Source organism: Anarhichas minor, unplaced genomic scaffold (genome assembly GCF_050575085.1).
Source record: "Anarhichas minor isolate MPS153535 unplaced genomic scaffold, ASM5057508v1 ptg000027l, whole genome shotgun sequence".
Lineage (NCBI taxonomy): Eukaryota > Metazoa > Chordata > Actinopteri > Perciformes > Anarhichadidae > Anarhichas > Anarhichas minor.
The window spans coordinates 11,099,669-11,217,500 of NW_027466473.1; the positions used below are offsets into that span (position 1 = coordinate 11,099,669).

Sequence of the window (117,832 nt, forward strand, 5' to 3'; positions counted from 1 at the left end):
TTGTCACTCTCCATCCTTTGACTCTGTAAGTGTAGATTACACCATGTGGACAAAATGGGACAGACACATACTTTTGCGTGCTTTTTAAAAAAAATTCTGGGACTGCTTTTCATTTTTTTTTTTTCCTAATTTCCAGTTCAGCGAAATCTTAACATGACAATGCCCTTAAAGGGAAATCTACTCAGAAAAGTAACTCTGAGTTTGTTGAGGATCTTGGCTGGCCTGCACAGAGCCCTCAACCCCGGCCAACATATTTGAGATAAACTGTGAGGCCTTATCAGCCAATCACGAATGTCTAAAGCTCACTGTAGTGCTCATGGGAGCAAATCTCAGCAGCCAAGTTTCAAAGTGTGCAGGATGTTTTGGCAGCACATTAACACTCACAGTTTCAGAACACACGGACGAAACGTTTGCTCTGCACAGAGAAATCCCCACATAGATTGTACATTTTGACATTTTGAGGATGGCTGTGGTATTGCAGCTCTCATTTGAACGTGAATTGTTTCCAGGATTTTGTAAAAACACAGACGCATTCTTTCAGCCTGTGTGTGCAGTTAAATTGATTTCGTGGCTAAAATTCCTGCTCGGACACAACACTCTGCTTTGCATATTTTTGAACTTTGGTATTTCCTCATGACTGTTACCCCTGCAATCATTTACTTCTTTTTTGACACTTTCAAGTCCAATCCAATCCGACTCAGTGCTGCCCTCTACAGGACACCACCAGCAGCTTCAGCATAACGCACACACTTACTGTGGACATGCATGATGGAGCTCAAACACATTTAATTGGTTGGTTAGTTCCTTTTAATGAGCATTATTCTTCTTTGATGCCATTCATTTTAAATTCAGTTTATTGTCATTATACAGTACATAGTACAGCAGTGCCTCTTAGTGCAATTAAATGATTGTGCTTTGGCTACACACCACCTATTCAACTATGATACACACATACAAGTACAAATCCTTTACATTATCAGAGAAAACATTGCACCATACAAAGCATATTCAGTGTCCATGTATAAATATAACCATGTGGATCTGACTAAACGTATAGCGCTCAGAAACTCACTGTATATGTGTGACAACAAGCCTCGGCTGAACATGGATCATGTGTTTCAGGCACAAGTGAAAGGCAAAGTAAAAACTGAGTTTGTGTTTTTTTTTTTTTTCTTTGTCGCAATGATGGAGGGACTTTATACATCCTCTCCTCAGAATAGAATATAGACTTTAATGCTCATGCATTCATAAGTAGTGAAAAACAGTTTAAAAGTTTTTTGTTTCTCTGCTTGTCATGAGATCAAACCCTGCCAAGGCCATCTCTGTTGCCCTGCCCAGTTCTTATCGACTAGCACAAGGCAATCTTCCACTTGGGGGCCCGCGTGGCACAAGGTCGCCTCTGTCTGCCCTCCTCGTTTTGGCAGCCAAGAAGAAGACACAGGGGACAGATTTCAGTCAGGCCAAATAGATTGCTTACCTTAAAGAGTGACGATACTCAGCAATAACGTCACATGGCGGAGCGCAACATCGCATCACTTTTGAGCTGGGAAAATTGTAATTGCTCGGTGGTTAAGCAGCTCTCTTTAAAGTCTCTCTCATTATTTGCTGCAGCATAGATAGTTCCCCCCTTTCTTGTTATTACGACTGAATATCTTTCATTAGATTGAATAAAATCCCCAAAAATGACTGAATGTAAATATCAAATATTACAGAATATAGACTTTTAGCTGAAGACTAAGTCACATTCATGCTTTTTACTCATCGCCCTGTTAGAAATCCACAGGGATCCGACAGATTTCTAATGCATTTCAATAACTGTTTATATGCGGGAGTACTGTAGAGTATAAAGTGTATGCAGCAGTACGTGTGCTTAGTATTGAGTGCATGATGAAGAGTTAGCAGGCCTGTGACATACCAAATATATATCGTATTCATTTCAACTCATTGCACTTTGTGCTTACACACAACTTCCGGAGCGTGTGTGGTGCTCAGCGTTAACGTGTGCAGCAGTTTGGCGCCTCCGTTCACAGCCAGTGAAATTCCAGCAGCATGGGAAGTGTCATCAAGGTCAGCAGTGGGCCACTGCAGCTCTGTAATAGGACACTCCACCCTGAGCATGGGAGGAGGAGCTCTGCAATCAGAAAAACAATAATGCAGGTTCAGGAAGGAGGAAGTATTTTGTTTGGCAGTCACTCAAATGACTTCTTTTTGTGAAAAAACAACAACAAAAACCACAGGATGTGGACAGCTGTGGTAAACAATGACCATCGAGCACAAGCAGCTTACTTTTCTCAACCACTGAGGTTTTGGACGCCGTGGCTGAGTCGGCAAGTTTGATGTTGCAGGTGAAGTTGGACTTGCCTTTGGGCAAGTTTCTGAACAGCAGGCGACAGATGTTGCCGGGGAAGATGCGGACTCTGGCGCGCTTCTTGAAGGGGGCGTGCTGCTCCTCGTCCGGGTCGGTGGTGTCAAAGAGTCTCTCACCGTTTGTATACTTGCAAAACGGTTCTGGTGACTCAGCAGGTACCGCGTATTTGCAATCCATCCTGAGGAGGTGCTCATCTATTGAGCAGTAGTTCAACTGAATCACCTTCTGGGCTGACGCAAAGCCTATGAGTAGTATAACACAGAGAGAGGATCCGATATTCGATAAACCCACTAAAAAAAAAACGAACTCAGATGAGAATATCGTTCATAATGTAATAAGAAGAAACATAAATCAGGAAAAAAAAAGTCCTTTATTCACATTTTCTAAACCGTAAATGATCTTACCAAAAAGTAAAACTGTGGCAAGGAAGAACATTCTCCCAAGTTTCCTGCCAAAAAAAAAAGAGATATTGAATAAAACAGTCAGAGCAAACTAACATCAGATAATGAATATACATCAACACCAAACAGCTGGCCTGTTTATTTAGCTGTCATGTCTTTACATTATTAAGGTCCCCACTGTTTTCACGCTGCAAAGAGACGAACTGCAAACTTCACTGGTAAACTGCCAACAATGACACATTCCTGTGCACACCTTTTGTCGAGTGCATGCGCCGATTGTTTGCCTACTTGTGTTAAATATGTCAATAAAATACATAAAGCAGTTCAGCTCTGTGTTGTTTGCTCGATGCAAAGCTCCTCTCGCCTTCATTCAAATATTTGCTTTAGTGCTGACTCCGGTGTTAAACCTAATATTTCATCCAGACTAAAAGAAAAGCATTGTGCATGGCACAGTTCGATATTTTTTTGCCATAGCCTCATATACAGCGAATAATAGTGTGTGAATCATTCTCACCTTGTCTGATGCAGTTTGAGCTTTCCTCAGTGCTCTGCAGTGTGATGCCAGGGGTAGATACAGTAGAGGTCGGCTTATAGAAGAAACAGAAGAGAGAGGGAGGGGAGGGGGACAGAGAGAAAAGGGGAGTGGGGAGAGAGAAGGGGGGAGAAAATGCTGATCCAGTGGACTTTGGGGACATTTATCAGTATTGAATGAGAGTTTTATTGATTTTGATCCTCTGTTTTACCACAGGACAGAGGATCGCATGTCAGTACACAATACACCTCTGGCCTCATACTGAAAGATTGAATTCGGGCTGAATGAGAAAGAAAAAGGAAATGTTGTGATGAGGGTTTGATCAGCTGAGACACCTCAGCAGCTGTTCTACATTTCCTCCTCATTCAGTGTGCGAGTACAATACGTGGCAGCAGTATATATACATATTATACACAAATACGCAGATGATTAAATTGAACTAATATGAATTGTATACTACATAAAATAAAAAAACTGATAGCGTTGAAAACGCTGGGACAGCGTGTATGTGTATGTCTCACCCTGAGTTACCAGATGTTGGCTGTAAAGCACAGTGTTATTGTTTGTGACTGAAATAAGATGATGAAGAGATCTGAGGTGTTTCAGTGTTATTTTTATATCTCACAGTGGAATTAGCGTTTTCTAGTTGTATGGCTCCGCCAACCAGCCAAGTTGTAGTTTGCATCCATGTCTGTCCAAGATAAATGTCATCACTTTATCATTTTATCCTATCAGAAAAGAAAAAATGTCGTAATTTGCATAGAAATTCTTGTGTTGACCAAAAACGTGTTTTGTTAGATCGCAGTGACCGTTGTCCTTTGACAAATTGAAACAGTTCATCCTTCAGTCCAGGTCGAAATTTGTGCCAAATTTGGAAAAATGAATTCAAGGCATTCCCGAGATATTACGAGAATGGGACGGACTCAAAATCACACACCAGAGTCAACAGGATTCACCCTCTGGAGATCATTCTTCTCTAATGGTAATCCATCCATTAGCTGTTGAGATGTTTCAGTCTGGACCAAAGTGGCGGATCAACAGACTGACGGACCAATGATGCCGTCCCTACGTGGCAAAATGTTTCTCTATGTGTTAAAGAACATGGATAAAATGATGTAATATTGCTTAGTGTTGCCTAAAACAACAACCAGAAATTCGTCTTGTCAAATTCACTGAGCTAGGCCCCCTGGTTCCTCTGTGTCCTCTCCCTGTATCCTCTCTATCCACTGCAGCCTATATCCTCTTCGCACTGCTCATCCATTTTGTCAAGGTCCTTCTTGGACAGTTGCTGAACAACTGCCATACTGAAGCAGTCTCCCAGGACACTGACAGAAGTGTTGCAGAGGTCTCTGAAAGACACAGTCCACAGCAAACAATACAAGCAGAGGATATCTGTCCCTTTGCACTGTACTCTATTTCATATATAAACACTATATATATATATATATATATATGTATATATATATTTTACAATGTCGTCTCCTCCCTTTTCACTATCAAAAGCAGATAAAGCAGGTGTCGTGATCCCTGCCAAAAGTATTCATTAAAGATTCTGTAGCTGTGATCCCTGCTGCTCCTCTGCTGACGCTGCTGTTGATACACTGCAGATGAAACACAGAGCCTCGTGAAGGATGTACACTATACTATTAGTGCTATACGATCACGCTATGCTTCCATTATACTATCAAACTGCATTCAGTATTGATTTGTTTGGTTTAGTTGAAATTTCTACATTTTATAGGAAATGTATTTTCAACATTTCCAACATTTTCAAATGTATTTTCAACATATAAGGGTTGACCAACAAAAACATTGTAAGAATGCTCCATTTTCTGCATTATTGATTTCCCAATATAAAAAAAAAAAAGAATTATATTTTGAAGAGAATTATCTTAATTATGCTACAGGAGACTTTGCTTTCTGCCATGTTTGTAGAAAGTTTGACGGTCCGGAGCGCAGACTACATGGTGCAGAGAGGTGAGCAATAACAGCTGGGTCTTTGACATTCAGCTTCAATCTGCGTAGACTTCCCAAGCCCCCCCACACAGCAGCTGGGATGCTTATTTAAGGTCCATCAATAAATTACTGTTGAAATGAAATGTTACTGACCGTTTTTCCTGTTCCTCCCTGTTTGCTTAACTGATTAAAATGTAAAAAAATCTACTTAAGTTGTGATTATGAAGGTGTCTATTGTGTATCTTTTGGGGGGGGGGGGGGGGGGGGGGGCAATACACTGCAGGGATGACCCGTTTTTCAAAATATGCACTTTTGATTCATTTTCACTTTCAAGCGATAATAGCACTTTCTTCAATGGCAATACCATCCTATTCATTCATCTTCAAAAATGTATACTGGATATCCGTATCCATGCATATGCACAACTGTACAACAATTCCAGAAAATATGAGATATTAGTGATAAATGTAGCCTACATCATATGAATATTTGAATGTAAAATGTTGTTTTCTCTTCCAATAGCTTGTTCTATGTCCCACTGACCCAGCACACAGTGTAAAGACACAGCGTGGGTGCAGTCTCATCTGCAGCCCGCATTGGGCTGCAGGCAGAACAGCAGACCCACAGGCCTGCTATTATTGCACCAGTTGGATACAGTAGTATACTGTATGGTGTGGTTTGCATGTGGATTGAAAGCGTCCTGTGTTTTTTCCTGCTTTAATCATTGTATTCCAGGGCTGCATGTCCAACTTTCTCATGATGCCCCACGTTGCACACTGCAGATCATTGCAGGTCTATGAAATTCATTCACATTTGAAAAAAAAGAAAATCCCTCCTGCTGCTATACAGCAAATATTAAATAAACTGCAATGCATTTGTACATCACTGAACAGCAAAGAAAATGTGTGAGTGAGAACAGTTGCAAGTCACTGTTATTGCAGAGGAGAAACTATACTGCAGAGGTATACAGGTTAAAACTGTGTTAACCTTTAAAAAGCTAAAACTCTCAAAGCCTGCAGTGAATGAGTGGAATGAACAAATGTAGAATTAAGTTAACTTTCAAACTAGGAGGCTTTAATGTTCTCCACCCGATGACCATTTCTATAGCTAGATGTCACAAAAAAAAACAAAGAAATGTGTCGTTGACATATGCGCGGTGGTGTTCCAATTTTCGTCCTGCAGAGGGAACTCTTCTTCTGCATCAAGATACGACAGCTTCCCCAAAAACAACAATGTGTGTAGTGTTGGCAGCACTGTGGAATCTAAATTGATTGCCATTGTGTATAAAGTTTCAGTTCATCCACTTTTTAATGTAGACACTCCAAAGACTTCACCTCTTCGTCAGGCACGAGTCACACGTAACGAACTAATGAGCATCAAATGCTGGAACCTTGCTCCCCGATTAATGGAATTAATGTGTAATTCATTTCCCGCTCCTGTGCAATGAGGATGTAGTGTTTATTTTTAGGACGACAGCCGGTCTGTATGTGTGCATGTTTAAGTGACTGCGTGTACAGAGCAGTAACAGCATCCTCAGTCCAACTGAGCGCTGCGCTGCGCTGCGCTGCTGATGCTGATGCTGATGCTGATGCTGCTGCCCCGCATACATCGCCGCAGCTCCAATTCGGGACAAGGACCACATATCAGGTAAGACCGATTGTCTCATCAGCAGGAAGGAGAAATAATGTTTAGACATGTCAGTGTAGGAGAATTTAGCATTTTCTGATCGGTTTGCCGTGTATCATTGTCTGCATGGCTGTCCGGCTCTTAAGGACACACTATGCGCATACACAGCAAAGGGGAGATCGGCAGCTTGCTGCAAAGCGGAGACACATGGGCGTAGTCCTTTATCTGCATTTGGGCTGCGGACAGAACCCGCACATCCAGGCCCGCCATCACTGCGCTATAGAGGACACAGGGGGGCCTTTATGGTGCAATTGTAGGCTACTTAAAGGTTGCGTGCTTATACTTTGTGTCTCTAAAAGGGTTGTGCGGAGCAGCTTGTGGTTTTCCTGGGACTGCATGTGCAACTTTCTCATGTTGTCCCATGTTGAACTCTGCCAGGCCCCGAGGTTGGTGTGAAGGTTATTGATCAGATCGCCGGTCGCCATGGAGCTGCACCTGTTCGCCACGGCCTGTCTCCTCTTTGGCAGGATCATGATAACGCATCAAACTACTCACAGTATGTGTCCTTTTTGTTGTTATTGTATTTGTTTATTTTTCAGATGGCTAAATCTAGGCTGGGGGTCGTTGTAGCCAAAGTTAGTTTGACGTCGGGCACTCGTACATTTTAAGTAAAAGATGAATATAGTTGCAAGAGATAAATATAGTAGACTAACTGAAACGTAACAAAATGTCTGTTTTAAATATAGGACTAAGTCAATTTGAGATCAAGTCCAGATTGTCCATGACAGACAGACAGCAATTTAATAATATGCAGAAAAGGTGTCATTACAGAATTTCACCATATAGATCAGTAAGGTTTCATTAGGATGATTTGATCCTAATGCAGAAGTTTAAATAGACTGACTTTATTACAAAGACAAGTTACTTTAGGAGATGGGAGGGCATTCAAATGCAGCTAACTGTATGACAAAAAACCTCTGTATCACAGTGACATCATCCCCTTGGACTTCTCTTTTTTAAAGAAATAAACATCAGCATAGACTTGAATTAATAACATATACATGCAAAAGTACCACTAAGCCCCAAAGTGTTCAATATGGAATAAATACATAAAGAATAGGCTTCATGAATAATTAGTGTTCTTAATGAGTCAGCATCAATGGGACAGTATTAACAGCAGCAGCTATAATGTTGGCTGGTCACTTCTGCCACATTTTGAATTTTAAAGATGTTTCTTTGAGAAAGACACACAACTGAAAAGCAAAATGACAAGAGTGTCGTCATGTCACATTGGAATTCAAAAAGAGGACCACAATGCACAAAACCAGGCAGGTTGAATTTAACAAAATCCAAGCTTTGATAACAAAAAGCAGGTTCCAAAACAGAACTGAGGGACCAGGCAGAGGAAATACAAAGTACAGAGGAAACACAACAAACTGAGGACAAACCAATATGACACGAGGAACTTCACTAACAAATGCAGACGACCTGACAAGTGAAAGAGGGACAGCTACATACTCATAGCAGAGCAGAGTGATTAGACACAGGTGGAACCAATCAGGGCAGGGCAGACGATCACAAAGACAGGAAGTAAAGCAAGACAAGACCCGTGAGGAGAGAACTAAAAGCCAAGGACCATGACACTAACCACACATTAACATGATATAAAAATTAGCTGAGTTTTAATTATTGCCTTACTTAATCAAATAAATTATGCTTTACACATGTTATTCATATGTTTATTTATTTCATAATGGCATTTTTTATTTATCAATATTGAACACTTTTGGGCTCCATAAGTACCTTCTTAGAGAACAGCATTTTAACACAATTGATTATTTGTGATTGCAAATTGACAATTGTTGTCATTGCTGCCAGAGACGTCTTTACTAAACATTGACATATGTCATTGTGTAGCTTTGGCTTTATGTTTGGGATCATCATCGTGCTGCAGATTACAAATCCCATAGTACACTGCTCTCGCAGAATTGTCTCCAGGCTTCCTCTGTGTTTTCACATTGAAAAAGAGATCATTTGTGATTCACATCCCGTTTGCGTCTCTTTCAGTGAACTCAGTGTCGACGTTTCTGTTCGCTCCTCGCGGGCCCCAGATGTTTCCGTGTCTGACATACCTGGAGCGAAACGTCAGGGTGGACTGCGAGTTTCCACCTACCTACCAGGTCCCCGGTCCGTACTGTGAGTATCGGCAGGACAGCCGCCTGGTGGGCAGCACCTACCCCAACGCCGTCATCTATGTGTCCATAGACGACCGCCGGAGGAGCAACGTCAGCCTGGTCACTCCTAACCTGTGCCGCCTCACCTGGGCCCCGCTGGCTGATGAGAGGCCTTTCACCTACACCTGCAGGGTTTACCAGGGCAGCAGCTGGAAGGAGAACAGCATGGCAGTCCATCACAGTGAGTAGAGTTTGGATCTTTCGGGTTATGAGGGTCTTTGTTTTTCCCTCAAACATCAACCGAAACAAAATCTAAACTTGAATTCTGCTCTGTTACAGGGCTTCTTCCAATCTGCTCTGCAATCAGTGTGATGTTCCAATCAGCACCGTGGTTTTTGTCTCTGGTCATGTCACTTCCCATGGCTGTGGGTCTCCTGAGTCCGTGAACTCTCACTTTCACACGGTATCGACTCAATGGACCTTTCTTACATGATTTGTGACTCACTGTGGTTCGACGGTTGGTGGTTGACTGTGTGGGATGATTTTTATTTTCTATCATTTTATTTCTTTAGGCAGAGTGCAGAAGCCTTGAAACCCCCTCTAAATAAATCAGACTGGATGAAATCAACCTTCCATTGAGCATTGGGCTATTCTTTAAAAACATACCTTTTGTGGTGTGAAAGATTTTATACAACAGACCTCGTTTTCACCACTGTACCTTGAACACCATTCTCTCACAATGCTATCAAAAGGGGAAAGAAATCATGACAATATAAATTGAAAGACGTTGCAAACAAAACAGTGATCAGTGTTCACTTTCTATTAAAATGGCACCTTTTTAATCTGTTGCGTTGATCAGGTCTCCCTTGTAAATAAGATGAACTGGGACTTATTCATTTAAACAATCATGTCGTTAATGGCCGAATAAATATACATTTTGTCTTTTATTTTATTTTTTAAGAGAAACAGATGCTTCCTATAGATTTATATTGCATCTTATATTAATGCTCTGAACACAAATGGGTTTGATTATGTACATTGGCATTAAAAGTGGAGCCCTTCCCTCAAACACGAAAGGAACAGAGAGCATTTTGATTGGATTTATTAAGACACCGACTCATTAAAGAGTGTCTGTCAGTTCACCCACTCATTTTAACTTGGTTTATATTAAAGTCTCACCAGTTTGCTCAACTATAGATATATAGTATGTAACCTAGACAAGTATTACGGTGGCTGGCGTGGCTATTGAGTAAAAGTAATGGATAACTGCTCAAACACTGCCTTTCCTGCTAGCAATGCTAATCTCTGATACCTTCAGTACCTTTAAGTAGAATTAAGACATCTTTATACTGGACCCCGATGTGAGGTTTACCGCATTACAGTCTCTTTTCTACTCCCCTTGGACAGCAATAAGACAAATACTTGATTGGGATGATCTTCGGGAAAAAGACTCTAATGTCAGTTCACCATGTTTCACTCAGTGCTTTGATGCTAATCTGCCATACAGCCTAAAAAGATGTTTAACAGTTTAAAATGCGAGTTTCCCAAGTCTGTTTAATCATGTGGACGATGCGGAGGTTTATACTTCAGCTGAATGACAAAGTCGTTTCTTATGCAGCTCAAGTAATAACTGGTTGACAGACATCGCCAGGATGGTGTGTGGTGAAAACAAGCGGGATGTTTTGCACAGTGAATATTAATTGTTTAAATTAGACATCGCTCTCCTACTGTATAAGTACGCATGTTTTAATGTACACAGAATATGTGTAGTATGAAACAATATTGTAGCTTTACATCTTTTTTTCAAAGCTGCTTCCATTTCTTTTTATATTTTATGTTTACAGGGCACACGCCTTCCACGCACACATTTATGCTGCCAATTTAATTTAAATGCTATTTTATTTTTTACTTTGATGTCACATTTTCAACAACAATTGTTGCCTTTCTGTTTTATGTTGCCATTTTTTGTGTTATTTGCCAAATAGTACTTGCCATACAGATGTCTTTATATATTTTTAAATAGATAAGTCAGCTTGTTTTCTTTATTTTCTTCTACCACCCAAGGTGTGCTAAACGCTACAGCAACACTAGAGTAACTAATAAAGGTTATGCACAATAAGAGCTTCCTGTGTTCTCTCTGCACAAGTTTCGATATAGAATACATTCTTACTGATAATACAATTATTTATTATTGCTCAAGATGATCAAACATATATTTCCTCCAAGACCCTAAAAATAATCGCCTAATCAGCATAAGAAATGGACTGAATTCAAAGGTCTGACGCTCTGACTGTGCATCAAGCATACCTCACTTCCCTCTTACACTAGATGTCCTCAAAGCATTTAGTTGCTGTTTTATTATTTGACAGTGTTGCTTGAACCTTTGGCCTGCAGGGGGAACCCTTCTATCGCACTAACATTTGACAGCCCCCTAAAAACACACAGTTCTTGGAATTGAAGTTATACAATTGAGCGCCTATATATATCAGGATCTACTCGTCTTTTTGAAAGAAATCGATAATAAATGTAATTTGTGTAATCAATAATGAAAATGGTGGAGTTCTATTCAGGCCCAGGGTGCTGGTAAGGTGTATGGTCCTTGTCATGATTTACTGGGACGTGATTACATGTTATGCTGACACACCTGCTACACATTTAAACCGACCTCTACCTTTCAGAGGAAAAAAGTGTACTTTTTACTTCACTATTTGGGAATACGTTGACTTAAAAACAATATGGTGGATTGTCATTTATCAATCTGCCAGCAGTATGTAGAGATGTTAAAATAGCTGAACACATTGTGGTATTGCTGCTTTTCATTGAAGTAAAAGATCTCAACACTTCTCCCACCAGTGCACAAAAGTCAAACAATCTACCGTGAAAAGCCCACTCCTGAAAACACTTTGATGATAAACAAGCGTGTCATGTTGAAACCTAAGCTGCTTGATATTTGCCAAAAGGACACAGTCTCGCTCTGTCTTTCAAGCATAGGTCTCTAGAGTATTCATGAGAAGAGGCAGGACTTCAGTCAGTTTCAAAAACTATAATAACTATAATATAATAATCACGGCGATCAAATCCCGGCAGTGGGTTTATAAACGTTTAACTTTTATGTGGGAGATGTTTCAATTGTTGAGGGACTCAGTGTGCATGGAAAGGCAAATTCTAGATGGACTGTGGAGTCACGTTCTAGTTATTTTCTAATCGCGATCGTTCACAGTAGAGTGCAGCTAATGAGTCCAAAAGGACAAGAGTTGAAGAAATGGTGCCCTTCAGTGAGAAGAGGTTTGCTTGAAGAAGCTGTCTCAAAACTGTGCTGCGAAAACAACAGCGTCACTAACGGTAACGAGATATAAAAGAATAACATAAAGCAGCTGCAGCTGATGTCACTTCCTGTGATAATAAGTATAGTGCAGATGAGAGAAACCAGTGGAAATGTTGCCTGCATGGAAATGACATGGGCTCTTAGTACAAAGGAACAAATAGAAATACTATGTTTGGCTTCCTGTCCTTATGAATAACCTTCAAATGTACTTCCCCACAGTTAGTACCTTCTTCTTCTTCTTCTTCTTTTAATTTATGGATCAACATATTAAGTGTGAATTTATAACACAGATTGCTTAGTTGTATGTGAACTTAGCTTTGTTGGAGTCAGGGATGCAGCAGGATGCAAAGGATATGCGTATAATTAACATCAGTAACAAAAAGTGACAAGATTATGACAGTTACAACCACTATGTTTTAGTTTGGGTTTATAACACAGTACTGCATTGATGCTGAATTGGGTCACTTTTAACCCAGTATTTTAGATCAGTGTCTTACTTTATAGAAGTGTTACGAAACGGCAGGAGTGTCCTTTCAACAGAAAAAATAACATTTACTTGTTATTGACATTGTATCATATTGTGCCTGGAAAATACACAGTAGCATGTTTATGTAGGTGAGTTGTTCGCCCTTATAGGACCAACCTGATTTCTTCTGTTTCCTGTTCAAGAATCGTGTGATGGGACTTGATCGGCTGCTGCCAGGTTAATGTCATCAGGCATTCATCTTCATCCCGGCCTCCCTCTGAGAGATACAGGGATGCATTGCAGGTCTGACGCCGGGTGTGCATGTGCATATTGTGTTTTACATTAGCAAAGCTCCAACGGCCCAGACAGCCTAATTTCCTGTCTTTGTGCCTGGGCCACACAGATAAATTAGCCCAGCCCCAGCTCGCTGTGCAGCCCCTCCGGGACAAACAAACACGGCAGGAATAATCTGCATCAGCTCTGAGCATTAAACAAGCATTCGTCTTCCACTGCGTATAGATGTTAATAGAGGCTCTGCTGCTTTTGTCTACAAGTCAATTAGGAGCATCAACCAGGAGTGGGAGCGCAGGAGGACACTTAAACCACATCTGTGTCATGGGGGAATGATTGTGTTGTATGTGTTGTGCTGCAGAATGAGCAGAGTCAAATGTTTGTCATTGTTAAATCAATCATTAGTGATACATTTCTGAAATATTACAGACACAAGTTACTCACAGGCCAACATAAAATGAGTGCAAGAGTACTAACTTTCAATTAAATAACACATTTTACAAACACACAGTTAATTTACACTACAGCGGATGTAAGGTTTTTATTAAACACTGATACATGTTATGTTATGAATAAGTTATGTTTACTACTACTGGCTGAATAAATACAATTCTTGAAGAAAATACTGAGAGAATGGAGGGCAGCGAAAACGTTGAAGTGAATATTCAGAAGGAAGATAAGATGAGAAGATTTACACCATTCTCACGTTACCACACTCATATGAAGCCTCGCACTGCCCAAAAGGAAAAATAAAAATCTGCCGACCAGCACCTCTAAAGCGCACTAATTAGCACCTTTTTTAATTTCATAAACAAACGGAAATGTAGAAATGAGAAGTTGGTATTAAGCACATTGGTTGACCTTAGCTGTTTCCCATTCCCCCCGCTTCCAGCCTTTATGCTAAGCTAAGCTAATCGTTGCCCGGCTCTAGATGGGCGAATTTGCATCTTTCCATCGACTTTGTTTATTAATGCTTCTTTGTTTTCTGTCTAAACACCCTCTCGGCAAAAAATAAAGAAAAAAAGATTATTTTCCAAAACATCAAACTTTTTCGGCAAGTCTTCCGTACCTGATCTCTATTGTCCCTTTAGAGGTGGGTCATACGTATGTTAGAGAGCATGTTTTGTAACCAATGAGGCTGACAAGACGTGCCCCAGTCAAACAAATACATGACAGCGGGTGTCCCTTTGACCCCACTCAGCCACCCACCTTGCTTCTACTAATAAACTTTATTGACCAGTCAGGCAGGAGAGGTGACCCGACGGCTTTGGAAACAACAACCACTTAAGGGGTATGGGCTTTGTGATCTGCCTCCCCGCCATTGAATGGCTCTCATTGGGTGATTAATTGTGTGTAAAGCAGGCTGTGTGTATGTTAATCCGACTACTAAAATGTTGGAGGAATAGAGTGATGAAAGAAGTGCCTTTTTAGATTACATAAAATTACATTAATGCACGTTTCCTTATGATAGCAAGGCCTTTGGAATGGGCTGCTGTGTGCATTAAAACTGATCTTTTTAACTGATTCTGCTGTTAAATTGATAAACAAAGTCGGAGACACTAAACAATGCCTCGTATTGTAGCTGCAATGTGGCCTCATTTCAAACAGGAAACCAACATGTTAACACTGACGTCAAGTTCCTCGCGTTTGACCGAAACCAAAGTGTGATTAGATGTTGTGACACTTTAATGACCTGCTCTCTGTCCTGTTCCATTTGTTTGATCAATATATGCTTCAATATTTCCCGTCCTTAATATTAATAAAAACCAGGCTTGAAAACCCCCCGAAAAGGCTTCGGGTGGCAACGGGAAACAGACCACATGGAAGATGACTAATTTACAATTTGTTTGCTTGTTTGCTACCATAAAAATCGGTTTCTTGGAAGCAATTCTGCTATTGTGGGTTGTCATGTGTTGCAGCCAGTTCATGTGAGAGCTCAACTTTTAGCCATCAGCTAAGTTTCACAACCCCCGGGATTTCAATCTGGAACTTAATAAGAATCCTATAAAACCTTGTGATAAAGAAGAGGTGGCAGATGCATCTGCTCATCTACTCCTGTTTTAAGATCATACCTCAAATGTCTCGTGGTTATTTTCTGTGCTTATGTCACTGTCAAAAGTGTACTTTCAGAAACTGATAATCCAACAATCACGACCACCTCATGACTTGATAAAGTATGCTGGATTTGAACTTTTTCTTTCTCCTACTTCAATCACTTTGTGATGTGCAACACCTGTGTGTCTGTGTGGGAGGACTGTACAAACGTGTCATCCATTGTCCCCAGTTGTATTCATTGCATCGAGACTACAAAGACACTTGATGTTTGAAGCATACCTACGCCGTAAGGGTAGCCCAATCTTTTCAAACTAATGGTTTCCGTTTCTGTTAAATGCTAAATGTTTATGCTGCCAGGAGCCTTCAGTTAAGCCCCTAACAGCAAGAACACAGGTTACAGCTCATTCAATGCCAGTCAAGACTCAGTGGAGACTGAGTAAGTCACAGTAGGAAGGATTGAAAATGTGCCCTGATAGTAATCAGACCTGGAAACTGCTGTAACATGCTGTTAGAGGTACAGCATGTTTTTGTTGCCCAATATAATTTGATTCAACAATAACTTGTTTCATTCATTTATTCCACTTCGGGTAAATGCCTAGATGTCCTTTAGGATAAGGAATGGCCTCATGACTGGTGTGCTTTCATTGCAGAAAGACTTGCACACACACACACACACACACACCCACACACCCACACACACACACACACACACGTTTATACAAGCAACGCAAGAAAATGATGCTTGCCAATTTAAGGAATCAAAACTAATCACATCACCTGCCGTAATGAGCTGGATGATACACTTATTGAAGCCTGCAGTGAGATGCCACATTTAAATTGGTGACTCATAACTGTCTCACACATTGTAGGAAACATTCTCATTTTCTAAAGGTTTTTAAGGACAGCTGAATAACCGTGGGACATATTCTAGATATATTTATTTTAAATTATTCATATTTGACGTGGCTGTCAAAAATCCCCGATGCAAGCGAGCTTTACTTGAAGAGCTTAGTGACCTGTGCGACCTGACATGACCTCCGACTATCTGGATAACAGCATGTGGGCTGCACGTGTGCTTAACGGTGTCCATCCTTCACGAGTCTCCCTCCTCACAGCCAGCTTCACTGTTTGAGATGCTCTGGAGTTGCACAATAACTTCAATTCACGCTAGGTCAAGGTGTCAAAGGTCTTGTCTTCCCTTAACCACTAAACAATGCAGTAAAGATCATCCAAAACACTCAGACTGAAGTAAGCGTTGATGTCTGTGGACAGCAACATAAATTAACTGATGTAGATGTGGTAGCACGGCTATTATGGGAAAGTGGAAACATTTCAGGTTACAACCGGTGGGGCTAAGTAAGCTCTGACCATAGGCCCAGTCAGAGCTGAGGAAAAAGGAAATTGCATCCTATGTTCCAGAAATCAGTAGGAACCCTACAAAAATGCTACACAGGGACCAAACTAATACGTATATATATAAATATCAGCAGACTAATTCAACTTAAAATGAATACAGAAAATGTATTAGATGCCGCTTGTGCTTATAACATTAGGTGTCATTATATTGCCTTAAAATGCTACGATGATGAAGACACACGGATAACATTTTGTTTTTCACATGGTGCACATGGTGATTTATGCACCGAATGGGTTACATAGATAACTGCATTATTTTAAAAATACCCAGATGTGGATATCCAAGATAAAATATGACTGCATTCCATTTTCACTTAAAACAATTTGTGCACACAAGTGAGTTTCATCATTTGTTTAATGTCCAAGATTACATATAAAAATGCAATATACTCTTTTTTAAATCATAAATCTCCATTTGTTCAAGGTAGCAATTATAAAAATGCTCCCATCACACATTTATTTCTGATAAGCTTTCACAATTACAGAAATAGTTGCATTATTCTAAGATATAATTTTGTTATGTTTACTGAATTCCTTTCCTTGAGTTTTAAACAGATGAATTCATGTTTTTAAAAACCTTTCAAAATGTGTAATTTCACGCAAATACATGTTTGATTTAAAATGACTTACAAAATATTTACCAGAAACTAATGGCTATAATCCCCCAACACATTAGAAATACAAAGGCAGATGGTGCATTACTCTGAACAGTATTAATCAAAGACATGAAAAGAAAACAAAAACTATTTACAAACAAATTGTCAAAAATGAAGACAAATTCAATACATTACTTACTGAGGAGAATGGCAGGAAAAATCCCTTCAACACTTCAGAGGTAACACATTTTGAGGTATTTATTGATATGGTTTGGACTCCGATATGTAAACAACCATTTCTAACACAATCATACATACAGTATAATACTTCAATATAATCCAAACAAGTCATTGGAACCCCTCATATACAAAAAATGTACTTCTAAGGAAAACAGTATGTACAGCATTATAAGTCTGAGACCGTGTAGGCACAGTGAGTTGGCGCACTTTCTTTGATGTGTGTGGTAGAGCTGAAACTCTTTGGTGCATAAAATCTGCAGCTGGTGGGAGGTAAACAGCACCAAATCATGTGCTGTGTCAGCTAAACTTTGAAGGTCATGATCCATTTACAGTCAGTTTAGGGATTCCGTCATCAGCCTATCCTATCTGCTGCTTCTCCCGCTCTATCATACATCTTAAGTCAGGTGAAAATCTCTAAATTCTACAAAATGTCCCTTTTTTAGAATGTGACAAAAAAACAACTGATTTCAACTTGATCGCCGTGCTTTTATCAGTTTTTCATAACTTCAAGCGTGGTAGAATGTCCTAATGTCAAAGACGTTAATGTGAGCCTAGACTATAGAGTTGGGAAGAGTTCCCCTGACAGCAACATTGAGTCCCAAAAGGCGAATTAAAATACTGAGGAGCATTATTCTTGATAGGTGTTCCCAAACAGCCACATTTTCTAAATTCTTAACTACTTGCATGTAAACACTATTAACGTAACAGGGAGCATTCACAGTGCACTTTAATACAAAAATTGAGATTGGTATGGACTTTCAGTTAACTGTTTTTAGAAGGTGACATCTCGAATGCATCTTTAATTGACTTCTTCAATGTTAGTTTTATGTAAAAAAAACACAAAATACAGCATATCATGTAACTCAAACACAGTATATACATTGTACACAGCATAGGCACACATTTTTGTACAAGTATAGAAAGTACAAAGCAAGAATCCAATTATAAGCTACAATTAAAACAAAAATATAAATAAATACCTTCATAAAGTATATGAAAGACAAATTCATTTCAGTCAGAGATGCAGTTTGTCTCTAATGAACTCTAATTGTGAGGAGATATGGCTGATGTTCCTTTTGAGTGCTGAATTTGATAGCACTGTACCAAGATTTAATCTGTGTACACACCAATCAAAATCTGTATTTATTGGTGTTTGTTTCATAATCTGCTATGTGATGTTGTCCAGAGGTCTATTCCTCGGATATTTTCTCTGGGTCATTTTAATTCACCATTGTAGCTAGAAAAGTGCACTCAGTAGAGTGCAGATCTCCTCCAGGTATGTAGACAAAAAAGAGTTGAATACGACTCAATTGTCCCTCACGGCTGCCTTAGAGTCAAGATGGCGGCGAAGATTAGAAAATCGGGGGTTTATTCATCTTGTATCGTGCCTGACTTTAGCGGATTATAACCTATCACGTTCAAAGTTAGATCATTTTCTGAGCCACGGCAAAGGGCAAAACGTGGCCTGCAACAGATAAGGTAAGGCTTGTTTTCATCCTAGCCAATTGCCGGAAAGGCTTTCTGCTACTGAAGCAGTTGTTGATCAATTGCGGCCCCTATCGACCAGCTAAGAGTGAGGGGTCAGCAGTCAATAAACTGTATAAAACAGTCAATAAATATATGTTTTTAAAAAAGTGTGAATCACCACAGCCCATGGGAGGTCCTTGAGCATACAGTCATAAATGAGCACCAAACATGTTAGACTGATGGGTCTAGTAGTATACCAGATTAGCCGTGGACAGACAGACACACGCACACACACAGGCTTACGCCTGGCGGAGATAATAAAGTTGATTGATATGTATCAATATGCAGATGATACACCGATTTATCTAATATTCAAGCCAAATGATCTCACTAGGTTAACACTCATTTGCCATGATGGGCTTTTCAATCAACCCTCAAAAACTAACTGATACAGAACATATTTAGCAGGATTTGCTCCATTAGCATGTAATATCAAGTTCTCCTTTAAAGATATGGATGCTATTTTAGACTTGATACTTGACATTTTAAGCATTGGAACAAAAAAAACACTGCTTAATGGTTTAACTCAATATATACTCTGTTGGTCCCAAATTACTCCAAATCTGGCTCATTTCACTGGATGGTAGCTAGTAAAGACCTGATTTTAAAGTTGTTACAGCACCTACAGAGCAGTGTGTGGTCACTCCCTAAATAACTATAACTGTGCTGTTGTGTCCCAACGGCAATTTCAAGTCCCACAAGTATGCTCAGCCGGGCCTATTGACTGCTGCAAAGTTCATTCTTAAATCAAAAGGTGATTGTGCAGCGTTGGTCTCATGTCGGACTGGCCACAAATCATACATTTTGAGAAATTAAGTTAGGCACTCTGATTATATGTTCTGTCCTATGTAATATGCTGTAATGTATATGCTTATATGAACACAAATCAGCCAAAATAAACAAATATGTTTCCAGTTTTGGACAGGTAATTGTAAACAAGGCTAGTTTGCAAATGCTGGCTTGTCTCTCATTCATTTTCTCTCTGCAGAGCTTATTTATGTTCAATGCAGTTATGAATCAAACAGTTTTGACTGTCGTGTCGTTCAGTATCTTGATCTAAATGGTGAACTTATTTAGTTTACTCTATTACATTTAAAGTAATAACATGCATTGGTATACATGGAGCTGCAACTCAAGACATGTACATTTTTTTGAAAATGAGTTTTTGCCGAATGCGCTGTGGCTGATTTACATTTTCCAGTCTTGAATGAAGGAGAGCAGTGGCGGGACGCTGAGAAAAACCTGTGAGGGAGAATAGAAAATGTTCAGGTATATGAAACATGGACAAGAAAACAGGACATTTCATTTGTTATAGTTTTAATACATGTACTTACTGACATACTACTTGTTAGTCTCACCTGTTGTGATCCACCATGCGTCCTAGCCTGACACCCAGCTATGTGTGGTGGTCTTCACCCTCTGGGGAAACCCATGAGGCCCAGCTGTGGGGTCAAAGTTAAAGTCCAGTGCCCCGCCATCCATGAGGGTGTCATGGAGGACAGTCTCCATGTCACATTCAAACCTCTCGATGGACACGTTGTCCAGGTCACTGGGCAGCCGCTCCTGGTGATGACCGTGTGGGTGAATCAAGTTGAGTTCCCTGTAGCCGTTGTTGCTGCCGTAGTTTGCCGAAACAGCATAATTGTGTGATGGGTGTCCACGGGGCAACTGCACGCATGTCCTCAGGCTGGTCATTCGAGGAGCGGCTCCTGAAAGACTAGTCAGGCTAGTCAGGGGGATCATGCTACAGCTATTCAAATCTTGTGAGGTTGAAGGACCCCGGCTATGTATATGGCTATGTATATCTTGTGGATTTACATGAGGAACTCGGTGACTTTGAGGAGGAGTCATCATTTTTACTCCATTATGAACCCCCATGTGGCTCTGGCGGCTGTAAGGGGGCATTAGACAACCTCCCCTCCCCACATGAGCATCCCTAATGGCCTCTGCATCTGAGGTCAGCAGCTCCTTGAGGAGGCCAGCAGGACAAATATACTGGTTCTCATAAGCCCTAAAGCCCGGCTTGGTCTCTGGAAACGTCTGCATGGGAGCAGGGGACAGGGAGTTCATCCTGACCTGGCTGTACATGCACTTACGGTAGTCCTTCTGGGGGTGCGGGGTCAAGCCAGTGGAGCTGTAGGGGCTGCTCTGAAGCATGGCAGCATTTGATGAATGTGAGGCGTCAGAACCTAGCTGGGTTTTAGGAGACAGCACATTCATGTTATCCAGCAGACTCTCCATGACCCTATCTGAGCCAAGTTGGCCCATGGATCCAGTTACCTCGGACAGGCTGGGCAGGGTGGAGGTTATCTTGCTCCCCGTTGCTCCAGGGTACATCATATGGCCATCCGACTCCCCCAGGTCATCCTGTTCAGAAGGAAAGGGTGAATGGCAACCACTCAGGGTGCTGGCGTCAGAGCTGGTGCGCGTCCTAAAGGAGCTCCAGGCTTCAAAGTCCTCGTTACTGTGGGAGTTTGGGCTTCCCAGCCAGTTAGAGTACTGGGAACCAGGGCTGCCTGCTCCTCCCTCAGCTGCTTCCTGTAGAGACATCTAAGGACAGGAAAACAATAAAGGTTACACAAGCTATCAGAAGAATTACCAGTGTATTGTTAACTTACATCGAAATGATAGGAATAGTACAACATTTTGTGGAATGTGCTTAGAGGAGAACATCAACACCACCCATGTATCTGAAGTTACCACCACCAATTGGTTAGCTTAGCTTAACATTACACTAGGAACGTCCTGGCTAGCCTAGCTCTGTCCAAAGGGGACAAAATGTCCGCAGTAACTGTTTGTGAGATAGCAAATAACTGTATTTTCTAATATGTCAAACTCTTCTTTTAACATAGATTCAGAAGAATTGTGAGAAACCTATGTACAGATTGATTTTAATGAAAGGGAGACTTTACCTTTTTCTTTGCGGCCCTTCCTCTGCTCTTGGTGAACTTAATGTTGTTGTCCATGGAGGCAGCTCTGCGTCGAGGTGACTTTCCGCTCTTTCCCCCCTCTGGGTTCAGCATCCACCAGGAGCTTTTTCCCGTTCCCTCGTTTTGTATGCGCACAAAGCGGCTGTGCAAGGAAAGGTTGTGTCTGATGGAGTTCTGGATGGGGAAACAAGTGAATCATTTGTAAGTTATCTGTTGGCTCACAGTTATGTAGAGGCTACAATGCAGCTAGAAGCATCAAAATAACTCCACAACAAGGTTTATTTTCCAAAGATTATATTTTGTTGTTGGTGTGCAAAGTCTCTCTTTTCAAAGGTCAATATTTCCCTCATTAATTATTCTAGTGCACCTATAAATGGTGTTGTTTTTTAAATACTAAATACTGACCCTCTGTTGCAGAAATCAGCAACTGTGAGTGATCCCTGAGCATTAAATAAGAAGGTGTATTGCTGCAGAGGAAATGTTTTTCCTTTTTCATACTGAATGGAGAAGAAGCTGGTAGTTGAGTGTGATGTCAAAGCCAGCAGATGAACAGGAAGTATGCATATACTTTTCCAATCGCTCTTCACGCTCTCCAGCAAAAGACATTAGTTACTTCTGGCATGAGGAAGCGAGGGATGGACGGGACATGTGGTCTCATTTATTTTACACTAAATAAACATGTGTTACCATCGCAAGACAGACGTCAGTACAGCTAGAGTACAACATATCCGTTTCTGAATATGACGGCAAACAGCAAAATAAAACAAAAGAATAATGAAAGAAAAGTTAACAAAAAGTAGAAACAGCAAGTGCCACGATCAGCAACGCAAAGTTGATTTAAAATTAGCATTTTAGTGCACTTTGACTATTTAGCCTGATTATATCATATGGATCATCTCTGTGGACATAAAACTATCCTGATATTTTCACAGGACTTGTATGAGTCTCATGCGTGATTATTTTTCGACTAAGCTCCTTCTTGTATAACGTCAAGATGCATTTTCATCACATGAAAGTATTTTAACTTTTTAAGTCAATATTGTTCAGCTTTTTATCCTTTAATTACTTGTAGTTGAAGCTATGAATTGAACGTTTGCTTTGGAAACTCCTACATTAGAGTTTATTAGCGGTCATCCTTCTCCCTCCTGACTGTATGTGAGGCCATAATCACATGCTTCCTGTGATTTACAACATGTTTGATCTGCACAGCAGATTTCTTTTACTGAAAGAGCAGATTAAAAAAAAAAAACTCCTAAATAAGACAGGCTGTATTACTTTGGGTCTAACCAACTTTTGTATGCGGCCACATTTGTCCTTGTGCCAACACGTATACACCTAAAGCCTCATTCAGTCCATTTTCTCTAATGCTATGTTATGAACTCGAAAAAGGACGCAGAGGCGCCTCCTGCGGTAGATCTCTCAGGAAGAAAAACAACGATAGAGAGACGGTCACACAGGACACAGATGCACTGTATAGCCTGGTCTCTCTGGACAAAAAATGCTGGTCTTGGGTCGGGGGCATTCAGTGCATATTAGTCATCAGAATGTGACTCATACTCTAGCATATTAATATGATTTATTTCATACTGAAGATGGCTCTATAAAGTAATCAAAATAAATAAATACAAATCGTATGTAGCTGCATGACTTAGACCGGAATGACACTTTAAATAATTGTATAAATAGCTCAAGCTTAAGAATGTTGCGAGTATTGTTTTGGCTGACTGTCCTCCATACGAAGGCACTGAACCACAGCAAGTTCAACCTCCAACTATACATCAACTTGTGAAGCCCGATCCTCAGAGGGGAGGCAGCAGGCTGTGCATGAATGAGAATTTTTTTTTCCTGAAAAAGAACGCTGGGGGAGGTTACAGGGTTCGAAGTGAGGGCGACAGAGTGAGATGTTTTTGCCGGCAGAGCTGGGGGGGTCAATGAGTTCACTGTGTACTGAACACGAGCTCTTCAGCTGGCGCTGACAGAGTCATGCAAACAGGTTGGATGGTGCAGGAACACAGAGAGAGGAGGAGAAGCATCAGCCGGGTAGGACTGTCTGCCCCCCACCGCCCCCCCCCCCCCCCCCCCACCGCCTCCCCTTGTGAACCGGACCCCTCCCTTCTCCTCTGCTGACTTTTTGAAATAAGGCTTCCTGCATCCTGCACATGCAGACTGGAGCTTTGCTGCATGGGCTCAAAATGCAATGCTCAATCTCGTGCTCATTTGATTCATGATCTTTTCCCCCCCTTTTTTACATTTTTACATGATCTGTAAGAGGAAGACAGGAAATGAGTCATTAGCAGAGGACCTGAGATCTGAGCAGTGTGCTGCACAGACTCCGTCTGTGAACCAATTTATATATTCCGCCAACCAAAGCGACACGTCTTGCTCACACACAGTTGAGATCACTAGTGATATGCAAATGTCTGTAGCCTCTGATTAGTGCCCACAATAGATCACGGACTGCATGACTGGGCCCTGGGAAGGGGAATTCTCTACTCCGCCAGAGATAATCCTCGTCTGAGACGGACCTCACCTCTGCCCAAAGAGAACAAAAGACATCCCTGCCTCACTAATTCAGGAGGTGCCCCATTCACACATTATGTCTCTGAAAGCGCGGCCCAAGGTGGCCTATAAGTTTCATTGTTGCTAAAGCTCTTTATAAAACATATTGTTACGGCCCTCGCCTTTTAACTGACTTTGAAGCAGGGACATATGTGCACCTGTAACTGCACGGCGGCTCATGTGAATGTGGGGAATTAAGAAATTTATATGCTCTCTATTGACCTTTCATGGCAACCAGGAGAGTTCCCAGGCACAGATTATGTAGGCCTCTAAGTGACATAAATGTGTAAGAGAGGAGACGTATTGAGTGATGTGAGCAGGGACCCAACACAAGCTTGTGCACAAGTTAAGATGCATTATATCTTATGAGGAAATATTGTAATATAATGCATATTTGCCATTAGCCGATCTTGACTTGAGGAAAAAATATATTGCATTGTGTTTGTGTGGTGACGTCAATTGATTTTTGTGTGCTTAAAATGTATTGTTAAAATCAATTCTGCATCATTCCTACTGTAGCTTTGTAGGGACCAAAAATCCTTTCAGAGTCAAGCTATTGGCCTTTAGTGAATCTTATGTGCTAAGAAGAAATATGTGCAATAAAATATATTGGTTTATATCAAGCTTTGTGAAGGAACAAGTGGCTCTACACTGAAGAATATGTGACACAAACTATTTTCAGTTTGCCCTCAGAAGAGAACAGCACGCTGCAAATGCAGCGCAGAGTCTGAGTCCACCTGCTGCTACCAAGCTCAGATACATGGGAGCACTCAGTATTATGGAGAACCATCCACCATCGTACAACACTTCAAATGTACCCAATGATCTCTGAATCATCTGTGATCAATGTCATCAAGAGAAGCTGCTGCAGCATGAAGCGACTCCTCCTCCCGGGACTTCAAAACAATCAACTTGACACAGCTGCTGTTTTTTGTGTAGTGAAGCGTGAGGCTTGCAGCAAACGGTTGCAGGATAAGTAAACAAACCAGGGCCAGTTGCGGGGACAGGTGCAGCCACAGTGAAAGTGGCCTCGCTTGCAACTGGTCCAAACGTTTTTTTTTACATATACAGTACAGCACCAGACACAACCACAGACAGGAGAGAGCATCCCCCAGGAGACCCACTGCTGGAGACCAGCTGCTACTCAAATCAGTAACTCAGTTTTCTATCAATGATGAGGCCTGATATTGAGTTAGTGATGAAAAAAGGGAACCGCTTTTAATTTACATACATGTAGCGGCATCGTGCGGCTACAGTTAACACAAACATATTGAAGTGAGACTGTGTAGCTTTGATATAATCATTTTTCGTACTTCTAATCACAGCTTCGGTGACCTCAGCGATGGGTGCAACCGTCTCTCAACGCATTGTTTTTGTGGTTGCTTCTGCCACAAAGGGTTTTAAATGAAAGTTCTAGTGAATGAGGAAACACGTGAAACAATTGCCCGTAAATCAACATCACATTAACAGTGAAATAAGGAAGTATGCTAATCTCCTTTGGCTGCCATTGACTACAAAGAGTTCAGCTGTGCTACATGCTGCATGACCAGTTTGTTGAGACTTAGAGAACTAGTTGATTGTGTAGCTCACAATGTCAATGCACAGATTGACTTCCTGGTGATATTTGGGTGATATATCTGAAATCAGTATCACAATATAATGTTTTTTTAAGGTTATGGGATTAACATTATGGGAAACGTATACAGTCACATATAAAAAAATGAAGCTGATGTTCAGTGTGTTCCACTGAAGAACATTACATCCCTTCACACGTAAATATCTAAAATGTTAATTATTATTACAAATTGGTCGGACTCATTCATTTTGCAAAATTATGAAACAATATGTTGATATCACAACGATACAATTCTGCTGAAAGATAGTGCTGCAGCCATATTTCTTATTCCTGTCAAATTCAAAGACAAAGACAAAGGCAGATGAGGTGTTGCATTTAGCAGCAGCCATATCTCCAGCTGCTGAATAAAAAATGGAAAAATGATCTTATTCGTAAAGAAGACGTATCTGGTGAGACCAGAGTTGACACTGCCTGGCCTAAAATGAGTATGGTTAACGTACTGCTTCTTGATCTTATACTGCACGATGGCTCCGGGTGAAAAAATACAATTGCAGATGTCAATTAATCAATGCCGTTATCTTTAATAACTGCTGACATATCACTACATCTTCAAAGCATGTCATGGTGGTGTAAATAAGAGAATAAGAGAGCAAAGCACTTGCAGAGATTGCAGCAAAAAGGACAAGCCACTTCCTGGCAGTGTCTTCCTGTGCACCCCCCCTCCCTCCCCTTTCTCCTCTGACCCAGGAAGTTAAAAATGAGCAAGCGGGACCTGAGTTCTCTGTTACAGGGCGGTAAAAAGGCATGCGCTGCTGCTGCTGCAGAAGGAGAAGAGCCCTCCAGCTCAGCGTGGTGACCATGTCGCCTCTTCATGGCACCCGGCACAATGCAGGCTACTTCATTAACACTGAGCATCAAACTGAGTGACCTACTTCTGCAATGGCTTCAAAGTGGGACTGTGAAAAGGAATGGAGAGCTTTGTGTTACAAGCCATGGCTTTAGATAAACAAGGAGCCGGCAAATGAGAAGGATAGAAACAGTTAAACATCCTCACGGGATTGATTCAAAAAACACTCAGTCATACTAAATATCCAGACTAAGCTGATTAGAAACTTGATCTCTAATCTTTCTCAGCCTAATCTTGAGAGTGACACACATTCTTTGCACACTGTACAGTGTAAAAAGGCCAACTGGTTTTTTTTTTATACAGGATTTGACACTAATCTCAGTCACCCCTGATCCTGTTTCTCTTTCTTCACACCATATTTCTTCGCCTCCCTCGGCCCCCCCATGTCCTTTATATTGTGCATAATGGATTTGACTTCATGTTCTGTCTGTGAACATAATAAAGGCGGGGAATATTTCCCTGCGCAGGGCTGGACGACAATGCAGAAATCCACATGCCACAGATTCCACAGGCTCAAACACGTGTAGGCAGCAGACTGTACACAGGCCTGAGCCCACAGACGGCCAGTCAGCTGACTGATCCCCTCCTTCCCTCAAGCCCCTGCCCCAAGCCTCTCTCTCTTCATGGGGTTACTTGAAGCTTTCAGTGGGCCTCTTAAGTTAAGGAGAGTCCTCCCTTTTTAACCTTGTGATCCCAAGACAGATTGCTGAGCAGCTATTCAGTTTTTTTTTGATTTTGCCCCTGTTTTCAGGCCTGTGGCCCCAAACATAGCTCGTAAAAAAACCCGATTAAACAGCTGATTTGTTTAAAAATGCACCATTTCCTCAACAAAAAAATGGAAACTCTAGAATTTCCTTTCTCTGATTTGATAGATTAAGCCATACTTAAAGGCACAGTGGTGCTTTGAGCTGGAGGTCAGCATGCTGACCGCAATTCTAACTTGCTCATGTTTAGCAAGTATGGTAACCGCGTTAAATATCTTAAATTACCGCATTAGCATGCTAACATGTGCTACAGTATTCAGAAACTAAACACAAAGTAAAGCTGAGGCTTTTGAGGATGCCGTTAGTTTACAAGTATTTGGTCATAAATCAAAGTGTTGGACAAACTGACCTTTTGACCTCATAACAGCACTAGATGAAAAGTACAATTCACACTGAGGGGAACACCAATGTGTGTAACAAATTTCATGGCAGTCCATCCAATAGTTGCAGAGTCAGTTCACTTAAAACCACAAATGGCGATCTTGATCTCAGAGGAAAAGTCAGCGGAAAACACCAAAGTCACTAGGATTTAACCTCAGGTGACCATGAACGTCTGCACAAAATTCCATGGCAATCCATTGGTCATCAAATTACCTGAGACACTTCAGTCCCATGGCGGGACAAATGAAGACATACACACACACACACATTTATACATTTGCATGCTTAGGCCTGAAGTTCATGCTGCCATTCACTCCTCTCACGCATGCTCACTCATAATTCCCTTGCTGTCATTGGTTAGGGCTCTCAATCATGCAAGCGCCAAAGACTCCATCAAGACTTTATTATTGCACATAATCTGTATTATATGTATTTCTATAATAAACAATTATCTTTTCTACATTTACTTGTCTCTCCAGATTGAAATGTTAATTCATGACACTACTAGCGTCTTCAATCATACATCTAACTTGCATTCCCACTAGCAGGCACGTTTATCAGCTGTCATTTGATCTGCGGGATGTTGTCGACATGGAGGTAGAGTGAGCGTTTTCACTGAGCTCATCCTAAATAAATACCATCAGTAACGTCTGTCTGTAGTTTTGGTCATATGCAAACATCAGGAGCCAGACTGCACAATCGACAGGCTTCTGATTTGCAGTGTAGGGGCCGTGTTAAATCATACAGTAAGAAAAACCAACGTCACAGTGATTACTGCAAGCTGCCACCAAAAACTGGATATGAATCCATAATACCCCAGCTGCCTTATATCTGTGTAGCACTACAAACCATTGGCTTTTACACACTTCATAACCTTTAAAAAGTTCAAGTAACTCTTGGTAAAAATACTTTCTTGCAATGCACACGTTTTGAAATGAACACCTCAGAACCTCTGCGTCAGTTAAACTTTAGGAGTGCTACTTCCTGTTCCATTATTTAAGGTCACAGTTCACTGAGAAAAACAGTGGCCCTCCCAGTAAGATGGTAAAGTACCTCGTATGCTGCACACTGCCACTCACAGACCCACCAATATCCCAGGGGAACCAGTTCTACCAGTTGGCAGGGGCCCCTCTCTTGTGGTGAAGGCATGATGATCACCACGCCATTTTTAGAGGGAAAATAAAAAATAAAAAAATCTCCATGACATGAGGGAGACAGGAAGCTCTAGCTGCTGCAGCAGCAGCGTCGCCCTCGTCCTGCCCTCCACCCACCTTCAGTTTTCTAGGTGGAGCTGTATAATCACTGAGGTTCAAACACAACGCCCTCCGCCCTCCACCCCCCATGGGGTCTCTGGCTTATCTCTATCTGTCATTACAATCAGCGAACCTCATGCATGTGGAGCCAAAAGTCAATACCTGGGCCAGGATGTGACACAAAACACAACAACAAGCGGGCTAAATATTTCTTTAAGCATGCGGCAGGAATGCTGAAATGGAATAAAATGACTTCACATAGAATTAAGCGCACAAACATGACCCATGTACGGTCTCTCCCATTAGTTACTCCTCTTTTTCCAGCCCTGACCCTCATGTTTTGCAAGGCGGGGATGTTAACACATGGCACTGTTTTCCATCCACTCTGCAGGAAATGCATCATAGTTCATTGTGAGGGGACCGTCGTGTTTTTTTAACAGGAAAGTGTAAAAATAACTCTAAGCCGGTGGTTCCAAGGCCCAGCCACGCATGCCAGCATTTAGGAATGCAGAGGTTGAAGTGGTGATGTGTTGATTTAATATCAAAGATAAACAAGCGGGTGCTATTGTTATTGAGGCATTTGCTGCTTCTATGAATGGCACACAATGACAAAAAGGGGCTACAGTAAAACCTCTCTCTCAAAAAATGTAATAAAACTAAAAATCAGGGGCAGCAGGGTGAAGTGGAGTGTATGACTAATCAGACATTGGCATGTCGGCTGAACTTCCGGTTAGATGTCATTGATTGCTGTAGCTATTGTGAGTTTATAGACATTTATAAAAAAACAACTGTGGATTCTCAACTCAATAAAATGTAAGAAAGAACATTTCTTTATTTACAGATGTTGGTGCTGAAAGGACAGTTAGGCGTATGAAAACTCTCTGCCCTCCTTCAGCAGAAGGCCTGAAGGAGGGCAGAGAAGGAAGTGGAAGGATAAAGAGCAGCGATCCCTTTCTCCAAGCTGTAGCATCCGCTGAGGAAACTCTAGATGACAGGGACACAAAGATATGAGCGCACAGCTCGGGAATGGAGGATGTTTGACGTTGTTCCCAGCATTCCCTTCTCTCAAGCCCCTTCCCCTCCGACACACTCCCCAACACTGATTGAGCTGTTTGTGTCGCCTCCTGTTATTGTCAGGGGGGGGGGGGGCACTTTACTCTACGCCGCTTCCTTGGCAAAAAAAAACCTGACTTCATTCCCACCAGCCAATGCACCTTTACTGTCTACGTAACAAAGTGTAGTTGAAGAACTGCAGAAAGGGAGGTTTAGCAGAGCCGTAAGTCATGATAGCAGCTTTTCACAGTCGGCTGTTGGAATCTATATTTGATTGAGGTTCACAAAGGCATTTCTTGACATAACTTGAAAATGACGCCTCATGGGAGGCTACAGGAAGGGCTGCAAGGATTAAATATGAATTGGACTCGTATTAATTTTTTTGAGAGCGTGCAGATTATTATTAGGATTATTACTTTCTCCGTCTGCTCCCCGCCTCATTTCTATCCCTCATGGCTGAGTAACTTCCTCACCCGGCGAGACAATATTAAGACCTGGATTAGCATGTTTGCACAGGCATTAGGCTACTGCTTTTCCCTCATGCTAAATATTTCCAATACATTTCCAGGCCAGAAAGCACAGCTTTGTAAACTTCCAGGACTGTACCAGTTTTTCCATGGACGTGGGAATGCTGCACAGGCCATGAGTCAGTATGTTTTGTGGTTGTACTGGATAGATTGTTGCCACTAAGGTTTTTTTCTGGAATAGTAAAATGTATGCCAGAAATCAACAATATTTCAATGATTGCTCAGTCGAGCCGGCTCAAACATCTAGTTGACATGTGCCCGGTATTCTCCGTACGAAACAAGTCCAATATTTTTGCAGTGTTGGACTACAGGATTGTACAGAGAGAGAAATGTCCTCAAGCTCATGTATGGGGTGTTTACAGTCAGACCTGCTGCTTCAGAGCTGTATGTCTCCTCACTGACACAGCAGAGAGGCGTGTGCTACCACTGACAGAGGAAACCACTCCAAAACTTCAAAGGTACCAAAGCTCAGCAGCCAAATTCAAGACGCACTATTCAGCATTTTGAAACCACATTCATAGTTCTGGCAAAAAACTAAATTTGATAACCTTTTTTCACAAGGGAAAAAATATTTTGCTACTACTACATCACAACTACTGAATGTGCACTCGATATTGGCCTGTTGGTGCACTCTTTTTCTTCTTCTGCGGGGTCATGTTGAACTGACTGAGCACATTGCAATCAGCGATGTCTCACCAGGTATATTTGGCTGATGGTAACAGTTGTTTGGGAAGTAAAACAAATGGTGTTCAGCCATTATTCATTTTAATATCTGTGATTTTCCGACTGTGACATGTCGAATTGTCCTGACAAATGCCTCCCTATATTTCCTATAGTACAACAGCATTCAGCAGAATGGGATGGAGCCCGTTTTTATACTGCTGTGTTGAGGATTGGAGTGATTCAAGAGACCGTATGTTGTTATTTTAAGAGGAACTGCAGAGGAAATGAATCTGCAAGACTGAAAAACGGCAGGAAGAAACACTCCCATCCTCTATAGAACTTTGCGCTCTCTGCTCACTTTAATAAAAAGTGTAAAATGTGCATCAGTGAAGTTAGACACTAAATATCTGCAGATTCAGATTAAGGTTTGGAAAATATTTTGCTGCTGCTAATTGCATTGATTTACACTTGTCTTTACTATATGTTGGTTTATATATATATATATATATTTGGATTGGCGTTAAAGGGGTTAATGGTCCCATCTCAACCATCAAACCATCTCAAGTTCATCCTATTCAACTCGATGCACGTGTACACGCGCACGCGGGGACACTCACCTTCCAGCCCGCGGAGCTGTTGCTGTCTCCTTTATCCTTGAAGTAGGGCACGTTCTTGACCATCCAGTCGTAAATCTGAGACAGTGTCAGCCTCTTCTCGGGTGAGCTGTCTATCGCTTTGGTGATCAGGTCCGCGTACGACATGTTCCCCCAGGCGTTGCGACGGGACGAGCTGCTCTTCCTCTGGCCGGAGCTGCCCAGGGGTGCGACACCCGGAGGGGGCACCTGTTGCGGCTGAGGAGGCAGCTGCGGACCGGGGAGCTGCTGCGGAAGAGGATGATGGTGGTGGTGGTGGTGATGTGGAGGCGCACGGTTTCCCTCCCGACACTGAAAGTCATTGCAGGGCACAGGCGGTTTCTGCTCCGCATACTCTTCATAGTCTTCCTCCAACAAGCCGAGGTTGCTGATGAACTCGGCGTTTCCTCCCGGCTCCTGCTGCACCGACGGCGCGGGGGACGACGTGTTGGAGCCGGCCGGGTCGTTGAGCTCCGGCCGGGGCAGCGGCCAGGTGCAGGACCGCGGCCGGGAGAGGGGCTCAAATTCCGGGTCTATTTCGACCGGCTGCGGTGGCGGTACCTCAGCCATGTCTGAGTCTGTCTCACTGTCACACAGACACTCACATAAAAAAATTATAATAAATCAACAGGTAAAAAAGAAAATGTTGCGTTCACACACCAGATTATAGATAGACAATATAAAGAGAGGTTTGTAATTTAGAAGTCAGAGAACTGTTGCGTTCAAGGTCTTCACTGAAGTTCACACCATCCTGCACCGACTAGTAGCAACTCTCAAGTCTGCCGCTCTGTCAATACAGACAACGGTCCACAGGCTGATGCTGCTTTCAAGGACCACTGACAGGCTCGGTCTTCTGAGTGCTACAACTTCACGGTGCATTCAAAGTCGAATGATTTATATCGACTCTGTTGTCTATGTGCTCTTTGGTTGGAAATTCCTAAATGGACCCGGTTTCAAATGAAATGTGCATTTTATGTGCACGGTATTTCTTTAGAGTTTTAAGTTTAGCTTGGATAATTAAGTAGGCAATCATTAATTAGCACACTAGTCTTCATGGCTCCTCAGACTCATTAGAAGCTGTGGATTCAGGAGAAACAAGAGATTCAGGAGAAACAAGAGATTCAGGAGTTACTGTGAGATGCTGCCATGGTGTCCTGCATTACAACCAGAACAACAATTAAAGTTGTATGGGCTCAGCAGTGAGTGATAATACAGTTGGCCTCCTTGTTATTAACACCTGATTTGAACCGTATAATAAAAGTGATCAAAAATGACTGCTTTTCAGTCACTAAATCTCGTTCAACTGTCATTACAAATTATTGGATTATGTACTTACACATTTTGACAGCACCTAAATGCACCATACAGGCAGAGGAACATGCAGAGTCCCTCTAGTGCTTTGAGAGATATTATGCCCACCTGATCACAGGGAACAGGTTTTTTGTCATCCTGAATAGCACACTTGGTCCATTGTGTTTTTTTTCAGTAAATATATATTTACAGATGTGCTAATTTAAGAATAGTGAAATGTTTATATTGTGTAGTTGGTTTTCCCCCACAAATGGTCGTTTTCTTAAACAGTCCAGCCATCAGTTAGTATGTTTGGTCAGATACTGATGATCCTGAAACAAAATGTTTTGACACCACATCTAGTTTTATCATAGCGGTTAATACAGTAAACTGTTGAAATATTTAGGGTCTTGTTGTAAAATAGTTAGATATCCTAACATTAAACGGACCATAGATGTGAGTAGTGCCATCTAGTGGGTTATTTGCATAGAAGACATTTCTGAGCAGAACCAGGTGCCTTTCCACACAAAAACACTGTTTTGTACTTTCTACTCATACAAGCAGGGGAGTGTTGCCAAAACCTTATCATGGCAATCATGTGTTTAAGGAAAAGTGAACAAAATGTGGAAATGAGGCACTCTCAACAGCCACGCTCTCATTTTCCACACTTTCTCAGACAATAGCTCGCCGAGTGTTTTTAGACCAGAAGGAATCTGAGTGGTACATTGTGAACACGTTTGTTTTTTTCCACTTTAAAAGCACTTCCCTTACAAAGGGCACACGGTTCATGGTCTCATTGCCCTCCTACTGTGAACCTGATCTGAGGTCCTAGATGCTTCACATAAGTTATGCTTGTTTTACGACCTGCCTGGGAAAACACTATTAATCACGCTCACAGGTGTTTGGATGACCTTTTACACAAAAATAACACAAAAAAGTGTTTTCTCACCTTTCTTTGAATGTGAAGGTCTTTAACCAGCTATCCAACTAAACAGTCCACTGTTGTTTTTCAATGTAAAACAAAGGTTGAACGAATGAAATGAAAAGCAAAAGACCATGCCTGTACTTTTGTTGCTTTATATTGTATGTATACTTTGTACAGGCAACATCTCAACAGTTGTTCTATAGTCTGATCAACATTTTAGAGACAGTACACACTGTTCAATGTTCGACACCAGGACGCAGACTTGATGCCCGTCCACTCTAACAGGCCTCCTGGAAGAGTTAAGAAGTACAACCTGTGTGAGTAAAAAACGATCATAGATGCAAAGCCCCGCTGACTAAACAGGACTTAGTTTAATGTGTCCACATTCAACAAATGTTGAAAACGTATGCAATTGTCTTGAGCTCAGTTGAGGTAAACGTCAGCCTCCTTGAGGACTTCCTCCTTCTGGTGGAAGTAGTCTCTGAACCAGGAAACGTGTTCCCTCTTCTGTTGGACTGTCAGGAAGGGGTTTCTGGACAGACCGGCCACCACGAGCTCCATGAAGTGACGCACTGGTCCCTGTCGGGGGAAACCCTCCTCCAAGTGTTTCTCTAAGAAGATGTGCTCGTGGAACGGGACACCGGCTTCCTCCTCGAGGCCTACCATAGAGCGAGAAGACTCTGTCAGAGTGTCATTTTGTTCCTCTCTGTACATTTAGCAAGAATACAGCATTCGTTACTCACCAACTTCATTGTTGACGGGGTATTGCCACAGTTTCCCCTCTTTGGTCCACTGGATCATTTCCTCAAGCCCGTTGCGGGGCTTTCGGTTGGTCGACAGAGACAACTGATTAGCAAAGTCCACGTCCCATAGAGTTGGCCGTGCTGAAAATATGACGACAGCAGCGTTACGGGCAGATGTCCCGATGAAGTTAAAACCAAGAGCTTTTGCAAATGTCACGTTAAGGTGAGACAGCGTCCGCCTACTTGACGACATCTCACGACAATAAGCAGTAATGAAGGCTCAATTCATAGTGCAACAGTTATTTCTAAGGCTTAAAAGTATCAATACAAATAACACCATAAATCACCCACTGTAGGCAAACACAGTCAATAAATAAAAGTAGACTTATTAGAAACATTTAAAATTCCTTATTACCAACTGTTGATTCAACTCCATCTTCATCAGCAGTGGGAGAGAAGACGTTAAGTCTTTTCCCTGTGAACAAGCTCCTCCTAAAAAAAAAAAAAAAGGCACATTAAACACACGGTCCGTCTGAAAACCTATACGAGTAAAAACATGAAGGAAGTCTTTACCTCCTCCGAACACCGTCCAGCTCAGCAGTGATTCCTCTGTCGTGCGTGTATCCTCGCCCGTCGTCATCAAAACGGATCTGATTAGCTGGCCGAGCGTTCTGCCGGTTGGGATTCTTTCCGACTTTCATGTCAGCGATTATTACTCTGAGGAAAAGATTGTTTTTGATTTTTCCATTATACAGAATGAAAAAGCAGATCAAATATCACAGTCTCATTTAAATACTCAGCCTATTGACATTCGTATACTGGAGACTTATACTAGACACACACCCGAGGTTGTTCACGTCCCCTTTCTTCTGGGCCTCAGTGATGGTCTCGTGCTGCCTCAGCTGCTTCAGCAGCTCAGACTCAGCCTGGCTGCGGTCAGGCAGAGTGGAGGCAGCGGCAGACGCGGCTGCAACCAGTTCAGGATCCAGTGTCTCTCTAAAAAACAACAACAACACAGTGGACGAAGAGAGACCGGGGCTTCAGATATCCTCCTGAGATTAAGGTGTAAACTCAAAGAAACCTGCACTTTAACAAGGCAATGATGAATAACCTGAAACCCCCTCTCACCTCTGCGATGAAGCCTCCACTGTAGCCTTCTGAAACATACTGATAGTGCTCTCCATAGCTGCTGGCTTTGACTTGGGTGTAGACTCATAACTCGGCTTCACTGTCATGTTTTTGAGCTTCCTCTTACTAGTTACTTCCACCTTCATGGCTCCAAGAAGGTCGAGGAGACTCTCTTTCCTGCTCTTCGCTGCGTCAGTCGTCACTTGTTTTGACTTGGCCACGACCTGCTCAATTTCAACATCCACCTGCCGCTGCGTGGTACCTCCCTCGTCGGTCTTTAACACCGCCGGCTCCTCCTCCTTATGTTCAGCCATCTTGGTAATGTTGCCGTCATCTTCGGCTTTCTGTGTAACCACAGTTGGAGTTTCTGTTGGCTCAGCGTCTTTATCTGTACATGTTTTCTCAACTTGATTAGAATTGTCACCATCGTTTTTCTTTTCACAGAGTCTGACTGAACTTGTGCTGAGGGCTTTGACTCCACCTCCATTTGCAACCCTATGTTTAGAGAAGAAAACAGAAAACAGAGTTAATAGTTATAGGGGTCTGACTCGGGAAGGGATGCTAGAAGCTTGAATAATAATAACAACACTATTATTACAAATGAAATACAAAAAAATACAATAATTAGTTTAGGGATGGGCCATGCCGTCTTAAAATAACATGATAGAGCAGGGATTTCTTTACAATATGATATTCCTGATGATAATAAAACACTTTATTACTAATTGCAGCAACAGACATTACATTGTTTGGCTCTTTCATAGACACTCTACATAATAGCAATAGCCTGTGAGCCGGTACATGGTGGGAGGTAGAGACCATGATAGCTTTTTTAATTAACAGTAACTGTCTGTCAGCGAGATGTTAAGTTCTCCCGTCACAAGGTGGCTGCTGGTACCATCTTCTCTAGATTCACATCATTTTGCAGATGGAAACTAGCTGCTAGTGATGAACCTGAGCCTCTCAAAGAAGTGTCAATCAAAATGTCCCGCCCCTTTAGTGCAGGTTAAGTAACTTAACAGCTAACATTAGCTGTCCAAAGGACACATTTTCAAGGTATATAGAATGTAAATTGTTGTCACTATACAAAGTTTTTATTTACCAAAAATACACCCAAATAACAGCCCAGTACGTAGCTGACGTTGACTCGTCACTGTGTGCTTCATATTCACTCACAGCCAAACTCACCTTAAGACTGGAGCTGCAGACTTGTCACATTTAGCTGTAAACACACACGACTCAAATACACTGGCTGAAGAATGTCTAGCCGTGCACACTGTCCGGAATATAAATCTATACATGATTGCGTCTTGTAATGTCCTTCCACGCTCCTGACATTTGTCTCCGTTGCTACATCACAAGGTCACCGACGTAAACTGGAGGATGACATTGGTTCCGGACACCGTAGTTCATGGTGTAAAGGGTACTTTCCATCGAGGAACTGACATTTAGTTAAGTTATATTGTCAATTTATATAATTGTGGTATTGGTTATTTTGCCGTTCAAAACACACTTCCCGTAACTGACTTTGGATAATTTACTTTTCGATAAACGGCTGCTCTAACGGTCCAGCGATCTGAATCATAGTCTCGCGATATCACAACCGAACGTGACTCAAAATGGCGACGGAACATAAGCGCTAATTCACGAAAGGAGGTCCCAGCCGCAATCCGTGAATTAGTTAGTTATTTATATCGAAAGATGGATATTCATAGAGAAGAATTAGCTTTGCGAAATAATTATTGTTGCAAATCCCAACATTGACGGTTTTTATTCGCGTAAGTTCCTGCTTAAATTCAGAAAGGAGAGGACAACTTCACACAGGTAACATGTCATCGGAAGCTAAGTTACTAGCATGCGAGCTAAAACACATCATATCTAGCTCGCTGTAAGTTAATATTAAAGAACTAAGCAGTCGTTAAGTGGCTTACAACCATCACTGTTAAGATGTTGTGCATGAAGTCGTTGCACTTGCATGGATACATCGTTACTTTAGAAGTGGCTTCAGCATTGTATGCTGCTAGTTGATTGTTTTTCCGTCAGAGTGGATAACCCGCTCTCTGTGGAGCTCACTGTGTTTATTTACACACATGAAGTATAAAACCCTTTTTAAAGTGTTTATTCTATGGACTTTTTCATGTCTGCATTGTAAACAAGATTCAACTTAGAATCAAAGTGGAGGTAATCGGGATTATGAGTAAGATATATAATATCGTAACGTAATAACCATCAAGTCGATAACGTTATTTCCTTCAGGCATCTATGCTGACATTACTGTTTTGACTTCATGTATAGCTTTGGCTTCATGTTTGCGGTTGTTTTCTGGTTTAACCATGTTAAAGAGTTGTTTGGCTTATTTGTTTTATAAGAGTGTAGTTGTGGTCTCGTGCACCATAGAGCCTTCCTGCACTCTTTGTATTGAGTTTCTCGTGGGCTCTCTCACGAGCTGAGATGTCATAAGTCCTTCGTTTTCAACATCGACTTTCTATTTTGTCATCATCCCACGAAGCTGCATTGAAACACCCAGGTGTGTGCACATTGTCTCACATGTCAGCCACGGATACCTGTAACGTCTTGAGTGATGTGATTGGCCTCTTGACACTATGTTTTTGATGATTGCAGATACATAGTGAAGTCATTTTGTTGAAAATATCTAAATGATGAGCTGCAATAAGATGCACGTTCTACTATTGACATTTGGGAATAGAAGTAAACAATAGGCTGTGTACAATGTTTGCTGAACCATCACATAACTATATCAAGACTGCTTGTCAAATAACATGTCAAGATGCTGCGTTTGTCTCCTGAATAAGACGAGTACATCTGTTTGAATATTTTGTGTGTGCACATTTGAGGGGTGTTATTCACAGACCTGTGTCCTTTGTTAGCCATGGCGGAGGAACGTCGGCAGAAGCAGTGTTCGGTCTCCCTGCCCACAGAGTCCATGAAGGCCATGGCAGAGTCTATGGGAGTGGGGCAGTTACAGGAGGAAAGCTGCGCTGCCCTCAGTGAAGAAGTCAGCTACAGAATAAAAGAAATTGCACAGGTAAATGATGGATGATCGATGTAGATATTGTCTTTGTGGGTCTGTAAATTGCTCTCAAACTACATGCTTGATTGTCTTTGGCATAACTGACACATGATCTTTATATTTTGTATTCTTTCCTTTCTCCTGTTTACTTAGGATGCTCTCAAATTCATGCATCATGGGAAGAGACGTAAATTAACCACCAGCGACATAGATAACGCTCTCAAACTAAAAAACGTGGAGGTAAGAACTTGCATACTTGCTTGAAGTGGGTCTTGTACTCTGATTTCTTTTCAACTTCTGTGTTCTGAATGCATTTCCTCTTGTTACAGCCCCTGTATGGGTTCCAGTCGCAAGAGTTTATCCCTTTTCGCTTTGCAAGTGGTGGTGGAAGAGAGCTTCATTTCTATGAGGAAAAAGAAGTCGACCTCAGTGACATTATTAACACGCCGCTCCCCAGAGTTCCACTAGATGTGTCTCTCAAAGGTACGCAGATGATCATTATTACATGCCGTTATACTCCAGGATATTGTGTTGTCTTGTTTTGACTCTAAACTCATACACCATGCTTGTTTTAATCCACAGCCCACTGGTTAAGCATTGAGGGGGTGCAGCCTTCTATTCCAGAAAATCCACCACCAGGTCAGCCCTGTTTTAGATTTTTTTTTCTATCTTGAAAGACCAAAAAAATACATATACATTTATCTGCAGGAAAAACTTAATATTCGGTTTTATTTACTGTTTTTCAGCACCAAAAGAGCAACAAAAGGTTGAATCTACAGAGCCGCTCAAAGTCGCCAAACCTGGTCAGGAGGAGGACGGCATGATGCAAGGCAAGAGTCAGGGGGCAATGCCTGCTGATGGCAAAGGTCAGTATCTCGTGTTCTATTAGAATGAAACTTTTCTCTATTTTCTTCTCCTGTCCCCCTGCCTTCCTCCCTTCTTCCCTCCCTAATCCGTTATGATTTTGCCTCCATCATGCCATGTTTACATCTGTCTCTTTCAGGAAAGGACAAGGGTCTAATAAGGTTGAAGCCGCGCAGCACTCACGAGCTGTCTGTGGAACAGCAGCTCTACTATAAGGAAATCACAGAGGCGTGTGTGGGCTCCTGTGAGGCTAAAAGAGCGGTAAGTCTGGCTTGTCTGTCTGTTTATATGGTTTCTTTTTTCTACATGCTGAGTAACAACCTGATAACCTTTTCTTGAATCATTTTTGACGAGAAGTTATATTGTGTGTTTCATTAATTGGCTTTACATTGAAGAAATAGTGGTCAAATAGTAGTTTTAACCTTTTTCTGATAAATGTTTGCTCTTGTCTCATTCAGGAGGCTTTACAGAGTATTGCCACAGATCCTGGACTGTATCAGATGCTTCCAAGATTCAGCACATTCATTTCTGAAGGAGTGAGCATCTTTTCCCTCTTCTCCTAATGCTCTGAAACATTACTCACCTCGTGTATAAAATAACCAAGCATACCTGTGCTGGAAGTACTGACTTGATGTTCTCCTCAAAGGTTCGTGTGAATGTGGTGCAGAACAACTTGGCCCTGCTGATTTATTTAATGCGGATGGTCAAGGCTCTAATGGACAACCCCACGCTGTATTTGGAGAAATACGTGAGTACAGAAAACAAACACATTTGTTGAAGAGTATAATCTCAACGTTTACTTTTATCCTCATGCTTATATTTCTCTATCTGTATTTGCAGCTGCATGAGCTCATCCCAGCTGTGGTGACGTGTATCGTGAGTAAGCAGCTGTGTTTGCGACCAGATGTGGACAACCACTGGGCTTTACGAGACTTCGCTGCTCGCCTCATGGCCCAAAGTTGTAAAACTTTCAGTACTACGACCAACAACATCCAGTCCCGCATTACCAAGACCTTTACTAAGGTGATCACTTTGTTAGATGGATAACTGTTACCCTCATTAACATTACATCACTTTTTAAAACACTTCACATACTAAACCAGACTGACTTGTTTCCTCAGAGTTGGTTGGATGAGAAAACGCAGTGGACGACACGTTACGGATGCATCGCTGGACTTTCTGAACTAGGACCTGATGTGAGTGGGATTCTGTTTCCTTTATGTAGGTCTTTATCATTTTGACTCTTCAATCGGCACCAACCTCTTAATTTTATTTCCTTCCCCTGCAGGTGATTAAGACGTTGATCCTTCCTCGGCTCACTATAGAGGGTGCTCGCATCAAAGCAGTGATGGAAGGACCAGTGGTCTCCAACATTGATAAGATAGGAGCGGACCATGTTCAAAGCCTCTTACTGGTAACACGTTTGTGATTATTATGCACTGAAAAGTAGACGACTTCCCACAGATTATAACACATTTGTATACTATAACAGTCAAAGCGTTTCACTAAAACATGAGGTTCATCAGTAATTGTTTCTTACTTTGTATTAGACGAGCACTTAAGTTTAAAGTTAACAAAATGTGTTTTTGTTTTTAAAGAAACACTGTGCAAGTGTTATTGCCAAGATCCGACCTCAGCCCGACAACGCGGAACAGTATCGGACAGACTATGGGTACCTTGGACCGATGCTCTGCTCCCATGTGATGAAGGCCAGGACTCAAGCAGCACTGCAAGCTCAGCAAGTCAACAGAACCACATTAACAATCACACAGGTACATTTAACACCGATACAAATGTGTTCTGTTTAGTGAAGTCAATTGCTGCTGTTCATTCGTGAACGATGAATCCTGTTCTTGCAGCCTCGTCCCACCCTTACCGTGTCGCAAAGTGGGTTAAGTGGGTCGGCAGGACCGCGCACTCCCAGCATCATCAAGGTCCCGAGCTCCCTCACCCTGATGTCTCCTCGACCGGGGACCCCATCGCAGCCCTCTCCCCCGGCAACGAAATACATCGTAATGGCAACCAGTGCCGGAGCCTCCTCAACTCAGCAGGTACTTTGATTTATTTAAATTCAGTTTAACGCTCATCCTGTTGCTCTACAGCGCTACAGGAAATCTCCGCAGGGTAACTTCTCCTGCCAGTATTGATAAGATGGCATTAGGCATAGGATTTACTGAAACCGTTCTCTTTAAAATCATAAGAGTAATTCATACATCTGTCTTTTTGTCGTCCCTCTAGGTTATCACCCTCAGCTCTTCCCAGTCAGCCTCACCAGTCACTAGCACAGTTCCCAGTGCCATGTCGACCTTTCAGTCTGGCAGTGGCCCTGGTCTGACAGGTTCACGACCGATGCAGAAGTACATAGTTGTATCTCTGCCCTCGTCTGCCTCGTCCTCTTTGGAGGCTAAGAGCTCCGTGCTACCAACCTCAATTTCCTCAAACCCACTCGAAGCAGCGTTGAAGCTAGACCGGTCCGAGTCTCCCGGAGCAAGCACACAGTCGCCACACTGAGACTTGTGTAGATAGTGGGGATTTTTACCATGTTGATGCAGCTGAACACTCAGAGTGGTTCGTTGAGGCTGAACATAAAGGGTTAAACTCTGGCATGGTATGAAGGGGAATATCTGAACTCTTGACTGATGAAGAGCAAATGTGACTAGACATTGTAAATATGTTAATGCCCAATGAAAACTCAGGTCCAGCTGTGAGATCTGTAATGTTTCAGCTTATATTCTAATTGATTCCATGTTGTTTTTTTTACTCTAAAATAAATCAGATTTTGTATGAAATCCTTGTCTGGGTGTTTTTCTTTTTTTTTTTTTATATATATATATATATATTTCCATTATGATTTTTAAGAAATATGTTATTGTGTACAGTTTGTCATTAAAAAATGTCCTTTTTTATCAAAACCAAATATCTGAACAACTGTTTAAACAAACTGCTATTATTCTCTGCAACTGGCTTGGTGTCATCACGGATCACAAGCCAGTTTAAACCACGTGCGTGTTGTAAAGAAGAAGAAAACTATTATGGACTTCCTGTCAGTGGTACGGTTTCAAAATTGCACGTTTACATTTTTTTAATATGTAAAGGACCTGTGAATGAAAATATACCACTAACTATGGCTATTAAATCTATGTAGCGGAGTAAAAATAAAGTGGCATAAAATGGAAAAATTCAAATAAGTACATGAGTGAATGTAATTGGTTACATTTCACACCTGCTTCCGGTCTGTTGGTAGACCAGAGTTCCAGAAGTAAATAAATAAAAATAAAATCTAAGTTTAAGACCACAGTAATGAACTTCGACTCCCACTGAACATTACGGTCAAGATTAAACGCTCATTTTAGATTTATTCTTTGTTGAGTAGATTTCCCTGCTTGGCTAAAACTAAAAGGTATCGCTCGTTTTTGAGCGATACCTTTTATTTTGAAGGCAAAAATTGCAACGCCGGAATCATTTCCTGTGAACTCACTGTCGTCAACAACGCGGCTCAGATTCGAGGTTGTTTGACTTCTCTCTGAGGAAGAAGAAGAAGCAGGTGTGGACTGAGGTAGAGTCAACAAACATGCATTTCAAAGTCCGAGCTGCGACAAAAGATGACTGCAAAGAAATATCGAGAATGATATTGGTGAGGCTCAGTCATGTAATGCCACTAAACCTAAAACACGTGTTCTGCTTCACGATGCCGCATGTGACACACATTACTTTAACGTTATGTTGTGAGTATATCTGCATGCACTTTGGTGTATTTGTCAACGTAATACATCCACACATAACGTTTTAAAACCCCCTCTTTTCCTCAGGAGTTGGCGGTTTATGAAAAAATGCCCGACCAAGTGAAGATAACTCATGAAGGTAAATCTGTACTTAATATGATAGAAACATGAATGCTGAGGAAAGCCCAGTTGAAACTGTTTGTGTCCTTGGAAGCCACACCAAAGGGTCGATATGCAAAGGTAATGATTGGAACAATTACACCTGTGTTTGTACTGCTGTGGCACATCAATGTCAGCTGTGAGAAAGGTCTATATAACACAGAGTTAGAGTGAGCAGTGAAACACTTTGCAACCAGACTCGGTTAGTAAATAGAGTTCACTAACAAGTAACTGTGATGACATTTTAATTTAAGCAGGAGCGAGGGGGAATTCAGCAGTGCTGAATTTTGAAGTCAGATCAAATCTCTTGGAGAACTTATGTGGTTGTATGTGTGAGCAGGATCCATTGCATCAGTCTCCCTTACAATCCTCTCATTGACAGTTGCTGGAGTACTATGATGTGTTCAATACGGACACAGTACTTTTAAAGGTACCTGGTTGAGTTTTTTTAAAACTCCAGAGCAACGATTTGAAGAGCGAGTATGCCACACACCACGAGCAACATGCAGGATGCGAAAGACATTTTGAAGACGATGCGTACCAACAAGTGTTGGTGTTTAATGGGCTATATGCCATGTGGAAAGTAATGCGCCAATAAAAGAGGAGTAGAAGAAGACTGCACGCAGGTTTGAAACACAGTTTTATTAATTGGTAAATGATTTTGAAAATGTTTATCAGTAAAGAACTTAGTCTGGATAAAACCTGCAAAAATGTGAGATGTAGGATGTGATGTTTTTATGACTGGCTTCTTGCCTTATGAACAGTTTTGTAGTGATGTAACCATGTGCTTGGATCTTAGCTGTTAATATCAAATAAGAGAGAATAAGAGTTTAAAAAAGTAATTAAATAATCTTTAAATGTTTCAATGTTTCTTGCACTTGGGTGCTGATGAATAATAATATTACCTCTAATGTGAAGATGAAATGTTGCCTTGTTGTTGGGTAAATGATCTGTCCTGCTTTGCTTTAGCACTGGAGCGGGACGGTTTCTGCCACAATCCCTTCTTTGAATGCCTCGTTGCAGAAGTGCCCGAGGAGCATAAATCTGAAGAAGGTAAAGTGCTGATCGAGGCCTTTTCTACTGTATTCCTCTCTGTCAGACAGATTTAAACTTGTCGGCGTCTTACGCCGATAACAACAGGTCTGTGACCTTGCTGTTTAGATATATTTCCATTTAGTATCTAACAAATCACGATGACTACACAGGTGCCACCTCATCAGTGTTAGTGTCAATTAAATATTCCATTATATTTGTAGGGATTAAAAAAAAAAAGTTTCTGGTATTTTTCCTGCTTGTCTTTTTGATTGCTTGTACTTTTCGTCCGTGTAGGATTCACAATTGTCGGATACGGCCTTTACTTTTACACGTACAGCACATGGAAGGGGCGGTCGGTGCATCTGGAGGACCTGTACGTGATGCCAGAGTTCAGGGGTAAGATATGTATTGAATTGTTGTCAACGAAGCGCTCGCTTGGTTGTGCAAATCATCATTTCTTAACGTTTCCGTTGCATCTTTTTCTGCAAATGTTTTGTCCCCAAGTAAAAACATTTCTTTTATTGATTTCCTTTACAGGAAAGGGCATTGGCAAGGGTTTACTCAGCAAAGTTGCCGAGGTAAGAATGTCTTTGCTGACCACTAAATCGTAGTTTTTCTGAGGAGAAATCTGTGTGACGAAGAGGTAACGGTGCACGACTGTTTTTGTTTCCTCAGGTGGGGAAGAAGATGCAGTGTGTGCGGCTGCAGTTGTCCGTGTTGGACTGGAATACTCCCTCTCGAGACTTCTACGCCGCTAAAGGAGCTCAGGACCTCACCGCCAGCGAAGGCTGGCACTTTCTACGTTTTGACGGACAAGACCTGGACAACTTAGCAAACGAAGCTCCTGAAGATTAGAAGTTTGCCGAGTAAAGATGTGTATCTTGCTGTGAAACGAATGTGGCTGTTAAACATTCACCCTGAAGACGGTGCCAAAATTCACTGTAACCCAATTCCTCACTACCTCGTCTTTCTACTTGTTAAACATTCATTTTGCTGGCATGGATGCATCTGGTTCAGCTTTGTCATCTTTCAGTGCAGCGTGCAAATCCAATTTGCGGACATCCTTTCATCTTGTATATCCACATTTGTGAGTGTATAAAGAAACAAAATATTGCCTTTATTGGGAAATTAAACAGAGTCCAGCCCTTGATGATTTTGATCTTTCTAGGATCTGATGATGCTTTGGTGAAGATTTTGGCAAATTTCCCAGCAAGACGATGTGAATTGACCTGATTAAATCCAATCCCAGATGTGATACCATATCATTCCAGTAGGTGGCATATTTATCCAACTGAAAATGAACTCTCTGAGTGGACACTCGTGCAATGCCGAGGTTAAATGCACGATACGTTAAGCTCTGTGTCTCAGCTGTGAGTATTTTCTGCTCTGGTTAAAGGAGTCAACGGAGAAGATTACTTGGAAACTAGTTCTGTAACCTAAAACCCTTTTCATGGAATTATGTTCGTTATGTTGATAATCAAAATCTCTCATTAACACTTTCATTGTTTGTTTTTTTTGCAATCAGTCACTGGAAATGATATTTATTTATTGTATAAAACATACTGAAATCCAAAGGAACACATGTGGAATCAGCCTAAAGAGAAACTGTGACGTTACATTTGAAATATACACGTGTGCTAAAAAAAAAGATTATAATGCACAAAACTTACAAAGGCTATATGTTTATATGTGTTTCAACCCCGTTACTCGATTGTTCTGGTTCAAAGACGAGCGTCTAAATAAAATCACACTGTGAAAGCCCTGGTGTAGCTATTACTGGTTACAGTTGAAAGTTCAAGTCACACGTTTCCTCCATGACTTTTGCACCGTCAAGTTACATAATCAGATTTCCTCTCACTGATATACATACTGATAGACATTCTGCTCAGAGCTCTACTTTAAGACCAGCCAGATTATTGATCAAGTAGATTTCAGAAATTTCTGGAATTGCCATCTAATTTCCGAATGGGAAGAGCTTTTGAGCTTTTAATATTTTTGCAGAAAAATGATTCTGAATTTGTTGCACAGCCACAAGAAATGTTGGGTTTTGTGGAAGGGGAGCGGCTCTCATCTTTCTTGACCTTTAAACCTGATGGCAGGTTTGAGGATGCACAGAAATTACAAAGGATTACAACACTTTATATAATTACACAAACTTCATAGACTTGAACATGATTGTAAAACAGTTTAAGGTGATCTAAGGATTAAATATTTGTGATTGTCCTATTCCTATTCCTAGTAAGAGAGATAGGGAAGGTTTTTTTTTGTATATTCTTAAAACCTTTAAAATCCTGTCAAAGTAGCACACTTCATGGCATATCTAACAGCTTTCTTGCATCTTTCTCTCATGAAGTTATTCTGCAGCAGTCATTAAAATACAGAAAAGGAAACGTAATTTGGTGTAAATGTGTGCTTATATAAGGCTGTTATAAATATATTGGTATCACCACCACATTCTGGACATGTAGTCTAACATATATGTTCTTCATATTCTTCATATAGACTAATTCTAATCTATAGCAGTGATCAACACTAACAAATGTTTGTTTTCATTACGCTGCAGTTTCTCTTGGTAAGGCGACAGCAAGCTAGTAAGGTAAATTGTATATATATGTATATATATATATATATATATATATATATATATATAGCATACATTTACCATTAAAAGGTTTGGATAAAGCCAATAAATCAAATCAAGGTTGCTGCTCTATATACAGCGATCATGAGGCTTTACAATGGTGTTTTCCATTGTAAATCCTGCCTTCTCATACTGCATTCAATCTAGTGAATTGACTCCCAAGCTGGCTTCCACTTCTCCACAATCACCTCTCAGACGTATGCGTTTCTACCATAGTTGCTCGGGACCGACTGAGACATCGCCACAGTGGACAGCACATGTCCTCTGGAGGATGGTTGGTATGGGTATGGCCTGGAACACAAAAGACGCGTTTCAGTTGAGAGATTATGCACCAATTCTACTACACCCAATGATCAAACGTCTCTGCAACACGTACTCACATTTTTTCCGTGGGTGTGTTGACTTTGCAAGCGCACATCAGGCATGCACCTCCACAAATGGCAAGTGTGGCCGACGACCAGCCGATATACAAGCCCTCTCCAATCTCATACCTGTGATTCAATAACATTGAACATATATTTATGTATACAGTATATATATGTGTATTATTATTACAACGGCACTTTGTGCCATTCAGCTATCGTTTCTTTTCAACTCGGTGACATACTGATGCGGAGAGTATTGACTTACTTTGTCCCCGGATAAAACTGGTCAAAGAACTGCCGTGTGATGTTGGCTGCATACCAAGATATAGCAATCATGGTGGAAATCCCTACAAAACACAAAGCATTGTTTACTTTAGACAAAGTGGGATGTTTTTTCAATGCAAGCAACGCAGACAGTAACAGGCTGAGATAACATGAACACGGTCAAAATGGGGTTTTATAGATAATACCACGATGTTAGCCATGCTAGTCCTAACGGGGCTAAAACCATTTCATACAACATCATGAGATTATCCATGAAGCCAGTCATATGGAGCAAAGTTGCTTGTTGCAAGGAAGGACTACTCCTTTATATCCACTCTACAACATATAGCTTATAAGCATGATTACTATGTAAACATAATAAAACAATATAGTTCTAACGTTTAAAAGCCTTTCAAATCAAACCGTAATAATAGCAAGTGTCCCGTCACCGCTCCTATTCTCACAATACAAATACCGTTGGTAATAGCAGGCTTTTGTGCATCAGCAGGTTTGTGAGACTAAGGATAACCTTTTGAACTGGTGACTCATTTTTTTTTTTTAAAGCTTGGAGTGCCAGACATGATTTATCTTTCTAGCTGTTTTGTGTTGTGTGATTGTGAGCGTCCTCCTGAGGACTGGACATGGTCCTCACTTATTGTAAAGTACTATCAATGCAGGGACCACAACACGTTTGAAGTAAACTTCCGATCAAACATTTTCTCATGCGTTGTTTTGTGACATGTCATCCATCCCCAGGTCTTTACCCTGTAGTAAAAAGAACACTCCTCCCATCGCAGCGATCCTTCCCTTCAGGACGTAGTTTTCTCCTCCTATCTTTGAACACTTCATTCCAGCGAGAGTAGCCACGAGCCCGAAAGTCCCAAACACAATGGCAGCGATCATGAGTGCCCGGGAGGCCTGAATGTACCCTGTGTGCAAACATGAAAAAAATACGATGATATATGCACTTGTAATTATGGATGGGACAATACAGGATCTCACTGCGGATTGCTATAAAAAACACTGGCAATAAGTGGGGAATTGACATTATCGGGATAATCGTGAATATTGTCACATGAGACACTTGGAAAAGCCGTCTAGCTCTTTATTATGGTAGTTAATCAAGAAATATAGCTTCATTTAAAAAAAAGTGTAATAATAATTAATGATTATCTTATTTAAGATTGTTTGTTTTTCAGTAAAAACAATGTTCACTAAAAATAGTCATATTCTATGATAATTGGGATAATATTGTTAATCATAATTACTTTGGCCCGGATAATTGTGACATTCAATTTTCATATGGCCCCATGCCTACTTGTAAGAACATGCGACACATAAATCTACACATATGTACAACATAAACATTGAAACAAATTCAAAGCAAGTATCACATTGTCTTGTTATGTTCATAATGCATGCATTATGAAATGCATGTTTTAGCCACAGAGATGACATTCACTGTTACAGCAGGGCATAGTTGATGCAGGTGGGAGCCCCCTAGAGGCTCACTGATAGTAACCCTGGTCCTATGAGCACAGGCAGAGCCACACAGGTTTGATTCCTTACTAATACGCCAAACTTTAAATTCTCCTCTTGACAAAACAGCAATATGTCAGTGTGTGTGAACTGGAAAGCATGTTTATGCTGTGGTGAGATGAGGGCACGTTATACCTCAGGGCTCAAGACTGGGGCTTGGCATCCAGTGTCATGTGTTATATGTGCTATACAGCACTTAAATCAATGCCTTAACAGTAGTTCTGACCCAAGCGTGCACATTATAACAGTCTACAACAAATAGGAATGACTACTAGAAATGTGTTTTTATTATTTTATGGGTATTGCGTTTGTCTGGGTTCACTGTTGTAGTGCTTATCATATCTTGTATTCCCCGCCTTTAATACAGATTATAGCCAGTACAGTAGATTGCTCCTGATATGCTTTTAAAGGTACACTAATATACTGTCTAAGTCAAGGTAAACAATGCAAATAAGAACAGCCATTTCTCCACTTTTGGGTTTGATCCAGTGGTGTGAGATTCAGCTGAATTCAATGAGGATCTGTTGGAGTCAAACTGTTTTATTGTACATAACATTCTCACCCTTTTAGACATTGGAGATGAATTACGATGTATTTTTTTATGCTATAGTGCTCGAGGAGTAAAGTTTTAAAAACTATTTCTGTGTTGGCCACATACCATTAAGTGCGAGCAAAGATGGAAAATCCCGGCAGTTGTGAACTCCTGTAGAGTCAGTTGCACAGGACATCCACAGGTTTTCATAGATGGTTGATGTGGTGATAACGTTACCGTCCACTGACGAGACCTTCCAGTATCGATTTGGAAGGGCGATCCCAACCATTAGCCAGGCCAGAAACCCCAGAAAGAAGGCCAACGCTTCCACTATCGCATTCATACTCCCTTGTTTCTTCTGTCCAATCGTGCAAGTTATCCAGAGAGAGAAACACTTAATTCAAACGTCGACTCCAAGCTATCTTCCTGCGCAAACGTGTGGATTTGTTGGCCCCAAATTCTCAGTTTGACAGACTAATTCCCACCCGAGCGAAGACGTTACAGAAAACCACAAATTAATGATTAATTCCAAATAACCCTCTAATGATGACATCTTTTATTCTCCACTCTTTTGAACCTTTTCAAAGACTCCAAATGTTTGCCCAACTTAAGGGACAACAGGGAGGTGAAGTCCAAGCTTCAAGCCTGCTTATTAATGACTAAAGGCTTAAAGCTATTTGTCACCTTTTGACGTTTGCTTTGAAACACTGTGTCAATAATATCAAACCGTTATTGATGGGATTCGAGTCACGTTTTGGCTCCTCACTTCCCCCTGTGTTCGGGCGATGATGGGTATGTTAGTGGCATTTAGGGGTGAGGTAGCATCACAACATACCCATCCGCAGAATGACCAGGTTTGTTGCCCAGCAGATACACAGGTTTGCTTGTCTGACAACTGAGTCCAAAAGTCCTGTTTTCACTTGTTTTACACATGTAGTGTCGTTCGTTATCTGGCCATTATCATCCTGGTGACGAAGTACCACTGCAGCAGCCTTTTGGCCACACATGAAAAAAACATTTTACTTGACTCGATAACAAATCTTTACAACCTAAACACAAGAACTGCTTTACGTCAAAGTTGACTTTCTGGACATTTCTAAAGAAATAGTTGCAGTGGTTTTGTAATGAATGTCATTATATCAAAGTACCATTTCACACCAACTAAGAACAGCTTGTCTTTACTGCTTATTGAGTACAGTCTGCAGCTCCCTCTTGTACAATGTCAGTGCTCACTGGATGTCCAACATATGCATTGCATTAAACACAATGAAGGACACTGTAAAAAGAATGACCTGTACAATGTAAGGACACTCTTATAGCGCTACAGTACTGCTTGTAAGGTTGATGAGGTTATTTAGTTTTATTGAGACTGTGTTCACCTAAAATATAATGTAATCCAGTATAATCTATGTTGTTAGAAATGTTCATAAAGTGGATGTAAATTCCTCTTTTACAATCTCAACAAAAATGAACTTTACAAACTTTACAGAGATATTGTGTTGGATTGTACAGCTGCTGATTACAGCATACATGTGTTTATTATTTTTTGTTTTGTTAAGTTTGGTTTGATTTTGTATGTGTAGTTCATATTAAGTTTCTAAGAAGAAAAAAGACAAGTCTTAATCAGATAACAATTTCACTGACGGAGATTATAAAATGTATAGTCAGCTGTTACATAAAGCTGGATCATCAGAGAAAATCTGAAAGCATAAATAGTAGTGTAAAAATATTAATAGAAGAACAAGTAAATTGTTATAAATTACCAGTAACGGTCTCATTTACATTTTTTTTTTAAAAGTGACTTTTCTAAGATCTTGTATTGTAACAGATACTACTTCTAATTTAACTTACCCGGGAGAGCAAAAAGGGATGGAAAGTCCCGGCAGTTAAAGATCCCTGTTGAATCACTCGCACAAGACATCCAGAGGTTCTCATAGATTGTGGAGGTTGTAATTACGCTGCCTTCTGTGGTGGATTCTTTCCAATACTGATCTTGTAGTGATATGAAAATCAATATCCATCCTGCAAAACCTTGGAAAAGTGCTATAACCTCGATGATCTCTTTCATCTTGAAAGTAATCGTCTATTAATAATTGGCAAAACGAACAGATAATACCTCTGTGAGGAGCTCTATTCCCAACTTCTGTATCTGATATACATTTTGGGAGTGTGAGAACTGAACTGATTTTTTTTTTCCCCTTCATGCACTCAAACCTGGACTAATTTGAACATTGATTTGTTGGCTGTAGCTACATTAGAAGTCTGCTATTCCCGCCCAAAATTCATGACATTTCACGTGCCCGGCATATTACCATAGAAATGTAAGTATACAATGAGCTTTTTTTTTTTTTTCCTCTTTTGATTGGCAGTGGAGTTCTAGATAATCTATTGTAATATAGTTATCACAGCTTTAAATCCATGAGCCAAATGTCTGGAATCATTTGTCACTGATTGCTGTGATGTGCCTTTGAAGCTTCTTCAGGAGGCAGTTAACATGACAATTCATTGTCTTATCAGTGGTAGTGTTTTAAGAAGCATTGTAGTCATAATTGTAAAATATATCATTACTATATGATCAGGACGATCAGAGAAAAGTTGAATTGCGTGGTCTGTGAAGTGATATTCTTATTGTGCTGCAGGTTTACTCTGTGGGCATCATTCTTCTGCTTTTTTTATTTGCTCACATCATCTTGTCCTCCTGCCTGTATTCCCTTTTGAGGAATTGGTAGCTTGTGATTTTAGGGAGGTCATTTAAGGTTCTATGAGCTAATGGGAAATACTGAATAGAGGGCAAAGCAAACAATGAAAGCTGGGTAAGGTGGGTGATTTATTGAAGGCAGAAAGGGTCTATTTTAGTACTGGTTAAGCATTAACGAGTCTGCTGCGGGACAAAAGATGCGTTGAAATCCTTGCTCTTTGTAAGTGCATTATTTGTACTGTAGCATATAGATTTAACATGATGAAATGTTGTGTTGACATAGTACAGTGCTGTCACCTAGAAGACCAAACCAGGCTGCTCTAACACACCCTCATAATTAATTGGTCGCCTCTATACATTAAGCAACGTATGGAAGTAAGCAAAAATCCAAGATCTAGAAGTTCTGATGTACTTAAGTTCAGTCTTTACAAAACCTTTGCACAAACCTCCTCAAAACTCTGTGAAGATGACTTTGAAAGTAAACAGATGTTTACCGTTTGTCTAAGTGGAGCTACGTTTTGTTTACGAGTAACTTCAACATTTACAGTCAGTATCTTATGAAATGTGAATTCTCTTTTGCCGACCAGTAATCAGAAGCACGGTTCAAAGTACTGTCGTATACTTACAGTATTGAATAGACATTCAGCCTTTAAATCATAATCTTATGTCTGTTAATATTTTATTTACTTGCCCTTCCCTCAGTCAGCTGAAAGATTTATGTAGTTGTGACCGCGTTGACCTCCCTGCTTAATAAAGGGAAAGTTCACTCAGGTTTGTCGGGCTCTGACTCTGGCTGTGCCCACAAGTCAGCACTGGTATTAAGATCACACCAGGTACTTCACCGAGAACAAATACATGCATGACTTTATGCAGAACATGGTGGTAGCTAATATTTCAGTTTAAATTGCTAAACTGATTTTAAAATGAATCTTTCATCTTTATTCTTTGTCCGCTGTGAATTCCCTGGTTGTAAATAACTACTGTATTCTCACAGAGATGTTTGATCTTGGAAAAAGTTTAAAACCGTCCTATTTAACAGAAATATGTGATGTATTATTCTTATTCTTATTATTAGCAGTAGTAGCACTAGTAGTAGTAATCTTCCTTGAATAGCAAACGTGTCACTGTGGTTTGACTTAGTGTTGGCAGGTGAACACTCAACAATTCCCATAGATACTTCCAAAAATAAAATAAAAAATGTTTTATTTTAGACAGTGAATACATATTTTTTTCCCCCCAAGCACAGAAACATTCGTGCTGTGCTTCAACATTTAAAACCTTACATTTGTACTTAAATTACTACTCAATTAAAAGTGTATATAGAAGAAGTGAGTTCAACAGAAGCCGCTGTCGTTGACCAAGTAACCATGACATTGCACAAAATTATATTGATCAGGAAATGAAGCAAGCCCTTCAGCCTTCAAGATGACTTTGGAAATTTAGAGAATTATTAAAACCAAACAAACTTGCATTTGTCCACTAAACTAAGTTTAAATTATGATTCATAATTGGGTTCATTAATTTGCTGTACGTAAAAGCTGTTTAAATAATGTGACAAAACTTTGAACAGTCAGTATTTGTGTGAAGTCACTGTTTCAATACCTGGTTTTATTGATTAATATGAACCCTCGTGACTTTACTTATCCACTGACTTTTCCTCTTGTGCCAACAGGTTTACATTTGTTTTTTGTGTGTGTGTTCAAGAACAAATACTTGCAAAACTAATGACGTACCCATCAATCTCATACGTAGGCTACTTTGTGTTCAAACTAATGTGGTGACCGTGCTGAACATTGCATACCTGCATCAGCATGTTAGCATCCGAATGTAAACTTTTAGCTCAGAGCTGTGCAGGGCTGTCGACTCACAGTCTTGTTAAGCAACACTTTCTTTTCACAACTGTTTTGATAAGTAAAGTCTAAAGTCACAGTTAACAGTAAAGTGATGATTGATACATTCCACTGTACTATTTCGTCATCGAACACTATGTGCGGGCAGTAATTACAACACACTTCTTTGTGAAATTGTGTTAAAGTATAACCACTGTTTAGAGTACAGCTGACAATGGTATCTGATCAAATGTAATCCCACAGACACTTTTACTGCTGCTCCAAGCCTTAATTTAAGATTAACTTCTAGAGTTAGACCTGAAATGCTCTGTGGTTTAATCATTTACCCCGACGGTAACCCAGGAGACTGAGACAATTCAAATAAACAAGTGTGGTGGTGATTTCAGTTATTGTTTGACCAAAATTGAAGCTTTGTTGTATTGTTATCTAAACTAGAGCGTCATAAACTTAAACCACCCCATCACGTTTGTACAAACTGAACATGTCGTCTGATAAAGACGTCACTCTTGTTTGTTCAACAGAACACAAAGATTTTCAATGTGCCATATTACATTTTTATTAATAAAAGGGTTTATAATTATATGATAATGAAGATAATGGTTCATATTAACAATATATAGTAGATCCTCAAAAATTCACATTTTTGTGTCATTTTCAAATGTAGAATCACTTTTTTAATTCACCAAACTTCCCGTCATTGCTATCCAGGTATTTATATAACTTAAGGTTTATAAGTATATTATAGTACAGCTTTTTAATCTCAGCTTTTGCAGAATATTCTTACATCATATGCTAATGAAGATATTTAGAAACAATAAAATATCCGTATAAAATACAAAAGAAAGAAACACGTGCTGTGTGTAAGACCCTTGATGTTTTATTCAGGAGGTGTAATTAGGACTGAATTTGTATTTTTATTCTCTCTTGTTGTCATTTGTCGACAGCCTCATACAAACACACTGATGTGGACGGTACATGCACACATGTTGTGCTTTACAAGATTTTATTGATTGCTTTTTCTACCATAATAACTATTTGTTGTATAATGAACAAATAAAGAATAATTACATAATGTCATAATGTCAATACTTTCTTTCTATGCTGTATAAACATTGTATATAGTTTCTATACAAAATAACTTATATTCAATTTGTCTGTAATTACTAAAATATTGACATATGTGGTACGTCATTATGTTTGCAACCATATTTACATTATATATTACATATATTATTGGTATTATTATACAATTATTATACATTATTATTATTATTATAATATGTTTACCATGCTTCCACTTTTATTAACACTATAAATATTACAATATAGGTACATGATAGTGATATTTAAATACGCAAATAGTATGAATTCATTACAACGATGACAGACAATTGTACAGATGACAGATAACACAGATTAGGATTAAGAACGTATCCAGATGTGTTTGATAAGAGATTCTTCCCTTTGTTCTTTCCATGTGTCTCTGCTCAAAGCAGCACACATCCTCCACCTTTGGCTTCCATGTAGTTTGGATCAAGGTCATTGGGCAGCTTGCCGTTCCCTCCCCAGATATTCATCTCTCCAAACACACCCGTCTCGATCATCTCATCCTGCCAAGGGATCGGGACATTGCCAGAAGCAAAGTCATTGTAGAACTCCGTGTCCTTGGTGTCCAGGACCACACCTTTGATTGAGCTGAAGGCGCCCACGTCATCAATATCTTTGGCATAGACCATCTTAGGATCGGGGACAAATGGTGGAGGTAGCATACCTTTAGATTGAACACAGAAGAAGGAACACATTCAATACCTGTTATTTTTGTAATTCACCACGGTTTGAGCCATCTATAGCCAACGTTTCCCTCTGTACCTGCTTCCAGACGGCCCCAGTTAATCTCTTTAAAGAATGGCTGATTCTTGAGTTCTTCACACTCGTTATTTTTGAACCCGAGGCGTTTTGATGGATCCTTTTGCATCAGGCCTTCACAAAGATCCTTGCATCCTTTGCTGAACTTTGGTGTGTATGAAACTGGATCGTTCAAGATTCTGCGAGCTACCTCGTCATTCTCAACCTGAAGAAAGAGACCATTATATATATGTATATATGATTAGGCATCGGAGAATTGGCACTGGACAAGAGCTAACGGGTGAATTGAGGATATCGTTTTCCATAAAAGTCACCCAATGAGTCTGTTCTTCACATGTTTAGTACCTGCTCTCCTCGTACTCTAAAGGGCCCTTTGGCGGCAATCATCTCAAAAATGGTGACTCCCAGCGTAAAATAGTCCACCGAGTAGTCATACTGCTTCTTCTCCAGCAGCTCAGGAGCCATGAAACCTATATTTATGAACAACATGATTTCACACTGATTTCACTGCTGAGAGAAACATGCGCTTCATGGTGGTACAGGGTTTTCTTTTCACAGTAATATTGACATAGATGGGCCATGCCAATATTACTGGGCAACTTAATATTAATGTATTGGATTTTTACTTACCTGGAGTTCCTGCATATCCAGTAGTTGTGTCTTGTCCTGGTGGAAGTTCAACAGCCAGACCCAAATCTGACAGGCGGACGTGTCCTGAGTGAAAAGGCTTTGATTACAACAGTGGTATGTAGACAACCAATATATCTAAAACAAGTCGCAGTATAGTATGTTTTAAAAAGTCAGAGTTAAGTAAGTCATAAAAAAGTCTTTAAAAAAGTCATAGTATGGGATGTGTTCAAAAAGACTTACTATAGTATGTCAAAAAAGTAATACAAAAGTCATGATATGTCTTAAAAAGTAATATTATAGTAAGTCATAAAAAAAGTCATTGTATAGTATGTGGTAAAAAGAAGTCCTCGGATGGTCTGCCAATGAGATGACAGCAGATTTAATAATGGCTCACCTGCATCATCCAGCAGGACGTTCTCTGGTTTCAGGTCTCTGTAGACGATCCTGTGCTGGTGAAGGTGCTCCAGCCCACAGATGATCTGAGCCGTATAGAAACATGTTCTCTTCTCATCAAAACCAGGATTCTTTTCATCCACATTATACATGTGAAACCTGTAAGAGAGGGTGGGATGTTATAGGATTTCAAGCCTCTGTGAAATCAACAAGCATAGAAGAGGGAAGTGAAGGTACACAATGCTCTTTTAGTTATTCTCCGACTGAAAGCATGGTGGCCCTGATATGAGGGCTGCATGTCAGTTTATCTACTTTAGGCTGATTAGTGGAGATGAAAGGAGGGAAACGCCGTCCCCATGTTGTATACAGAAACCAGCATGTAGCGTGTGATTTAGAGGCATAGTGCCGAGGTCAGTGTGAGTGTATATAAAGCTGTATTCATAGAGAGCACCTGAGGTCTCCACCATTCATGATGGTCATCACTAGGCAGAGGTCCGTCTTGGTCTGGAAGGCGTAACCCAGCATCACAATAAAGCGGCTGTGGACTTTTGCGAGGATGCGCTTCTCCACAATTGCTCCCTGAACACAAATCAAACATCAGAACACGATCAATCCAACAAAAGCAAGAATTAACAATGTCGGCTATTAGGAATATTTAAAGGCCCGATACACTTACTGTCCAGCCACACGGGTATCTTGGCGGATTACAACTCTCCTGATGTCTTAACGTGTCACTTAATGTCATTGTGTTCTAAATGCTGGCTTGGGTCGGCCAACCATGTGCCATGTGCACCTTGTACAGCAGGTGATTTCAGCAGATGACTTCTTCTTGCAAAGCTGATCAGGTGTCTTTAGTTTTAGTTGAACAGGATTAACTAATTCACTAGTAGTTACACCCGTGCTTCTCTTTATTTAACACGTCAAAATGTCTGTCGTGTCTATTGTGGCTTACTGACGGACCCAAAGGGAACAGAGACAAAACTGCTCTGTGCTGTGAGACATGGTCTACTCTTATTAGTACATCAAGTACGTAACGCAAATAAGCAGAGGTCTAATCAGCATTAACTGAAGTAGACTTTGACAGACCGGGTGGGCTTATACTTGAAGATCTTTTTTTGAAGAATTAGGCTCAAGTGTTTACTGTCTTTGAGCTGCTCTGTGAGGTCTTAAAGAGACTCGCAAGCTTCTTTGCTTGTGAGCCTTATTTTTCATAAAAACGAAACCTCTGCTCTCACTGGGTTGAATTCTCTCACAACCTGTTCTTTCTTATTTCCTGCTGTAGTTCAGTGTGAGGTTGCCAGTCGAATGATTTCACTTTGTGTTGTAACTCTTTTTATACACACAAAGCATGGTTGTAGGTGGGACAATAGATGCCTCATCGTTGCTTTACCTCGTAGCCTCTGCGCTTCTTCAGCCTCTTTTTCTCCAGCTTCTTGTTGGCGTACATTTTGCCCGTTGCCTTGGCCTGACAAGCAAACACTTCCCCAAAACCTCCTTTCCCCAGGACCCTGAAGTCCATGAACCACTCCTCGTCAAAAGGCTGGCTCTCCACCCATTTGAACTGAACAAAACGCAGAAAGAACATGCTGCTCTTGAAGGAATCTGTGGCCGTCTTGTCCAGGTGTTTGAGGAGCTGCTGCTCGCTCTCTTTAAACAGGTCACCGCGGGCGTTCTTGAAGTCTTCAACAACTCGAGCGACGGCCTTCTCTTCCAAGAAGCTGCAAAAACTCTTTGAAGCTGACTTGTAGTATTTATTGACATGCTTTTGAGCCTTCTGCACTCTCTCAGTTTCTTGACATATGGTGTAGTCTTCGATGTCTTTCCACAACTCCACAGCATTTGTATGGGTGGTGTCACTCTCCAGAAACTGTTGGAACAGGCGCTTGCCGATGGGCTGTTTGACACACATGCTGTCAAAAGTGGTGTCGACGGATGTTTTCATGTGTTCACAATCTCTGATGTGTGGAAGCTTCACCCTGGCACGCATCTTCTTGTCCCGCATGGATGCTGCTGCTACTCCTTCCGTGCTGCCACGAGCCGAAACGTAGGCAGAGTTTGCCACCACTGTCTCCAAACAGCCGATGTCCATGGCTGCGCCTTTGTCTGGCACACACAAACCCAGGAAGGAAGTTACTGAGAGTGCTGAAAAATGCATTTTCAATCGTTATGATCCTGGGGACTCAGGATGACAGCAGAGTCTTGACATTTTTAATACACAAAAAAAGGGACTTTTGATTAAATCTGCTATCATATCATATCATATCATATTCTATTCTATTCTTGCTACTCTGATTTTACTTTATCTGCCTTGTACAGTTAAAAGCTTTTGTGTCCTGTTTCCTTTATTATTGACTTCAATAGCACCAACACCATGTTATAATCTTATTCAATTTTCATATTATCATTAAAATACTTTTTGTACAAAGTGACATACAAGAAGAGGAACTGATTGTTGTTTTTCTTAGTTAAACATAACGTTATTATAATGTATGGGTTTAGTCATCATTGGTGAATGTGTTCCATGAGTTACTTTGTTTGATCGTGTGCTGTTTCATTATACTAATCCCCCCCAGTGTTTACGCACCTACTGCTCAAGAGTATACTAACAATAACTATGACTTTCTCCAGGTGAGAGGAAATTGAAGTTGGAGAAGAATTGATGTTGTGGTATGCTGCACCCTGCTGGTTGAAAGACAGCATTCACAGAAGAGGGCTTTCTATTTCAGATGCAACAGACAGGCCAGGAAAGGAAGCTTTGCTTGCACTTGCTTGGTGCAAGAGATCACACAATCCAAGGGATTTGGGGTGCTTTGAGGTAAGAGAGCATTAGCTCGTGCTTAGTAGCCCAAAGTCTTTCACTTCCTCAGCCCGGCCCATTCTGCAGATTACCTCCCTGATGTTGTAATGTGAACTGAGTGCATTTCCCACGCTGCATAAATACTACAAACAGAAGAAAATGTTCATTGCATGGCCTGCTTTTGTTGCACAGTTAGTGGGATTCTCATTAGATTTCTTCCTGTATTATTGAACCCTGGTGCAAAACGGTAATTTAAGAAAGGAGTTTTTTGCTTGTTCATCCTGAGAGACTGAAACCAAGAACATTCCTCATGGATCATAGATGTTTTTAGATTGTTCCAAAGATAACAGCCGCAGTTATACATTATTTTATCTCTGCTGATATCATACTGCATACTGGGCCCTTCACGTGCTGTGCAATATGTAGAAAAATACATCTCCCTGCAACGAAATGGGACAGGAAATGAAAAGTGGATCATTAGATCACTGTGTTAAGTCCTTCTGGGTGTAAATTTCACGTGTATAAGCTGCTCTATGTTGACCTGGTACATGTAGTACCAAAAGTGATGCTGTTGGCTGTGGTGCTTTCCTGACTCTAATCCAATGAAGATCGACTGCTGATACCAGGGATTTTCTATACAGATAATTGGGATCCCTGTTAATTAATCTACTTTTTTTAGACGTGTTTCTAAATGTGTTTAAAGAGGTGGAAGGCTTAACAGAAGTGAGGACCTTATCACATATACAATGCTGTTGTTGGTCCAAGTAAAAGTATGTAAATATTACCGACAATCTTTACTTTAAGTATCACTAGTAAAAGTACTGATTGTTTAAGTGTGATGTTTTTGGATTATTATTACTGCTACACAGTCATATCAAACCATAACAATGATTTTGCACTTGGAGGGAAAGCGTAGTATAGCTATGCTCATCACGTAAATATATTACTGTTGTATTAAATCAGGCTTTATAGTCCAAGAGGTTTTTAAATAGTTAATTTAGTTTCAGATGAAGGACACTTTTCTAAACCTATAAAAGAACACTTCTTCAGAAAAATTCAAAAATCCCCAAATTTTGAGATACGTGGATAGCATGGATAGTGTGTGAACAATTTTAATCTCAAAAGTAGCTGGTAACTAAAGCTGTCAGACTAATATAGGGGAGTAAAAAGTATAATATTTGCCTTTGAAAAGAAGTGCAGTATAAGTATAAAGTTGCATAAAATGGATATACCGAAGTAAAGTACAAGAACCTCAAATTTGTACGTCACTACAATACTTAAGTAAATGTCCTTAGTATCATTCCATCACCAGCAGCACTCACCTGAGACCTTTTTGCAGGAGCAGAGAGTGAAATGAGGACTTGAGGGCAAAAAGTTAAATCCAGCTGAGGAGCATTCAACATGTATTTTCTTTCTTCCTCTTATCTTCCATCAACCAGAACAAATATAAATCATCTCTGTCCTGTTGGATCCTGAACACGTTTCCTTTTCTTCGTTCCTACAGTGCGGTGCGTTGAAAAGGTTGGGGCATCGGGTCGAGGTTTACTCTGCACCTGAAATCCTACTTGATTGTCCATTAGCTGGTAAGGATTACACCCTGACATTGTTGGAGAGCATCTTGGCAGAAGCTATTAGTGTAGCTCAGCAGCAGGAGTGATTACTGAAAAGGTGCTAAATCAGTATGGGCATTGAGTTCATGCTTGGTTTTAAGGATTTTATATAAAAAAAAGGGCAAAAAATACAAACCACGACCCTTAATTGATACCATTCTTGATTGAAAAATGTCTTATTTTTATTATTTTATTATCTTTACAAAAGTATTCATACACGCTTGAGCATGTGAGAGAGAAATTATGTGGTTATGTTTCAGGTAAGAGGATTCAGGGTGGTTAAGTAAAACGAGAAGAGGGATTAAGATCATGCAGCGGAAGAGGTCAAAAACTACATCAAACAGCAGAAAACCTACAGAGCACCCGTTTAAGATTAAACTATAGTAATAAATAGTCATTCATGATTAGAAACAGAGCTGCTTGCAGTAATGTAGCTGCTGAAAGTAGGTAATTTAATCATGAGAAAGGGGCAGCAATGCACATGAACGGGTGAGTTTAAGCAGCTGCTATGTCACACTGTGTTTGCAGATTAACATATAATGAGCCAGTTTCCAGTTTCAATTTGCATAATACCAAAAAGTATACTTATGTAGCAAATCCTGGTGTAGATAAATAATTCTCTTCAGCCTTACAAGAACCTCAGGTCTTGTTTTTCTGTTAAACATATTCTACATTTTACATTTAAAAGCTACTAAGAAAAATACCAGTTTACAATCTGACCTGCATTAACATTTTGGGAAGAAAACAGGTTGAAGTAAAGTAAGACAATACAAAACAAATAGGTGGATCAATAGCAGAAACATTTAACTCAAAACATCAAACGTAATTCTATTTAGGTCAGTTGAAACCCACTTCCTGTCCTGTGCTTCAGGCTGGCTCAGTACTGCAGACACTGAGCACAAATCCTATTTGAAAAGGGAGTAGAGGTGAAACAGATTTTACGTTGATGTCTAATCTAGCTCAGTGACGAACAACAAACCCACCCAGACAAGCAGTTCAGTCTAAGACACTTGTACTTGCATAGATCTAACCACCAAGTCAAAGACTTGCACTGAGCAAGAGCACAGACATTGTGTCACCACACTTTTACACACCTGGAAATACATCAATATCAAACGTTGTCTGGGTTCAGATAATTCAGTGTAAAATCCACATTACATTTGCACACACGGAGTTGTCAAAACACTTGTGATCCTCAGGCTGCTGAGCTGCAGGCCAGTGTGTGCAGCAGCTGATTAGACAGAGATGCGATGAAAAATAACTAGAAGTCACTGTTCTCCCACAGACAATGTCGAATTGAGAACATTTTGAGCATTAAGCAGCAAACAACCATCAGCTATTTAAAGATATAGTGGAGTAATGTCTACTAGAGCAGAGAATGAAGTCACTCCTATACTTTTAATCAGAGCTTCTCCTTGCTTTGTTTACAGTCAGGCTGGGCTTTTAGTGCATGTTCGTGCATGACCGCGTGCCCTACAGGCTAGCTCACAGCTGCCGACGGCATTGCAGCGTTGTCGTGGAAGTGTCGCCCCCGTCCTTCGAGTCCCCCTCAGCTAATCACCGTTAGCTCCGTCAGCACGGTTAGAGCTGCTGAACCCGGCTCGCCGTCGTCGTGTTGAGAGGCAGTCGAAATGCTCCCAATCCCGTCCGTACCTTGCACCTTTAAAGATCGGTAGTTCCCCTCATATTGAGACAGTGATGTAGAAGCGTACTCCAGGGTGTGGTCAGTACACCATGAGGTCACTGCTGGGTGTGGTCAGAGGTATTGGGCAGTAAAGTACCACCTGTAAGCTTGTTGTGCACATATTTTACTACACGGAGAGCCAAACTGTGATTACAACAGACAGATGTGGCGTAATATTGTCGGGTTGTCTCGTAGTTAGCGAGACTTTCCCATAACAGCTTTAAATGTCTTCATAAAAAAAACGAGCACACAAGGCATATTTTCATCACAGTTAAGATTTATTTCATTCAACATTTCACATTACAAATATTTAAAAATTATGCATACTGTTATAAATAGTTGGCTGCAAACAATTAAATAACATTAGATTTTTCTTTTTCGTTTCACTAGCACTTCTACAGACCAACTCCTAGAAATATGGACATATCCGTATTACATAACTTAATTAGAAAGGAAAATACAAAAATAGGAACTTATAAAGTGAAATGACAATAAAAATTAAGGTGATATCTTAAGTAAAAAAATGCTATTAATAAATACAACAACCTTCCCATACACAGTTAAAAACTATTGAAATCTTGCCATTAAGTAACATCATTAACAGACAAATATTTAAATATTTATTTTCCTTCAGAAAATGTGAACCATATATTGTGGAGCACAATATAGCAATTAGTAAAAACTAGACACTTTAACATATTAAAAGCTTCACCTCAAAAATATAACAAAAATCTGATCAAAATTATAAAAATCAATTATACATTCCAATTAAAAATATACCAATAAACAGCTAAATACATTGTTGACCTAATAATTACAATGCAATCAATCACAGTAGCTTAAAATAAACAAAATAAGCAAATGAGCACAAAACCTTTAATGTTTTAAAAATAACTTCAATTATTTATATTAGTACAAATAGTTTTGATTTCTTTTCTTTTTTACAAACACCAGCATGAAAAGGATTACAATAACAGTAGAAAATGACTGTGAAAAACATATTAACATCTTCTTTAATTAAATGTCTGCAATTAAAAATGGCATTAAAGAATTACATTGCAAAGAGTCTTTATCTGGAAAAAGGTTCAAAAGAAGTATTGCACATAACAACTTGAAGTTAACTTGCAACATTTACCACATTCAAGTCTTTAAGCTCCCCTTCCTCCAGATAGGTCGATATAAGATCACCTCGACAGACAGCGGGAATGAGTTCTCAAGTCTTTTTAAAACAGTGTTTGTATAAAGGATGCTCAAAGTCCTGCACTGCCAAATCGATTAAAAGTTACGTTTCTGTCTTGTTTTCTCGTCTTATATCTCTGTCATGTGCATCCTGCAGAGGTCTGCAAATGGGGAAGCGAGGAGATCAACACGTGGGGAGGGGAGAGGGGGGTGAGGGGGGGTGAGAGCAGGTTTGGGGTGTCCTTAACAACTTAATAGTTGAGAAACATTTGGTGCACACCACAACAATTAATTTTAATAGCTAATTCATGTACTTGTCATTTTCTCTTCTTTTTTTTTTTGTCATGCATGCTAAGGATTACAATAGGTGCTAGTTGGCAAGTTCAAGAATATATATATATATACTTTTTTTGAAATATTAAAATATCTAAACACCAAACATCCATTCTTGTGATACGAGATTCAGCGTTAAGCATGAACCAAATTTTGCATTCTCCTTATAATAAGTTATACTCCATCTATGGAGAGGAAACCAAGACAGAAGTTACCATTTCCCAACTAGTATAGCCATGTTCGGAGACATTAACATCAATTTCAAATGACACCTGTTTTTTGTATTTTCTATTATTCTCGCCATGCTGTTATTGACCAGACTGACTGGAAATATCTAGTGTACGAAAAGCTAAGACCAAGAGAGCGATGCACTTCGGTCTCTCCTCTGCAGATCTGAAGCCGCATCAACAGAATTGCGCACTTAGTTGTAAAGTTTCCTCAGCACTGAAATGTATAAAAAGCATAATTGAAAATAATATATATTGAAATCACCCAACTTTTTTTTTTTTCTTAAAATGAACATTTCCATATATGCAGATCTCTCAGTAACAAAAGTACAAAAGCTACCTTTCACAATGTGAAAAATTGAGGTATTGCAAAAAGGAGTTTCCCCATTTGTGAAAAATGTGCCTAAAATGACTGTTGGAAAAAGAAAAAATATTTAGAAAAGTAGTGCATAATAAATGTTTATATGTGCATGACAAAATAATTTAGCTAGAAAACACTGTACCAAAAATCAGCAGGCCATGTATAAAATAATTTTTTTTTTTTCATCTCATTTAACAGCAAATTCTTCACAAAGTGTTTTAACTTCTAAAATGCTCACCCACCACCACACCCACAAAACTAATGTCCAGGGTGCAAAACTGGTGCAACGACGGCGACATGAGGATACGTTACTCACTAGTGTGTGTAATCAAGTTTCTGCACTAACTCCCTGACACATTTAAATGCTCGGCTAGTAGGTTACCACTGAGTGACTTAAAACGTCAAACAAACGTAAGGATTAGTTTTACTTTTGCTGTGTGAATGTGCACTTTATGTTAAACTTTCCGCAGACCTATTTGAGATAAAAAGAACTGTGCCTACCAGCGTGCACCATCAGCTATGAGGCCTTGTGTGTGTGTGTGTGTGTGTGTGTGTGTGTGTGTGTGTGTGTGTGTCTACAAGCCCTGTTGTTTTTCCAGTGGTGTTCTAATGTGTTTTGACTGCACTGTCAAATATACATATATAAATATATTATGTTCAAGGCCAATCTTTGGTTTGCTGGGCTTGACAGTTGAGAGCAAAACTGGGTAGAAGTGACAGAACTTGAAAAATATATATATGAGAAAACATCCTGAAAGAAATGAGAAGGAAAATCAGAAGAAAAGACCTAAATAAGAAATGAGCTACAGTATGACCCACTACTGCACAGCCATCTTTGGTTCCCAAAGAACCACTGGGTACAAGCGGCTGTTATCAAGAGCAAGCTGCATGTGGGTCACAAGTGTGGAGTAGTAGAGCACACTGCAGAGACTATCTTCATTTATGCTTCAAAAACACTGGATGCTGAGTTGGATTAGCTTAGCAGGATAAAGGGCTCGCCGAAAAGGGCGGACCCGTCGGTGACTCAAATGTGTGCCGACGACTTTAATTGCTTCTTTCATTAACTGTAGCTGACTCTCAGATGCAAAGTAGAACGTTTTCATTAAAGACTGGGGAGAATTGCACAAAAGCATTTAAAGAAAGACAAAAAAACAAACGAACAAAAGGACAGGCATTTCCTGTTTGGTGGTAGCCCCGTAGAAACTGCAATGACCCCGCCTTCTCTCTAGGAGTTACCATAACTGCAGTCCTGAAAGATCCGGATCCAAAACCCAACAGACACAGGAAGCAGGGTTCGATCCACGAGGCCCACCCCTTTGTTAGCTGCTAGCTTAGCAGCAGAGGCCGCAGGCAGACATGAGGAGAGGGGGGGGGGGGGGGGGGTTGGGGGGGGGGGGAGGTGGGAGATGGGGCTGGACTTATCTCTTTACCGGTAGGCCTGTCCGTCTCTCCTGTAGCCGACCTATGCCGTACTTTCCCCTAATACACTGTACGATGCTCTGCTCTGTCCCTAGCACAACCCTGGGTTTGAATATAAAAATAAGGAGGTGATGAAGCAAGCGAGTAGAAAACGGTGCCGGTCACATCACGCTCTGCCTGTCGCATCACTTCCCTTTGATTATAGTTCTAAGGAAAGGAGAACACAAGCAGGTAATAATGTTTTCTTTTTCTCTTCCTTTCTTGTTAACTGTATTCGGCACATTAGCAGCTGAGTTTGAGGTATTAGTTTTTGCATGTCAAAATGGAGATCAAAACCCAAATGTGTGTTGCTAAAATTTCGTTTGAGATTTTTCAAGTAACATCAAAATATGTGTATGACGTTGGAAATCATAAAAAGAAAGGTTCAAACATGTTGATATGGGCGGGAAAAGAATCTGCAGTGGGCCCTCTCTGTTCTTCAGAGTTAATCCAAGATTCCGCTTTGGTTATTAACTACGAAGGGTCTCGTGTCTCTGCACTCTTCAGAATTGGAAATAAGTGCACTCTTCTTTAGCAACACCTTTTTCAAGTCACATTTGTTGTGGAGCCTCTTGTACCAATAGAGAACTTAATCACACCTCGGTACACAATAAACAGCTCTGCTACAAAACAAGTCAATCAAATGTCAAATGAAGTGTATCGTTTTGGGGCGTCTTGTATCAAAATTAAAATTTAAAATACATTGTTTAGAAAAAGAAGGCCAATTGAACAGCAGAGTACCATATCAAACCTCAAACGTTCCTATATATGTGTGGTTTTTTTGAGAACTAATAAAATATTTTTTTTTTTAAATCAAACGCATAAATAAAATTATGTTACACATCTTTTTTCCTTTGCTGGACAATATTTGGATATAATTCCAGTTTTTCTTTTCTATCTTCAAAATATAGATATATATTAACTTAAAAAAAAAAAAAAAAAAAATTTGGAAAAAAGGTTCAGTGAAATTGGAACGAAAAGGAACCAGCAACAGAAAAGTGCATTTATTTGTACAATGATTTGCGACTCCTGCACTACCTGCCCTCCTGCTCCCCTGCTGCCTCTCCCCTCTCTCGTCGTCCGCTCAGTTCCAGCGGAAGGAGATGTGACGGGGCCGGTCGCCTCCTTCCTTCACCAGGGGTTTGTGAAACTCCCGGCCGGCGCGCGAGTGGATGGCCGCCCAGCAGTACTCGCAGTAGTACTGCAGGCAGGTGACGTTGGCGCAGAAGAACGGCGCAAACTTCCCGCCGCAGCGAGTTCCCTGGCACTCATCGCACAGCTGGTCATCCAGCACGTATGGCTTCACTTCCACCTGCAATCAGAGGCGGGAACAATTTGGGATTCAGTGATGGTGTTTCTCCGTCTGTTTTACAGCAAACTTGCGGGAAATGAAACAAATGGAAAATGTGAAAACTTATTGTTTGTTTCGAAAATGTAACAAGTAATACTACCGGTATTATTCAGAAAAGCATTTAGATTTCCAATCAAACTGTTTATTTAGCTTCAGTAATAAGATCTTGTGAACAGCATTATGCAAATTAGAAAGCAGCTTAACATTATTCCAGTATTTCATATCAAACCAGCAAGTGATCAACGTTTAATGTTGCTGCAGTGGCGTCATAAAATAATGTCCTCTTCCTGTTTTACTTCTCTCTGAAACTGTTAACAAGGCATTGCTGTAAATAAGCATGGCTGCTCATCAAACCGACCCTGTGCTGTAGAGAGAAAGGAGTTAACAACTGTGTCATTTATTGGATTATTCATCATGCAACCTTGAAAGTGAAATGACTCGGTAGAAGCAGCAGTTAAAGATATCTCTACTTTTTAAATCATCAGTTTATACTTTCTTGAGCTACAATCAATGCTTTCACACATTTCAAGGGTTGAACCCTGCATCAGATTATAACAAGGAGACACTAGAGGGCAGTATTACAGAAGAGGACATGATGAGAGCCGGAACCCATTTGCCTCAGGAGAATCACCAGGCCACGACTGATTCCCCAAAGAGTACTACATAGTCTCTCTATTATTCGCTGCCGACTTTGAGCCGCTGCCCATTCATGGTATATTTGGCGACTGCGTTCGTACTTTATGTTTTAATGCGGACGATATATCGGCAAACCTCACAAGTCCAGACCAATCCATCCACACTGAGAGAATGTGGTGAGATGTCAGGCTACGAGGTGAACAAAAATACGAGTGCTATGTCACGGGGTCTTGAACAGTTGTTCAGATTATTATCAGGAGTTAATCACATGCACAGATATTTTCGTTATGTGTATGAAGCCTCCATGCACAGCGGTGATGTACGTCCCCGTGTGACTGGTGGTCACTCTAAATCAAAGGGGAGAGACATTGTTTGTGTTGGATTTCATCTAAACATAACAGCAGCCGTTTGTTATACTGTCCTGTGCTCTTACTCCATGGCAGACATTTTGGTTGAATTCAATTTGGATTAGTGAGAGAAATCTCTTCTTGGAGCCATGACAAGTATTGCTACTTGCACTGATCTTCTAAAGGGAATCAACTATTATGCAAAATGTACTTCCCCCACCACACATGCTCCACTAATAAGCAAACGCATTATGTAGACGGTGCTGCATTTCTTTCAAGCTCTAGTGAGACTCTCTCTCTTCTAGCACAACTCAGAAAAGGAACGGGAACAGGAAGTGAGATGTGGGGGAGACAAATGAAGAACGAAGGGGGCTGGAGAGAGGAGACCAAAAAACACTAAGCTCTCTTTTCTTTCCACTCACCCGTTTATCGATTTCTCCATGCTGCAGCTGTACAAAGCGAGCACTGATAGCAGCAATGTAGCTCTGCTGATTAGAGAAGGCGACCCGCCCTGCTCCCTTGGGGTACTTCAGCTCGGGGTCGGTGTCGATGCCGGCGTAGCAAACCCCACCGTACAGGCGGTCCATGATCATGGCCAGCTCCACTGCGAAGGGAGGAAAAAAAACAGACACGTTGAACAAAGATATTCCCAAAAACAAGTGTGACGCACAGAAGCAAAGGACATGAATAAAATAAACAATCTGGCACACACACACACACACACACACACACACACAGGCTTTAAACATAAACTCATGTTCAATGTAGCCAATGAACACAAACACAACATGTTGATGAAGGTTGTTGATCTGAGAGTTTAAAGCAACACAGATGGATTTAAATTCAGCAGAATTCGATGGGACAAATAAGGCCGCTTTACTTGTTAAAACATTGAAATGGCAGAAATGTAATGTGTATATTTTACACGTGCAAATTGAGACCCAGGGTCATAGAACATTTGATGCACCACAGGGACGTAACATTGCCATCAGGATAAAAAGAGATTTCATATTTTTCACAGCACAGTGTGCCACAGAGGGTACTTCCTGACAGGACCAGTGTAGGCCAAAGCTGATCTCAGCGCACAGTGACTCTCTTAGCGCGACCCTCTTAGCAGGTCTAATGTTTACTATAAACACAAGCTGTCATCATAAACGCTGATTCGTTGTTGATTCACCTCGTGGAAAGACTTGTAAAACGGAAGGATACCTGCACGGAGCGGACGAGGGACTCCTCCCACAAAGATGGTTTTCCTCGGGTCCAGAGGCTGAGAGCCATCCATCACGAAGTCGCTGTCGTTCAGGTTCCACGGGCGGATCTGGACCTGTCACACCCAAAGCCAACAGGTTTCAGCACTCGTTTAGCACAAGCTGGTCGTAACCGCAAGTTTTTACTGAGTTCAGTGGAAACGACATAACATTTGAGCAGACGTGTGTGTGTGTGTGTGTGTGTGTGTGTGTGTGTTCCTACTGACCGGCTTGTCTTTGATGGTGGGGCTGGACACACAGAGGTACAGCTTGCCGTCCTCTTCGATGCAGGCGTCAATCAAAGCCTGCACTGAGCTCTCGTCCTGGAACAGCAGGAAGGCGTAGCCTGCACAAAATACAGCAGCGTTATTCAGGCTGCTGGGGACAAGCTGTACCGACAAAGAGTCACGCTGGAATGTAGCGCAAGCGTTACTGTGAACACAACATTCTGCATTCATAGCACGAAGGCATAAGCTTCCGCAAACAGACAGAGAAACAGACAAACAGTCCACACATGGTTACAAAACGCTTCAGACAATAGCCTGAAGACAAAAGCAGACTGCACACACATGAATAGTGGTAGTACACAGATACAGTACACAGATACATATCTGTATTTGTCTCACACAGACGCTTAAGCAATACCTGAAACATATCTCTCGTAGTAATACATTGGTTCAGGAAGTAGTCCCGACACATTACTCTCACAAAACTTGAAACAATTGTGAGAAAAAAAACGGCACGGAACGAATAATTTAACAAACCTTTGGGTGGAAAATAGGATTTGCTCTCTGCTTTGTGAGGCCAGTCCACAAACAGGTGTCCAAAACGCCGGAAACTGGCGGTTATCTCATCTGAAATCAAGCAGACAGAATGCATGACTTGTTGGCAGCTTAAAAATTAAATTAAATAAAGAAAAAGCTGAAGATTTACAGTAAAAGTGCTGCATCAGACGGTATCCTTACTGGACAGTAAGATGCTTGTGCTGCAGGTGTAACTTTCCAAAGATGTCTTGTGGTATAATTTGGCCTCAAGTTCCCCATCTCTTAAGTTTCAATCATAACCAAAATATGAAATCCCTTTGATCTTAAAGCAACTACTCTACCTTCATCGATGTCCGGGGGCAGTCCTCCCACAAAGACCTTGCGTGAGTAACGTTCGACGCGCTCTCCGTTCTGGTGAGGAAAGCAGTGTGGAGAGCCCAGGCCTGCAAGGCCCTGATCACCACGCTCGTCATCAGGGAAACCATCCTCCATCGGGAAGAGAGAGGAGTGGCCTGAGAGAGAGAGAGGAAGAGGAAGAGTTGGTGTAAAGGCTCAGGAGGCGTCGATGTTTTCATGGTTACATTAGGGCAGTCATGAGAACTGTACATGAAACCTTTCATTCACTTTTTACTGCAGTGAATAGTCCACCTGGTGCTGGGTGGAAGGCTAAGAAGCTAAATATGTATTATAGTCTTGATCCAACATCAGTTACCACATACTTTAGGCAAGTTAATAGCATGCACACATTTATATGGATGGATTATGACATATGTTTCACTTTCATTTGGGCACTGGGGGCCTTTTACACCCTCTGGTGAGAGTGAGATGTTGCAGGTGTTGGAGGCATGGAGATAACTGGGCGGAACAATAAACAACAAGTAAGAAATGAACAGAAATGTCACGTAATTAGTTAATATGTATATGAAGGAGTGAACGTGCATGCAGCTTCTCTGTAACAAACACAGTAGCTTCCTCAGTGAGCCAGTCTACATAGTTTCACAGTGTTCGGGTATGTGTTGTAGAGACTAAGTCCTCACCGGCCTATTCCTGCTCCTATACAACCTGAGCTGAGCTGCTTTATACAACAGAGTTAGCCTCAGCTTAAAGTATGTGCTGTGTGTGTGAGTGAGGATGTGTGTGTGTCCTGCCATGTGTCTTTGCTTCTGCTGCAGTGTGTAAATCACATATTACAATTCCTGTGCTTCATTACCTTCCAGCTAAATGAGACAACAACAACTATTGTCCGACTTAACAATATTGCAAAATGTGTGAGAAAACAAGTAAAAAAAAAAAAAAGAAAAGCAAGCAGAGTCGAGCGTAATGAGAGAAACGCAAACTAAACGATGAAAGATGCATAAGATCATTTCACAAGCTTATGAGAGCGTTCGACACGTACAACAACCATGCAGACACACGTGTCACTTCACCGCACTGATGCAAAGCGCAGTCATTAAAAAAAAAACACATCTAACCACCAACGTCCTACGACCAATAAAATCATAACGGCAGCTTCAGTCAATATATTGAGACCTAGAGAGCTGATTTATGCCGGACATAACACACCCATGAATATATTTTACCTCGTCTCCTGCTATAATTCCTGGCTGCATGTGGAATAAGGACAAATCAAAGAAGAGGGTGATTATAAAAGATGCATAATACACTGTACCAATAAAAGTGCCAGGTGCTTCCATTGTCTGCCTGCTGTGAATGACCATCAGCCTGTGGAACCGTCACCATGCCACTTCATTGACACTAGACTATAAAGTTAAAGTACAAGTGGAACTTGTGAAGGTCTGTAGACAAACACTTCAGGGAAGAAAGGTACTGAGAGCAGCTTGACCATGTCAACACCATGATGTTCTCTCAGTGTATACTGACACAGAATGGACATGTGGACACTTGGCTTTTTATGCAGTTCTTTCAAACTAAAGTTTCCTCATCATCAATGAGATAACAAATACAATCCAAAGAAGACAAAGGAAAGATCAGGACAACAGTAACAAAGATTATATAAGTCCTATAACAAAGGAACAGTAACACAAAACAAGCAAATACAGGGACCAGGATTACAACATTAGAACAGAGGCGTGCGTAACAGTGGAGGGAGATTTCCTGCCTTCTAATTATGACCAAGAATAATTGAAGGGAAAGAAGAACTTGCCCAAGGACTGAACCTTGAGGCACACCATAGGTAGTAATAAGGCACAGTGATAAAGTAAGATAGTTTAGTTCACCAGGAAACAAATACAAAATTACATTGATCTCAAAAAGAGAACAATATGGGTTTTACCAGATTTAGCTTTTAGCTAATTTCCATCTGCAGTTCCTGTGCAGGTGAAAGTAAACGATACAACACAAGGACAACGCCCATCATCACCACTACATAGAGGCTGTTGCTGAAACGAGTGCAGAGGAAGCACTAGTGTGGCTAACTATGGGTTAGTTACCATTAAGTGTTTCAGCCATTTCACAATATGTGATTTGCCCTCCTACGCCTGTAGTCTGAAGTCACGCTTCAGACTTTTAAGCAAAATGCATCAACAATCGGTTACTGTCGCAACCTTCATTGATTGAAACACAATAGCAGCCCAGGAAGGCACCGATGCTATGTGCGCGCGTGGCTATCTGCCTCTGTCGCCCCAGCTGATAATGGTTGAACTTATGTGACCGTGGCAAGATATAAATATAACAAAGGTAACACTGGCGTCGGCTGATTTTACAGGTCCATCCGCCCCCACAATGCAGTTCACTTTCATACGTGTAGTCAAGAAGATGCTCTTTTTACTCATTGGCTTTAATACGCTCACAGGAACACAATGTTTCTTTAGCGACGCTGGAGAGATTGAAGGACATTGAGAGGATGAAGGAGCAGCCAGAACACACAAGCAATAATCCCTCAGTGGACTTTCCAACCCAGATGGACATTAACTCTGGGGGGGGGGGGGGGGGGGGGAGGTCAAAGAGAGAGAGAAACAGAAGAGCAGATTGAAAGAGAAGAGAGCCGAGTGTGCTATAAAAAGGTGCATGTGTGCATGTTTGTGTGTGTGTGTACATTTGTGTGAGAGAGAGAAATAGATTGGAAGAGATGGAGAAACGAGCTGATAATACACAGTGTGGGGGTGAGAGAAAATGAGAGTGAGCGAGAGAGAATCAAGAGAATGAGGAACGCAATCTGTGTACGCTTATGAGACACACACAGACACACACAGACAGAGAGACAGAGAGAGAGAGAGCTGGTGTGCAGCCTCTGAATCCTGCCTATCCGCTGGCACCATCTGTCTCAGAGCTTGATGACAGCTCCTGACCATGTGACCTGACCATGTGACCCAGCGATCTTGTGGAGGAACGACTGGCCTCTCGTGTTTTACATTCTGGCCCAAGACCAGAAGGCAAAAGCTACAACAACACAATTACATAATAATGAATGGAATGAGAGTGCGCGAGGGCAAAGGAGAGGTAACTAAATATTAAACTGCCGTTGTGGAAACGTCAAAGGGATTTTCCAGATTTTATTCAACCATTCGAAAGAGGTAAAGAGTTATTTATATACAGTTTAAAGGCATTCTTTACTTCTGGACCATATCTGGAAATCAAATGAACTTTTTCTCCTCATTGCGTCTTTCAGAAACACAGGGATGAAGGAAAATAATTAAGAGTGTTTGTTCTTATTTTTAATCTACAAAAGAGCCTCATATTTTGCATCAAAAAACCCTAAAATCAGGGGTAGCGGCGCTAGTTTGCATCCGGTAAGGTAGAACATAAAATCAATCACTGCTCATGAAGTTGGTGAGATCCGATCAAATTGTCAAACTGGATTCTGTTACTGCATTGCCTATTTCTCGCCTCAAATGTTTGCAGAAACACATTTCATTTGCATCATTTAGCTTCAGAATGTGAATGATTGTGAGCCGGCTTCCATGTTGACAACAGTATAGAGCCAAAACCAAACAATGCACAATAGGCAACAGTTGTGAAACGGACCGCAGTTGAACGTTGATCTGTGCGGAACCCCTCTCACGGTTCTGCACACACGTGAACCGCGGATTAATTACACAGTTGAACCATCATAGGGTTTTACTGCACATCGGTATCGACTGATATTCAGTAAGAATATGCGATCAATAGATCAGCAGTGATGCTCTCTAGTCCCGATCCCTGATAACGCTACACTGCGAACAACAAATACGTGTTGAAATCAGCCGGAGGAGAGCTAGTGACGGTGCCAACAGCCAACATACGGAGGTTCAGATCAATTTGTATAGAGCTAAGTTATATTATAACATTATCATGCGTTCAAATGTAGAAGGAATTTTTTTCACAGCAATATAAAATAGATATTAGAGAGGGAATCATGCCCCTCTTTGTCCATCTATGTATCTGAGTGACAAAGCAGTACCAACAGTCAAAGGAAAGGACCCGACAGAAGTTCATAACTAGGTGACTAGGTCACTTCTTTACTTTGTATTTAACCTGCCGGGTGGGTGCATATTGTCAGATTAATGATGATTAACGAGAGCTTGATTCAAACGTGATAATCTCTTGTAAAATGACATTTAATCAAATGTGTTTTAAAAGATATTGGAGACATTTTTCACACTAACTCCGTATGATTTATATTTGAATAATCCCTGGTGGGCCCTTGGAACCAGAGTATGTTGCCATACGTACCATTGAGGGGTAAAGGGTTGTCTCCTCCTGGATGAGGGAATCCCAGACGACCTGCACAGGGAGACACAGAACAGAAATAATGAACCCAACAGGATGAGGCCTGAACACACCATGCAGACGTGTGATGCCATTATTCTAAACAACAACGTATGTTTCAGTAAAACGTACAGAAGTTTCCATTTTGATGAATGTATAGCCTCCAAATAACATCCCATTATTTAAAGCCAATTTTGAGATTTAACAGAAACACGTCGATGATGAAGTACAGATCAGACAATGGCAAAAAATATAGACCCACCATCTGAGGAAACATTGCACCACTATCAGTTAAGCAGTTAGTCATTTGGTAAAAAGCCTGTGACCATGATAATGATGATTATTGCTGCATGTGAACAGATTTACTTCGCTGACGGGAAACATTTGAACAGTTCTGCACACAATGTAGGACGTATTCCTACATGGTCGGTGTCACACAGGTGACACCGACCATCTCTCTCCCTCTAATCGACCTCCATTTCCCTGTTTGTGCCTCACGCTCGCCTTCCTCTGAGCCGCATATCATACATTTCACATTGAGCCATTTGCCAGGCACACACACACACACACACACACACACACACACACACATATATACCCACACAAATACATGTTATGATGCCAAACAAGCTTCAAAGTTATGCAAGGCCCGCTTGCTGCAGAGGGATAATGAGATGAAAGAGCTGAAATAGTACAGCCATTGTTGTACGGGTACGAACCACCCTGTGATTGGTGCATTCCGATGCCACATGGAAAGCTGCTGGCCCCTCCCCCACACCTCGCTTATTGAGTCCCACAGTAGATGTGGTGCAAACAACTAGAACTAGACCACAGAAACCGGGACGGACCACCCGTGGCTCAAGCCTGAGCACTACACTACGGCTTTCCATACATTCATCATACTCACGACATTATGAGCATCAAAACACAAATCACTCTTTCTACCAAAACGCTCAGTTTAATCAAACTACAAATTACAAGTGCCAACCAAAACCAGATCACGCAGATCACGCGAGCTCAATTCCTCTCGACTGCGTGGCACATTGACAGTTTATCTCCCTCTGTAATTTAGCTTAGTAATATATGTGTGCCGATAGGTGCACCGCCCAAAATCAAAGTCCATCTGAGCCAAACCCGTCATATTGGGCGTTTATTAAGAGCCTTTAATAGTCTCTGAGGAGCAAGTGCGCCGACACGTAAGCAAGCACACCACATCCCTGGTGTGTCTGCGTCGTTCTCTGTGGCCGCTCTGTGAACCGGCTGGCTGCGTACATGTACAGTGCAGTAACAGTTGAAACACATAACACGGTGGTGTGTGTGTGTGTGTGTGTGTGTGTGTGTGTGTGTGTTGGCTGAACAGAGGGATCCTTTCTGTTCGTCAGGACAATGTTGGAAACGATTCAAAGCCACTTCTACTGTAGACATTTTGTCTCGCCTCCTCCCGCGCTTCATCGCGTTCACTTTGTTTAATATGTTCTGCTGGAATGACAGATTTCTGCATCCAAGTGTGCTTGTGTAATGCATGCGATCTGAGATTATTATACTCGAGTGTGTGCATGCTTGTATGCGCGTGACAGAGAGGAGGAGGAGGATGCAAGGGGCATTTAATCTGGAGAAGAGTCCGTGCTAAAGAAAATGCGCTGTAATTATGTTTTTCTTTTCTACTTCGCTGCAAGGAGAAAGGGAAGGACTCACTAAAACCACTGCTACACTTGGCACAGCAGTGTACAAGCTCGGACTATAATTATGAAAAGGAGGAATAAACATGCATGTAGCAGGCCAAAGGCTACAAGACAGAAAACAATAAGGAGTATGGGGTGAGATATGTCGTGATGCATCATGTGAAAGCAGTAAAGAATGGGGTGCCGAGGGCATTAAGAGGGTAGAAGGATACAGTATCTTGGACAAAGCATAAAATGAATTGTCAAGATGGAGGATTCATTCGCTATATAACAAATATAAAACATACAAACAAGTCTGTCTTTCCTAAACAAAGAAACAGAGCTGCGACACAAATGGACAAAGCAATCACAATAAACTGTTAGAGGAAGTCAGGTCAACAATACCTCATCATTTAAGAACCCTTCATGGTTCAACTGCTAATGAAGCAGAAGCGTGTGGGTTTTCAATTTAGAAGAAAACTTGTCGTTGCCAAGCTCTCGGATCTAATCTAGTCGCAGGAATCTGTGCCAGCGTGGCTGGAGCTAAGACACCAGAGCACGGCTATAATGAGGTAACCTTCCAGTCCTCCACTATTAATACGGAGAGAAGAGTTACTAAGGTTCGACAGCAGGACATTAGATCACAGCTGGATGTGGCTGAGCCCAGTGGGTGTGAGGCTGAAATAAATACAAGGTGATCGTGAAGTGTCTGGAGCTCACGAGTGTTCACTCATGTGCGTGTGTGTGTGTGTTTTACTTTCTTTGAAGAACATTAAATGGGATTATACGCATTAAATATGATTAGAACAGGTACGAGGAGTAATGCACTTACTATTTTCATTTTCTGCACAACAACATTTAAAATGCTCAACAGTTCGACGTAGTCAACTGTAAATGCAAACTAGAAAAGGAAATCTTGTTAATGGATTTTTGATCTTTAGATACAGTACAATCGGTTTCTGCTGCTCAGCCCATTAGACTCCAATGAAGTAAAACAAATACATGTACAGTAGTCATTGGTTAAGCCTTATGGTTTGATAAACAACAGAAGAAATGTGGCTAACAACTTAAACTCTAAACCCAAATCCCTTAAATTCCACTAAAGGTTGAAAAAAAAAGGTGATTCCTTTCAATCAGTCATTACCAGAACTAGTCCTACGAGCTGCTCCCTCTCAGCAACGTGAGCAGGCTCCCTCATTCTCTTCCTCTCATTCATTTGACAAACAGAATGTGCCTTAGTCCTCCATTTTAGCTCCAATGTTATAAGCAGGCTGCATTCAGGCTCCCTCATGTGGCAAGGTATACAGAAAATATGAATGCTAAATTAAAAGATTATAAAAGAAAGTCTGCAAGTGTATTTGGCAACCTACCTTTGGGTCCAGACCAGGTTTCTGTGAATGACTGCTCTAAAACAATAAACACCGTCGACCTGCCGTATTCAATAACCCATTTCTGGCTTACCATTGGCCAACGTTGCCTCACAACATTCAGCCAATAACAGACTTGTCTCCATTAATCAATAATCCAAAAATAGTTGGAGTCCAATTTCCAATAGATGATTCTCTTTTTCAGCCAATTACAAGTGTTAGCGCCTACTTTGTAATTTAAATTCAGTTTATTAACCTAGTTTTAATAAGGTGTACCTATTTTTGTTATGTTGTGAACCTAGTTCATATCAATAAAGATGTGTTCCTGTAAATAACTAACACATCTCAGTGTAACGTAATACAGTGCAACAGCTAAACAAACAGCCTCCAAAACGATCCCAAAGTTGAATCCCCACGTCTCTAAAACAATAACTGAATATTATAGCTGATCATTAGAACTTCATTAAGGTAGGACTGATTGCAGAGCTGTTGCATTAGACCAATAAAGGGATTTACACAGACCCAGAAATGAAACATCTCTTTTGCCAACAAGCAAACAAATGTTTCATTTTCACACTTTTGTTACTGGCAATATGTGGAAAATATATGAATTCTGATTTGACGTGTTGTTAATAGATAAACAACCACCGAACTTCACACTACAGGTAACGGCAACATGCAACTGTGCGTCATTGTGTTATGAATTTGTTTTATCATCATCCTTCAAAATGGGAGGCTTTGCAGCCGTGATCATTAGAAACTAACGATAGCAAACAACTTCAGTTGAGATCAGTGGGAGTCTTTCCATCTCGCTCACAAATCCCGTCTTAAGTACAAAGCCTAAGCTTCCATCGGCCCGGGAGCGTCTCTGCGGCTCCTTCTCAAAATGCATGAGAAAAAGAGGTCAGACTCGTTGCATTGAATTTGATCAAAAAAGTGAGAAAACTTAAATTCAGTGTGGGAAGGAGAGAAAAGGAAGACAGGGGTGCGAGTTGACCTCCCTTTCTATTGTTGATCACAACACTAAAAGACAACACTCGGTCAGACATGTGATCTGTGGAGGAAGTGAAACTTTTCTGTGAAGAATTGGTGTTAAATTGTGAATAAGTGTGCGAGCGCTTGAAGTGAAACCATCCTACCGAATGTTTGGCCGATGTAATTAAATCATTACACATTTGTTTTTATCTTCATCACATAAGTTTGATGTTCATTTATGAAAGAGTAAGGTACATTTCATTTTATTAGTATGTATTTTGCCATAACACTCAATATTAATGAGGAAGGATTCACAAATATATTTCTGATGCACACACACAATATTTCTTGCTTTAAATTAATGTAATAAAAATCCACAAAATATTTGGATTTAAATTTAAAGTGGTTACATGTATATAGAAACTGTATTTATATAAACCTCCGTGTACAAACGGCTGGTCATGTGTGAACTTAACTGTGTGGACATTTAGACAGTAAAACATGAACAGAGAGTTGATCTGCCTTCATCAGTTTATTAGTAATACGACAGTTGAGCGAAGTGTGTTAACGCTTTCCCGGGCTTCTCACTGCCGTGCCACTCGTCTGCCACCGTCAGTCATCGCCCTCGCCGTCTCTCCGGCGCTAGAGAACGCTGGCCAGCGTTAGCGTAGCTACATATTGGTTTGACTGAAGACGGCCTTTTCCTTCAACATTGTGGTTGTAACCTTCAATCCAGTTGCATATAAAATAACGACTATTTTGTGTGCGCTGAATTTTTGTGAATCCGTCTGTGTGCATTCATTAATATTGAGACTGATCTGACCCCGTACTCTGTAATCTATTGACAATATTTTTGGAGGCTTAATCATCATTTTGGAGCTTTCAATTGATACACCGTTAGTCGAGTAAAATACACTCGTATGTCTTTAGACAAGTCACGTATTGTATATGGATCATCAGTGAATGAAATCCAAACAATGTTGTTTTGTCCACAACAGATCATGATATGATCGCTTCTATGCACTACGTCTCTGCTGTTAGAGTGTGAAATGAGAACTGCAGCATTGCTAGTGGTAGTCTGCTCAGTGTTTAATGTCCCTGGTTGACGTCTGTACCTTTCAGGGTGTCCTGCTCAGCCCTCATGATGTCGATGAGGGAGCTCTCCAGCGTGTTCATGTTGAAGCTGTCGAATGACCGGGTGCGTTCCTAAAGAGAGGAGAGAAAGAGGAGAAACGCCATTTATTTGTATACCTTGCTTTGAATACAATTTAATTCAGATATTCATTTTAAGGTTCTGGCATAAATAGCGGGAGTGACGAACAAAACAACTTAGGAGCGAGCCCGAGATTCACACAAGTGGAATCTCAAGTGATTCACTAATATATTCTGCCAACTGACGTAAAATCTGGGATACAAATAAGTTGGATAAACTTCATGAAAAATACTTTTTTCTGCTTGAATATTCCCCAATGCTGGTTTGCAAGACAGCAAACCGGAGTGCCCATGTCTACGGCACAGGTGTGTGAAACCACTTGAGGGACACAAGGTTTATTAGGAGACACTCCTTTCTTTACGTTGTCAGCATTCATTTAGTCTTTGTCTTGTTGTTTAGTGAGTATTGTATCTTTTTTTAAATTCCCCTCTTCACATAGTTATTGTGCGTTTAACTGCTGTTACGTGAACACTTAAGTGACTGAGCTATAAACGTACTCATTCACCTCGGCAGCATAAGGGAAGTCAACAGTACAGACATCAGCAGAACGAAGCAGGAGCGGAGGAATTCTTGAGCGACAGCGTCGTCACCCACAAACAAGGGCATCCTTGGCATACCAACCATACTGGAAATGTTTGTATGCACACAGAAATATGTGTAAGCACACACAACTGTAATATGTGTATACACAACATGAGCCCCCCCCCCCCCCACACGCACTCCAGTGCCATGCTGATAAGATTTCTGTTTTGACTCCACCTCACCACAAAATATGCAGCCTTTGGCAACAACTTGTTAACAAATTCTGATAAACTATTTTGGCTTCCTTCTGTACAAAACAACCACAATTCAGGCAGAGACTGGCGCCGAGGACCACAGAACTAAATTCATACCCTCCTTGTTTACATTTATAGTTGGTGCTAAATGACATAACATCGTGTGATCGATTGTCTCATTTCTTCCTCCGTCTCTTCCTCATTTTTCCAGCCGTTCTTCAATTTTACCGTAAAAGCAGAAATACCTTAAAAGATTTATATTCCTCATTTATGCGTCAGGGATCTCACACTGCACAGAGCCAATGACTCTTCTGGGTACAAGTTGTTGTTCAATAAGCTGCGCATCGTGACTAAAATGTTTAGTCATGATTGTGTGTTTTTTCTTTACCGTCTGGTCACGACAGAAATACACTTTTTTTTCCTTTCTGCATCATATCGGTTATTTTAAAGTACAGCTGTGAAAAAAACATAATGAAACACTTAAATAATATTAATTGTAGAAACCATTATTCAAACATTTGCAGAGGTAGCATTAGCAGAGGTTAGCATTTCGTGAAAACACAGTGATGAATATGCGGTATTTGGGACACAAACAAAGAGCAAATTAACACTAAAGTAAAATATTTAACACAGGGACAGGGAGGAGGAGAGCCTGTTGGACTTAAAAGACGTATGCTTGTAAAATAGCAATGCCACAATACATCTTTTGAAGTCAGTTTGTGCCACAAGATATAAGTCTGGGAAACATACGCAAGAGATGATCGATGCTGACAGACAAATCATGGACCTGTGAGGTTTTAGAAGATCGCATCACGGCCTCTTGAAACTAAGAGTAAACGAAGAGTAAAGTGCTGCAATCTGCAAACGCATTGCTATTTTTTCTACCCTTAACAAAAAAAATAATTTGGTGCATAGTTTAAGAGTAATTCAACATTTCCAGAACAGCCACCATTGTTCTCCCGTTGAGAATAATAAGCAGGTGTAGCAACAGTTTACTTTAAGGTCTGATTGAGCTCTATTGTACGGCCGGCCGACTTCAAATCACATCCGTCTCAAGCTAACAGCGAGTGAAAACAGACTACTATGAGCTGATGTTAAAAAGATTACATTAACATTAAAAAGTGTGAATAAAGCTTAACATTGCATGAAAGCCTGTTTATTAATAGTGGCCTATAAAGACCTCAAAATAAAACTACAACATCCTCGGCCCTCATCGCCGTTTAATCAGCTCTGCCCTCATCATGACCGATAATAAACGAGCCTTGCACAACAAGAATTACCCAACCTGTCTGTCAACCTGCAGGTAACCCATCTATATAGTCAATCACTCTTTATTCACCACGTTGTGTGTCCGACAAATGCATCCAAGCACAACCTCTCTGTTATGAACTCGTTTGTACAGCGACCAGGTAACACCCTCGCTACAAACAGACCAATGTCTGAGAACGATCCGAAAGCAAAACCACCTCGAGGAGAAAGCCTCATATAACTTTGTTACACCACGAACTCCACGGGGGTCAAATGCTAACGGGTTCAGAAAAACAGACCTGCGTCAGTGAACCACATGACCAACGCTCGGGGCCGGCATGCCGCTCATTTTTCTCATCTACCGTCTGGGTAGTGGCTCCTAAAATCGAATGGCTGCTTTCACTATCTGATCTGAGAGCGTGGTTGGATGCCTGGCACACACTGGCTGATGAAACGGCCAAAAAACTCCCCCAAGCTGTAGCCAAAAGTTTTACCAGCATTTTTGGCTGGTGCCGATTACCCACACTGACTGAGGGAACATACGAAACACAGAGATGACATGGTAGGAAGAACACACCCAGTGCACACTCTCTCCCTCAAAACAAATATCAACACAGGGATATAGGCCAGACTAGGTCCACTATTTTCTCATATCCGCCTCAGTATCTTATGTGGACTTAGGGTATTGCTTAAGGTTAAATAAACCAAACGTTCAAAAGACAAGGGAAGCAGAAACGAGAGGTTACTGTGGCAAGTACACACCACTAGTGAGTATATAGCTGAGGCAAGCACGTAAACACATTACCCAAGACAAACACGGATAGGTGTAGCAGCAAAGTGCCATATTTGTGGGATCCTTCCCAGAGGTTTTGGTCTTTCTGTGATGCACTATGATAACTTCCTGCTTTAGTGTTTTAACAACTTCACAAAATTGAATGCTTTCATTGGGTGTCATTCTTTACAGTACCAGCTCACTAACGCAGCACTGCAAGGTAATCCTATTAGATTGTTTCTGGACGATAGGAATTAATTTTGTGGCCGAGATGGACGCAGTGAGCGGACATGAGGCCCGGCTGGTGCTTGGCAGTTGCTAAGCATTAGCCTGGACAGGTGCAGAGGGTGATTAATCATCAGATTGGTGCATTCGTCTCTCTCTCTCTCTCAACAACTGTCCAGCTGACCAGCAAAGTACTCATCCCAGACAGATTGCACGGCAAGCACAAATACACACACACGCACGCACACACACAGAGTCACACAAACAGATTAGCTGCAAGTCACACATAATTAAAGTGCAGATCACATTATATGCGTCTATGAAAGCTAATCCATGGATGTAGATGTATAGGATATGGCAGTACATAGTTTCTTATTGGCAAAGAACAGTGAAATGTAGCCCAGTATACATATAATAACCACGACCCAATCTAGTTAAAGCTAAATGGATTAATACGGCGAGACACGCCCCTTTTTTACAGTGGCCTTCAATAAAAACCTGCGTGGTGGATCGATTTGCATTACACGGTAAATCAAAGTGCATCTACTAAGCCCTGAAAGTAGATATGGATCAACAAATCTTGCAAATATGTGTTATCATATAAACAGCTCATCTGAAACTGACAAAATAGTACTGTGATCATTTGGGAAAATACCATTTAGCCAATGCTACCTGAATTCAGAAGAATGCTAGAGCTGCAACGATTGGTCGATTAATCGGTTGGTTGAGCAAATGTTTTGATAATCGATTTATCGTCTAAGGCCTTTTCAAGCAAAAATGCCGAACATTTGATGGATCCCCAGCGTGACTTGCTGAAGCTCTTTGTCCTCGTATCATTTTAAAACCGAATGGTCTTGGGGGTTCTCAACTGCTGGTCCGACAAAACAACGACAATTGGATGACACGAACATGGGCTCTAGGAAATTGTGGTGACCATTTTCACTTTGTTCTGAACGATTCAGCGATCAATCGAGAAATCTTTTTTTGTTTTGTTGATTCAATGTGGAAATGGACGGACAATGCGCTTCACAATTTGTACCCAGACCAGCCACAACTGTGGCCCGGCTTGTTGCTTGCATCACATGCCCCTCGTCACATACAACAGCTGTCACACACATTAAGGATAGATTACAGTATTGGGTATCTGTACAAAACCTACGTAAAAACTCACGTAATGAAAACATTTTAAAGCTGCATTTGTAACTATAAAGTGAAAAAAGGTTAAAATGACAAAATGGATCAGATAGCCCGTCAGTCAACTCTAGACGGGGTTTTACTCTTAAGCACCACAAAACAGAGAGGGGGCAACCTCCAACAGATTCTGATGACACACAGGGAAGTTAAGAATGATTAAAAACAGCAAGCTGTGGTTGATTAACTCCAACATTAATCTTCCATGTCGCCTGCCTGTTAATGAAACATGGGAGTTGAGGGAGGGAGGGTGGAAGAGTTGAAAAAGTAAAGGACATATGAATATATAGGTGCATTATGATTGTTAAGTTTTCGAAAGGCGTACGATGTTCCACATTAACCTCACATTCATTTATAGGAAGGCTGACGTTTTTCCCCCGTATTTCGTTTCCATCTAATCACATCCCCGAGACAACAGGGAGAGAGAGGAAGCCAAAAGCAAAGACGGGAAGGGGAAAATGGCAGATGAAAGAAAGGGGATGACGGAGAGAGAGAGAGAAAGTGAGTAGTGAGGTAAGGCAAAGTCAAGAGAGAAGAAAGGAGGGCAGGAAAGGGAAGCAGGTTGTGCTTTCGATGCTCGCGATTAGGTTTCTTCCTGGTCAAAGTATTTCAAAGGCCCGCTGTGACATTAAATACCCCGAACTGTCAAAAACAAACCATCACCCAGTGCTGGCTGAATGGCGTGCGAGTGCATCTGGGTTGCAACGGGATGACGGAGGTAAGGGTTCCAGCAGGCTTTGCACTGACTCTACTTTATTGCATGCTATAAGCTACAGGGCTACGCTACATACAATATGACACTTTTGCGCCGACTCTGCTTTGTCGTCTTCCTTTGTTAAGACACATGTGCAGAAGACAGAGGCCAGGGACTAATTAGGGCTTCTGCACTCATGGGCACACACGCACGCTCGCTCACACACGCTCACACAAGCTCTCTTTCTTCTTGTTTCAGAGCGTCTGTCTAGGGTGTGAGGAGGGCACAATGAGGCTGTATGAGCAGCAGAGTTAGGTGCTTGCCAGCACAGCTCAGGCCGCTCATTAGTCTAAAAAAACATTTCTCTCATTTAACACCAAAGTTGTAAAAAAGACCAGAGGTAATGGCGGAAACCTCTACAGATCGATGGCTCTGAGAATGTATTTATAGACATGCTTGCAAGAGAACTTGCATGCACACGTGAATAGCACGATTTGTGATACTTGCCTAAAGAGACCTGCCGTATTGATTAGATTGCCTTTCAAACAATCGGAGGTTAAAAAGGAGGCAGAATCCTCAAACAGGTTTGCTTCCACTGCAGGCCCGAAGAGGTAGTTTAATAATGAGCCTTCATATAACAGCACGGTATACGGCTGCAGTGTATCTAAGCTGCACAAACAGTGAGGAGGAGGAGGCTGTAACCAGCAGTTACCCTGGTAGCTTACCGAGACAATATCCTGTCCTGGCTTACTCGCCTTCAGGCGCTGCAGGTCTTGATCTGGTCCCAGGCCAAATTTACCAGTCTGAATGAGGCCAGTACACCTGACACAGCAGAGATCCTCTGACCTTGAATTTCACAGGTGAGGAATTAGGGAGCGAGGAAAGAGAGAAGAGCCACGTGGATTTTCTCCAGGTGCTCCGCTTTCCTCCGACAATCCAAAGAGGCTCGGTTAATTGGAGACTCTAAAATTGCCTGACGTTGTGAATATGAGCATGTCTCTTTGATTGAGTGGTGACCTGTCCATAGTGTACCCTGACTCCTGCCCAATGTCAGCTTGGATTGGATTCAGTTCCCCCCCCCCCCCCCCCCCCTGCGATCCTCAAGGATAAGCAGGAATAGCTGATGGATTGAAGGACGGACGGATGATGGATCGAAAAGCAAGAGAGAATAAAAAGCAAAGCAAGGACGGCTTGCCTGGCATTTAAAAACACAGTCATTTCTGGCCTGAGGCTAGTTACTAGCTGACCAGTGTGTTAGCAGTTAGCAGCAGTGTGCCTGGTCTGGAGCCCATCCCAAATACTAAAGCTGCTCTAATACAGCAGAGGCCCTGCCTGCTGCAGCCACAGCACTGGAACATTTTCTCTCTCTCTCTCTCTCTGTGTGTGCCACGGTGCTGTACAACACTTTGGATGAAATATGGCATATGGCCTTGCTCTCAAATTGCATCTACACATTTCCTCATACAGACACAAATTAATGTGGAGGCTGAAAGGCAACCAGAAGAAAATGCCACACTCTGTAAAAGTGGACACAGGGAGAGGGATTTTTCTGCTTTAGCAGATAGCTGTTGTAACATACCTCAGCCGCTCCAAATTGCCATTTTAATGTGTGATCTGCGTGGTCTCTGTAGAACAACGTAGTTATAACTACATCTGATCCCACAGTGTACAAAGACACCGACACTATGATGAACTCACTTTGATCGTACACAGGCTGAAAAACAAATGGGACTTGTAAAGTAAAAGCGACTCATCCTTCATCTTGTGTCGGTGCTCAAATGGAGACAGTTGGAGAGGACTTACTGTGAAACAGTGTGACAACAGTTCCTCATGGGGTCTGTTTAGGAGCTACAATATTTCATTACCAAACCCGGGGGTGCCTTGTGTAAGGCAACATGTGTCATCAGTCCTCTAAACAGTTCATGATCTTGACAAGCCCTGACAAGAACCATTTTGGGTACACGTTTGGCTATTCCAATCAGCAAATGCAATGAAATGGGAGTGAATGGGAATGAAATGGCCTTATTTTATTCAGATCCTAAAGACTAAACTACACCGAGGTGGCTTCTGGCGAATAACTTGACACTTGCCTGTGAAATAATTTAACAGCAGTTTCTATCGTGACAACTTCAATGATGCAACATTATCCATTTGCTTACACCAAAATTACACATTTTCCAATTATATTACAGGGGGTGGAACGATACCATCAGTCTATGGTTTAGAAAGAAACACATTAAATATGGACCCAATTTGATATGCTTAAAATATTATTTTACGAGCCCGTCCCAGAGAGAAACAATGCTCGTTGTTGCAGCAAATATCTCTGCTGTGAGTCAGAGAACTCGTCCATCGCCTCTCAAAATATCTTTACATCACCTCAATCATTTCAATTACAAGTCCAACAGTTTAAAGGTTAAGTGTCAATTTACATCTTCATTCAATAAAAGCAATCTTCATAGCTTTTTTTGTAATCTAGACCGATTATCAATTCTTCCACAATTCTGATTGCTTTGATGCTAATTGCATAGCCTTTTTATGTAGCATCTACCCGACGAACATTGTGACTTGAGTACATTTTACCACAACATGACTCCATAATATTGACGTGGATTAGGATGTTTTAGAACAGCGATCGGGCTGTTAGCTAATGGTACATTGCACCTAAGAAGTAAGCCTTGCTGCCTCTTCAGCAAAAATACATGTCAAGACATGTCCACACAACATCCTTACCTTTGACCTGTGCTGCACTGTGAGTCATTAATTGCAAGTAGGGATAATGAAACGCATGGAAAGGTCACAGCAAGCACCACTTTCTAAATTGGAAAATTAGTTAATTTGATTGTAAGATTTTAGAGTTAATACCTGAATAAAATGTCTGAATGAAAATGGAGATTATGGCGTAAACTTAACGGCTTAAAGAAGCCTTTCATCGGGTCACTTGGCCAAGCTGGCGCTGATGCAACCTTCCTCTCTTCACCCCCGCCTCCTCAATCAATCATGAGCTGGATCAATAAAATTAATTTACCTCCATGCTCCCTTTACCTGTTTCCATCAATCTCATCATCTCGTTTTCTCCATGCGATTGTACGATTATTCAAGCCGTCTTCATTGTGAGTGGACCCGGCTATCAGGATTACACTATGAATAGGCTGGCATTTTGAAAACGAGTTGCTAGGCTATGACAGCCACGATCTGGGTGATTAATAATTGGCAATCCTGAAAAATCATTGGCCATTATGCCCGGGCCATAAATCCACAGTATTGTGTTTTTTTTTTGGTTTTTTTGCTTTAGGCCGGAGTAAAATAAATCCCACGATGATGTCTTCTTGTTCACTGGTGGATCTAGATTATTCTTTACATCTCAGTCATTCTTGGTCCTCCATTGCTGCGATTGTTCTCTTTGCAGCCGGCCTGCTTTCCCCATTTTTTTTTTACCTCCCTCTCCCCATCTTTTTCTCTATATCCACGATGCCTCCCCCACTCCTCACTCTAACCCCCCAGCTCGTATACGTGGCGCACACCACTGCAGTGACAGAGCCACATTAGTCATCATCAGAGACATACAGCTGTGGAAGTGCAGAGCCCAACGACTGATTTCTAAGCTAACACAGTAACAAATGCATCGTGTAAATTCATACCCACCCCCCATGTCTAAAAATAGAAACAAAAAACTGTACTAAAATCAACAGCCAACATAAATTTCACATTGACGTTTAAATCATTCATGTAGCACACACAACAAAGCATGAACACACAAAGTGCACACACACATGCTTAGGTTAAACGTAAGAGTATGCCAGAATTATTGCTGAATCATACAATGAGACTATCGCAGGAAAACTGACCTGAAAGGGGAAGATGTTATCACTGCGGCTGACTCCATCATCCATCCAGGACTTGGGGTTGAAGCCTGCGGGACTGTTTCGAGGGTACTTCTGGGATGCCACATGGTTGTTGGGAAAGGTCTTCTTCAGAGGAGAGATGGAGTTGATGGGAGTCATCCCGCCGTTCAGCCCTCGGCGATAGTCTCTGCCCTGAGACCCTCCCCAGCCGCCGCTACCACTCCCATAGCCTCCTCCAGGACTCCAGGAGGTAGAGGAGCCGGGGGAGGGAGAGGGGCTCTGGTAACTGGCCGGACCCCAAGGGGACGGGGGCTTGTTCAGGCTGTTGGACAAATGCGGCAACTGGCTGAACGCCGGATTCCTGTGCGGAAAGGGCGGTGGAGGGTGTGGAGAGGCCGGGGAGCGCCGATGCTGCTGGTGTTGGTTGTGGGGGTGTTGGAAGTGAGGGTGTGGCGGGGGAGCCGGGTGGTGCTGGGACAAGGCCGCCGCTGGTCCAATCTGGGGAGAGAAGTTCCCGCCAAACCCGGGGCTGACGTGGTGTGAGAAGTTCTGGAACAGCAGGGGCCCGTTGTTGGCAGAAGCCGGGTTGAAGAAGCTGACGTCCTCATTGATGATGGTTGACGGCGCCGGCGGGATAGCAGCTGACCAGTTGTTGAAGCCAGTGAGCGATGACGAGGTTGTACTGGACTGGACCGGGCCAGTTCCCCCGAGACCAGACGTCTCCTGGTAATCAAAGCCCGTCAAGACAGGAGACTCGAGACGCAACTGCTTCTCCTTTCCGTTACTTCCTTCAGACGTGCCGTTGTCTGTCTTGGCTTCATCTGACCGGGCTTTTTCCAGTTCTGAAATGATCCCACCACCACCCCCGCCCTCCTGGTGACTCCCAGGGGACAACTGCTGCTGCTTTTCTTGCGTTTCTTGCATTTCCTGTTGCTGCTGTGCTTTGGGCTTCTCTGGGCCCCCCAGGATTTCATCTTGCACGCTGCTGTGGGTGGCTGAGCCAGGAAAGAGCCACGGAGAGCCTCCCGTGGTGCCATTCCCTGCGGCTGTGGTGCTGTTTATGAAAGCAGCAGGGCTCTGCGACACATTTTGGTGGTGGTGTGGGGGCTGCAGATGCGGGTGGATTCGAACCGGGAATGCAGACTTGTTGCCAGTGTTGTTTTGAACTAGGACTCCAAACCCGTAATCCCCCATTTGTTTTCTCCCCCCACACACAAAAGCTATCCCGTGATCGTTTGTCCTATTGAGAGAAGAGCACACAGGATGGCATGCACTGAGTTAGCAGTCGGCCTCTCTCATTCCACTACACATCAAGGGATTTACAAACAACTGGGTGACGGTCATAGACAATCTATTGTGACATTAAAGACATTTTTTCTTTCTATTAGGTCTGTTTTACTCCCTCAGAGAATTTCTAGACATATGATAATCATACACCACTGTCATGAATGAGCTAATTCTTGTACTGAACAATCTGTTACCCTTATTATTACGCTGAGCAGTTTTTAAAAAAGCCAACCGGTTAACGTTACATCTTTAGCTAATTATAACCCCGTGACGTTGCCAGCTTGTAAGTCTTCAGCTGAGCTGCTGGCAGCCTACAATATATCTAGCTGCAACGCCGCTGTGTCGAGCCGACACAATCTCCATTTGCAGACGTTTTTCTCAGCACAAACCAACTGACGAACAATCAAGTACCCGCAGTGTAACCTTAGAGAGATCACCGCTGTGCACAATATAAATGAATGTTGATAATATTAACAATAAACCGTCTTAACGGTCAGAGGAAAAAAAACACTCGACCTTGTTTGACAGCTGTCACCAGTCCGTGGAGTCCAACCTCAAAATGTACCAGATAAAAGTCACACAATAAATAATGTCACACGTTATCGCGCGTTATTACATTTTTACACGTCAAGTAGCAGCCGAGCGGTTTAAATAAACTAGACATGTTAAGCTAGCCAGCTAATTTCCATCCGTTGCTAACGTTAGCTAGCTAGCTAGCAGGCTAGGTAGGCTAGGTGCTATAGCTAGCCGGACAGGCTGAATACGGGAGAACAAAATGTCTTTTCACCTTCTGATCACCACCTTCGACCTCGGCGATGTCTTTGTCGAGATCCTTTCCTCGGTTCGAAAGCAAAGTGGTGTCCTTGAAAAATAAAAGAGTGCGACGGGCAAATATTTTCAGATGTGATAGCTGACTCGTACAGTGCAGTCGGTCAGCTCTTTTTTTTTTTTTTTTTTTCTCCTGACGTGTCCTGCCTGCTCAATGACACAGCTCTCTATCTGCTGCCTTTAATCTGTGTAATCAACGAGCTTTGTTCACGTGGCAATGACTGAAATATAATCGGCCGCGGTTCTTTCACAAGCCTTATTCGATCGGTTTCATTGTTTGCTTGATTTTCGGGATATTTTCTCGTTAACTGTCTTTTTCCTACAGAGCCAGCCCGATTCCTTGTGTGCTTCCTTTGGCTGTCTCTCTGTCTCTCTGTCTCTCTCTCTCTCTCTCTCTCTTGAAACCGACCGTGGCCGAATGACAGCGACTGTCAGCGAGAAATCAGCCGAGACACACTTCCGCTTCTAGCGCCACCCTTTCCCCCGTGACCACGCCTTCCGAGGACCACACCTCGGTATCTGATTGGCCGGACGACCGGCAGCCTCGCCTAGTTTCTACAACATTAAAAGGCCATGCACCAATAATACAGCCATGCCATCCATAAGTACTGCCCACTGAGGTCAGATATGATTTTTTTTTTTTAAAGAGAGAGGAAAAAAAATCCTCCCAGCACGGCCCTTTCAAGATGTAGCTAGTAGGTATCAGGTCGTGAGAAAACCGAGATACCCAACCCCCCCTCTGAAAGCATGGCATTGCCAAAGAGTATCCTTGGGCCAAGCTTTTTGATCTCATGCTCCTTCATTGTACATGTGGAAATGAAACAGGAATGCATGATACATTTCAGTAGCTGTGATGTTCAGTTTTTTTGTGGAAAGTGTCAAGTTGCAATATAATTATATTGTTTTTAGCATTGAGGTCATAGGTAGTGGTGGTTATGTGCTGGACTAAATTATATTCAGAGGTGTTTCTGATATTCTGCCTCTTTCATGTCAGGAAATGTGGACAAAGGATTCAAAACACCCGTCAATATAATGTAGTCAACACAAAGCTACAACACCACCTTTAACCATCACCTCAATACAAACATATTTTAATTTACACATTTTGAACAATGTCTACACAAACTGGACATATGACCTTGTAAAGATAGATGTTGTGGCACGACTATTTTACTGGATTGCATTGGCTTGAAGGACTTCTTCTTGTATTTAAAAATGAAACCCATTTCAACTCTTCCCCGCACGCACAGTATTCTATCTGATATAACAGCGTTAATCTTAATCTCCTCCAGTTTGTGCTGTTTCTGTACAGTCTATCACACGATGCTAGCCCACTACCCATGCGTCTGCTTTTCTCTACTCGGCCAGATGTCCGGCCATCCAGCCCTTTTTTCCCTCATCACCCGCCCACACCATTCCCCATGTCTCTTTTTCTCCCTCTCTGTCGTCCTCGGTGTCCTTCTCTCCTGTACGGTCATTATCACCTCGAGGTCATCAAACGGCTTTGACTCTGTCAGTCTCGCTGACCCTCAACTGGCAGTGTTACACGCAGCAGCAAATGGCTATCTAATAAATCTGTCATTTCAAGTCCAGCTGGGAGAGAGCGATAAATTAGGGAATCCGTAGTGTTGTGTGCATTATTAAGTGTGTACAGAAAGGATGGACAGGCGCTGCGAGGTGGGCGATGGCAGGTATTGGCAGGGTTAGGCAGTGACCAGCTTAAAGTAATCCGATTAAAGAAATCGATTACAGATGTCTGATAGTAACACTTCACTTATTGTAAGTCGCTTTGGATAAAAGCGTCTGCTAAATGACTGTAATGCAATGTAATAGTAACACTATTCACATTAAGCTTGCAAACTGTGCAAATACCCTCACATGCAATATCATTTGGAAGTCTCATGAGTGAATTTGAGTCAATTATTTTGTTATAATTTGATGGTAAACATGATTAAATGCAAGCTCTCCATGTACCTACAAGAGAAGACAAATGTCAAACTCTCCCTACTTTTACTGTTGACCGAGACCATCATCTTACCCACGGCAACACATTTAAACGTTTGAAAAGGTGTCCACAACCAAACGTTTTTTTATTGGGGTTGGATTACATTTTAGAATTGAGGAGCAGCTCAAATGACTTCCAGAAAAATCTCTCAAGCTCACGTTGTGTCATTTTATTTTTCAGTTCCTTTTAATTGTGGTGTGAGGCACATGCCATTGATGTCCTGCTTCAGAAAATAGTGATTTTAGAGTACAACATATTCTGTCCTTTTTTGTCCTCTATTAACATAATTAGCCCATCAAGTAATCTCTGTCTGTCTGTCTGTCTGTGTGTTCTTCACATATCTCGAGAACCGTTCATCTGATCTACTTCATACTTGGTGGGTGTATTGCTGGGGCCCCAAGGGAGTGCCTTGTTGAATTTGGCGCATTTTTGACATGCAACACTTTCAATACAAGCTGATAACAGGAACAGCACCACTCTGCCATTTTAAGTCAAATTGTATGTTTTTCTTATATTAATTTATAACACTAATGACGTTACCGCCAGCAAAATAACTCGAGCCCGGCTGACTCTGAGTCCCTTGGTTGTGTTTGAAATCGCATACTAATATAGTTAATTAGTGTTAAGTATGATTTTACCAGCAGACTGTTTACACCACGAGTTCACTAAAGTATGCAAAGCGACGATGCCGGTCTCAGGGTACCTGTAGCTCATCTCCCTTATCCGATAACGATTCCAGACACACGCTATTTGGATAAACTGACCGTATATTGGAAATCTAAACTTTACTAGTTACTAGAAAACTATTAATACTGCGATTTTTACTTCACGTGAAGAGTGAAAGAGGCAATGTACTTAAATGTACTTAACGTCTGTTTAAGGTGAAGCGTTCAATTTATAATGCTGGATAATCACATGAATAAATAATTCATCATATAGTAATTATTATATACTTTGTGAGTAAAATCTAAATCTGGAATGTAACCAGTCTATCTGTCAGGCAATTGTAGTACTACAATGTTTTCTTATGTAGTAGAAGTACACAGTAAGTAGTATAAGTTTGAATAGTAGCATAATTCAAGATGTTTCATATCTAAACATCCCAATAAATCTATAGCTGTCAGGGGCCCTTTTATATACCAGAGTGTATTTCACCAGTGTTTCTGAACTTGAATAGACACAACTTGGGTTTATGGCCGAAGTCATGGCAGGTGTATTGTTCAGGACTCAAGGAAGCACAGTGTTTAGTGTAGAGTTGTTTGTTTGAGCGGTTCTCTACTAAGCTGAAAGCAGCAGTATCCCTGCATGGCTTAATCCTTAATAAGTCCAACACTACATGTGCAGGTCAGAAACTGCAGCCATACACTTGCCTCATGCATTTCTATTATATATTGTCGTTTCTATCTGTGACCTCCGCTCCCTTTCCTCACTTTCTAATCTCCATTTTGTTCCACAAACGAAAGTGTTCAAGTGAAATCTTAATCATACGCTGGAGGGCAAGAATCAGCAGGAGGAAGGAGTAATGTTTGATGGTCCTAAATGTGCTCTAGCTTAACATTTCTCTTGCGTGGGGCAGAGTATTCCTCTCACAGCGGGGTGGATGTTTAAGCGGAGTGCTCGGTTAAAGGGTTAAAGGGTTTCTAGGACAGAATAACCGGTCTTACAGGCCTCACTCGGGAGGCAACACCCTCTCCTCCTTCTTTCCCTTTCTCTGTATGTCTTTCACTCTCTGTCACATCATTATCAGATTCCCCATGTCCAAAGCACCACAAAAAAAGCATACTTATTTGTCAAACGATTTATGGAATCTATATGGCTACAATTTCAGCCCAAAATGTTACTGTGTACAAAGCAACTGAGATGTGCAATCCATCCACTGTATGAAATAGCTAATAGCCAGTTTTTCCGTCATAGGCTTTTCAGTGTCCTCTGCCATACCCAAGACTGGATAGGCGCTATGAATAAAACATTGACTCCATTAGAAAATTAATCGCCTTTTACCATAGGTATAATTATGGTGCAATTCCTCCCTGAGTGCATGTGAATGTGTGTGCATGTGTGTGTGTGTGTGTGTGAGCACAAGTGTTCTTTTGTATGTGTGCACAGAGGTGCCTGAGTGCAAATGTGCACATGCTAATTTCACAACTCAACAATGTTGATTATTTATATCTTAGAATCCTATTTTGAAACGCTTTCCTCCCACTCTGATGGTGGAGAAAAATCCTTTCACTTCAGCATGTATTCCAAGTTTGGGAAACAGGGACTTTTTGTACTGCTTTGTAGGGAAAATATCGCAATTCAATTAAAAAAACTTGTCAGAGGTGGTGTCAGGACCCAGTGATGTGTCCAGAAGGATCCCTGCTGTGGAAGAAACAGGTGAGCTGTACCACAGCGTGTGAACAATCTAACATGACCAGATATATTAGTTCAATATACCACTATTTATACATACTGCTCATGACCTATTATGCTTTTTTATCATCAACAGTAGAATAGAGACTGCATGTGTTGGCATGGGAAAAAATCAATGTTGTTTCAGAAAGAATAGTACATTACAGCGGAGTCAGGCTTTCATAGTAAAGCTATAATTACAAAATCTTCCAGAAAATTAGTCCCCATCTGGTCCTGTTGGGAAATTCAAGGTTTTGTATTTGTGTAAATGATGTAGATGTTTAACAGATAGATGTTTTTTGGATGATGTAACGAAGCCTCACGATGTGCTGTTGTGTTGTGTTTGTGTCCTATCAAATATTCAGGGTGTGTACATGTTGCTGACTTAACGGCGTGGAGGTGCTCCTGGGTGGCTTTGGGACACAACAAGGACCCTTGGGTAAAGGGCGGAGTTGAAGTGCGGGGCGGGGGGGGCAAATATAAGAGAGTAGGTTAGGAGGATAAAAGAGCTGTGGGATATAATTATCAGGGATGAATGTAGAATCAAACAATATGTGTGTATAAAGAAGGATTTTAGTTGCATCGCATTGATTTTGAACCCAAAGACGACTTGATAGATGTGGCAGTGTGTCAGTTTTCCAATATTTCTACCATATTGATTTGTTTTAACCAATCATTCATTATCATTGATAAAATAATTAGAAATATAAATAAAAAACATCAATGTTTTTTTTATATTAGAGAGCAACTCCTCTCCTCAATGTTTTTTTTCTGACAGTCTGAGACCTTTCACATCCTTCTTCCATTCAGTGTATTTTGCCCTGTTGTTCTCTCCCTGGGGACTCTACACTAATTAAGCTAAAGAGGTCTCTGCTGGGTAGAAGCCAGGACGACTGTTTGAAAAAGACACATGGACTGAGTGAGTGAGTGAGTGAGTGAGTGTGTGTGTGAGTGTGTGTGTGTGTGTGTGTGTGTGTGTGTGTGTGTGTGTGTGTGTGTGTGTGTGTGTGTGTGTGTGTGTGTCGCAATAGCCAGGCTGATTTCATGACTCCACTGGGCACAGACGGGATAATAAATTACAACAGAGCAGCAGCTGGGGGTCTGTGATGTGAGCGTCAATGTGTGTGTGTGTGTGGGTGTGTGTGTGTGTGTGTGTGTGTGTGTAGGTGTGTCTTCGGGCACACTAGATTGAGCAAATAAGTAGTTAAGTGAGTTAACACACATTTCGAAATTCAACATCTTTCATATAGCTAAAACTGGAAAATCTGCAGTTTCATTCCTAACTTGTATCTGATCATGGTGTCACTTCCCAAATATCACGAGCAAGTCTTCTTTTTTTTTTTTAAAGTGCTTAACAATTAATGAGCTGCAAAAATCATTACATGTATTTGGAGAGGTACCATCTTCAGGGAAAAATTGGCATAATTACTATACCTGGCATAGAAAATGAGTACTGGTGGATTACCCGTTGTTGCCCTGGTGGTAGTTGTGATAATCAGATGAGGACTGTGCATATAATGCCAAACAAGTTTCACAAAGAACTGGGACTGAACACAGTGTCTTGGTTTAGCAAAAGTGCTGTTGATCCTTCTGGATAAATTGGGTCAACGATGTACTGAAAAGGTACACTTGTGTTTGTCCATCTTTCACTACACCTCTGTATCTTGAGTGATTCTTGTACATGTGGCGGTCTGCAATGTGTGAATTTGTTGTTGCCATGGAAATTTGGGCTACTTGTTTATTTATTCGCTGTTGGTGACACATACAAGGGATTCAGATGCTGCTTATTTTCATCTATTTGCATCTTTATTTTTCTTTCAATGAAGAAAGAAGGAAAATAATTTAGGAACACGTATCAATCTGTCAAAGGGTTGTGTCCGTCTGTGTGTGTGTGTGTGTGTGTGTGTGTGTGTGTGTGTGTGTGTGTGTGTGTGTGTGTGTGTGTGTGTGTGTGAGTGTAATTAAAAAATGTGCACAGATGTGTGTGAAATCAATCGAAGGACTGTGCCGCTAAAGCGGGAGTGGTTTCATTTACCTTCTGGGCACTTCTCCATGGCTGATGAATCTGGCTGGGTGACAGGCTGACAGGAGCCAGGATAACAGACGCTGGATGAATGTAGTGGCCAGCTTCAAGTAAGAATATACCATTTTGATCCTTTTCAATGTTTGTTTTTGTTAGTTACATGATGTTCAGTTCACAGATCAAGTCTTTATATGAGTCGTTTTCTCAGGAAGTGTTGTCATTTGGATTCTAAAATAAACCAGATTATATGATATTACGCATAATCGTGTTTCCTCAATGTGCCTCTTCCATTTCTGTTTGTGACTTCCTTTTTTACCCAGAATGATTTTTAGCCATGCTCCTGGCATGGCTCTATGGATGACAATACTGTCAGTGTGTTGGTCTGCTGGTCGGTAGGTCCACCACTTTGGTCCAGACTGACATATCTCAACAGCTACAGAATAGATTTCCATGAAATCTGGTACGCACATTCATGTCTCCCTCCAGAGTGTAATATGAAGTTCAATAATGTTGTTGATCACCTGACATATGGCCGTTACCAGGTCAAAATCTCAAATGCATCTAGCACTTTGGTTTATAACCAAATACCTGCGAAAGTAATGACATTCCCATCAACCACAGCTGTACTTTGTGTTTAGTGCTAATTAGCCAATGTTAGCATACTAAACTAACATAGTAAACATTACACCTACTACACATCAACACCTTAGCATCGTCATTGTGAGCGTGTTAGCATCCTGAAGTTAGCATGGATAGATAGTGAATATTTACTTGTCTATCAGAGAAATGGAAATTAAGCCTAAATTAGATATTTTTAACGTTGCATATTGGTAGAAGTTCACAAATAAGAGTGTAGCTCGTTTTCAATTAACTCACTCAATTCTTTGTGTGTTCATATATCAGATTATATTCAAGTCTAACTGCCCGTGATGGTTGATTTGCAGTTATTTTGACACAATTTCTTGAAACTTCTGTAGTTTTTTTCTTTCTTTTTTCGCCAAGCAGGAGACATTGCCCTCAGATATTCCCCAAACTCTCTGACTGGAAATAACAACTAGGCAGCTGACATTCCCACTTAGCAGCTAGCCAACTTGTTTGTCATAGCAATGGTTGCAGCTACTTCTCTCACTCAAAACACATCCTGTATGGAGGTTAGAGGATGGAATTGGTATCTCCAAGTCTGTTTGTTGTCCACTGACCCGCTGGTTGTACACCGACTCTGGCTGTGCCTCTTGTAAGGTCTGTCTGCAATGGGTTCATTGTGGGTGTGTTTGTCTTTCTCTTGTTTTCTCTTTCCTGTGTGTCTGTACACACACACACACACACACACACACACACACACACACACACACACACACAGTGCTGACAGAGGCTAAAAGAAAGACCAATGGACAGAGGAATGCTGAGTCAAGCAGACCTGAACCACTCGCTGCCCCAATAAAGGTACAGAGCATGTGGCCTCATCAATAATGAAAAGTCCTCCTTAAAGCCCTGAAAGTCACTTTGTGCGTTTGTGTGTGTGTGTGTGTGTATGTGTCGGTCAGTAAAAGAAAAATAATGCGTGTGTTTACGAAGACATCCGGCTAGTCTCTGTGGTCTGGAGAGGGACATGGTTAGGTTTATGGTATTTCCAGATCACTTTAACTGTGAGGTGGAGCTCCATGTGTCTCTTATCAGTCGGCGCAGCTGTACCTCCAAGGATACTGTGATGTACTGTGATGTGTGTGCCAGCCAGCAGATGTAGTGAAAGCCAGTCAGAAGGATGTGCACACTGTGACTATCAGCCGGAGGTTTCCAGACATGAACACACGTAGCTCCCTCCAGCAACTCTGTAATCCCTCAAATCTCAGGGTTTTAACTGTGAACTCAGAATTAAGGAATTTTTTGGTAAAAGTTCCTCAAGGCTGAACCTCATTGCACTTTGAATTGCTTTGATCTTAAGTCATCACTTACATTAATTGGGTATGTGTTGTGTGCATCCAAGTATCTAGGCCAATTTAGCATATTTAATGGGAACATTATTATTGTAATATATTCTGCATTTTAATTTGTCCAAACACTATTTAAAAGCATACAAATAATAGGTATTTTAAAATCTTGACATTCTTCATCAAATTAACCAGTCGATGTCAACAGTTTTTGTTTTGCAGGTTCAGTAATAATAGCTTTTATTGTGTTTTGTTATTGTGTGGTGTTGGTCCTTCAATTGAAAGGGTGTTTTAAATATTTGACATTTTTGGTATCCTCACAGTTGAGAGAATTTTGTTTTGTTGAGAGATGTTTTTTCAAGTGGAATTGTGTCCTTCATGTTCATACTCTTAGGTTATGAAGTGCAGTAAATAAGGTGCGGGTTAGATTTGGAGGGTTTTTTAAGAAGCATCTCTTCTCTACTTTTCTCCTCTGGATCATCACATCGTCTTTTCAGCCTCAAACAAATCAAATGTGGCTGCATGGCCATGACAAAAGAGGGAGATGCACACAATCAAGCCAATTAACAAATTATTTATTAACTTAAAGGCAACATAAGAGGAAAGCTTAAACTAGCAGTGGCGTGTTGAGTCAGTATGTTCAGCAGTGTAGGTGAGTGCATGAGTGAAAAAGTGTGAATGCAATGTTGTATGGTGTAGAGACACAAACCATGATGTCAACTAAAAACCAAATGGGTGCCTCAGGGAGGAGAGAGAACCAGCCACTGAGCTCAAAGAGGGTTTTTAAAAGAGAGCACTGGCACACAGGGCCAGGGCCAAGTGTTGCTGATGAGCTCTGGTGTTTCTACTCAACTGATGACCCTCTGCCCTGCCCACCTCCAATACCTGCAAGGAAAGCAGCCACACAAACAAAGTAACAGGCAGACAGGGCAGAGAGGGTCGTCACACTGAGATGACTTACAGTTCTGGGATGAAAGCTTTGAGCATAAACAAGAAAATGTCTTTCTTCAAGGCTACAGTTAAGTGTGAATCTCAGGGCTGCAACGTTTCCATTTAAAAACTGTAAAAACGAACAGAGTATTCTCAATGTACTGGTGTCAACTACATTATTTCCCCCTCACTCTTAACTACTTTTATTTTGCCCTGTCTATTTGTTCTATTACATAAAGCAAACTGCCCACATGCCCCCTATCGCATGAGAGAATCCTATATGTCAATTTAAGTTTCTGCTATCCATGCAGTTATGCAACGCACTACCGATAATATCAATGCTGATAAATTCACAAATGCCTTATGTGATTATTGCAAGCCAGCTGAGAAATATTCATGCGATGGGTTTTATCAGGTTCATTTGGCATGGTCTTCTATATTAGGAATCAGTGGGAGTTGGGAGCCTTCGAAGAAATAAGTGATTCCTCCCTGTCTTAGATTTATATTCTTATATTCAGATAGGTCATGATTACACCTACAGATGTTTCTCTCATCACTGTGGTCCCTTTAGACCTAAAAGCTTTGCCAGCCGAAAGCTAACTACGGTTAATAACTACCTCAGTGATAGTGTACCGAGGCCTCGTTCTCTTTCACCTCAACGTTCTCTCAAACTTTGTTTGGAAACTCAAACAGTTCAAACCACACTTCAACCATTGATACATCGTTTTAGCCTGAGCTTGCACCAAAAGGGAAGTACTTGCTTATGCTTTACTGGTTGCACACGTAAGGGCAAAGTTACATAACATGACATGCTCCATGATTTCTTAATCTGCTATAAAAAAAACGCTGATCTCATACAATATGTCAAGACTTTGAGGTTTCAAACAGATCTGAGGAAGGACTAGTGCAAAGAGAAGGTCAGATACACAGAAAGTCACAGTAGTTTACAGGGTCTCATTAATCCTGTTTGATGTCTGGGCGGGTGATGATTGCTGTACGAGCTGCGTTAGCATTATTATCAAGCAGAAAGAGTTTGTGACCTTTCCAGTGAGTGACAGTGCAAGGAGGGGCCCTTTAGTAGAGAGATTGACCCCCCCCGCCCCAAACCCTCAGGGCCCCCCAGAATCTGGATTATTGACCTCAGTTTGCAGAGTCACAATCTGGCCCATTGGTAGTTAGAGCCATTGATTGGAGTATAAACTATAGATGATCAATCTGTTGAAATCACACTGGCTTGGAGCTCAGCCAGTCACCAGCCTCTGGGGTCATGGGAGACACACAGCAACGTGACTGGATGGGGGGGGGGGGGGGGGGCTGATCCTGGGTCATGGAAGTTCCGCGTGCATGCAAACAAAAAAGCATTTTGTGTGCATTCATGCATATCAGTTCAGCATACTTTCACAGAGATGTGTGCACTGTGTAAGCATACATTAATCATGAACATTCCATATACACTGTCTAGACACACACAAAGGTAATGGGGCCCACCATGCAATCCCTCAAAAGATTCATAACAAACGGTTATATACAATACAGCGTATTCTTTGATCATCTGCAATGCTGTCCCCAGAACAACCTTTTAAAGCAGATAAACGGATGGCGGATATCACAGTAATCTTTCTTCTCTTTCACTATCTACAATTTTTGACATCCTAGTGGGATGGCTCTGGAATGTCTGTTGGACGGTAAACTACCATGGCTCAGGCCAAAATACCTTATCAACTACTGGATGGATTGGCATGAACTGAGAGTTTGGTGTATCTCACTTAGTACAGTCCTACAAGGATAAAAAAAAAGGCTCTTGCATAAGGGCACTGTGTCCCTACAGGAATAATTGTAATGGTTTAGGTGGTCTCCTCACTTTCCATATCATTTTCCCAAAAGTAATGACATTCCCAACAGCATTTGGTGCTAATTAGCAAACGTTGCTAACACACTCACGATTGGCTCTGTAAAGTTTACAGAGGTGAGTTGTATATTAAATATGTACATAATAATGACATTCAACGGTGCAAAAGGAGGGTGTAATAGGGGCATTTGGGTATTCACTCTGCTGCTGCTATTTATATAGCACTTTACCAAAGGGCTTTACATTACATGCAATATTATATGTATTTGTCATTAGTCAAGCAAACATTCCATATACAGGTCTACCATACTAAATCTTAATTATATCATACATTCAATGACGAGCGGTCAGTCCTCTGTAATGCTGCTTGCACCATGACGCGCTAACATTTTGATCTTTTTCCTTTTACCGTTGTGTCTGTGTTTGTGCTGTCTACTGTAACCCAGTCTCTCTGCCTCTCTCTTCCTCTTAGCCAGCAGTAGTGGACAGATGTTAGGATCAAACCCCATCAAACATTTACAACCTCACAGACGCAAGCCTCATCACACTCACTCCCTGACATCGGAGAGGTTCACCCATACCACCCCCCACATGTACATACACATGCACATGCCTGCCCCAGCCATTAGCTTGGTATTATTTTCAAATATTAAGAGTTTGATGGAGCTTTGACACAACTCTGAGTGGTACAGTAGACCTTCCTCTAACTGTCTAACTTAATTTTTCAGCAAAAAGGATCCTTTGTGCTCGGCTATACTTTAGCTCAACGCCGTACATTCATTAAATTATTGAAATGTTGGTCAAGGACTTTCATTAGGACATATTGAATCCATCAGACCTGTTTTACTGCAGCCTTGAGTCCCCAAGGTCCTGTATCTCAAACAAAAGGAGAAGGACGATAGAGAGGAAGGGAGGACAAGGATGATGAGTCAAGGGAGAGCGAGAAAGAGAGTAAAAGGAGGAGGAGGAGGAGGATGACTGTGTTGAGGAGGATGGGTAGAGAGAAACACAGATGATTAGCAGGCGGGGGAGATGGAGGAGGAGTGGTGGAGGTGGAGGAGGAGGCACAGGAACTAAAATGGATAGCTGCATTGCTGTCATGCTACAATGTCCTTCAGGCTTTCACTGAAACAACAAGCACCCACTGAATGATGACGATAGCATGCAGCAAACTCTCACACAGAAATACTCAAGCCGACATGACTTGCAGAACCACGGATGTATGTTCAGCATCGTAAACATAATGTCCTATACGCTGAGCTGCACTGAACAATGTTATTTAGCCCGTACATGAATTGCAGAAACGCATGTTCAAACACGCAAACATAATGCATCCTTACATGGAGACGGACGCATGAGTTAAATATTTGTAATAACGATCAGTCTGTTTCTGTCCCAACAACCCCACAGAGATTTGGTTGCCAAGTCAACCACGGCCACCTCGTTGACAACCAGTCATCAGCAGTAGTCCGCTTGTCTTTACCTCCATTCTACATCCATCTGAATCACTCATGCTGCTTTTCTTATCATGATTTTGGATTCTGTCTCTCATGCTTTGGGGATCATTACAAGTTAGTGAGACAAATATTTCCCTCATGTGTCGGTGGCGTCCAAAACAAAGCTAAGAGAAGTGTTATTATTGGACTTGGATTTTTATTTATTTTTTTTTTTTTCATCAGACACAAGTCCAAATGAATGCTCATGTTGCTCCATGACTTGTGGATGTGTAAAGAGACAACTGTTTGCCAACAAGTCTTCCGTTTTAAACGGGCATATTTGTTCAAACGTTTCTATGTAAAAATGTTGACAGGACACTTTGTACATAAGACAAGGTCAGTTATTAATCTTTCTATTATAGAATGAGCTCAATGTCCTGTTAATCCAAAGTTTGTGGGATAGGCTGGCGAGTTCAGGGAACGTGTGCACGTGTAGGAACGAGGAAGCAAACCAGGAAGAGAGAAAACCTTTTTGGCACATGCGCTGGATGAGCAACTTTCACTGTAATGAATGGGCGGCATCTTGGAAAACCACTTTTTGCAATCTATCTATGTGTCTAACAGATCATTGGAATACAATACAAGTGAGAGCCACAGTCATTATGGTGGATCACAAGGAGGCTGTGGTATTGTGGGAATGTCTGCTGACTGAATATTTCACAGGATTTTGATAAGATGTACCATGGCGAAGAAAATCTGGCATAGAATTCAGCACTACTGGAGCAATGCCTAGCCGAGCTTACTGTGGGATAGTAACACCCACCACAAAATGAAGCTAGCTTGAAAATTGAACACTAAATCAACGGGGATGTGCGTGCAGCAATACGAGTGGAGATTCTACTAGACGTCAGAAATGTTTGATATGTCACACACTTAAGGAGAGTGAGGGTATGTTACCAACACTTCTGTTTTTATTTTGGTAAACAAGGTCAATCTATTTCGAGACATTTTATTACGGCAGCTCCCATACATTTCATTAATAGATCACTGATTGCCTTGGAGTCTCCGAAAGTTCATAAAAGGTTTTCCACTGGGAGTAACAAACATTGGTATAGAGGCTGGCTGCAGCATGATCTGCAACACAAGACACATGATTCTCTGTGTACAGGCTTTAAGAGTTTGAAGAGCTTCAGCAGAGCACAGTGAAACAGTAATGGCATGAACATGAACAATAAAGCTGATTCTGATCATACCCAAATCATGCATAAACTACAGGGAAAAGCATGTGTGAGCAGGCAACTGCCTGCTCACACATGCTTGGATCCACTCACTCACTGACCCACAGACAGCGTCGCTGTCCGTGTTGCTTCTTGTCACACCTTGGTCTGTAATAAACCGTGTGAGTCATGCCATTTTACACAAGTAATTACCCATAATGACTCTGGTCATGCAGGTCACCAGAACGTTATAGGCGCAGAATAACACAAAGGTCACGATAACACAATAGCCTTAATGCCAGTCAGTGAGTCATTAGACACCCTGTGCATTTTAAGTCAATCTTTAATTTGAGGTGAGTTATAAAGATAGTCCAAACAACACACACACACACACACACACACACACACACACACACACACACACACACACACACACACACACCTTAGCATTCAGAAACTCAAACCCAGAGCCAGTGATGAGTCTGAGAGCTCTCCCAGTGTTGACAGTGCTTGACTCATTCTGCAGTGTGCCTGCAGTCATTGAGATGCATAGCAAGGTCTAAACTGAGTTCTGCCAAGTTGTAGGCATCTATTTAACCAACACCAACACACACATGCAGACATAGATGCACAGGGAGGGAGAGACACAGCCAGGATCACGTGAAAAGGCAATTATCTAGAACGCATTGTTTCTGTGGTGTAAATTCAGGAAATAGAATATGTGTTGTGTCCATTTTTTTTAAGAAGAAATCATTTCAGTGTGTTTGCATGAACGTTGCAGAGGTGTTGTATTGTGCCTACTCCCCACTAACATTGGTAAACATGAAAGCTAGCAGCTCTGTGACGTACTCAGGAAGAGTGGTTCTTTGAGCTAAATGCTAATGTCACAATGCTAACATGTTTAGCTAGGTATAATAACATGTTGCCTATCTTAATTTATAATAGTCTAGTGGTATTATCACTATAAAGGAATATTCTGCACAGTTTCCCTCTGCTGCTCCTTTGAAAAGATGAATGGTGCTGCTCCTGCAAGAAGAGCATCGCTCAAGATTCCTGCTGGGGATGACGAAACAATGCAGAAACCATTCAACACGCTTCTTTCAAGTGCAGGTTAAATAGGGCCACGAGGAGCTGTATGAGCGTTGTCAATGTGAGTCTTTCGTTCACCTCTTTAGCTACAATGTAAATGTCTGTCGGCCCGTCAATTGATCCACCATTTGACCTGGAACAAAATACCTCAATAACTATTGAATGCATTACCATGAAATTTAGTACATATATTCATGGTTCCCACACTGACTTTGACCAGCTTGTGACCAGCTATTGAAAATATAAAACTACATCCTCATCAACCTCAGCTGTACTTAGTGAATATTGCTTATTAGCGTAGTATATCAGCAAGCTAACACGCAAAACTGGTATGGCAAACTTGGTAAATATCATCAGGTAGACATCAACATGCTACCACTGCCACTGTCAGTGTGTGTGTATTCGCCACGTGATTCGGATTTGATTATATTTATTTTCAATAAAATCAGGCCGGTATTTTTTCCGTCATCCTGCTGACAAACCAACAAACCAAACAGAAAACATAACCTCCCGTGTAATTACCTCTGTATGGCCATTTCTTTTTCACAATTTTACTCAAAGATGAATACCTTCATAAAATGTATCATTGATCTATATATTTTCATTTCTCTATTGATATCGCTGCCCTCTTATCACCAGATGCAGTTAGCTAGTTAATTCATCACACCTCAGATGTTGCTGTTAAAGCTGCTGTTGAACTCAGTGAACTCTCAGTGAAACACCACTAATTTAAATCCAACCCGATGTGGCACACATAGAAAGAAAAAGAAAGCATATGGACTCAAACACATATTGAGCTTAAAAGCAGCTGCATTTCAAACCAAAAGCACAAAGCAACACCCTGATCTGTAATTTGTCAAGAACATTTAGTGGAACAAAGGTCACAAGGCAGCAGTTTATCTGCATGCATGTTTGGGGGAAGGGTTTGGCACGATGAAGGGATGATCAGCCAGTCAGCAGAAGGTGATCTGAATTGATCATTTAGCATGTTTACTCTGCAATGTTTTCATAGTGTTTGAATTACATGTCAGCATTTTTAAAGAGGAACAATAGTCCACCATGAATATAGTACAATCATTTATGTTGTTAGTCCCCCTGCATCAAAAACTACTGGCCAGAATACCATGGAATTAGTAGGATTATTTAGGATATTCATGATCCCCAGAGGATAGATTTAAATGTATTTGGAGATCTGACCTTTCATACAGTGCCATCATAGGGTCACATTTTACCCATGACTAACAAAAGTATGCACACAAATAAATGGCCAAATATCCATGAAATTTGCTGCAGAAATTCATGGTTCCTTGACGGTGAAGCCTATTGTTTCAGGTGAAATCAAAATCTAATGTGCAGATGTCCATGAAATCTCCCTGTTCTTGCTGTGATGAGAAAATCCCATTTCATTTGAATCACCATATGTTCTTTCCTCTAACATACTTGTCAATATGTTGTTTGTTTAATCCAATATGTATTAAGGAGTGTGATGACCTGTGCAGCTTCTAGCAGGGCCGTAGAAGCTATTACTTGGATTCAATTCATTAAAGACAGTGGATTAAAATTATATCACATTCCAAGAAGGGATCATTTCGTTTTTGAAAAGAACTGAGATGTGGATATCAGGTGACTGTTTTGTGATTGATATTTGCATTTAAATCCCATATTTACTGTCCTTCTTGGCATTCACTTGAGCTTTGCTGCCAATTAAAAAAAAAAACAGTATGTTCACTATCAAGTGTTTCGCACAAGGACACTTGAGAAAATCATATATTGCCATTGCATCAGTGTGAAGGAATTAGCTTCTTTTTTCGTATTGTGTCCATTATTATTCAGTCAATTAACATTTCTCTCTGCATGCAAACCTCACAGCAGACTAGACATCCAACTCTTTTTTTTCTTTTTTTCAAGAAAAATGATGATCACCTGATCCTGCTGTTTGTAATTGGGGTCAAAGAGAACTCATCATTTATGAAGAAATATCCCCCTTCTCATCCCTTTCTCTGCCTCTCCCTCTCCGTTTTATCATCTTCTGTGGAGGGTGTCATGGCACCCGGAGAAAAACTGTGACCTTGCTGTTCCACTCCAATTGATATCCATTTGTGTGTGTGTGGGTGTGTGTTTGTGGGTGTGTGTGTGTGTGTGTGTGTGTGTGTGTGTGTGTGTGCGCATGCATACATGTGTGTGTGGTCATATAAAAAGGCCTCATAGGAGGTTTTTGTCCCACATAGGCACCTGGCAGAAATGTCTCCCTAATAACTAGACCACAGACTCCACACACATTCACACTTGCGCAGAATGAATACACAGACACCTGAGGGCAGAAACAAAAGGGAGCAAGAGGTCTGTATCAGAGAGAGAACTGCACTGTCAGTATACATCCAGCCTCATTTTCTAGAAAGCTCTACAGTAATTCCTCAATGAAAGGGAAACTGCAGCGTCACTCCAAACAGGGATGCCATTTTGTTTCAGAGGCAGTGCAGCACTAGAGGATCAGGAGTCGTGTGTTGTATACATGCAGGCACAAGTTTGTCTTCCAGCCTGTCTATCCGTCTCTCTCACTGTTGATTCCACCGAGTGTCGCTCTGACAATTTGACACTTTTGTGTCTGTATGTTTGCATACCGTTTTTATCTTTGTCTCAAACATGCATTTTTTCTGTCACACCCGCTCTTATCTTTCCCGCACTCTCTCTCTCTCTTTCTCAGTTGTTGGTGTCCCGATGCCTCTGATTGCAACGGGTAGTAGAAATAAAATGATGAGATTACCATGACAACATGAGGGAGTGAAGTTGGGGTTATTTCTGAGGCCGCGCAGTTTGTGTGGCGAACTTCATGACACTGATGAATTAATCAAGGGAAGCAGGACCAGTATGCGAGACCTACCTCCTGCTTATCCAGTGTGCATTCATGCATGTATGCTTAAATGCTTGCTCAACGGCACCTTGTCCATGGTTGTCAAGGAAAGGTAGAGCACTACTTGTTCAATTTCCCTCCCACAGATTTTCAGTAAAGCTAGACTGAATTTTCCTCTTTAACCTTCACAATCACAAAAAAAAACACCTTCCTCATTTTCACATCCCATACTTGACTGGTTTTCTTTCACCTTTCTTTCTCCTTCTATTGTTTTCTTCACCTCCTGCTGTCTCAGACTTATCCTGTACCATTTCCTTTTTGTATTCCTCCTACTGTTCCTCATCACCATTATCCTTCGCCTTTCTGTCTTCTGCGGTGGTTTTGCAAACGCAGTCTTCCATTTTCGCACCCACAGCCTTGCCATAGCAACAGAAGTGACTGTGTGACTGCCTGCATATCAAGGAAGGGAAAAGAGGGAGGAGAGAAGAGGAGAGAAGAGGAGAAGGATGGAAAGGGCTGGAGAGGAGAAGAGATGGAGGGATGAGTTGCAGTAACATTTGTTTGCTTGAAGAAAGATAGTGAGGGGAAACGCCAAGCTTTGCTTTCCGAAAAGATAAGTAGGTCAGTCCTAATTTGGGGTTGAGTTTAGCAGATAAATAAATAATGAAGTCGGCTTCACAGTAAAAACACCAACTAGGTGGAAAACACTCCAAATATGAAAGCCCACTGAACTGCATTATGCAACGTATCCTCATACACGTTTCAAATACTTGGTGAAGTTTAAGAAAACCACTTTGTTACGTAAAATAACTACGTCAGTTACGTGACTTACGTAGGTGGCGTTTGGTAAGTTACGTAGCAGAGATAAGGTAAAGTGAGTTGACTTTTGGTTTCACACGAGTCACGAACAGCGGTCTCTTGGGTGGAATTACTGTGTTTGTTTGCCTCATCCATCCACCCCGACCTTTGTCCTTCTTTACACTACATCACCTGACTTCCTTATCGGCAGCTCTGCATGTCTTGGCTCGTGATTACGTGGGTTATATTTGGATTACAGCGCATTACTTTTCGTAGCTATAAGCGCAGACGGTGAACGAGAACAGCCTGCACTGTGACATATACACATACTGTACCTGGTTCACTATCACTGTAAACTAAAGCATCATAGTGATTAATGGTCAGTTGGACATGTAGTGATAGAGGCAGATGTAGCCTGAAGAAACCGGCCATAAGACAGCTGAGATACAGTAGATAATGAGGAGGTAATCAGTGGCAAATTGTGTCACTGTTTGTGTGTGTGTGTGTGTGTGTGTGTGTGTGTGTGTGTGTGTGTGTGTGTGTGTGTGTGTGTGTGTGTGTGAGAAAGAGAGCGAAAGAGAGAGCCTGGACCTTGCCGGGGAGATGGCACTGTTGGAGATATGAGGTGCATTAGACAGATGGGGCATGTGATAGGTCACATCTGGTGTTGGGTGGAGAGGACAAAACAAAGGGTAGTTCGATTTTGTTTTGCCTCGTGATTTTTAGGGATATTTCTGTACTTTTCAGGAGGGAAACTATTTTATATAACAGGCTATATAGCTCAGCATTAGGATTGGAGGCAGGGGGAAACAGCTAGCCTAGCTCTGTCCGACATAAAAACAATACACATACTGTACCAGCCCCTCTAAAGCTGAATCATTTACTCAAATGTATCTCATGCTTTTTTCCCCCCAAAAAATCCCAAAACATGCTTCCCTTCTGAGTTAGTTACAGCTCACTCTCAGACAGAAAGTGCATACACTTGAACCGTTCCTTTAAATGAAAATATACAAACTCTTACACTACCAGGCCTTAGAGAAGAGGATGGTGACATTTCCCTCACTCTCTGCCCCCAAGCACTCTATTTTCCATCTGTGCATGGCACCAACAAGGTCTTTTGCTGTTGGGTGTTTTATCTGTCATTTCGTACTCAAAAACATTTTTATTTATCTTTTGTAGACAGCCCAACCAACACATACGCTCTCACAGACTTCACAAACCACCTACAGCGGTTCAAATATACTGTATATATATATATATATATATATATATATATATATATATATATATATATATTCCATTATCACAGTTGATGTCACACCCTTTTCATGACCTTTCAAGGTCATTTTTTTTCCCAGGCACACTTGTCCTGACTCTGGTGTCAATGCACTGCTTTGTGTAATGACCTGGTTCCATAACATACATCTTGTTCTAAGGAACAACACCTGCACTTAACCCTGTGCCGATATGAGGGACACCGGTGTGCTGCCTGACACACTTCTTTGTCACCATCAGACTGCACTGATTGGATCTATTTTCCTTTGCGCTAACAGGGTGTTATAAAGCCACCTTTCATTTCTCTGTGAGCTGAAAAGAGACAGACGGAACAAAGACTGCAGTGGACCCGGCCAACATCTTCCCTGCTGGCATTAGGCTTTAGTTTCCTAATCTCGCTTTGCAGAGGCTCAGTCATTTTGTTAACCCAGTTCACACTGAAAACTCGAGGAATTATAGATCACAAGGCATATGTTGGTAATGTAACTGAATATATAGGTTGTCTCCTGGAACACTTGTCTCTGCTGCACTTGAATGTGCATGAAATAACACTGCTAGTCTTCATAACCTCCATATCAATGGTGTTTTGTGCTTTTACATGCAATTCAACAACTTATGCATTTAAACCACAAGGAAGTGCTCCGACTCTTGTTATCTCGTCATCTAACTTCCTGCCTACAAAGGAAGTGAGAGTGTGTTGTGCAGTGTGGATTAACATCTGCTACTCGTGGTCGTATTGTGGCTGCTTTCATAAAGCATGAAGCCCTGAGCCGGAACAAAACGAGGGACGTTCTTCTACAGACAAACATCCACTGCTATTTACATAGCAGCGCTAATTAGATAAGTTACTGTTATGATGGTGACAGCGCAGAATGTGTTGGGTATTTGTGTTTTATTAAATTTACAACAATATGATACCAGCATCAGTCAGTCATATTATTGTGTAACAAGCTTATTGTTACAATCTATAGCATCAACAAAATAAACGTTACGTCATATAGTTCGGTGAAAAGATGTGTTTTAATTCATGATGACTAATCAGATTCCACACCAACAAAGTTAAAATCATGACAGAGACAGTTTTAGAAGAATGCAAATAATGTTGTTAACCTGCATCATCATGCTGATAAGTTAGCACCAGAACTCTTAGAAACAGCTACTGCAACACACAGTAAGCTAGTTGTAAGCAAGTTGTAAACTATTTAATGCCAAACATAACTTTGTCCCAAAGATCTGTGGTAGATGTTGTGATGTCAGGACATATAACCTTCTTAATTAAAAATGTGGACGTGCGTTCCCAACTTTGAGAAGTGTATGGTCGGCTGTGTGAACTGATCAGGACTGTCTTTTCTTTTACTACTATTAATTATAGCCAGTAATAGTAACCAGAGGTTAAGAGATAAGATGGGATATGGAATAAACTAAGAACGGGAGGCCTATAATCTGACAAAATGTTACTTTGAAATTCTTTGAAAAACCTGACTGAGCTTTCAGACTTCAGTCTGGAGAGATGTTTTCACTTGTGGCTCTACGTCATAAAACCATTGAGGACGTGTGGACTGGCTGTAATGGGTGATCTGATTTCCCAGGACAATGGGTGACCTCACCATGTGATTGAACACCAACACTGGTATCTCTAGTTACCGTCGTCATAGCAACAAACGCTAATGCTGCACGTCCTGATGTGTTTTGACGATGACAGCCTGGTTTGGACAGTTAATCCGCATCCTATCAGCAGAATCTTCCTTTTTTTGCTTTCCATTTACTCTCCCAACCCCTCATCCTCCTCTCTTTATCTATTTCTAACCCTAAATCACTGCTTTATTTGTCACTCTCTTCCTGAATAAGTAAGGATGATAGCGGTGATATTGTTTTTTTCCAGCCAGGCTTATTGAAATATGCTTAAAGATGAAACAAAACAAATACTGAACACATCTTTGCTGCCCGCGTCAGCGTTCTTATTGCCAGTACCAGCAGGGCGACGAGGCTAGTTTTTATCATCTCTGCTGTTTCCTCCCATGGGCTGTGTAAAGAATGTCGTCAGATTTAATAGCAGGTTAGGAGACACAATGCTTTACATCCTGTAAAACTGCAAAACAGTAAGTCATGCCACTGAAATGTGCACCAAAAGCAGAAATCAGATCAACACACAACTGCCCTACTGCTCCCGATAACTTAAATAGATCAGGTAACATCACTGAGCAGACCAGTCATTACATTACAGTCATTTAGCAGACGCTTTTATCCAAAGCAACTTACAATTCAGATTCTATCACAATTGGCAATTTGGGGTTAATTGTCTTGCTCAAGGACACATCGACATGCGACTAGCGGAGCCGGGGACCGAACCGCCGAGCCTCTGATTGAAGGACGACCCTGCTCTCCACTTAGCCACGGTCGCCCTCAGTCAGTCATCATACAGTACATATTCAAGTCTGGTGATATTCTACATTTTTTATTGTCAACAAATCTCATGAAAAGATCAGAACCATCTATAAATTGATCTCGCTAAAACGTACCGTTAACCGTTACACTGTGTGACATGTTTCTTCATTACTATGGGCATTACTATGCTCTGAGGCGATCCACACCGTCCTGCTGCCGTAAATACTCACTAATGCACTAAATCCACTGCTGAAGAAATAGTCCTGAACAAGTGCACCATTTACTCGTGTTTGAATAGTAAAAACCACAGTGCCCTCAATTAATGTTGTAATGTAAAAAAAATAACAATAATGTATGGAGGTGTATGTGTTTATGTGAAGATATATGTCTATATTTGTCTATATTTATGTATAAGAATGGGTTGTATGTGTGTATATGCATATCAACCTAAACAGTAAAAATTACAGTTACAATGCAAAGAGAAACAACACAGTGTTCTCCTGTTTAAGGCAATTATTAAGCCTTTAAATAAAATGAAGGTATGTTTTTGTGACTTGTTTTTTTTAGATGTATCTCTTCAGTAGCAACCAATTTGCTTCGGGCTGAGTGCCACAGACGGCTGGTTTTGGTCTTTTCATGAGATCTGTAATATCAACAGACTAAACCAATAACAGCAGCACAACAACACTGTCTGACAAAAGGTGCCTTTATAAAAGAGCTACCGCACTGCATAAAAACATATTACATCTACTGTAACGTAACAAAGTCTCAAAAGCCAGCGGGTCTGTCTGGCTGTACTTCAGCACAGAAGTGCTTTAAACCGAATGATAATGATATCCTGGTCATACTACCGCAAGTCAGAGAATCACCAAAACTATTACAATTCGTCATGAAGGGAGCACAAATGCATTAACATTTCATAGAGGTCCATCCAATAGTTGTTGAGACTCTGAAACAAAATGTCAATCTGTTGGTGGCGCAAGATGGAATATCAGAAGATCAGCAAAGTCATTGCAACTCATCGCCGTGATGAATATCTGTACCAAATTTGATGCCATCCATCTAGTAGATGTCAGATATTTCCCAGGATAGATGAAAACTTGACTTTGTGGTGGTGGAACAGGAAAGGTCTGGGGATTATCAAAGTCATAGGGTTTTATCCGCTGGGGACCGTGAATATGTTAACCAAATGTCATGGCAATCCACTTAATGCTCGTGGAGATATTTCACAAGCAGAGCCGCCAACCGACAGACATTGCCACCCCTATGGAGCAGTCCTGCTCGTGTGGCTATACATTCAGTAAAATGCATGTATAAAACAAACTCCCATAGCTTTCATCACTTTGAGTGTCTTTTCCTGCTGCACTCTGTCACCTCAGAGTGGGTTTCGTATGATCAGCTTGACGGTAGACTGCACTGTGTGGTCTGACCGAGCACAGCTGCTGTTTATGATCTCCTGTTGTTATTCCTGCCCCATTAGGACACCATAGAGCAGCTGAGGAAAACAACAAAGGACCACACGCCGGATGTGTGACTACTGGAAGATCACCAGATCGACAGGGTGATAATGTACCAGTCTTGTGTTTATAGCTTGTTGTGCTGCCCAGAAGTAAAAAAAAACGAACGTTATTTTCATCCTTCTCTGTGAGAAAAGAACAACGTTTGTTAAAAAAACGACACAGTAAAAGAACCCTTATAAGAATAATCCTAATGCTTTACAATACACCTTTTACAAATGCAGGCCTCTGTGTGTTATTCTATCCATCGACCACTTTCTGTCCCTCTCTGAGCTCCTATCATAGACTATACTGTGACTTAGAGATGTTGTTTTCACAGACACCTGTGACCTTCCCTCCTCTCCTTTCACTTGCCTCCTCCTCTTCTTTTCGGTCCCTCTTGGCCTCTGACTTTCTGCCCACCTCCTACATCTCTCTGCATGCATTTTTCCCTCCCCCTCTTCTCTCCGGACATTGTAGTTGGAGTCAGACAAGAGCAAAGAGACAAAGCAGGCTGATAGACGGACAGAGAAACGGGCAGAAGGGCAATCTGCTTCAAATTTGTCCAACGACAATCATTATCTGAGGATTTTTCAAACTTATCTAAACTTCAGACGGACACACAAGTGTCAACAAAAGACTATGTCACACCTCAAAATCAGTATTAACAGCATTATATGCCTTGAAATATCAAGACCTTTGCGTCAGGATTCTTTTTATTATTATTACAGTGTGTGTGATAATATCATGGGTCTCAATTTCAGGTCTCAAAAGGCTTTACGTGTACGAAACCCTCTCCTTAGAACCTCGATTCAGATAAGTTAAGGAATTAGATCATAAATGCACCCAAATGCCTTTTTTTTCTGTTGATGTGACCTTACTGACAACTGACAAAAATACATTCTTGGTATCTTTGAATTGCAAAAGACATGAATTGCGATGCTTATGTGAATCTATTTTTTTATCTCCCATCCCTGCCAGTTTGTTTACGCAAGCTTTCTGTTATACATCTGTAGAAATGCAAGCCCAAACTAAGATAACCCCGATAGCACCACTGTGATAATATGCTGTCGTGTTTTGTGGCCATCCTTGTTGCAGCCTGCTTACCACACTGTACGACAGCGTGTGATTACGCTTTCAGTCGTGCACGGGAGGAAGTTGATCAGCAACTGTTTGGGTACGTCGCATATTTTTGGCTCCCTGAGGTAGTGTAGGGATTGATGGGCTTTACACAATATTTAGGGGGTATTAGTAATCCATGACAAAGTACTTGATGACGTGTACTCCTAGAAACTTGAAGCAAGGAACTTGCACCCGTTTGAAGATGCAACTGCAATTCCGTTGTCTGAGACGAGACTAAAGCTCTCTTGAATCTCTCCTGGATTTGGAATTGTTGTGTCCGCTGCTAATTATCGCTCCACGCCCGTCAGATTGAATCATTTTTGGGCTGACATAAGGCAAACTGACCCAGCATAGTGTTAAC

At 41.3% G+C, this 117,832-nt stretch overlaps 7 protein-coding genes across 11 annotated transcripts; 2 read left to right on the forward strand and 5 right to left on the reverse strand.

Moving 5' to 3' along the window:
• Positions 1-16,947: 16,947 nt before the first annotated feature.
• Positions 16,948-32,983, reverse strand: LOC142960558 (forkhead box protein O1-A-like). The gene is made up of 4 exons (XM_076102436.1): positions 32,204-32,983; positions 21,886-22,077; positions 20,332-21,523; positions 16,948-20,215 (listed from the first exon to the last, which is right to left on the reverse strand). The coding sequence occupies exons 1-3, from the start codon at positions 32,786-32,788 to the stop codon at positions 20,354-20,356; spliced, it is 1,947 nt and encodes a 648-aa protein (XP_075958551.1). The 5' UTR covers positions 32,789-32,983; the 3' UTR covers positions 16,948-20,215; positions 20,332-20,353.
• Positions 32,984-34,571: 1,588 nt separating this feature from the next.
• mrps31 (mitochondrial ribosomal protein S31) lies at positions 34,572-37,670 on the reverse strand. The gene is made up of 7 exons (XM_076102398.1): positions 37,493-37,670; positions 36,305-36,799; positions 36,020-36,172; positions 35,750-35,893; positions 35,592-35,668; positions 35,177-35,317; positions 34,572-35,092 (listed from the first exon to the last, which is right to left on the reverse strand). The coding sequence occupies exons 1-7, from the start codon at positions 37,603-37,605 to the stop codon at positions 34,857-34,859; spliced, it is 1,359 nt and encodes a 452-aa protein (XP_075958513.1). The 5' UTR covers positions 37,606-37,670; the 3' UTR covers positions 34,572-34,856.
• Positions 37,671-37,918: 248 nt separating this feature from the next.
• taf6 (TAF6 RNA polymerase II, TATA box binding protein (TBP)-associated factor) lies at positions 37,919-42,988 on the forward strand. 2 transcript variants are annotated; one of them, XM_076102152.1, is made up of 15 exons: positions 37,919-38,128; positions 39,193-39,350; positions 39,489-39,575; positions 39,665-39,818; positions 39,918-39,974; positions 40,082-40,201; positions 40,339-40,460; positions 40,658-40,735; positions 40,846-40,947; positions 41,040-41,222; positions 41,321-41,395; positions 41,488-41,613; positions 41,798-41,971; positions 42,059-42,250; positions 42,438-42,988. In XM_076102152.1, the coding sequence occupies exons 2-15, from the start codon at positions 39,195-39,197 to the stop codon at positions 42,708-42,710; spliced, it is 1,899 nt and encodes a 632-aa protein (XP_075958267.1). In that variant the 5' UTR covers positions 37,919-38,128; positions 39,193-39,194; the 3' UTR covers positions 42,711-42,988. The 2 variants fall into 2 exon arrangements, with proteins under 2 accessions (XP_075958267.1, XP_075958268.1); XM_076102153.1 differs by lacking the exon at positions 37,919-38,128 and adding an exon at positions 38,186-38,831.
• A 65-nt stretch (positions 42,989-43,053) lies between these two features.
• Positions 43,054-46,873, forward strand: sat2b (spermidine/spermine N1-acetyltransferase family member 2b). 3 transcript variants are annotated; one of them, XR_012956343.1, is made up of 7 exons: positions 43,054-43,833; positions 44,009-44,060; positions 45,050-45,133; positions 45,410-45,511; positions 45,653-45,693; positions 45,791-46,202; positions 46,284-46,873. XR_012956343.1 is itself a non-coding variant. In XM_076102557.1 (7 exons), exons 1-6 carry the CDS (start codon positions 43,771-43,773, stop codon positions 45,968-45,970), a joined length of 522 nt encoding a protein of 173 aa, XP_075958672.1. In that variant the 5' UTR covers positions 43,054-43,770; the 3' UTR covers positions 45,971-46,005; positions 46,036-46,873. The 3 variants fall into 3 exon arrangements, 2 of the variants coding, with proteins under 2 accessions (XP_075958672.1, XP_075958671.1); XM_076102557.1 differs by having other exon boundaries at positions 45,791-46,005; positions 46,036-46,873; XM_076102556.1 differs by having other exon boundaries at positions 45,791-46,873.
• Positions 46,874-47,947: 1,074 nt separating this feature from the next.
• On the reverse strand, positions 47,948-52,391 carry LOC142960344 (claudin-15-like). Its single transcript, XM_076102154.1, has 6 exons — positions 52,308-52,391; positions 50,583-50,814; positions 49,150-49,314; positions 48,387-48,468; positions 48,137-48,247; positions 47,948-48,047 (listed from the first exon to the last, which is right to left on the reverse strand). The coding sequence occupies exons 1-6, from the start codon at positions 52,389-52,391 to the stop codon at positions 47,948-47,950; spliced, it is 774 nt and encodes a 257-aa protein (XP_075958269.1).
• Positions 52,392-56,455: 4,064 nt separating this feature from the next.
• Positions 56,456-60,002, reverse strand: grk1b (G protein-coupled receptor kinase 1 b). Its single transcript, XM_076101946.1, has 7 exons — positions 59,284-60,002; positions 58,345-58,472; positions 57,895-58,052; positions 57,501-57,584; positions 57,216-57,340; positions 56,874-57,075; positions 56,456-56,775 (listed from the first exon to the last, which is right to left on the reverse strand). Exons 1-7 carry the CDS (start codon positions 59,980-59,982, stop codon positions 56,492-56,494), a joined length of 1,680 nt encoding a protein of 559 aa, XP_075958061.1. The 5' UTR covers positions 59,983-60,002; the 3' UTR covers positions 56,456-56,491.
• A 4,241-nt stretch (positions 60,003-64,243) lies between these two features.
• Positions 64,244-93,105, reverse strand: cpeb4b (cytoplasmic polyadenylation element binding protein 4b). Of its 2 annotated transcripts, XM_076102021.1 has the most exons (10): positions 92,636-93,105; positions 90,565-91,801; positions 81,713-81,803; positions 76,559-76,609; positions 72,229-72,399; positions 71,888-71,977; positions 71,351-71,469; positions 71,086-71,200; positions 70,299-70,480; positions 64,244-68,854 (listed from the first exon to the last, which is right to left on the reverse strand). In XM_076102021.1, exons 2-10 carry the CDS (start codon positions 91,753-91,755, stop codon positions 68,627-68,629), a joined length of 2,238 nt encoding a protein of 745 aa, XP_075958136.1. In that variant the 5' UTR covers positions 91,756-91,801; positions 92,636-93,105; the 3' UTR covers positions 64,244-68,626. The 2 variants fall into 2 exon arrangements, with proteins under 2 accessions (XP_075958136.1, XP_075958137.1); XM_076102022.1 differs by lacking the exon at positions 64,244-68,854 and having other exon boundaries at positions 70,323-70,480; positions 71,054-71,200.
• Positions 93,106-117,832: the final 24,727 nt, after the last annotated feature.

Bases quoted from the DNA above. Each gene is read 5' to 3' on its own strand.
- mrps31 (XM_076102398.1), bottom strand. From the start codon at position 37,605: ATGTATAGATTTATATTCCGGACAGTGTGCACGGCTAGACATTCTTCA. The intron at 36,800-37,492 runs GTGAGTTTGGCT...CTCTAAACATAG, and splicing joins TCTGCAGCTCCAGTCTTAAG to GGTTGCAAATGGAGGTGGAG. The intron at 35,669-35,749 runs GTAAAGACTTCC...TTTTTTTTTTAG, and splicing joins CTGGACGGTGTTCGGAGGAG to GAGGAGCTTGTTCACAGGGA.
- grk1b (XM_076101946.1), bottom strand. From the start codon at position 59,982: ATGGACATCGGCTGTTTGGAGACAGTGGTGGCAAACTCTGCCTACGTT. The intron at 57,585-57,894 runs GTGAGCCATTAT...CTTTTCACTCAG, and splicing joins CGTCCTGCTGGATGATGCAG to GACACGTCCGCCTGTCAGAT. The intron at 57,076-57,215 runs GTACTAAACATG...CTCTTTCTTCAG, and splicing joins TTAGAGTACGAGGAGAGCAG to GTTGAGAATGACGAGGTAGC.
- taf6 (XM_076102152.1), top strand. From the start codon at position 39,195: ATGGCGGAGGAACGTCGGCAGAAGCAGTGTTCGGTCTCCCTGCCCACA. The intron at 40,736-40,845 runs GTGAGCATCTTT...TTCTCCTCAAAG, and splicing joins GCACATTCATTTCTGAAGGA to GTTCGTGTGAATGTGGTGCA. The intron at 41,396-41,487 runs GTGAGTGGGATT...CTTCCCCTGCAG, and splicing joins TTTCTGAACTAGGACCTGAT to GTGATTAAGACGTTGATCCT.
- LOC142960558 (XM_076102436.1), bottom strand. From the start codon at position 32,788: ATGGCTGAGGTACCGCCACCGCAGCCGGTCGAAATAGACCCGGAATTT. The intron at 22,078-32,203 runs GTGAGTGTCCCC...TTCCCCATCCAG, and splicing joins ACAGCTCCGCGGGCTGGAAG to AACTCCATCAGACACAACCT. The intron at 21,524-21,885 runs GTAAAGTCTCCC...TCCTGTCCTTAG, and splicing joins GAAGGGCCGCAAAGAAAAAG to ATGTCTCTACAGGAAGCAGC.
- cpeb4b (XM_076102021.1), bottom strand. From the start codon at position 91,755: ATGGGGGATTACGGGTTTGGAGTCCTAGTTCAAAACAACACTGGCAAC. The intron at 76,610-81,712 runs GTACAGACGTCA...CTCCCTGTGCAG, and splicing joins TGAGCAGGACACCCTGAAAG to GTCGTCTGGGATTCCCTCAT. The intron at 71,470-71,887 runs GTTTGTTAAATT...TATTTTGTGCAG, and splicing joins ATCCTATTTTCCACCCAAAG to GCTACGCCTTCCTGCTGTTC.
- sat2b (XM_076102556.1), top strand. From the start codon at position 43,771: ATGCATTTCAAAGTCCGAGCTGCGACAAAAGATGACTGCAAAGAAATA. The intron at 43,834-44,008 runs GTGAGGCTCAGT...TCTTTTCCTCAG, and splicing joins AAATATCGAGAATGATATTG to GAGTTGGCGGTTTATGAAAA. The intron at 45,134-45,409 runs GTAAAGTGCTGA...TCGTCCGTGTAG, and splicing joins GGAGCATAAATCTGAAGAAG to GATTCACAATTGTCGGATAC.
- LOC142960344 (XM_076102154.1), bottom strand. From the start codon at position 52,391: ATGAGAACCTCTGGATGTCTTGTGCGAGTGATTCAACAGGGATCTTTA. The intron at 50,815-52,307 runs GTAAGTTAAATT...ACGATTGGACAG, and splicing joins ATCCCTTTTTGCTCTCCCGG to AAGAAACAAGGGAGTATGAA. The intron at 48,469-49,149 runs GTAAAGACCTGG...TGTGTTTTGTAG, and splicing joins AGTGTTCTTTTTACTACAGG to GGATTTCCACCATGATTGCT.